The sequence below is a fragment of the Lynx rufus genome, unplaced genomic scaffold (assembly GCF_022079265.1).
Source record: "Lynx rufus isolate CCGP_SWC_20201006 ecotype Redwood Valley unplaced genomic scaffold, mLynRuf1.p SCAF_7, whole genome shotgun sequence".
NCBI classification, from domain to species: Eukaryota; Metazoa; Chordata; class Mammalia; order Carnivora; family Felidae; genus Lynx; species Lynx rufus.
In genome coordinates, this window is record NW_025814889.1 from 100,599,816 (window position 1) to 100,743,994 (window position 144,179).

At 37.8% G+C, this 144,179-nt stretch overlaps 1 long non-coding RNA gene across 2 annotated transcripts; it reads left to right on the forward strand.

The window, feature by feature from the left end:
• Positions 1–12,752: 12,752 nt before the first annotated feature.
• On the forward strand, positions 12,753–100,391 carry LOC124502256 (uncharacterized). 2 transcript variants are annotated; one of them, XR_006959882.1, is made up of 3 exons: positions 12,753–12,989; positions 13,491–13,643; positions 100,216–100,391. It is a non-coding gene; the product is annotated as an uncharacterized LOC124502256 (long non-coding RNA). The 2 variants fall into 2 exon arrangements; XR_006959883.1 differs by lacking the exon at positions 100,216–100,391 and adding an exon at positions 29,852–29,891.
• The last annotated feature ends 43,788 nt before the right edge of the window (positions 100,392–144,179 follow it).

Here is a 144,179-nt window from a genome sequence, read left to right on the forward strand (position 1 = left end):
AATTTGGGGGAGAAAGTGCATACAAGGTGAATGTTAATAGGCACAGTATAGTTAACAACATTGGCACTGGGTTAACTTTTTTGCTTCAATACCCACACTCTGTGCTCTTCCTTCTGAAAGAAGAAAACAGTTTATATGTCCTCTGTGAAGGATGGTTTAGGCAGGATGCTGCCCATTATTTCACTCACATTAGTATGAGGGCAGCCCAAGGCCAGGCAAGCAGTTCCAGACCAGACTTCATACATACCTAATGGGATAGGCCACACCCAGAAGCAGTAGCTAAAGACATTATAATGTTTTCCAGTGTTGGTTTGAATTTGGTCAGGGCTCAACTGTACTTTTCCTCTGCTTCATGTGATTGTATCTAGGGTCACTTTCCATATCATTCAGTGTTTAGCTTGGACTTCCTTACACTACAGTGGCTGGACAATAGTTTGGTTCCTCTTTCATCCAACCTTGGTGTTATCCCTTCACCCATTCCCTAAACCCTAGGGAAATATATTTCACAGACATGCTCATGAAGTTCTCTCTTGCTCCTCTGCTTTCCATCTGCCCATTAAAATCCCTCTCATCTCACCATGCCCATCTCCACCACCACTTTCTTCTTCTTTTTTTAAAAAGTTTATTTATTTTTAGAGAGAGAGAGCAAGTGGGGGAAGGACAGAGAGAGGATCACAACCAGGCTCTGTGCTGACAGCACAGAGCCCAATGCAGGGCTTGATCTCATGAACCATGAGATCATGACCTGAGCCAATATGAAGAGTTGGGTGCTTACCCAACTGAGCCACCCATGTGCCCCTCCACTACCACTTTCTTGATGAAAAGAAAGATGATGAAAAGAAAAACTTTTCTTTTCCACCTGCTTTATCCATACCCTCTGATGGCAGCACAGAAGCTTCTCTCAGATCTTAAAGAATGTCATTCTGTCTTGTGTTTTGTTCAGCTGTTTTGTTCTCAGAAGAGCTTGGCCCTATCTATGAATTCTTATTCCATGGACCTATTTTGTGTTTTCTCTTCAGAAATATATCCTATTTAGTTGTCTCAACTTTCATATGAGACTGTCAACTCTCTCCATTTTGACTGACCAATGAAACATGTGAAATTGAGCATTGTAAAATAATTTGTGCTCCAAGTTCTTGTCAGAGGTTATAACCTAGAAATTTCTGCTGCCCAGTACCTATCAAAAGCTCAATTGTGAAAAGTAATATATATGGAGAATTGCCTGAAGGATATGCAGTGCATCCATTCTCTAGACACTCAATTTTATTCCTGGATTAAGCCAAACCAGGAGAGAGCTGCAGCCTGAAATACTTTGGTTTTTGTCCCCCAGAGAATTGCTTTTACAGAGTTGCCCTTGGCATTATGCCATTGGCTTTCATTTTGATGGACATTATAAGGAAAAGCCTGTTCAACTTTTTGCCAATAAATTAGAAAATCTACATTTTCTAAACAATATATAAATTATGAAAGCTGACTCAAGTGCAGTTAGGAAAACCTAGGTAGACCAGTCATGGTGGAGGGAATTGAAAAAGGTTGCCAAAGATTTTATTCCCCTCCAGAGCTAAGCCCATATTTTGGGGAGCAGATATCTATGGTGCCTAACATTTATGTCTCTGTCCTCCCTTTTACCACTCCTTCTTTTGGGAATGGATCCTCCTCCACCTCAATTATGTGAGACTATGATAGCGGGAAGTCACAGTATACCAATTGCTGGACACAGAAATTAGTCTATCTTGTTGAATCATATTTGCAAATATCTTTGTATTTACTGGTTAAAAGTAGGGTATGTGGTTCCAACAGAGTTCATTGAAGTTCTTTCCTGTAATTTTGTATTTGTGTCTGTGGAAAAGTTTTCTTCTTCTGGGTTGCTGATGGGGATTGTGCGAACTTATAACTGAGAATGGTTACAGCTATCTCTTCCCACGCAAATTAAGCCCATCTGCAATGAAAGATGAGAGAGAGGAAGAGGAGGAAAATGGGATGTGGGCAGGGACACAGTGATGAAGGACAGACAGACATATGGTCAGAAACTCCCTGACTGAGAGATGGAGACTGAGTGAGGCGGGCACACACACATACAGCACTCAGACACAGATATGGAAATCAAGGAAAAGAAAAAGAGAAGAGAAAGATCCCAACATCGCTTGAGTCCCTGGTGCTACTGCTGTCTTTTCTACATGTAAAGCAATAAGTTTCTTTCCTCCTTCCTCTCTTTCTTTCTTTCTTTCTTTCTTTCTTTCTTTCTTTCTTTTTCTCTTTCTTTCTTTCTTTCTTTCCTTGTTTCTTTCTTTCTTTTTACTAAAGCTAGTTTAATTTAGGTATCTTTTACCTGTAAGTGAAATACTTCTGATCAAAATGCTTTCATAGGTTAACTTAAAAGAGTAATTAAGGGACAGGTAATTCCTTTGTTCCTTTCACTATTCCAAATCATAGGGGAAAAAACTCATAAAATTTGCCTACCCATGTTTTAAGGCTAGCATAACTGTAATATAAAAACTGAAAAATCATAGCATAAAAAGAAAACAGTGAATGTACATGAATACATCCTAAATGTAACCCAGAAGATATCTGTCTCCTTGTCCCCACAGGATGACTCCATTTGGTTCTGCCATTGAGTACAGAACTCACTTCCTTCCCTGGTTCACTCAGAAAACCCAATCACATTATATCTGTCAGGATACACAAGTTTTTCTGTGGTAACAAATAATGCCAAATTCGTACTGGTTTAAAATAATGAAAGCTTATTTCTTGCTTACTCTTCTGAGGGTCAGCTGGGGACTTCCTTACATAGGGATGGATACAGGCTTTCAGAGAGTCAGACATTTGGAAAATTATTTAGTGACTGCTAGCAGAGGAAGGAAACATAGGAAATCATATTCTGGCTCTAGAGAAGTCCTTTCTGGTTGCCAATTATTTGGTTTACTCTCCTTTCTACATTTAAAACACAAATTTTTCCTATCCAAGGAAGACTACTCAAAATTTCAATAGTCTAACAAAACCAGTGTTAATGACTAGGATCTCTGGGTAATGTGTGAGTCTCTTCACCAAGAAGGAGGTAATGCCTAATAGTCTCTGTCAAGCCTGGATATAACTTCTGGAGGCTTCTGAACTAAAATGTTACCTGCTTCTCAGACATTTAATATATACAAGAATTGGGTAACAGGAAAAGTGCCCCTTTTCTGGATGTGGGGATTTTTCCTTGAGCTAGCCCTGAGTTGGCTCCCTTGACCATTCATTATTCTTCATTGTTCCTAGCTTCTACCTCTAAGAGATTCTTCCTTTTCTCTTATTCCCTTTGGTTATAGCTGAAGTGGGCATCAAGAACTATGTCCTTGATTGGAGCAAGAAGGTTTATGGACCCACTTTTCATTCCAGAGAAGATTGGGACCTGTGGTTGTCTTAAGTCTAGAAGAGTAACCACATGTTACTATGGTTATAACAGTATAACCACATGTTAACAGTATAACCATAATTCTTTTATGGACATAATTCTCATATTTGCTATATGTCTTTGTTTTACTTACCTTGTGTCAAATGATTTCTCACTGCATAAAATGGATTTTCATCTTTTCATGCTCTAACAATGTTTTCTTCACCACCTATCTTCCATTCCTTAATCCAGTGCCAAATATTTTAGTGTTGTTTGTTTGTTTTATACAGTCACACTCCATTCCATACTATCAATTTCGATATTGGTTAGGGTAGAATGGGTTATTTTGCAGTAACAATCTAAAAATTGTAGTTGTCTAAGACAACAAAGATTTATTTCCCATTCAAACCATGTCCCATAGGTTGGCTGTGCGCTCTGCTGTATATAGTCCTCATCCAAGGTCATTTGTGTCAGATATTCCATTATCTGGAACATGACCAATAGCCATGGCAGGGAAAAGCTTCTGTCTAGAAATGACTCATGTTACTTCCACTCACATTTATTGGTCAATGCAAGCCACAAGTAATTTTAAGAGGTTGAGGGAATTAAATCCTATCACATGTCTAGAAGGACAGAGAGATAGAATATCTGTGGAGACATCTAATAAATAAAACACATATATACATACATACATATGTACATATACATTAATAATCTTTATGGACTTTACTGAAAATTTGTGGAGACCAAATCAGGAATTATCACATAGTATATAGAATCTTGCAGAAAAATCTCCACCTGAAATTACTCTTCTTCCCAGTTCCTTTTCTATGGTGTCATTAATGTTTTATTTTTCTCTTTCTTCCATCATGCAGTATTCAGCCTCTCAGGCTCCACTCTGTCCCTCTCAGTTTTTCTGTTTGGGACTTAAAATTCCATACTCTTTCATTACAGAGAGCAAATTCTATTATGCTTGTTATTTGCACATTCCCTCAAGGTCTGTATACCACCCCAAGAGACTTATGAAGCATTTCTTCTGAACAAATATAGTGCTTTCCCTAGGAATTCTGGTGAATGCATTTTCTCCATGTTATTACATTAATAATATATTAGCAAGTCAAATCTAGCATTACCAAGTAGATTTTGTTCCAGAAATAAAAGATGGGTTCACATTACTATACCTCTTATTTCAATATCTTATGTTAATTAAAAGAGAAGATCTATATGATCATCTGGACTTGCTGTGTCCTCCATGGTAGGCATTAACCACATATAACTATTCTAATTGAAATTTGAATAACTAAATTATGTTATTTTAAATATTTGGTTCCTCATTCCCACTAGCCACATGTTAAGTATTCGGTAGCCACATATGGCTAGTGGCTATGGAATGAGCACAGAAAGGAACATCTCCATCATTGTGGAAAGTTCTGTTGAACAGTGCTAATCTAAATAAATGCTGGAGTTATTGGATAAAAGTAATAGTCATTTCTAATTTTAAATTTTCCATAATTAGAGTTACAAGGAAACTTCGTTAAATTGAGAAATGGTATACGTAAGAAGCCAATGGTAAATACCATACTAAATAGTGAAATACAAGTAGTATTTTCATTATTTTCAGGAAGAAGAGTGTTCATCACTATCACAATTGTATCTGTTAGGATTAGATTTGGTTATATTTCTCTTGTTCAGGAAAACTGGAGAAAGGCAGTTAAGAGTGGTAAAGTGGGTCTACTCCATGGCCTCCTCAGGTACCCAGATTCATTCTATTACCCCTTGGGTGTGGTCTTCATTCTCATATTTTAAGTGACAGCTCATATCTGTATATCAATCATATCTGTACAGATATCAATCATATCTGTATTTAAGGCAGAGGATGGAGTAAATGATAATGAGTAAAGACTAAAGGAGACCAATGTGGTATTTGCTGATTTTAAAGAATGCTCATAGATGTTACCATGTGATAATGCTGCTGACTTGACTAATAATTGGTTACATGGCCACACATTGATGCAAAGAATGCTGGAAACTGTAGCCTTCATTCTGAGTAGTCATGTATTCATGTAAAAATTAGGGTTTCCTATGGATGAAGAAGAGACTGGGGTACTGGGGCACAACTAATACTTTCTGCCTTACCACTTTGTTTAATATTGTTCTGAAGGTTTTAATCAAAGCAATGAAACAGGAAAACAAAAGAAGTATAGATATGGGAAAGAAATGGACATAATTACTTTTCTCTTCATAAGATAATTAAATGCCTCAAATCCAACTGAATTAACTGGAAATCTATTAAAAAAGAATAAGAGAATTCAGTAAGATGTGAGAAATATGCAAGAATCAAGAACTTTCCATTTGATGTTTTAACTTGTAAGAGACAGGAAACATAATGAAAAAATGTGGAAAAATATAATGCCAATGGATAAATTTAGCAAGAAATATATGAAACTTATATGAAGAAAACCATAACATTTTATTGCAGGGCATAAAAAGAAGATCTGGGTAAATGAAGGGTCTTCACATGTTCTTGGATAGAATGATTCATTGTTCTAAAGATACCAGTTCTCCTTCAGATTTGTAAATTTCGTACAGTTTCATTCAAAATATATTTTTTTAACTTCTCATGCTAATGATGAAATTTATGTTAGCGAAAGATTGACTAAGAACACCAAGAAAACAGATAAAGAACAATGAGGGTCATATTCCCTAGTAGATGTCAAGATGTACTGTAAAGCTACTATAATTAAAAGTGTCATACCAACGGACTGATTAATAATGGGTCAGAACAGGGTTCAGGACAAGGTATATGCAGCATAAGAGACCACCACAGTATGTGACATTGCGCAAATTCTTAAACCTTCTGTTTTTCAAATTTCATACCTTATCAAATGGGAATAAACTAGTCCATACTGCATAGAGTTGCTGTAAGGTAATATGTGTAAAGTATTTATAATACCTGACCTGTCGTAAGCACTATGAAAGTGTAAACTATTATTAATGCCAGCATCAATTGCTATTAAAACTTGCTATTAAAATCAATGGGGAAAGAATGTATTATTTAATATATAGTGTTAGAGTAATTGGCTTATATTTGGAAAGAAAGAAGAAAGGAAAGAAAAGGAAGGACGGAAGGAAGGAAGGAAGGAAGGAAGGAAGGAAGGAAGGAGGCAAGGAAGGAAATTAGAACTCTAATTCACATTATAAATTAAATGGTATGGATTAAATATTTAATTATAAAAATTCCTATAAAGTGTTAGAAAAATGAGGAAGAATTGTAAAGGTATTCTTAGAGTTTGGATTCTTATTTTTAGCATTCTTATTTTTAGCATGATAGCTATGCAATAAGCCATAAAAGAAAAAAACATGGTCAGATTTTACTGCCAATCTAAAAGGAAGTTGCGATAAGGTGATGGGTGGGATGATGGTAGTATGAGACAGTGGTTGGTCAGGTGAGAGATGATGGATTTGAAAAAGCTTATTTAAATACAATAAAAAATTCTATGTCCAATTTCTTTTGTAAACTGTGCTACCTATATGGTTCAGGTTTCTGTTTTAAAATGCTGTACTTTGGTAGCAGAAAATACCAGTGAACGTAAGAGCTTTCACTTTTTAACTTTCAGGAATATTTACTTGAAGCCAGCTCATTTTAAAGGATTGCTTCTACTTGGAACCGGATATTCAATAGATCCTTATAGTTTTAAAAATTAGATGACAATTATGGGTAAAACATAACTATTGTAAATCAAATGTGTAAGATAGCAATATTAGAGCCGTTGGGCTGGTCCAGATTCTAAATTGGAAGTGGGTTGTTTTGGCGAAAGGAAAACAGCAATATATATTTTTAAATTTTTATCACTGTTTTTATAGTGCACATTTAATATGATGGAAATAACCATTGCAACAGTCCTTTTTTAGCCTTATAGATAATTACATACTTAGAAAATTACATAAATATAAAAAATTAAAGCAAAAAGGGCAGAGCTTGATATTGTGTCGAATATACATTATTCATTATGAGGAAGAGAGCTATAAAAATGTAGAATTCCAGAGGGTATAGTTTTTATGCAAGAATTGATGCAGCAGATTGAAAATTTAGTTGGCAAATAGTACTGACTTTTTAATTTAGAAACATTAAGATTTAGTGTGTCAATCTGGCTGCTACCCGGACTGTGCTGTATTCAAAGCTCTAAGTTAAAACTCTGTAAGATTTAAGTGTGATAACATGCAATACAAAATGATCTTAACAGAAAAATCTGATTACTTGGAACTCCCCCCCGACCCCATGCCCAAGCGTTTGAATCCCATGTGAAATCCATTAATGGGCTTTTATATTTCACTTAAATTTTTTCACTGAGAATCACTAGAAATCAAAGTGACTGTAGCTACTAATAGATGTTTTCTTTAGCTGTACACATGAAAGAAACTATTTGTTTCAAAAAATAAAAGTTATAAGCAAGAAAGTCAAGTATATTTAATATCCTTTGATTTATGAAAGGATGCAAACAAATACAGGATTTCTTCCCCCAGGACAACAGGAGAGCTCTTCAAACAATTCATTTTCCATGAGTTCTAAAGGGAAGGGGTTGGGCGACTGAGTCTCTAATTGGAACTGTTAATTTATTAATGCCCTAAAAGCATTATTTTTCCTACCCACCGTCCTCCCCTCCCCTCACCCCCCGCCCAGCCTCTGACAAATTAGACACTCACTGGCAATGTAGTCCTCTTATTTACCCTTCTCTCTCCTTTTTCCTCTTCCACATAAATAGAAGTTTCATAGAAAGGGTCACATCATGGTAAACACTGTGACAGCTGCTACCTACTGTTTTGTGTTGGGAGAAGTTTCCATTTTTTCAACATTTCAGATCTGCTTTCCAGACTCAAATCTTTGAATTGACATGTAGGTATTTATTTGGAGGCTGCTATGTGTTGTGGGCATCTCCACTTTTTCAAAGAAATGGGGAATGGATGGATGTGATTTTTCTTTTAACCCCCATCTTTAATCTTTCTCCAAACAATAAACAGAGTGGCAGTCAATCTCTTACCTTCTTGTCCTGACTGAAGTTCATCTTTCCCTCTCTGGATCTCTCCTCCAATGCCTCCCCTACAGAGTCTCTCAGGAGACTGTTTAAAACTGCCTCATATGGAACCACAAAAGGCCCCGAATAGCCAAAGTAATTTTGAAGAAGACCAAAGCAGGAGGCATCACAATCCCAGACTTTAGCCTCTACTACAAAGCTGTAATCATCAACACAGCATGGTATTGGCACAAAAACAGACACATAAACCAATGGAATAGGATAGAAACACCAGAACTAGACCCACAAACGTATGGCCAACTAATCTTTGACAAAGCAGGAAAGAACATCCAATGGAAAAAAGACAGTCTCTTTAACAAATGGTGCTGGGAGACCTGGACAGCAACATGCAGAAGATTGAAACTAGACCACTTTCTCACACCATTCACAAAAATAAACTCAAAATGGATTAAGGACCTGAATGTGAGACAGGAAACCATCAAAACCCTAGAGGAGAAAGCAGGAAAAGACCTCTCTGACCTCAGCCGTAGCAATTGCTTACTTGACACATCCCCAAAGGCAAGGGAATTAAAAGCAAAAATGAACTACTGGGACCTTATGAAGATAAAAACTTCTACACACCAAAGGAAACAATCAACAAAACTAAAAGGCAACCAACAGAATGGGAAAAGATATTTGCAAATGACATATCGGACAAAGGGCTAGTATCCAAAATCTATAAAGAGCTCACCAAACTCCACACCCGAAAAACAAATAATCCAGTGAAGAAATGGACAGAAACCATGAATAGACACTTCTCTAAAGAAGACATCCGGATGGCCAACAGGCACATGAAAAGATGCTCAACGTTGCTCCTCATCAGGGAAATATAAATCAAAACCACACTCAGATATCACCTCATGCCAGTCAGAGGGCCAAAATGAACAAATCAGGAGACTATAGATGCTGGAGAGGATGTGGAGAAACGGGAACCCTCTTGCACTGTTGGTGGGAATGCAAATTGGTGCAGCCACTCTGGAAAACAGTGTGGAGGTTCCTCAAAAAATTAAAAATAGACCTACCCTATGATCCAGCAATAGCACTGCTAGGAATTTACCCAAGGGGTACAGGAGTACTGATGCATAGGGGCACTTGTACCCCAATGTTTATAGCAGCACTCTCAACAATAGCCAAATTATGGAAAGAGCCTAAATGTCCATCAACTGATGAATGGATAAAGAAATTGTGGTTTATATACACAATGGAGTACTACGTGGCAATGAGAAAGAACGAAATATGGCCCTTTGTAGCGACATGGATGGAACTGGAGAGTGTTATGCTAAGTGAAATAAGCCATACAGAGAAAGACAGATACCGTATGTTTTCACTCTTATGTGGATCCTGAGAAACTTAACAGAAACCCATGGGGGAGGGGAAGGAAAAAAAAAAAAAGAGGTTAGAGTGGGAGAGAGCCAAAGCATAAGAGACTCTTAAAAACTGAGAACAAACTGAGGGTTGATGGGGGGTGGGAGGGAGGGGAGGGTGGGGGATGGGTATTGAGGAGGGCACCTTTTGGGATGAGCACTGGGTGTTGTATGGAAACCAATTTGACAATAAACTTCATATATTGAAAAAAATATAAAAATAAAAAAATAAAACTGCCTCGTATTGTCCAGACTCCATGGGCTCCAGGGCAGCACTAGACTATTCCCAGTATCGCCTTTAGCCCTGGCAAATCATCTCTCTTTTAGCTTCAAGCAAAACCCCCTTCCGTTTTGGATACTGCCTTCTGTCCATACTACCATCTAACCTTATTCTGGCTGTCATCCAAACTCCAAATGTGTTGAGGGTTTGGCATCTGGATCACAGTCTTCCAAGTCATGCCATGATCCTGGGTGACTATAGTATCTACATGGATGAAAAATTCAACATTTTAGTCTTAAATCTTCTTGAACTTGCCTTAAATCTTCTTCAACTACCTGAATGGCTGCCTGCTGGGCTCTGAAATCTTTAACATTGTCTTTACCCCTAACCTTCAGTCACCCAAACCTGACACACTGCTTCATATTTCTCTTCCCTGTACTTTCCTATTCTCTTAATTCAGTTCTTCTCTGCAGTCTAAACATGACAAAATCTTTTCTATATAAAAAACAGCTTCATCCCTGATCACAAGTCAACCTCTAGCTGTCTTTTAATATCTCTTATTCCCTTCTGAGTCGAATGCCTCATAAGAATTATCTTAAAGATTTTTTGTTGTTGTTGTTAATTTGAGTATGGTTCACAGGCATGTTACATCAGTTTCAGGTGTACGACATAGTGATTTAACATCTCTACAGGTATGCTGTGTTCACCACAAATGTAGCTACCATCTGTTAGTATACAATGTCATTACAATTTCATCAACTATATTCCCTGTAGCTGTGCCTTTTATTTCTGTGACTTATTCATTCTATAACTGGAGGATTATCCTTATTTTCTGCTTTGACTCATTCTTTGGGAGTCAGGCAACTGATTCCACTAAGTCAATGAAATTGCCGTTTCTGGCCATCATCTAATTATCCAATCCAATGGACTGCTTTCAGACTTCATTATAGTTAATCTCTCTGCAGCATTTGACTCTCTGCGGTCAGTTTTTCTTCCTTGGATTTTCTGGCACAGTTCTCTCAGGGTCATTTCATGATTTCTTTCCAGTCTCCTTTGCCAGTTCCTCCTATTTCCACCCTAAAATGTGAATGATTCATTTTCCTCTTCTTTTTGTGTGCTCTTTGCATGTCTCATTCTCTTCTCTGACTCCCATCTATAGGCTGAGGATTCATGAATTCTAAAGGGAAGTGAATGAATAAATAATTACTTTCTAAACAATACATATTGTCTCAGGAATGATTTAAAACTGCTAATAAGGATACAGGAAAATCCAACTGAGAAGCAAAAAATAAGTAGGAGACAAAAGGAACAAATTGAAATAAGGGAGAAAACAAAATGTCACCCAGGAGGAATGAGGCTAAATATGCTATAAGTCCCAAATTTAGTCTTAAGCTTTTCAGAAACCAGTGAGAAGAGGGTGAAATCTCATTATGGTTATGCAATCCAAAATGCCTGTAAGATATCAGTTGTTTAGAAACCCAACCATTGGTGCCACTGGGTGGAAAGCTCTCAGGGGTGGATGAGGAGGCCTCCAAAGGACATGAATCAAATCTTCAATGTCACTATTCCAGAAGATAAACTCATAAGTTCCCGGGGGCTGTTTTATAAACACGTTCCATTTAGACAGTGGCATCAGGGTAAGATTCAATTTAGTTAAAGCAGTTCTGTGACAGACCAATATAATATGGTTTATGTTCCTAAGGAAATGTTTTAGAGAATCTTGAAGATAATTTTGTCTTGCAAGCAATTGTCTCATAAAACAGCTTTTGACACCTATTGAGGACGTTGAGCATGAGATTCTACTCTGTGACAAGTATTTAATCTAGCAAACTTGTATTTCTAGTTCTAATCTAAATACTTGGTAGTTATCTGCACCTTGATATCCCACAGGTATCTTGGTTTCCAAAACTGCACCCATTATTCCCTCCAAACTGATTTTTCCTATGCTCTGACTGGGAATGATAACATTATGCACCCAGTCTCATCAAGAAATCTTGAAGGCATCCTAGACTTTTGTTTCTTTCCCCCATTGTTCCTCACATTCACAAAATACCCACATCCTTCTGATAGACTCTCCTTATATCTCGTGTCTCTATCCTGCCTCCTAGCTTCACTGCCACTGTTTGGGTTCCTTCGGGACCTTATTACTTGTCTGAACTACTACACTATTGTATTATTGTCTTCCTTGGTCATAGTCTGGCCCTCTGTCCCCTGATCCAGTTTCCATCTGATTCACCTTTGTGCTTCTGGCATTACCACAGCGATTAGCACATGGCAGGCAAGTAAGGTATTTTTGTTGGATGAATTCATATATGGATGAATGAATGTACACACACGTGAGTCTTATGAGAGTCATTATTATAATGCTCCTTTCTGGGGCACCTGGATGGCTCAGTTGGTTAAGTGTCAGACTCTTGATTTCAGCTTGGGTCATGATCTCACAGTTGTGGGATCAAGCCTCATGTCAGGCTCTGTGCTAGGCATGGAGCCTGCTTGGGATTTTCTCTCTTTCCCTCTCTCTCTGTCCCTCCTCCTCTCTCTCTCTCTCTCTCTCTCTCTCTCAAAAAAAAAATTATGCTCCTTTCTAATAATAGGAGAATCATATCTACTCATTCGTGCACCATCAGGATTAAGGCAAGTATTTGTGTACAGTGGTAAGAAATTAAATGTTGTTTCACAGATTCTGAGTTTTTTTTTTTTTTTCTTTAATCTTTCCTATGGGCAAACACTTGAGGAGGAGACCGAAGAACTCAATTCTCACGTTATTGTTAGAAGAAACTCCAAGAGAAGCCTAAAGAGGAGAGGAGGAGAAGGAGGTGGAGATGAGCAGCTGTGTATCCACCAACAGCCTGGAGGTGGGAGGTGAAGGATTGACTCAGAAAAGCAGTCAAGATTTAATTAAAGACCCAGGCGTGGAGACGCTCATGTGAGGGGAACAAAGAAGACTCACCTGTAACTTCCTGGTATTTGTTGGGAGAGGATGAAGGGAAGAGATTTATATGAATGTTAAGAATATGTAGCAATGTGGGAGGGAGCCCATAGGGGAAATTGTAAGATAAGTACATGAAATATGATTGGTTGAGAGTATAAAGCAACATTGGGAGAGGCTCTTGATAGGAATAATTACACGAACGCAGCTGATAGCTACAGCCCTTTGTCTCCTAGAAGTAGGATGGCTATTGTGGCTAGGTAGAACAGTGTTATTAGTTAGCTAATCAAAGAGTGTTAAAAATCCATGCAAACTGCATCTTGGGCTCACCCCTACTCTATGAGGGTGAGAGACAGGAATGAGAAATAAGTATTGCTTTATGACGCTGGCCCCGGAACTCTCAGGAAGTAGTATAAATCCTTCAGTAGCAGTTCTGCCGAAGGACTAAACCAGACAGGACGATAGGTTTCATACTGGGTACTAACTCTTGTTAAATACCCAGATTATGACATTCAGAACAGGGTCTGTCCTACAGGAACCGTGTACTAATCAACAGAGAAGATCTCCTGGAGGAAGACCATTTACTTAAGTCTCTTAAGTCATGGAGCCATCCACCCCTTTCTCCTTAAGGGCATATCTCTTACTTCCTTTTGGCCAAGGGAGAAGAGGAAAGAAAAAGAAAAAGAAGGTAAGGCTTATTAAATCTCTAATGACAGTAATAATTGTATTGAGAGCTAACATTATTAAACACTCACTATGTTTAGGGCACTGGTCTCAGAGCTCTAGTTGTATTGTTATTTTTTATTTATTTGATTATTGCAACAACTTTGGAATAGGTATAATTTTGTTAGCAGGGCACACCTTCTTATAGTGGAAGATCATAGCTATGGGAAGATGGGTTTCCAGCTGATTACACTGCTTCTGTGGCCTGTCAGGTGCTCTAGGGAAGACTTTGTTGCCTAAAGCCTCTGTGTGCACAACCTGTAATTTGCAGATATAATAGCTATCATAAAGAGTTATATTGATGATTAGAGATAATATTATATAAAGGGTCTAACATGGTCGTTAGCATGGAGGAAGTAGACAGTAAAAGGGAATTAATGTCAGGTCCTCTTTGATTAAACTCTTTTTGTTCTTCTATTTTACACTTAAAGTTAGGATAAAATTAGTTACCGCTATTTTCTCTTCCAAGCCCTGCTTTTTTTTTTTTTTATTTCTTAAATTCTCAAAGGGAGTCCTAAAGCAGGAGATCAACAGACCAGTGCATAATGAGAATGAAGAGATGTTCTTGATTCTGCTAATGAATTTTAGCCAGTTCCGTTCAATAGTAGACAAACTTAGAGCCCAAACAAAGAGTTAAATGTTATAACCAGGTATTTCCAGTTTTTCCCAAGTTTCATGACTGAGTATCTAGTAGAGGCCAAATCAGAAAGAAAAGTTCCGGGAATGCAGGACTGAGCCAGGCCAGATTATTTTAATTTATTATTTGGCCCTCCAAGGGGCAGGGCAAAGCACCAGGAACAGTGAGATCAAGCTACAGGCAGTTCTGATCATTTATTTCCTCTAACTAGGCTCAGTCAATCTTAGTAAAATGAAGTGGCGTAGATTGGCTTTTGATAACTTCAGATGGCAAGTAATATTTGAGTGTTTTCAGTAAAACAAAAAATAGAAGTGATAAATAGTGGGAATAGTGACATGCTGTGAGAATGGTTCATGAGAAAAATTAATAATACTACCAATTTCTATCATTACATCCTGGGGAAGCTACAGAATTATTCAGGGGCTTGGTCTTAATTATCTTCTAATGAAGATTTGATTTCATTTGCTCTTGTAATCTCTCATTCTTATGTCTCTTTCCATACACTTCCCTTGCTTTTAATTTCCTAGAGTTAAAATGTTCCATGCTTAATATTCTCAGTAGAGCAGCTGAGCTCCATAGAGGAAATACTATGTCAATCTCACAAATAATATAATGAGTTGTGCAAGGGCCTTGCTTTACTACTGCTGGTCATATTTTTATGTGATGCATGTACTCAGTAGGAGGAATGAGGAAGGATTTAGGGAGAAGCAATGTGATAGCCACTCCTATAAATCTTCTCAACTACTACTCTCCCGGTTTGCTTTAGCTTTGTTAAAAAATATCTTAGGCTTTTCCGCATTTTTAAAAATAAAATTTCCCTTGTATCAAAGGACTACATTCAGATTGTGTAGAGAGTCAAATAGTTCTGTAAGGTCATTATGAAAAGCACCAACAACTTTAATGGATTACTACTTCCTAATTTTTCACTTTTAGACATTATCTACCTCTTTCCCATGAAAGGTGAAGATTTAGCTCTCTTTCCCTCCCCTCCTTGCCCATCCCAATCACCCACACATTTCCCATCCGTCCATTCTCCCATCCCCTCCGTAGAGTTTTATTCTCTTGAAAAATTTCATTGGGTCTATAGTTTGCACGTAAATAATTAAAACTATTCAAATGATGCCTATACTTGAGTAATGTAATATACTATAACTGTTTTCCGTGCACAATATTTGATTTTTCCAAATTATCTTCTTTGTTGATGGTTATTCTTTTAATGTGTTTATCACAAATTTAAACCCAAATTCTCACCCAATTGTGTAAACCTCTTATTAACACATCACATATTCTACCAGCTTCATCTTTTGGAAATAACTTTCCCAGGAACTTCTAATTGATTTAAATTTAGGTAGTGGCTTTCAAGACCTGCTGCCAAGCTGTCCTAGGATCTTATCTTGGAATTTCCTTTTCATCTCTCTCTTGTGTGGCAGCCTCTGTTTTCTTCAGTTCTCAGTGTTTTTCTTCCTCTGTTCCCCCATTTTATTGGATAACATCCTTCCGTAGCTTCCTGAGAAAGAAAGGATGGGCAGCAAAGTTTTCGAGACTTGCATATTCAAAAATGTATTTATTCCACCTTCAGGCTTAATTATAGTGTGGATGGATAGTTTGTTGGATACAAAATTCTAGGAAGCAAATCATTTTCCTGTGCAATTTTAAAAGCATTGCTCTGTTGTTTCATAGCTTCTTCTGTTAATTAGAAGCCGAAATTCTGTCATTATTTTTGATGGTCTGTAAAACCTGTTGTGTCTGGAAGACTCTTTATATTTGCTCTTCTTCCTAATGGCCTGAAATTTTATGTGTCTATTTTCATGCATTATGTTGGGCATTCAGTCCAGAAACTCAAGTCCTTTAGTTTGTTAACATTTTTTGAAATTGATTTTTATTTGCTCTCTCTGCATTTTCTTCTGGAACACACCTATTATAATGAAGTTAGATCTCCTGAATTAATCCCCTGATTTTCCTATTATTTCTCAACTATAGACCACTTCTGTTTTCCTTCTACTTTCTGGACGATTTCCTTAATATTTATTTCAGGATTTCTGTTGTGTGTTTAATTTCTACAATCATATTTTTAATTGTTAAACATCAACTTTATGCTGATATAATTTATATACAAAAAAACCCCACACCATTTAAGTGTATAGTCAGTTTTGACAATGTATATTTAATCAATATATGAACCATTTCAATTATACCAAAACTTTTTTTTGTGCACTTTGTAGGATTTCATTATGTATCTTTTTCATTCTTTTAACCTATTTTTACATTTAAAGTGGCTTCTTGTACATGGAATATCGCTGCATCTTTTTTCCCCAATACAGATTAATAATCTTTGCCTTTTAATTGGAGTGTTTAGACCATTTTCATTTAGTGTACTTATCTATCTGGTTAGGTTTAATTGATATTATACTGTTGGCTTTCTATTTGTCTCATTTAATCATTGGTTATTTTTCATATTTTTATGCCTTCTTTTGGATTAATTGAATGTTTTTCAGTATTTCATTTTATTTCCACTATTGGCTTAATCATTATAATTCTATGATCATCTTAAATTTTTTTTTTCAAGAACTCTTTTTTTATTTCCAAATATCCTTTTTAAGATTCCAACCTATTGTTTCATGGATGTATTTTTTTCTCCTTATCTCTGTGAATATATTAATACACTTAAGGTTTTCTTCTCCCTGCATAGTTGCTCCAATTTGCTTTCCTCCAACAGTTTGTTTTGTTTCTTTCACATCAGAGGATTTCCTCTAATGTTTTACAATATACTCTAGGGGATTCCATTTTGGATAATGACCCACCAACCAAATTGGATCCTTGCTTTTTGGGAATTTTTAAGATGAGACACAGCAAGAGTAGTAGCAGTGGTAGAGGAGAACAAAATGGAACAGGTGCTGAGACAAAGGGAAGCTGAGTCATAAGAATGAGTAACAGCTGATGACTGCATTTCAAGGGATGCTTGGTGTCTGAGTGGGGATGAATGACTTAACCAGGTTCATGAGGGCAAATAGCTACTTAAATAGTTTTCTGGGTTCTCCAGTTTCTTGTGCATCTTTACAACCAACTGAACTCCCACTACCATGTGGTGGGATACCAAGATACCACTGGTATCTTGTAGCCCAAAGGACCTTAGCATATACACATAATAGAAGGTGTAATTAGCAGAAACAATTAATGTAAAGTGTAAAATCTGCAGGTTATACATGTTAGGCTAAAAGCTTTACAAATTATAAGGCACATAATGAGTAGGAATGTGTGCTCTGTAGTCAGAGCACCTGAATTTGAATCCTGGCTCTGCAACCTTGGGCCTATCACTGAACTCCTCACCCTTAATTCCTCATAGGTGGGGATAATAATCAGAGGTAGTTTCAGAATTTCTATTTAGAAGTGGATTTGCTAGCAATCTGATTGGAAAAAGAACTTGCACTGAGTTTGTGTAGCACATTCCAAAAAAGTCAGCTTTTCAAATCGAACAATAGAGAGTGGCTGAGAGAGAGAGAGAGTTAGAGTTAAAGATACTCGTTGGCACCATCATTCCTAATAACACTGGTTGGTTTGTTATGAGAACTAAATAAAATTATTTATTTTAGGGATTTAACATACGACCTAGTAATACGTATTCTATGCATTATCAATGATGGTATTAAATTATTATAATATTTTTATTATCAGGTATTTGAATGAAGGACATATGACAGAGAGGAACAAGAGTTTCTTGAAGTCACAGGCAGGTCATGGTGTCTCTACAATAGGCTTAATACACCTCCACTCTAAACCTGGAATTAAATGAGCGCTGTATCCAATTCTATCTCTTTCGCACTCTAGAGAACTCCTCTCCTGTGGTTACTGCCTGTGGTTGAAGCTGTCTGCTTACTCTGTCTTTGCTTTATCACTGTGTCATGCCCTCTAACAACTGCATTCCCAGGGAACTCTATGTTGTATGCAGTGACTTGCCCCCACCCCCCCAAAGATGCTGCTTCTGATTTTTAAATTTGTGTCTTGTCAGCCAAGTTCAGTTTCAACTCCCAGTGGCCAGGCATCCTTTTTTTCTCCCCCTAGACTGTTCCCTGAATCAAGTCTTTATTTACTTTGCAAATCCCATCACGCCTAGACGATGGGCTGAGATGACATATGTGGAAACACAACCCTATATAAGATATACCAGTAAACATTTTGTGATTTTCACAGACGGTTGGGGCTGAGGGTACAGTGAAGTCACACTGTTAATCAAATCTTACAAAATGTACTTCTCTCTTATTCATGCTTATTCAAAGTCTTCCCACAATGAATTCTTATGTAAGTTGATACGTAGTTTTAAAAAGCCATTGTTGCTGAGGCTTAAAGAAGTAAATGCTCTTTGAGTGGACTCGAACCATCTTCTTGCCTGCCCTAGCCGCTGAAGGTAGCTCCTCATCCCACGCTCCACACATCTAAGGACTTGAATTTGCTTTGAGTCAGTCTCCTTCCTCACCACCTTTACCTTCACTTCCACTTATTTGCTTTTCACCTTTTTTTTTTTTTTCTAGATGTGATGTTCTTGCTCTGGTTGGCTTTTCTGAATAGGTTTTAGCCTAGTTTGACCCTTTATCTTGATGAAACCTTTAAATGACACTCTTGTATAAAGGTGTCCACAGGTCTGACTTGTGGCCCTTAGAAAGGACCCCGCTCTTGGAGCCTTTGGTGATCCATCCATTCTTCCCTGGTTCTGGATTAGAAGTGGATAAATTGGACATTCTACAAGTATTAAGGACTTTGGATTTAATGGAGATCACCAGTTCTCAACCTTTACTTTCATCAACACTAATGAAGGATAATTTCACATCAATAACACATTCGCATAAGTGGAGCTGGATAATGTGAAATTCTTACTATACTAGTAATATCATTATTCTTTTTTCTATCTCTCAGAAATGCAGCTGGAAATGTTAGAGTGACATTATTAATGGGATACTTTTAAATCCACTCTAATTTATGGAAAATGTATAAATACATTAGTTTATGATGCATAACAAATTACTTAAGTTACACTTCATTATTGATTGAGACACATTAGTGAATTTTAAATCTTTTTTTTTTTTTTTAAGTTCTTAACAGTGGAATTCTTCTTAGTAGGGACCTGTTTCTGAAAAGTCCAACATGTAAAACAAATTGAAAGGGAATCTCACTGATTGGGTTAGAACTCAATCCCTTCTGTGTTCTTTGAAGACCATGCAGCCCCTCCATAAAGTCCTTGGGGCTTTGCAGAGCACAATGTGAAAACCCAATGCCTTTAATTATATCTTAAGCTACAAGCAGTGATTCCATGAAGTTGCACCACAGTGAGAGTTCATCCGGGATAAGGCATCTAGGAAAGTATTTTTATGAGGAAGCTATTGAACTGTGACAACATTGTACTATTTGGAATATTGGAACCAGACTCTTACTGCATTGTTTTATTCCTTCATTACCATGTCCCTCCAGGTCCCTACTCCTTGTGATTCATGGCTATCACCCAGAAGCCAAGGACTCCTGGCCTGCCGTCCTCTCCCAAACCCTCATTGCCATTTCATCCCTATCCATGCTGACCTTATCCCATCTGGCTCTTGTCTTACTGATTGTCCATCTGTCCAATGTGGCCTCTGGAACGCCTCCTCTCTTGTCAACATATTCCATTATATGCTCCATACCACGTTTTTCTCTTTCCCATGGACTCCTTTGTCATGGTTAATGACTCCATGGTCCTCCTCTTGCTTTCTGAGTCATCATCTCTGATGACTCACATACCCTCCACTTCATATTTAGTCACCAATTCCTATTCATTCTAGGTTTAAAAATGTCTCTCAGGTGTGAGGGAAATCTGGCTGCAATGTCTGTCATTCCATTGATCACCAGGGTTGAGTTGGTCAATCTAGCTTGCTAGGTGGGTGTCTCTTTCCTCCCTCACTGCTCTGTGAATGTTCTTCCCGAAACTGCACACTTGGTCAAAGAAGATGACCTTCCCTGAAAGAGCAGGACTGTCCTTCAGTAGAGGGTATAGTTCTGCTAGAACCTCCAAAAACAAGCTCTCCAAGTCCATTTGTAGGGGAACATATGGTAGTGAAGCTTCTAAGACTCCAGACGTATACAGATGAGGTGCTGCATGTGGCAGTCTGCCTTTATTAAAAAAAAAAAAAAGTCTCCAAATCTGACACCGTCATAATCTCTAGGCTCTTAAAATAACTTTTGCACAGAGCTTTGAATATAGTCTATACTCAAAAAAGTTTGCTGAGTGCAGTATTTGTTTTAATATTTTCCAAATGTGCGTGCCCTCTTTCCTGCCTTCTCCCCTGCTTATTTATTTTCTTTCTGACTTCAGTCTCATATTTGGGTGAAGATATTTAAGATTTTCTTCTATTCAATATTTATGATTGACATTCTTTTGAAAAACTAATAGTTGTAACCTTAAGGTAGGATTTTAATAGGGAATATAGCAAACTTTAGCAATTTTATTCAATTTTACTATATAGAGCAGCAGTTTCCAACCTTGATGTTGTTTTGATCAGGCATTTCAGAAGGATCTGGAGTCTCTCTCTATTTTTTTAAGTTTATTTATTTTGAGAGAGAAAGAAGACACGAGCAGGGGAGAGGCAGAGAGTGAATCCCAAGCAGGCTCTGCACTGACAGCGTGGAGCTGATACAGGGCTCGAACCCATGAACCATGAGATCATGACATGAGCCGAAACCAAGAGTCAGATGCTTAACCAGCTGAGCCACCCTGGTACCCAGGAAGAACCTGGAATCTAATGGGGGAAATGTGAATAAGAGAGACCAGCAGTGTGATAGAGACTCTGAAAGGAATATGTGCCAGGTAATGTGGTGCAGTGATCAATTCTACCTGAGGTTAGGGAGGTGGGGAGGTCTTAGAGGGCTTCAAAGAGGGAGTAGCTCCCACTTTTGGAATTTAAATGGTTTGTAGGTGCTCAGATAAGGAAGATGGGATGAGAGAGTTTAAGGTAGGTTAGGCTAAAGAAGGTGAGAAATGTTCATTGTATTTTACAGAAGGATAGGATTTTAATAGCTATGAATGGAAAGTGCGTATAGCAGGTGGAAAGAACAGTAATAATTAAGGTGTGTGGTTTAGGGCATGTTTGAGACTTATCAATAACTCTTTGACCTCATGACAAGGTGTATTGAGAGAAAAGAGTGGATAGGCAGGTGGGTTTCCATTATGGAAGGCCATGAGAACCATAGTAAGTAGTTCCACTTTAGGAAATGTTGAGCTCAAGAATATTCTTTAGCATGGAAAGAGAGCACCAAAGCTAAACTGTAAGCTAAGAATTCTGGTGACATGTGTGAGGACTGGACTGTAGTGGGGGAGAGATTGGTGGGCTGCATTGACCAGACTTGTGACTGACAAGTCTTGTATGGTTATTGAAAATGTTGGTGGGCAGTCCTCAGATTCCATAACCTTATCTTCCAGTTTAGAATGAAAGTATGATGGCGAAAGAGGAAAACTAGGCAGAGAAATGTTGTGCAGGGCCTTCAACAGTTTGATTTTTTGAGGAGACGGCTGTTGCCAATGAACTTTGCTTGTAGTGAGCTGTAATGTAGTGAGGAGGTAGAACAGCAGGAGAGGACGAAATTAGTGTGGGGAATATTGTTACCTGTTGCAGCAACTATCTGATCACCTAAAAGATTTACACATTTCTTCCCCTCACCAGCTCCCCTTCTGGCAACCATTCTCGGTAACAAAAGGGGAGGTATTATGGAAGAAAATTTAAGAAAAATATTAGGTAGGCATTTGTTCACACCAGCAGGACTTGACATTTTACAGGTTCTAACTCATTGAATCCTCATAACAATGCTATATAGTAGATTTTTTTAATCCTATTATACAGTTGAAGTAACCAAGTCTCCGAGAGGACAAGTGACCCATGTGAGGTCACGTAATGAGTAGGTGGCAGAACCAAGATCTGAACCCAGAAACATCTAGGTTCAAAGCCCCTTCTTTTTCCAACAAATGCTGTTTTGTATTTTTGTATTATCTTAGGAAATGCTTTTTTTCTCTTTTGAAGTATTATTGTTAATATATGTCTCCCAAGTTGACATCAAATATTCCAAATCTGGGAAGTAAGTTAAGGAGGAAATTAAAGAAACCTACATCAACAGACACATTCTTTTCCACTTTCATTCATGCAGTTTAATTTTTACACACTGAAAAGACTATTTTCATGAAATTAGCCAGCCATGAATGTCACATTATTTTTCCTTTTCTTTTCTGATTGCCAAGAGGATCTCACCTAAAATTAGAAAATATTTTGGTACCTCACCTCTCACAGGGATGTAAAAATTAAATTAATAAATTTATGCACTGCTATGAATTCTTTATGACTGAGTTGTCAATTGCTTCCTTCAGGCAATGAGCCAATGTTTATTAAGTAGCTACAATGGGCATAGTGTTTTGGGAGGCTTTGCAGAAAGTGTCAAAGGAAATAACTGTAGATGTGATTTCCATCACAAGAGGGTTATGATCTAATGAAGAAAATGAGCAAAATATATAAGAATAGAGGAGAACAAAAGTATATATATATATATATATATATATATATATACACACACACACATATATATACACACACACACTCTCTAGTGATAGTTATATATGTATATATATCTATATAGATATATCTTTAAAACTACAGATATTCACGCACATATATATGTATATGACTATCGCTAGAGATCACATATGCATCACTGGAAAACAATTATTATAACAATGATAGATATATGTCTAGAGACTGTAAAAATAGCCGGAATTAAGTGGAAGTGTTGTCAATAGACAATATGGTAAAGTAGTCAATTCTGAGAACAGTTTTAAAGAAATGTTATAAAATTGTAAATCAAAGAAGTCTGTTGAATTCAAATGCTCATTAGACATTTTTATGACTTCTTACAAGCATTATGACTTTTTATTTTTCCAAGTTGTATAGTCTGTGATTAATAGGTGATTAAAAAATTGAAAAATTTCAATTCAAACCAATTTTAGCACACAATCTTTGACATCTTTTGAAAGCATATAAAATTCATTCTTTTTCAAAGTTGTCCAAATTTAAACAAAAAGATAACTAGAAGGCTACTAAGTACAAATGAAACAGTACACAGAATTATCAGAAAAATATTTATGATATTATAAAAGTTGCTCATATTAACTCCTCATTAGAACTTTCATTATTTTGAACTTAACACTAAAAAAGGCATCATATTGATTTACACATTAGTGAAAAATACATTGAAATGAAACTATTCTCTGGGTACTTTTCAATTTGAAAATAACTGAACAATTACGAATTAAGAATAGTTACATTGAAATAACTAAATCAGTAGTAGAGATGGTATCTGGTTCACATTAGTCATAGAATGTAGCAGCTTTGGAATTAGGGTTTTGAATTCTGAATGTCTTTAGTTTTTACACTTACACTTCACAATAAAACAATACTTTATACACAATTAAGGAAAGTATGATACAGTGGCTCAAGTGCTAGGTGAAAGCTGAAGGAATTATGGTTCTATTTATGGCTTAGGAGTTTATTAACTCCTACCCTGAACAAATATTGTGTGAGCCTTGATTTCTTCATTTGTACTTTCATTCATTCAACAATCTTTATGAAGACCTGCTACAGTGTGATAGGCATGGTTATAAAGTGATCAAGTCAGAAACAGTCTTTGCCTTATTAGGATTTATATAATAGGAGACAAACCAGTAAACAAATAAAAATATAATTTCATATTGTGAAAGGTATTTAAAGGAAAATAATGGGATGCTGTGATGGAGAACCAAGGGGATGATGGTGAAACATTTTTAAGTTTGCTGGTTACAAAAGACTCTGAGAAAGTGACATTTGAGCAGAGAGTTGGAGGTTGAATAGAGATGGCCAGTTTTGAGAAAAGAAAGGGGAAAGTCCGTGCCAGGACAAGCAAACAACACCTGTAAGACCCTAGTGAGAAAGAATGTGGCATGTTTGAGGAAGCTAGAGGAAGCTGATGTGGTTGTAGCGTAAGAAACAAGAGGAGAGTGGTCATAGGTCTGGCTGAGTTTGAGAAGCTTAGATCAGTGTAGAGACTCTTAAACCACAGTGATGTTCAGGGGATTGGATTTTATTGTAAGTGACATGGGAAGCCATTGAGGAGTTTTAGATGAGTGACATGAGCTTTCAGGTCTCTGTGTGGCGAATGGATTTAAGGAAGACAATAGGAGGGAAGAAGACCAATAAGAGACTTGATGCATTGTCCACCTGACAATGATGGTGGTGGACTTTCCTTTGGGGCTGGTGATGCAAATGGACAGAAGGGGAAAGAACCAGCATGTATTATGGATACAGAATGGACAAAAGTCATTAATAAATTGACTGTGGGGATGAAGAGAAAAAAAAGGTGTCCAGAATGACTCCCGGGTTTCTGTTTTGAGTAACTGGTAGACTGAGGGGCCATTATTGAGATGGGGAAGGCCGGGAATAATGATAACACTTACACCTCTGTACTCCTTTGAGGCTGCCTCTGGAAAGGTCTATATATTTCCTGGGGTTGGTTAATATATAAACAAGAGCTATTTATTAAAATTATATTCTAGTTCAACATAATATATTTCAAGGGCAACCTTTAAAAAATTCAGATAATGGATTTTTTTCACTAGGAAGTAATATCTTGGAAAAATATATTAAGCAAGACATGCTACTGCATTGTGAGGGAACCAGCAAATTTAAGGGAAAAAAAAAAAAACCTTAAATGATATGTAGCAAACACTGAAAGAATAAGATACATAAATTGTAATTTTAGACCTAGGAAATCAGATCCAGATTTGATATGTAAACAGATTGGCCTATAAATCTCCCTGAGGGACCATCTTCTTTCCTTGAAGAAAACTGTTATTGTTTTCCTGTTTTCAGCAGTTCAGTGGTTGGGGTGGACAAAGAGGATTTAGTGATTGAGTCAGATTTGATGTTTTTATAGAATGAGTGTAGGGAAGGAAGTAGGAAGCTCTTTGTAGATGTGGGTAGGAGAATGATCAGGTTTTTCTTGTGGCTGAGGACAAAAGAAAAGTAAAATAAAATTTAGGGATTGTTGCAACAAAAAGTTAGTTACCCCTTTCTTGTGATAAAAAATATAGGGGTACCTGGGTGGCTCAGTCGATTATATGTCTGACTCTGGGTTTCGGCTCAGGTCATGATTTCATTCATGGTTTGTGGGATCCAGCCCCACATCCAGCTCTGCGTTGACAGGGTGGGGGCCTTCTTGGGATTCTCTCTCCCACTCTCTCTATCCCTTTCCTGCTTGTCCTCCCTCCCTCTCTCTCTCTCTCTCTCTCTCTCAAAATAAATAAATATTTTTTAAAAACTATACGCAAAATGTACCATGTAAGGGGCGCCTGGGTGGCTTGGTCGGTTAAGCGTCCGACTTCGGCTGAGGTCATGATTTCACGGTCCGTGAGTTCGAGCCCCACGTTGAGCTCTGGGCTGACAGCTCAGAGCCTGGAGCCTGTTTCAGATTCTGTGTCTCCCTCTCTCTCTGCCCCTCCCCTATTCATGCTTTGTCTCTCTCTGTCTCAGAAATAAATAAATGTTAAAAAAAAAAATTAAAAAAAAAAGTACCATGTAAGCTTCTAAATTCATCCTAGATAGCTGTTGTTTTGTACTGTTTAGGACATTTCTGTATGACAGAGGCTGATCTGATATAGTGCTAGGAAAAGTACTGGGGCTGGGGGCAAGTTCCAGACCTGCTATCTACTGAATGTGTCTTCATTTGTGGTAGGTACTGTAGTTCCTATTTTACAAGAGTATCCTTGAAGGTCAATTAATATTTTTTTTTTTTTTTTTTGCTGAAATGCCTGCTCTTGTGCCTAGAGCTCAGTAGACTGTCAATAAATATTTACTGAGTCAGAATCATGTAATTGCTCCTTTAAAAATAACAGATTTTGTAAACTTCTGGTAACGAAATCACTACTTTTAGATTTATACTTTTCATTTTTAAATTTATATTTTCTACAATATCTTATGAAAGTTCTTAAGTGAATCTTGTTTTGTAAACCCTTAATTCTGAAATAATTGTAGATTCACATGTAATTATAAGAAGATATAGAGATCCTGTATGCCTTTGACCCTGTTGTTCCTAATGGTAACATCTTACATAACTAATGTAGTATCACACCTGGGAGATTGCTATCGATAAAAATCTACCAATCTTTTCCATATTTTGCCACCAGCTTTACATGCAATCCTTTGTGTGTGTGTGTGTGTGTGTGTGTGTGTGTGTGTGTGTGTTCGTTCTATGCAATTTTATTGTATGTGTAGATTCATGGAAACCAGCACAGCCAAGACACATACCAGTCTCGTCTCAGAGATTCCTTGTGCCACCCTTTTGTAGCTACATCCACTTCAACTCCTTCCTTCAACGTCTGGTAACTACTAATCTATTCTCCATCTCTACAATTTTCTCATTTCAAGAAATTTATATAAATGGAGTCATGTCCTATTTAATCATTTCAGATGGTCTGTTTTTCACTCAGCACAGTTCTCTTGAGAGGCATCCAAGTTGTTGTGTGTATCAGTAGTTCCTTACTTTTTATTGTTGCGTAGTGCTTAATGATTTGGAGGTACCATAGTTTGTTTACATTTTTACTCATTGAAAGAGAATTTGGTAGCTTCCAGTTTTTCGCTATCAGAAATAAAGCTTCTATGAATATTTGTGTACATATTTGTGTGTGTGTGTGTGTTTGAGAATCTAAATTTTCATTTACACCTTTTTTGTTTTGATGATTCATTATGTTAATCCATTAACTCAGTATTTTTAGCTAATGGATAAAGAAAATCTACAAATCAGCAGTGAAAAGAGATTCTGGCCCTTTTGGAGGTAATCCTATTGGTCAAAACAGGAATAATTCTGACATTTATGTCAATGAACTATAATTAAGTGATATAGCCTGACATCTAGGAGCTCACATGTTGGCTACATGTGTATCTAATGTATTAGCATCATATAACTATGCCAGCTGCTGGTGAAAATTCACGGCTGTATTAACATAGTAAAGATGTCTATATGGCAGTAAAACACATTTGCTTGTAAAACGTCTCCCAAGAAAAACACTCTTCTAATTGTGACATGTACTAGAATTTAATGCCTTTTTACATATAAATACAAATATTTAGACAATGTCCTCTAATTCATCTCCTTTTGTGCAGAATGCATGGAAGTGTTGAAATAAGTAAAATCCTTGACACATTCCCAGACCACGTCAATTCTTACTCATCGAGTGTCACTAAATGAGAAGCCCTTTGCCTGGGTGATGACTGGCAAAGTGACAATAGCTAAACAATTGTTAAATAATATTAACAAATCCATATATAGTACATGCTGTATACCAATTACTGTTCTTTGCCAGTGCTTCTTATTAATGTGAACTAATCTCCACTAAAATTCTATGGGGTATGAACTATCAATATTCTCATTGCACAGCTAGGAACACTGAGGCACAGACAGTGGTTAAGTAACTTTTCCAAAGTCCTCAGCCAGTAATTGGCAAAATGGAGAAGAACTCAGACAGTCTTGTTCCAAAGCCCATCCCTTAACTCTGTGCTCTTTGCAAGATTAGAATCAGTTAATACAAATAAGCCACCACACCCAGATAAGATGTTTTAATTAAAATTGGGGTTCTGGGTTTTTCACTTGTCAAAATGAAATGAGAACTCACACCTTTCCTTCAACTAAACTAAATTCTTAAAGAAATGCGGTATAGCAGGCATTTCCAGCTAAAGCCTAGGTGCTAGTTACCTTTTAGAATTAAACACATCAGGGTCACCTGGGTGGTTCAGTCGGTTAAATGTCTGACTCTTGATTTCGGCTCAGCTCCTGATCTCATGGTTTGTGAGACTGAACCCTGCATCAGGCTCAGGGCTGACAGTGCGTAGCCTGCTTGGGATTCTCTTTCTCCCTCTTTCTCTGCCTCTCCCTCTCCCTCTCTCTCTCTCTCTCAAAATACATAAATAAATGTTAAAAATATATTAAAAAAGAACTAAACATATCAGGGAAGGTTTACTCAACATCTGTTTGAAAGAAGTTCTAAAAAAACCTCTTTGAGAATGAGCTTATTCTACGAGGAGAGAGAATTAATAAGCAAGCTTGGTAATAAGAAATGAGAACCAATTTTGAGTACAACATGCTTTTTACTATTGAAACCTGCTTTCCAGTGTGATGCTTATCAATTCATCTCTAGGAAACTGAGAGCTGAATATAAAAATGGAAAAATCCACTTTCACAAAAAAACTTAGTAGTTTATATACCCAGAGAGTAATCAGCATTGCACCGGTGTCCATTAAAAATGGAGCATGGTACAAAGGAGCATGGTACAAAAAATGGAATTATGAATAAGGTGGGTGCAAGGAATATGAAACTTTGATACATTTAGGGCACTGACATATTAGGAGCACTTGAAATGTCAGCCAAACACTGTCCTTAGCACCATGGGAATACTCAAAACCTTTCATGGCAGCACCTGGCAAAATCCAAGTCTGAGTCTCTGGCTTTGATGTCTGGGGTCAATGGATTCAACAGTAGCATGAAGCTGTGCTTTTTGTCATTAGACAGTGCCCCTGGCACAAAAATCAGCACCATGGACAGCAGGTGATGGCTGTGTGCTAGGGCACCACCATCAAAGGGTGCTGATGTGTGGGGAAATCTGGTGGGCACCAAGTGGAAGTAGAAAAAAAAAGTTTATGAGCATAAACAAGGTTTGACTGAAACCTTAAATAGGCATTCTCAGAAAAATTGGGGGATCAGGAAGGGGAGGTTTTAGAGAATAGAAGTTCTGTAAAACAAGGTAGAGCTACAGCTAAAGAAATGTTATTAATCACTATTAATGTTATATCATCATTATTATTATTTATGTGACTTGCACATTGATATTAACAAAGGAAATTCCAGGTTACAAATCTAATTGATTTCTCTAAGAATAGTTTAGGAAGCTCTTGTGTATTTTTAATATATTCTTGACTAAAGATAGGTGTCTTTTAAATTTAAATTTCAATAGTAGACAGTAGTCTACTCTCCCTTTATTTTGCCTCAAGTATGAGAGAGCTGCAAGGTACATACAGTCAGCATTTTCTTGTGATTTAGGGAATTCTTTATAAGTTGGTTAAATAATAGGATGAATTCTGGTTGTCTATCACTGCATAAAAAAATAATTAAACCTCAGTAGTATAAAGAAGCAATCATTTTATTAAGCTAAATTTCCCATGGGTAAAGAATTCAGACAGGGCATAGCCAGATGGCTTATGTATCAGTATTCCACCAGAGAAACAGAACCTGGAGGATACATGTATATTAAGAAAGTTATTGCAAAGAATTGACTTATGTGATTGTGGGGCTAGTTACGTTAGTCTGAAATCTGCACGGTGGGCTGTCAGGAAGGGAAAGCCCCAGGAAGGGGCTGCCAGTGCAGTCCACAGGTGGAATTTCTTCTTCCTTAGAGAATCCAGTTCTGTTCTTTTTTTTTTTTTAATTTTTTTTAACGTTTATTTTTGCGACAGAGAGAGACAGAGCATGAACGGGGGAGGGGCAGAGAGAGAGGGAGACACAGAATCGGAAGCAGCCTCCAGGCTCTGAGCCATCAGCCCAGAGCCCGATGTGGGGCTCAAACTCACAGACCGAGAGATCGTGACCTGAGCCGAAGTCGGCCGCTCAACAGACTGAGCCACCCAGGCGCCCAGTTCTGTTCTTATAGACTTTCAGGTGCTTGGATCAGGCTAACCCAGATTACCCAGCATAATGTCTTTTATCTAAAGCCAACTGACTTAGATGTTAATCATGATGACAAAATTACCTTCATAGCAACACCTAATTTGTGTTTGAATAACTGGATACCGTAGTCTAGCAAGTATGACATATAAAACTGACCATCACAGTTTGTCTCTGCTCCATAGTGTCAGGGAATTCAGCTGGGAAAACTCCCATGCCTGGGGTGATCCAAACTGCTGGGGAAGTGTGAGGAGACTTCTTCACTTGTGGGTCTGGTACCGGACTTAAAGACTGGGCTCAGCTGACCCTGTCATCTGGAACTCCTACTCATGGCCTCTCCATCTGGCTCTGGCTTCTCACAACATGGTAGCTTGGAAGGAGCAAGCTGAAAGGAAGTGCTCTGAAGGAAAACTGCCAAGAGAACAGGCAGAAGCTGCATGGCCTTTACTGCCTAGCCCCAGCAATCATGAAGCCTCACTTCTACACATTTTATTGATTACAAACATGTCACATAGTCTGGCCCAAGAGGAGGGAACTAGACTGTGCCTCTGATGGAAGAGTGGCAAGATCACATTGCATGAGAGCACATAGCATGGAGGATACTGTTATACCCATCTTTGGGAAATATAGTCTGCCATGTAGGGTGTGAAAATCTACAATGTCTCTCCCAATTGGAATAAAAGAAATGTTTAGAAGTTCACTAACTATTCACTAGCTCACCTCAGATACTCAAAATGGCAGAATTTAATGACATTAAAATTGATCTCTAAATATATTGCTCTTTTTCACATTCAAAAACCTATCAAGTTGGGGCTTATTATTAAAAATATGATAATTTGGGGCTGCTCTGGGACTAACCCACTTTTTTAAAATATAATTTATTGTCAAGTTAATTAGCATACAGTATATACAGTGTGCTCTTGGCTTCGGGAGTAAGATCCCCATGATTCATCATTTACATACAACATCCAGTGCTCATCCCAAGTGCCCTCCTCAATGCTCATGACCTATTTTCCCCTCTCCTCCCGCCCATCAACTCTCAGTTTGTTCTCTGTATTTAAGAGTCTCTTATGGGTTTGCCTCCCTCTCTGTTTGAAACTATTTTTCCCCTTCTTCTCCCCCATGGTCTTCTGTTAAATTTCTCAAATTCCACATATGAGTAAAAACATATGATATCTGTCTTTCTCTGCCTGACTTACTTCACTTAGCATAATACCCTCCAGTTCCATCCACGTTGTTACAAATGGCAAGATTTCATTCTTTATCTTTGCCAAGTAGTATTCTATTATGTATATAAACCATATTTTCTTTATCCATTCATCAGTTCATGGACATTTGGGCTCTTTTCATAATTTGGCTATTGTTGATAGTGCTGATATAAACATTGGGGGTACATGTGCTCCTATGAATCAGCACTCCTGTGTCCTTTGGATAAATTCCTAGTAATGCTGTTGTTGGGTCATAGGATAATTCTGTTTTTAATTTTTTGAGGAAGCATCACACTGTTTTCCAGAGCGGCTGCACCAGTTTGCATTCCCACCAACAGTGCAAGAGGGGCCCCGTTTCTCCACATCCTTGCCAACATCTGTTGTTTCCTGAGTTGTTAATTTTAGCCACTCTGACAGGTGTGAGCTGGTATCTCAGTGTGGTTTTGATTTGTATTTCCCTGATGATGAGCAATGTTGAGCCATCTGGATGTCTTCTTTGGAAAAGTGTGGGACTAACCCACTTAATTTCAGTAACCTTTTGGGAGTGAAGCAGATATTAGAAACTGTATTATTGATCTATTGCTGTGTAACAAATTACCACAAACTTAGTGGCTTAAAACAACACACATTTACTGTCTCACAGTTTCTGTGACTCAGGAGTCTAGGCACGGCGTAGCTGGCTCTTTTGTTTCAGGCTCCCTCAAAGCTGAAATCAAGATTGTTGGCCACGGGTGGGGTCTCATCTGAAGCTGGACTGAAGAAGGAGCCTCTTCCAAGTTCACATGATTGTTGGTTGCCAGGATTGAGTATCTCTTGGACTAAGAGTTTCAATTTCTAGTTGACTATTTGCTGGAAGCCACCCTAGGTCCTTGCTATGTGGGCCTCTCTATACGGAAGCTTGCTTGATCAAATCTAATAAAGGAGAGTCAATGGAGAGAGACTGGCTAGCAAGATGGAAGTTACAATCTTAGCTAATGAAATCATAGACATTACAGAGCATCCCCATTGTTAAATACTGCTGGTTACAAGCAAGTCAACATTTTCACTCACACTGAAGAGAGGGAATTACACCAAGGTATGACCAGGAAACAGGGCTACTCTGAGGACATCTTAGTATCTGTCCATCACAGAAACATTAGATGCAATTGCCAGAGCTCGGGATAAGGCCTCTCTTCCTGATCATAGTCCCTGTGACAGGAAGCATTTGATATAAAGGTGGGAGTGGGAGTCTAATCCAAGATGACAAGCAATTCTCAACTGATGGGTGAAATGCTATAGTGGAAAATGCACAACTCATTTGGAATTCTGGTATCCAGGAAGCAGTTGATTTCAGGGAAATGTTTCAGTAAAATCTGATGGGAGGTAAGATGTAGATGCTGGTTCTGGGAGTTCCTAGGGGGACACTGACAAGAGTAAGCCAGAGTAACCACATTTTTATAGGAACTGTGGATCTGAATTTACTGAAGTAGAAACTCATGTAGGGGAACAAAGCAAAGGCCCATTTGCCAGAATTATAGAGTAGAGGACTTTAAAAATATTTAAGTTCTCACCTAGAATTAAAATTCTGTGAGGTCAGGGAGAATGTATCTATGGACTTATCAATGAATATGCCAGATTTTGATTGTAGGAGGTGAGAGGGTGGGGAGCTTCCCTCTTTCTGGGAAGTAAAGTACCTACGGGCTCTCTGTTTATTGCCCCTGGCTGAGGCCACCCTGCCTTGGCTGTCCAAGGAACCCATGTAGTACCTGGGTGTGAGGAAGCATGGTAGTCAGAAATGGGAGCAACTGACAGCTACACTGTGTAACCCCAGATGGAGGTAACAGGTAGCCAGAAAGTGGATGCTTAATTCTACATTTTCTTAACTCATATCTCTCTGCTATGCCTGCTGGACCACAAGCTGAAAGTGGCTCATTTGCTCACCATTTTTACCATTTAAATGCACTGATCTAACATTGATAATTAATCTTGCTCCTATTTTTAAAAATAAAGATCTTTCAATACACACTCTTTTTTAACCTCCAAAACTAGAAAAAAAAAAAACAAAACAAAACCTTGGAAGCTATTTAAATATTTTCTGGCACTTGGAAAAGCATAGAACTGTCGATGCAGTCCCCCTCTATATCAGAACATGAAGGTGAAAAACCTGGGATGTTTTCTAAGTACTCATACACAGTGAAGCATTTTGTAAAGGGACAGATGACCTATCACAAAGGCTAGGAAGAGCCTTCCAGAAACCTCAATCCAAACCATTCACCAGATGCTAAAACAAATGAAATTTAATAGCATCTCCCAGGTGATGTCAGCTGGAAAAAAATTGATAACCATTTTCAATTTTGGCTTTCTTTGAAAAGTAAAGCATATTTTGTGGAAAGAGAAGCTTTCTTATTGTGTCTAAATAAAATTTCTGCATAAATTCTTTGTGGTAGTAAATAATATGTATATCTCAGACACTTAACCTGTGGTTGGTAGTTCTCCAGTAATTTAACGGTAATAGCTTTGAAGGCGTGCATATTGAGACACACTGTTTCTCTAAAACATAGCTTTATATTTCTATTAGTCCTTCTTCAACTGTACATAATACTATTTTGTATTTAGATACAGATGTCCTGTTTTCCTGTTTTGAAAGGTGTTTTATTTTATTGAGGTATAACATATATACCAGACTTTTCATGAATTATAGATGTACAGCTGGACAAATGGTCATACAGTGAATACCTCCAGGTAAGCACTGTTCAGATCAAGTATTAGAAGATTACCAGGATCCAATCCTTTCTGTACAAAGAAAACCACTGTTTGGACTTTTGACATCATGCATTTGTTTTATCTATTTGTATTTCATATAAATGAAGTCTTATAGTATATACTCTTGTATCTGGCTTTTTCATACAAAGTTTGCTTAGAAAATGCATTTATGTTGCTGGGTATAGCTGTAGTTCATTAATTTTCAGTGCTGTGTAGCATTCCATTGTACAAGGATAATTTAATTATTTATTCTAATATTTGATGGAAATATCAGTTGTTTCTAGTTTGGAGCTGTCATGAATAATGTGGTTATGCACACTCTTCGACTTGGCTTTTGCTACACATTTCTGTGGGGCAGGTATCTAAGAATGGAATGCTTGGTTATAGGGTGTGAATAGTTCCGTTTTAGCAGATACTCCCCAAATGGTTTTCTAAAGTGGCTGTACTAACTTACATTCCTGCCAGGAAATGCTTTGAGAGGAAAATTGGGCTTGCTTTTCCACATTTTCCTTCTTTCTTGGATATTTGTCCCTTAAACCCTCACTGCTTTGGAATCTCTCATATGCCTTAAATCAAATCTTTAAAAATATTTTGTCTACCTTTTTTAGTTCTCCTCTGCCCCAGCACGAAGTTGCTCTGCAGAAGTCTAACCCACTGTTATTCAGAACAGAAGTCCAGTCTGGATGTCCTTTGAGCCTTAGAAACAGTAAAAGCTAACTTTAATTTTATTATCCTTAAAAAATAAATGAATGAGTAAGAATTAGACAGGCAAGTGAGTATAAATGGAAAAACAAGAGGGAATAGCATCGTAAATACCAGGGCACAATGTATGCAGGGAATCATAAGTAGGTTAGCATTGTTGAATCATAAATTATGAGATGGTGGTAGAAAAATTATAGAAGCCATGTTATAAAAGACCTTAATGCCATTCTAAAGAGCTTGGTTTTTTATTTGAAAGCTGAGGGAAAACTAAATGTAGGAAATAATAGGATCAGATTTTAATTTTCTAAAATTTATGTTGAAAGCAGTATGGAATGTATCTGAGGGGCCAAGGCTGGGCTCTAGAAAATTAGTATCATGAAAAGGTACAAAAGAAAAGATAGGGCCTAAATTAGAGAAAAGGGAACAGACTCAAAATATGTTTGGATGGTTAAGTCCATAAGGAAATTGAAGAAGAAAAAGTGAAAAATGACTGCCTCATTTCTTGCTTGGGTGAGCAGGAGGACAATGGTGTCAATGGCTCACACACAGATGACAGCAGGAGGCGGTCTCTTGGATTGGGAGAAGTGGGGAGGCAAAGATGAATTCAATCTGGACAATGTCAATTTTAAGGTGCCTTTGGGAAATACAAGTCCATGTGTGAGTATGGAACCTGAAGACATTGGGAGGGACTGGAGATGAATGAGATTTGGGAGTTATCAGTCTGCAATAGGGAGTTGTAAAAACCTTGAGATAGTTAGATAACTCAGATGAGACAACTCATGTAGAGCGAGAAGGAAAATGGACCCAAGACAAAGCACCACCATAAGAATGACAAGCAGAGGAAGATGCAATAATAAAGCAGATTAAGAAAGCATTACCAGAGAAGCAGAAAGAGAACAAGGACAAAGAAATGTAATCAAACCAGTGAGGCAACTATTTTAAAGAGGGAGATATCAGCAGTGTTAAAGTTGGAGAGAGGATTTCTGAAATAACAAACGTGTTTATTATATTTTGACATTAGAATCTCATGGCTTTAGTTGAGTTGAAGGGAAAGAAACCAGATCACAGTGATCTGAGAAATGATAAAACTTACTCTTGAGATGTTCAGAAGAGAAAGGAATGAGAGTCAATTGTCAGACTAAAAGAGACTGAAGGGTCAAAGGACATTTTTAAAATTATGAGGAATGTGTGCACACGGGCTGGAGAGGTAGGGCTGTAATGTGGAAGGAAGAACTGGGCTGATCTCAAGAGAGGGAAGTAGAGGGTTAACAGATTGAGAAAATCTGAAGCTATAGTTAGAGACTTTAGAAATGTTGCAATTCTGAGTAATTGCAGGATTCTTTGCTGTGTAATGCTTTTCTGAAATATTTGAATTTTTATGATAGCAGGAATTATTGTTTTAATCAGAAAAAGCAATAAAGATTAAAATAAAGATGCAATGGGGCGCCTGGGTGGCTCAGTCGGTTGAATGTCCGACTTCGGCTCAGGTCGTGATCTCGCAGTTCATGGGTTCGAGCCCTGCATCGGGCTCTGTGCTGACAGCTCAGAGCCTGGAGCCTGCTTCAGATTCTGTGTCTCCCTCTCTCTCTGCCCCTCCCCCGCTCATGCTCTCTCTCTCTCTCTCTCGCTCTCTCTCTCTCTGTCAAAAATAAACATTAAAAAATTAAAAAAAAATAAAGATGTAATGAAGCATTGGATTTCTGCAAAGATTTAAGAAAATCAGAGTGAGAAAAGTCCTCAAAATATGAAATTAGGTTATTGAATATTATTCTCCCTGTACCTTTGTTATTTAAGAGAAAACACTTTTTGAAAACTGAGAATTTGTACTATTTGTGGGGGCATCAGTTGGATTTTTTTCTCGACCAATAAAGGAGCATTCCTCTGAAGGGAAAATAGTTTCCTAAATATATACATCATATAATTCATTAGAAAACATTATCCTAGGAAGACTGCATGGAGGCACTTAATCATCTATTATTTTCTTTCTCTGAATAGTACTTCTGATATTATTTGTCACATAATTTGCTTGATTCAGTACTATGTTTCACAATTCCAAAAATAACCTATTGATTCCAGCAAAAATTTGACAAGGGAAAGGATTTGGCAGACAGAAATGTTATACTTCAAGAATTGGTGCCTTGTACCACTCAATCATTTCTCCCTCTTTGCTAGATTGTCCCTTTTGGTCTAACTCAGAAGCTAGCAAATGAAAAAAAACAACAACTATCTATTATAACTGAGTGATGGGAAAAGTAAGATGCTTAAGTAGAAGTCACAGAATATTATAAGTTCATATAAAATTCTAAGGACTCCTCTTTCCTTTTTCCTGCACTGGATGGCAGTGGGGCAGAATATCTATTGTATTGCTGAACATCGTATTAAGAAAGCTGTATTAGGTCAGTAGTGACTGGGTCCAATGCAGTCTGATCCAGTCTGCTCTTCTGGGATGGACAACATGATTCTTCCGTGTTTCCTGTATCCACGATAACAAACTGGCTTCATTTTGACTGCAACTCTGAGCAGATGCTCCCGGCTGCTTGGGGCACTGTAATGAATGGGCTGGAGGCAGAGCGTGTTGTGAATGCAGAGATGTTCATCATGGTAGGTGGGGTAATGGTGACCTGGAAATTAAAAAAGTAAAAGCGATAGAGCCTCTGCCTTTGAGGATGACACACAGTGGAGATCCCACTCATTGGTGTGGCGCAAGCACATCATGAGTGCTGCCTGGGAGGGTTGGGGGTCAAGGGTTCATGTAGGGAAGGTATAAGAGGAGTTTAGTGGGCGAGAGAACATGTGGTAGCAAATTCCCTGAATCTGGGTTCAAGCCTTGGTGTGGTGTGACCTTGGGTAATTCATTTATTCTTTCGTCAGCAGTAAAGAGTGAGAGTAATAATAATTTTCCTGTTTTTTATAACAAGTGGTTAAAAGGATTATTCTATACATATGCAATAGATGAGATATGACTGTAACCTCTCAAGCACCATTACAATTTTTAAAAATTGATGAGTAATGACATAGTTATGACATGTTCACAAATAGCATTTATTGCATTTTTGCATTAAATCATAGTGGTATGATTTAAAGTGCTGAGAGAACAGACAAGAGAGAGATCATTTCCTGGTGGAGACACTGAGGAAGGCTTCATGAAGAAAGCAGTATTTCAGCGGGGCCTCAAAGGTTAAATAGGAATTTGGTAGTTGGAGATAAAAAGAGTCTTCCAGGGGGAGAAAACTGGGTGAGCCAAGGCCTAAAATGAAGACAGCAAAAGATATGAAAATAATAAATAAATCCTCAAGTTTTCATGGTGCGTTATGATTTACAATGTTTTTTCACTGATTGGGAATAACCATGCAATTTGGCTGTAGCATGGGGCGTGCAGGGGCTGGAGAGAGAGAAGGTTGGGGATCCAGGTTGAGATAATATTTTGGAGGAATTTGAGTTCTTTCCTAAGGAATATGCATAGAAATGAACAATCCACATATATAGAAAATGTCGTGAGCAGGGATTCTAATTCTCTGTTGTCACAGTGGAACATACAGAGTGTTTTTTGGTACATTAATAGATTGTGTGTTTTATAGATTTTATTCATTTCTCTTTCTTGATACTTTTCTTACAACTCTACATTTTGCATGGCTATAATGTTGCCTTTGGTACTAACCCTTCTCTGACCCTTAATACCTTAACCTGGGCAATATTATACTCCTTGCCTGGGCACGTGGCTTTCAGTCTCTTCAATCCAGTCCATGCAGCGAAGGGCCTCCAAATCCATCTTACTGATCTTATGGTACCACTCCCCTATTCAGAATCCCACGGTGGTCCTCCATTGCTTTCTGTGGATGGCTTAGCCTGGCATTCAACTTACCTGGCTGCAAATCACCTTTCTAGTTCTATCTCCCATTATACTCTGACATGTGCCCTATATTTCAGCCATTTTCTCTCTTCTCTCTCTTTCTTCTCTAAACACAGTTTGAACATTCATGCCACTTTGACCTCCCCCTGTACTCCCTCCCCATGCATTCAGGTTGTACTTGTCATTCAACAGTGAACTCAAATGCCAGTTCCTATACAAAGTTTTCCTGGCCCTTGCATCTGGAAGTGATCATTCATGCTTTTTAACTCCTAATAGGTAACACTTTTATATAGCTTACTATGTGCTAGGCACTCTCTTCAACCTTTTACATAAATTAACTCATTTCATCCTTGTAACACCACCTGTAAGGCAGGTATAATTATTGTTCCTATTTTACAGATGAGAAAATGGAGGCATATCCTTATCTTGCCCAACATTACATAGCAAATAACTGACATAGTTGCAATTTGAGCGGTGGAATTCTGGCATCAGTATTTTTGTTAATGGTTATGTTATATGGCCTCTTGCACCATCTTATAATAGTTGGTATCTGCCCATGGCGCTTGGTATATTTAATTTGATTGCTTTTATTTGGTTTGCTCATCCACTTTGCCTGACCCTGGGCCTTTAACCCTCACGAACCTACCTATTGTAATTGGAAATGCATGCATGAAGAGAGAATTATCGGTATCCTGTTTCTGACAATGACCAAAGCCAAAGTCCTTTTCATTTTTTTCATTAAAAAATGTTTTTTAATGTTTGTTGATATTTGAGAGAGAGACAGAGAGAGAAGATAGGGGAGGGAGTGGGGGATACACAGAATCCAAAGCAGGCTCCAGGCTCCAGGCTCCGAGCTGTTAGCACAGAGCCTGCCTGACTGCTGGCTTCCACACACCACCTGGTGTTCATCACAACAAGTATACTCTTTAATCTCCATCATCTATTTTGCCCAACTCCCCCCTCCGCTCCCCTCTGGTAGCCATCAGTTTGTTCTCTATGGCTAAGAGTCTGTTTCTTGGTTTACCTCTCTTTTTTTCTTCCTTTGCTCATTTGTTTTGTTTCTTAAGTTCCACCTATGAATGAAATCATATGGTATTTGTCTTTCTCTGAGTTATTTCACTTAGTACAATATTCTCTAGCTTTATCCATGTCATTGCAAATGGCAAGATTTCATTCTGTTTTATGGCTGAGATACACACACACCCCATTTTTATCCATTCATCAGTTGATGGACACTTGGGCTATTTGCATAATTTGGTAGATAATGCTGCTATAAACATCAGGGTGCATGTATCCCTTTGAATTAGTATTTTTGTATTCTTTGGGTAAATACCTAGTAGTGCAATTGCTGGATCATAGAATAGTTCTATTTTTAACTTTTTCAGGAACCTCCATACTGTTTTCCACAGTGGCTGCACCAGTTTGCATTCCCACCAACAGTGCAAGAGGGTTCCCTGTTCTCTACATCCTTGCCAACATCTGTTGTTTCTTTTGTTGTTTACTTTGACCATTCTGACAGGTGTGAGGTGATAGCTCCTTGTAGTTTTGATTTGCCTTTCCCTGATGATCAGTGATGTTGAGCATCTTTTTATGTCTGTTGGCTACCTGTATGTCTTCTCTGGGAAAATGTCTATTCATGTCTTCTGCCCATTTTTTTATCCAATTTGGACTATTCACTTTTGGGGTCTTATAAATTCTTTATATATTTTGGATGCTAGCCCTTTTCAGATGTGTCATTGCAAATAGCTTCTCCCAATATTTATGTTGCCTTTTAGTTTTGTTGATCGTTTCTTTTGCTGTGCAGAAGCTTTTTATTTTGATAAAGTTCCAATACTTTATTTTTGGTTTTGTTTCCCTTGCCTTGGGAGACATATCTAGAAAGAAGTTGCTATGGCTGATGTCAAAGAGATTACTGCCTGTGTTCTCTTCTGAGGTTTTTATGGTTTCCTGTATCACATTTAGGTCTTTAATCCCTTTTGAATTTATTTTTGAGTTTGGGGTAAGAAAATGGCCCAGTTTCATTCTTTTGCATGTAGTGGTCCAGTTTTCCCAACACTATTTGTGGAAGAGGCTGTCTTTTTCCCTTTGGATATTCATTCCTGCTTTGTCAAAGATCAATTTTCCATACAACTGTGGGTTCATTTCTGGATTTCTAGTCTGTACTATGATATATGTGTCCATTTTTGTGCCAGTACCATACTGGTAATATAAGTTGAAGTCTGGAATTGTGGTAAAAAAATAACATAAGTTGAAGTAATATTAGTTGAAGTCTGGGATTATGGTAAAAAAATAACAAAATTTACTATCTGAACCATTTTTAAGTGTATGGTCAATAATGTTAAGTATATTCACATTACTGCTTAACAGATCTCTAGGACTGTTTGTTCTACAAAACAGAAACTCCTGTAATTATTGAACAGCAACTCCCCATTTCCCGTCCTCCTAGCCCCTGATAACCATATTTTACTTTCTGATTCTGTGAATTTGACGACCTTAGATCCCTCATATGAGTGGGGTCATACAGTATTTGTCTTTTTAAGAAGAATGTAGATTTTGAGCTGTGTCTTTAAAGATGAGTGTGACTGCACAGGCAGTCATAAGGTACATAAGGTACCTGGATTAGTAAAGCATGAAAAGGGTATATTTCCTTAACAGGTACTGGGATAGAAGCTGAGGCACCATGTTTTTTATTTCTTTACCTTGGGGCAGTTCCTCTTAGGTTATGGATATTTTGGCTTCTGTTCACTTTGTATATTTATATCTGACTTTACCTGTGGTTTTCAACTCAAGGAGGATCTTTGGGCATCGGTTATATGGACTCATCAATGTAAATTGCAGTCCAGAAGATAAGAAATCACCTAGGTCCAAAAACATGGATGCTTGGGTTCATTGTTTTTACTTTAACTGTGATGGAATGGAGTATTTGGATTTGGCTTTGAAACAAAGGTTTTTGGTTTGTTTTTTTAAAGAACCAATCCATGAAGATAGGAAATCTACATACAGGTTTATATAATAATGAACACAGTCACATGTATAACAAATTTCAACATGTGTTTTACTGTTGTGGCGCTCTTTTAATCAACAATTCCATGTCATTAGGAACTGGCAAAAAAAAAATTTTACCTACAGTTTGCAAGAGACAAGGCTCTGAAATAGTTCTGAGCCTTTTAGGTGCAGTGTCTTCTTGAGTTTTGTGCTTAATCTTACTGGACAGGTCACATGACTCTCCACATTTGGACAGGAACAGACCTCACATTAAGGACCACCACAAGTCCATGTGGTACCTTAGTGTGAATTAGGAAAAGGGACCTTTTCTTCGAGACATATAACTTCTATCTAATGGAATACTGTCTTGGAGATATCTGCTGCCATCTGTTAGAACATTGTAATAATTTGGTCAACCATATGAACGATGACCTGTAGGGTTATGCAGTATACAGCCTGCACATCTCTATGTAAAAGTTTTTCCTGATAGTCAACAGGAAATGGAGCAGTGCACATGGGCCACTTTCTGTAAAGTTGTAGGTGTTAACAGGTGTGGATTTTGCTGTAGATGTGTCAGAGGGCAAAAACAAGATGAAAACCCAAAACTTTGGTCTTAACATTATGAGATAGGCAGAAAATGAAAGTTAAGTATGATAACAATAATACTTAAGCAGGAGAAGCGGGAAGTTGGGGCTGCTAAAAGTCAGGACCTAGGTGGATAAGTGGAAAGCATGTATGAGGATTTTGGATAGGGAACACAGGTGTTTGAAGTGGCTTTTTATAGAATTATACTGCCAATTTGCACAAGGATGTGTAGTTAACTTAAAGAAGCAAGAATGGGACATATACCTGTTATGTTCTCAGTAGTATTGATAATAGCTGAAATTTATGCAGTGCTTCAGAATTTCTAAGAACATTTTAAATACATGGTATCTTATTTTGATATTTTTAGGTACACTTTAAGGCAAGAGCACTACTATTTATCACAATTTTATAAATAAGGATTAATGTTTACATGGCTTGTTCAAGTTCCTATCTATGATAAAGCTATACATTTAAATCAAATACTTCTGAGTCTATGATATTTTTTAGTATACTGATAAATTCCATGAAAGTATACTGGTTAAAGTGTCCCCTAGACTTCTACTGCAAGTCACCAAATTTACTTCCTTTTATTTCTGGGCACAAAATACAGACTCCATTCCTAGCCACATTACTAAATGAGAGAAGATGATGTTGGCCACTTCCTGGTCTGGCCCATAATGCAATGCTCATCTCCCCCTCTCTTACTGTTCTTGGTGTCAACACCCATGGCAGCCTTAGAAACCACATGTGAGTATGGGAGGGTCTCTATCAACTTGAGTGTTTGAATAACTACATAGAAAGGAGCGCTTCCTATTCTAAGAGATCATTTCTATTGAGTTTATTGAGCAAGAAATAAACTTCTATTAAGTTAGGCTGCTGAGCCTAACTTAATTCATTCATCCACACCTGAGTTTTATCTATTTCTTACGGCAGCTAATGTTCCCTTGGTGATCTACTCTCTTTATATTATTTACATGTAGCCTCTACTGTGTAGGCATTTCTCTCTTGGGTGCTTATCTGTTACTGAAGTTATTTAGGGTTGGTGCCCACCTTTTTCTTTAAGGCTGCTTTTATACCATTACTTCCGTTTCCTCTTCAATCCCTCTGGTCTTTGAAGCACGTGGACTTAGGCTATACACTTTGCCCTTCTCCCCCTTTTTACAGTAATCTACTTTCCTCTCCCTCATTCTCCCCATGCATTATGGATTTTAGCCATTAGTTTACTAAATTGCTCACCATCGCTATTTCTGTTTATTCTTTGACCACCTCTTCTTCTCTCTCCAATTCACCTCCTCTAGTGTAAACAAGTAGAGAATTACTCTATTCCAGTAATTCTTGGGCACCATTAGGAAGCCCAGTCCATTGACTTTACTGTTATCTCACTGGCCAACATTTGTCTTTAACGTTTCTCAGTCTATTGTTAAATAATTTCCATGTATGCATATTCAACTTCTTTGCCCCACCCCCTAATGTGTTTGCTTGGGAAAATTTCAACCTTCAGTATATTCAACTTCGTTCCTATTCCATCACTGCATCAATACAGCTGAATGTAGCTGGGAAAAAAATGCAACAGTGCTTACTAGGCTAACTTTAAAATTACGATCACAAACCTCAACTGGACTTGTTGTCTGGCCCACCTCTACTTTCCACATACACTTTTTCCAATGAATCCATCCAGGTCCGTGGTTTTAAATATATCATATGCAATTTACTCCCAAATGTGTATACCCAGCCTCAACTCTTTCTCCATGAATTGCTCCTGGATATCCTACTCTCTCTGTGCTACCTACAAGGCATTTCAAACAGCTCAGCAGCCATGGAGACTGGATACAATGTTCACTGTAGTCCTTGTTCCAGTCTCTAAGCCATTCCTGCAATATTGGTGAAGGAATAAATAACAATAATAGCAGCAGCAACAAATATTCATTCAGTGATTACTTTGTGCTGGGTACTTCACACATAAAAATTATTTAATCCTCACAGAAAATCTATTAGGTAACACCATTATTATCATCTCTCTGCTTTACAGATGAGGAAACTGAGTTTCAGAGCCCAAATGGCAGAGTTGGTACTGAAATCAACTAGGTAGAGGTGAGCAGACTTTTGCTGTAAAGGACCATATAGTAAATATTTTCAGTTTGTTGTCTCTGTTACAATATACCACCTCTGCTCTTGTAGTGTGAAAGAGGTCATAAACAATAAAATACATGAACACACATAACTGTGTTCCAATAAAACTTTATTTATAAAAATAGGTGGTGGGTCGCATTTGACTTAACAGGTGGTAGACTGCCAACCCCTGCTTTAAACGATTATTGCTGTATTGCCTGGGTTAAATGAATGACTGAACAAACAATGAATGAATGACACCCTCTTTGGCACCAGCCCTCCCCTGCTTTGGTCCCTCCAGTTCTCTCATGAGTATTCATAAGACTGCTAGAGAATCACGTCCCTGCAAAGGGGAAAGACACACAATCACTCTTCAGGGCTGAGTGAGGAGCACAAAGGGAAAAAAATCTTACACGTATAGTGTTTTGCTCCTAAGGTGGGTTTTGTGAGCAATGTTCTGGCTCCCTGAGACTCTATTTGGATGTCTAAGAGATCTAAGCCATAGCTTGTTGTTTAGGGAATACTTTCCCTCTAAGATGGAGTCCTAACATTTCTTACCAGGACCTTTATGATCTGTTCTGTTTTTAGCTGTCCAGGGTCATTATTTTCTACTCTTATCCCCTCTGGTGACACAGGAGACCTTGCAGGATTTGAAACCTGCAGGTTCCCTCTCACTTTTAGATCTGTGTATATCCTGTCCTTTCTGCCTGGAAAACTCCTAACTGCCTCACTTCAATTGCCAGGCTCACCAAGTATTTATTCTTTAGAACTCTGGGGGATGCTATTTTTCTCCTGGAAGTTGTTCTAAACACTCCAAGACAAGTGGTTGCCCTTGATCTGTGTCTAATAATCTCATGCTTGTTTCGGTAGTAGTTTTTAATCACTGTACCTAGAAATTGCTCTTTTGCTAGCCTGTCTCCCTAATACTGCCAGTGTTTTGAGAGTGGACACTATCTTTTACTTATTATTTTAAGTCCAGCACATAATACAGTGCCTGGCACAGAGTCATTCAGTAAATATTTGTTGAATGAATGAGTGATGCACATCAGATTTTTCATAGGAGTGGCTAAGAGAAGCTTTATTTGTATTGTGTCCCATAAACCTTGTTCCTACTCTCTTGATATCTCAGATGGGTAGAGGGGTACTTTCTGGGCCTTAGCTCAGCAGAGTGGGTAAATGACTGTGTCTACCTCTAGCTAGAAAGCCATATTATAGAATTCATCTCTCAAAAATGTTAAACACTCAGAAAAGCAGGGCTTCTTAGAAAATAAGGTTGGGGGCTGGCTATACTCCTAGAGGTATATAAAATCGGTGGCTATGCATGCAGTAGAAAAAGCTTGACCTTTGTGCCAGGCTAATTTAGGTTCACATATCATTTTTTCCACTTTTAAACTTCTCTGAAGTTCCGTTTCCTGATCTACAAAATAGGGATAAAAATATATGTCCTTCAAGGTTTCAGCAATATGGGAAAGAGATTAAAGGGAATATGCCCAGTACAGTGTCATCTGGTAGGTTCTAATCACACGTGGTAGTTGCAGCCATTAAGTGCTATCACAAGCCTTTGATAACCGTGTTAGGGAACCGCAGTGTCCAGGACTGCTTACAAAACCAAGAAGGCTGTCTTGAGTTTAATGACAACATCCACTTGCATTGTAATAGCAACTTCAGATGGGGATTGTCTGCACTGTTGGATTTTCCATCCCTAGTGGGATGGAGGTAAATATAGAGGCTGTAAATTTCCTATAAATACACTTTAATGTGTAGGTCTTGGCCACTTGAAAACAAAGCATGTCAACCTGCACATACACGTGCACACATGTGAACACACACACACACACACACACACACACACCCTAGAGAATTTCTCTTTTCGTTCTTAATTAATTTGCCACTGATTAGGGGCACATGAGATATGAGAAGCTGATTACGAAGAGAATATTGTTCTTCAACAAAACAGCACTAGGGTAAGAGTCAGTCGCTGGTCAGTCGCTACTTCCAGCTTCTACTTCACATTGAAACTTAGCCAGAAGGTAATTGGTCAACAGAAGAGCTAACCACTGGAGAGGAGAGTGGTTGAGCAAGGGTATTCCTTTCTGCTGTGGTTAGCTGTGAAGTTGGGGAGGAAAGCCTTACAGGTATTTTCCACAGCCGCCCATTTTCCTAATGTCTTGGGTGCTGCAAACAGATTCTCCTCCGCCAGCATATTTGGTTTACAAGATGATCCTCACATAAAACACAGCAGTTACATTCATGAGAACATATGCAAAATTATACCACTGACCCAGTAGTCAAATAAAATGTCTCATAAATTATTGAGCTTGTCCTTTGCTTTCCTTAAAAGAGTCTCTTAATTTTTCCAAATAAATGCTCTTGCAACAAATAGGAGCTTGACGTGTCCAAAAGAGGGTACATGCAACAGAACTGTGGCCTCCCAGTGAGATCAAAGGATTCCTTCTGCTTACGGGACACAGGTTAGAGCCCTTGTGTTTGTTTCTACCAACACAGGTGTGGCATCTATGGCAGCACCTTGGGACATTACTTGGTAAATCAGAACCCTGGATAAATTGGACACAATGGCTTGGACCTCACCCAGGCAGGCCTCAGGTAGAACCTGCTCCATATGGTGACTTATGTTAAACAGATAAAATGCCTTATTGGCATCAACAGGAGCCTCCGTATTTCTTCATGGGCAGCACAAATAAAGAACACACATGATAGCGTACTCTCTGTTATTAATGATACTGTGGGGGAAGAGGGAATGGGAATATAAAGCGCATAGAATATATTTAATTTTTTTAATGTCTATTTTTAAAAGAGAGAGAGAGACAGAGCGTCAGCAGGGGAGGGGCCAGAGAGAGAGGGGGACACAGAATTTGAAACAGGCTCCAGGCTCCAAGCTCTCAGCACAGGGCCCGACTGGGGGCTCAGACCCGTGAACCATGAGATCAGGACCTGAGCTGAAGTTGAATGCTCAACTGACTGAGCCACCCAGGCACCCCAAATGCATAGAATATATTTAATAGGTTGTTCTGTCGATCGACCATACATAACTTCTAACACATGGCATAATCTTGGGATTTTACCATTCTGATCATCTTTGGAGAGCTTCTGTGTTTGTTGTTTATTGTCATCATTTTATCGATCATCTAATGACCTGTGAGGCACTGTGTCGGGAACTGTGCGGGATACCAAGGAAGAAGTAGGAGACATAGTCCCTGTGCAGATGACATGCCCACTGAGTAATGGTCATAGCTGACTGGGGATGGCCTTCAGGGAGGCACTGCTGAGAAAGGGGGCTCATTGGCTCCTTGAACTCAGATAATTTAGGAATTGTAAACAAATCTCCAAGAATCCTCTTTATACAGGGCATAGAAATCTCTTTGGAGAACTGTCTGGGGAAAACGGAAGGCTTTGGCCCTGGTGAGTCAGGTTCCCAAGCCCTTGTTTATTCCTAAGGCTGGTGAATGAAAGCCAAGGTGAAAAAGTTATCTACAGTGTAAGGCGGTATATCAGTGTGTATAGGTGTGTCTGTGTGTGGCAGTCAGCAGGAAGGTACATTCTAGTGTTTGCTTTCAGGCATCTGAAGGTTCATACCTGTTGGTTAAGGATTGACCTATTGCGAACAATGCTTTGATTGTGAGTCTTTCTCGCCTTGTCCCTGGGCCTTCTTTTCCTGCATTCAGTTTTCCTTGACATTTCCTACAGCTGTCACAGGAAGACATAGTCATTCAAATGCCTTTTGCAGCAGGGAACTGATGTGTTCAGGTCAAATGGGAGAAGGGTTTCCAGCTTTTCTCCCCTAGACATGACTCTAAACTGACAACTTCTTCATTTGTGTTCTCATTCTTCTATCTCAACACTTATAATACTTTTGCCCTTACAAGTCTGAACTTACAGGTACTATAGATTATAAGTTTCTTGAGGACAGGAAACACATCTCTTTTCACTTCTGCGTATCAGGTGCCTAGAACAGCACCTGATGCAGGGCAAACCCCCATTCAATATCTGCGAATTGAGGGAATGAGGAAGCCTTTCCAGATTATGGAAAAGGATACACCTGAACTGCACCCACCCTGACTTTTCTTGATCAGTGATTATTTCTACATGATCACATGCAATTACATATCAGCGTAAACTGAAGGAACAAGGAATGCAGTGCCTCTAAAATCATTATTATATGGACTCAGAGTACATTGCCTATAGCCCTGTCTTACTTTCATTGTAGGCTTGATTAATATTAATTAATGTCTCTCTCCTGAATGCATTTCAATTAACGGAAGGGAAAGCAACTCTCAGGTGTGTTGGATGAGGGACTGACGGACTGTTAACATTTCAGTTGGAGAGTTTACACACGGTTAAAAATCTATACTACTATGTATGTCTTGATGGAATAAATGTTTACCATTTTCAATATTTATTGACTGCCTACTGTGTGCCAAATACTCTCTTGGCAGGATGTTTCCTGAATGAGCTCATAATTTACTTCAGAGATTTGGCTATGGATGTAATTTAACATGACTGAAGGAAAAAAAAAAAAAACCACATGACCCCAGTAATCAAACTGACGGATTTGTACATTAAAATATATGAATCAGGATTTATGCTCCTATGATTCATTTATTATAATAAATACTAAAGTCCAGTGCTTGCTTTGGCAGCACATATACTAAAATTGGAACGATATCTTAAAGACGGGGGCGCCTGGGTGGCTCACTTGGTTGAGCGTCTGACTTTGGCTCAGGGCATGATCTCGCGGTTCGTGAGATCCGCATTGGGCTGTCAGCGCAGAGCCTGCTTTGGATCCTCTGCTCCCTTCTCTCTTTGCTCCTCCACTGCTCATGCTCTCTCTCTCTCTCTCTCTCTCTTAAAAATAAATAAACATTTTTTTAAAACAGATGAGCATGGCCCTCTTGCAAGGAAGATATGCAAAATTGTGAAACAGTCTTCATCTAGACTACATTAAATTAATAATAAAGCAAAGGTCATTTAAAAATTCACTGGCAAATTATTTAGCTAATAGGATTTGTCCTCAGTCTACCCATAATTTGAGAACACATCTAATGTGTAGGCTTTGTTTTCTTTAGAATTTGACTACCGTGTAAAAAGATTATTTATTAGTTGAAACATGTGGAACTTCCTTTACTCTGAAGTGCATATATGTTTGGGCACATTTCTCCTGAGTTAGTTGAGGGTGGTTATCTTCTTTGTTCTTTTTGTATTAATACTGCAGAATATTTTTCAATAAGAGAAACTGGTTGCAATGTCAGCTGTACAATAGGCAAAGAAGGACTTTCAGTAAAAACCAAAATTCTCTTCTATGTAATTGACCAGAAGGAGGCTCCCTTCCACCTCACTGAGTGAAGTTAGACTAAAAGCTTCCAAACTTAATTCTTCCCAGGTGGTTCTGATAGTCCCCAGGCTGTCTCTATCACTGATGGCGGTAGGAGTAGCACTCTGAAATTTTCCTTTTGGGAGCAGAATTTAAACTTGCATCATGAATAAGAAGGTTTCAGTGAGTATAAAGTGCCCTTTCCTTAGACCAGCTCATTCATGTTAGCAATATTTTTCTCCTACTGGAATGACAATAAACAAAGATGTAGGGATAAAATTTTCCTCACTTGGGACATGTCAAGCTTCCTTAGCTTAATTCTTAAGCTTTGTTTTCTTTATAGCTTTGTTTTGTCAAGGTTGTCCAATACAATATTTTTAAATAGTGTTTTATTTTGTTTTGTTTAGTTTATTTTTTAATGTTTATTTATTTTTGAGAGAGAGAGAGACAGCAAGCGAGCACGAGTTGGGGAGGGGCAGAGAGAGAGAGGGAGACACAGAGTCTGAAGCAGGTTCCAGGATCTGAGCTGTCAGCCTGAACTCACAAGCCCTGAGGTCATCATCTAAACTGAAGTTGGACGCTTCACTGACTGAGCCACCCAGGTACCCCCCTATTTTTTTTTTAAATAGGCTCCATGCTTAATGTGGGACTTGAAATTAGAACCTCAAGATCAAGAGTTGCATACTCTATGGACTGAGCCAGTCAGGTACCCCAAGTCCAATATAATGTTTTAAAAATTAATATTTTAACATAAACAGTAAGGCACTTGGATTTTTTTAAAAAGTATAGTTGTCTCTATCTACCTATTTATCTTAGTCTCTATCTCTAAGTAAGGACACATGTTTAATACATAGGATAATCACAATTTGCCACAAAAGCCCTAATTACATTGCTTTTGGCAGTGAAAAAGCCACTAGTAGATTCAGAACAGACACAAAAAGTGCAAAATCTTTGGGGAGTAAAGAGGGATGTGAAGACGGGTCCAACACTGTGGGTATACAGTCCATTATATGATGTCATGAAATCATTTTGAATCAGTTGGTTTTCAGTTTGTTCTTCATTGTCTAGGAAGGCAGTTTATGTGGTTATTATAAAAACAGCATTGTTGCTCTTTTTAGAAGCCTTTCCCTTTAATGATAGAGCAGAGCTGGTTATGAAATACCCAACTGTGACTAATTTTGGAGGAGTAACATCTCAAATAAATTGTCTCCTGGAAATGCTGTTGGAGCCAGTGAACAGCAGAATGATGATGAATTTATCTGTGCTAATTGCTCCTTTGAGGGTTTTTTCGTAGACAGGGCACAGAATAGACTGAGGCTGTACTTCTAACTCTCCTTGTCACAAAGATTTTGGTTTTAGAGAACTATGGTAGGCAGAATAATGCCCCCTCCGCCCCTAGTTGTCTGTGCCCTAATCCCTGGAACCTGTAAATATGTTATGTTGTATGGCAAAAGGAGATTTGCAGAGATAATTAAGGTTATAGATATTAAAATAGAGAGATTGTCATGAGTGGGCCCGATCTAATCACATAATCCTTTAAAAGCAGAAAACTTTCTACATCTGGAGGAAGATGTAGCAGAAGGAAAAGTCAAAGAATTCCAAGTGTGCTGTTGATGGTTCTGAGATCTAAGGGGTCACAAGCAAGGACTGGACAGAAGCCTCAGAGTGAAGGACAGCCTTTGATTGCCAACCTGCAGGGAAATGGAGACCTCAGTCTTACAACCCCAAGGAACTTAATTCAGCCAACAACATGAATGATCTTGGAATTAGAGTCTTCTGCAGAGCCGCTGGTGAGGAGTGTAGCCCTGCCAACATTTTGATTTTAGCTTGCCTACCCATGTCAGGCGATGCCCTGCAAAAAACAGTGAGATAAATTTGCGTTCTTTTAAGTCACTGAGTTTGTGTTAATTTGTTACAGCAGCAACAGAAAACTAAATCACAGGAAATATTTTGAAGGAAATAGTACTCATGTTGAATTGTCACTGTGGTGGTATACTGTTACAATGAATCACGTCTCTGTGAATTTAGTCCAATGATTCTGGGCTTTAGCCATTGGGTATTAACAAGTGGGTTAAAAGCAGAAGCTTTACAAATGTGTTCGTTTCCTATTGCTGTTTTATTTATTTTTTATTTATTTTTTTTAACATCTTTTAATGTTTATTTATTTTTGAGAGAGACAGAGCGTGAGTGGGGGAGGGGCAGAGAGAGAGGGAGGCACAGAATCCCAAGCAGGCTCCAGGCTCCGAGCTGTCAGCACAGAGCCTAGTGCAGGGCTTGAACTCACGAACTGCAAGATCATAACATGAGCTCAAGTTGGACACTCAACCGACTGAGCCACCCTCTTATTGCTGTTTTAAATCACCCCAACTTCCTGGCTTAAAATAAAACAAACTTACTGCTTCATAGTTCTGTAGGTCAGAAGTTGCACTGGGCTAAAATCAAGGTGTCGGCAGGACCACATTCCTTCTGGAGGCCCTAGAGGAGAATTTATTTTTTTGCGTTGTCCAGCTTCTAGAAGTTGCCTGCATTCCTTGGCTCATGGCCCCTTCCTTCATTTTCAAAGCCATCAGCATAACATCTTTAAGTCTTACTTCTGCCCCCATCTTAAAAGGACTCTTAGGATTATATTGGTCCCTCCTGGGTAATCCAGACTAATTTTTCCATCTCACCTTAACTTAATCACATTTGTATAGTCTCTTTTGCCATAAAAATAACCTATTCACAGGTTTCAGGGATTACAGCATGGATATCTTTGTGGGGGGCATTATTTTACCTACCACAATAAGTGTTTGCATGCTGGGTTTTTACTCTTAGAGTGCTCACTTTTAGAATGTTCCTTCTTGGAACCCAACTCCTATGCTGTGAGGGAGTCCAAGCAACCATGGAGAGAGGGCTTCATAGGGAGGAACCAAGGCCTCTGGCCAACACTCCCAGTGGAGCTCCAAGCTAGCAGCCAACACCAACTCCTTGCCATGGGAGGAAGGCCACTGTAAACCTCCCAGCTAACCCAGTGGCCAAGCCATCGCCACAGAGCAGAACTTCTTGGTCACCCACAGAATCATGAAAGATTATAAATGGTGGTTGTTATTTTAAACTCCTAAAGTTTTGGGCTGGTGTGTTATGCAGCAATGGGTAATTGAATGGTACTAGTCTCTTTAGAACTACCTGACTACTTGAAATTGAAGGATTCTGACGAGAGGGAAATGGATGGTTCTATCAAATATTCGGCATGAAACACATGATATAGGTCAAAATACGTAAAGTTCTTAGCTCAGCGCCTGGCACATAGTGGGTACTGTGAAAGTACCTTTCCTTTTCCCAGTGGTCTTTTTGTCGCAGACATTTCCATCTTCCTCCCTATTAAAAGAGAGGATTTCTCTCTGTTCAAGAAATGTATTTAATATGGCATGTGACAAAATATGATGTATTATCTGATAACTTTGCTTGGTGGTACATAATTTAAAGTTATGAATCCCTAACCTGAACAATGTCTATATTCCAATGCGATCTTTTCTCGGAAAATACATCATAACTAAATTTTAGAATATGAAGTGGAGTCTTACAGTTCATATTGTTTAATTGCGCTGTCACACAAGAATCTTAGAATTTTTCTTAGTTTGTTCACTTGCTGTAAATGACTTCTGAAAGTAATATAATTACAACTTGTTATGGTTTATGCATTCATAGAATTCATGGAGCAAGCTGAATATGTAGCTGTTCATTTGGAGCCGAGTTGATTACCGCTTGAAGACAGTTAATGGAGTAGCTGATTAGAATACATTGCAAAGAGTCATGATTTAATTTCACATCACCTAGAAAATTTTGATGTCATGCGTGTCAATGGCAGTTTTGAGGGGGCATAAGGATTGACATGTTTTCCTGAGCTAAGCTATATGGCCATGCTGACTCAGTGAAAAAACTCGCATTTCCAAATACATGAAGTAAGTAATACAATGCACCCTTGTGATTAAATTCACCACCTGAGTATTAAAAATGTGAGTGAAGTTTGTAAGTAAGGTCTAAGCTCATTTAAAGCAGTGCAACTGTGAGATTTGGGTGGGAAATCCGTCTCATTGGGGGTTTTCCAGTTTTCACAGCAAGCTTCTTGGATGGATTATGTTCTCTTTGTGTTCAATCTGCTTTTTTCCCTCCCCACCTTGGAATCTCCACTAGAGATTTAAACTAGAGAGATTAAAAAAAAAAAAAAAAAAACCTCACAAATCTGTCATGTCATTCCCCTGCTTAAAGCTCTTTAGTGCTTCCCTGTTGCCGCCACATAAAGTCTAAATTTCTTAGCTCAGCAGACAGGGTTCTGTGAGATGTGCCTCTGCTGATTCTGCAGTGGTATCTCTTGACAGTTTCCTCACCTTCAATGGCTCCAGGTGTGGAGAAGAACTTGTTCTTTTTCTTCTCTAGGCTACTTTCAGCCTTGTTGCCTGGCTATTTCTATACATCTGTAAAATCTCATTTAAATGTCACTTCATCTTGGGAAGATTTTCTCGATGCCTTTCTCAAGTAGCCTAAAATCAACTTCATTTGCACCTGTAGTGCCTCAGTTTTATTCTTTTGATGGCACTGATTAAGCCAAATGACCATTGCTTGTTTCATTGTCAACTTCCCTCAACTGTGCGTAAGCACCCTGCAGGGAGTACTGTGTCCAGGTTCCTATTTGAATCTAATGCTAAGTACAGTGCCTGGCACAAAGAGGAACTTGATACAAATTCACTAAATGAACAACAGATGTATTTGTTCGAAGTGAGCAGAATATAAAAGAACTGTTGTCAATGCCTGGCGTTTAGTAGGCACTGGGTATACATTCATTCCTCCCTTGTCATGGATCGGCACCACAGGATTCATCATTAGTTGTATGGCATTTCCCACTGGCTTACCATGTGTTATTCATAAAGAGGTAAGCTGTTGAACTATATGTAATGACATCGTAAAATTTTCTTGGAACGAAATAGGCTAGATTCTATAAAAGCAGAAACTGTAGCCTCTCATTTTTAGGACTTTGCATCTTATTACCTTTAACATGTTCCCTTTTAGGTTTGTGTGGCTCCTTCTAATTTAGGTCTCAGACCAAATGGTTTGCCCTCAGAGAACATTTCTTTACTACTTAGTCCACTGTCCTCCCCATCTCCTGTCTCTGGTTGGGTCTCTCCAGTAACTATCACATCAAGTAGCATTAGTGTCTTCCATTATACCTATCACTCCATAAAACCATCTTGCTTGATGATTATAACAACCTTCCCGAATGGAAGTCTATGAGAACAGAGCCTTGCCTGTTGCTCCAGTGCTTTGAACACTGCCTGTCATGTGGTGGGTGAATGCATGCCCGAAATAACTTTGTAAGAGAGCTTCCTCCAACATGATGACAGGGGCTAATATCCCTCAGGATTATCTCTGCTGCCATTAACAAAGGTTGTCATTAGACAAATACTCAAAAGCACATGAGGTGATATAACTGCTAAAATTTGCACATCCTATTCCTACTTTCTATCAAGTCAATAGAACAGATGGCTGGTTTTATCAGTGTAACTGTTAGTGACTTTCACTGGGGCAGAGAGAAACTGGCCAAATGATCTTGTGTGATCTATTAATTTTGGAAAGTCTTATTGCAAAACAATAGAGTTTCTTTCTTTCTTTCTTTCTTTCTTTCTTTCTTTCTTTCTTTCTTTCTTTCTAAAGAACATGAGTAATATGAAAGCATTATAATACATTTCCACAAAATTAGTTTCTGGGGGAATACTTAGTCATCTCTTCTTTGAATTTCTTGAGAGGGATTGCGCCCTAAACCCTGAAAGAAAGACAGTATTGAAAGGAAAATGTGCTGATTTTCTCTGTACCCCTCCCTGGCTTCTTTCCGTGTGAAGGAGAATGACATGTTGATGAGGGCAGGAAGTCATTCATTGGCTCATGGTATTTAGTGGGTGAAGTAACCGTGCACATCTCTTCTCTGGCATTCTGCAAGGGATGTTATAACCCATGATGGTCCATGCAAGTATTTGTGTAAGAGGGTTTTGTCGATTTAGTCTTCCCCCAGATAGGCCCCAAGGTCTAAATTTTGGGAAAGGGTGGAACACCATTAGGGATCTTTACTACTGCTCTAATGCAGCCAATACCAGAGAGTTCCAAATATATTCCATAGTTTATTTTGATCCCCATTTAGTCTGCTCTACCTCTTTCTCAAACTCATTGAAACCTACAGGGAAAAGGGTAAGAGAGTAGGCTTTCTAAAAATGCTAACACCGGTAATTCTATTTCTTTCATGAAGGAGAATGTTTCCTTGGGTTTTTTTTTTGTTGTTGTTTTTAATTTTTTTAATGTTTATTTATTTTTGAGAGAGAGAGAGAGAGACAGACTGTGAACTGAGAAGGGGCAGAGAGAGAGGGAGACACAGAATCTGAAGCAGGCTCCAGGCTCTCAGCACAGAGCCTGATGTGGAGCTTGAACCCACGAACTCTGAGATCATGACCTGAGCTAAAGTCTGGCACTTAACAGACTGAGCCACCCAGGCGCCCCTGTTTCTTTGGTTTTTTTAAACAAAGAAAAATGTGGAGAATATGAGATTGGCATGTTACTACCATCAAAGAACAACAGCGTAATAACAATTTTTCTAAGTAAATGAAATGTGTGGAATTTAGAAATGCCTCTAATTCAGAACCTGAAGTTGTGATATATAAATAATATCTGTAGTTTGATGGTATTCCTGCCACATGAAATCTAGAGCCAGGCTCAGGAAAAGACTGTCTTTGTCTAGAGTCAGCAAAAGGTTAACAAGGAAACATTCCTGGCTGTCAACTATTAAGCAATATACAGTTTCTTTTTATTTTTACTAATTCTATACACTTCTGCAATGTAATGTTGGAAAGTGCTTGTGTACATTGGTAGGTTTCTATATTTGTTTTAGAAATTGACACTTCAGAAACATCAAAGTGCTGTTGCACAGGTGCTATGTTTCCATATGTCTAGAAACTTAATCATCACTATCATCACTTGATGTTCTTTATAGGGAGATGAGAAATAAAACAGGATTAGCTCTTTATTTTCACTTTAATTTGATCCTACTCTAAACTCCTAAGACTCTTATAATCTCATGTGACTATAACCCAAATTTACTCAATGAACCAATACACTTTGAGACCTAAGAATATAACATAAGATCCTCTTTTAAGTTGGCATTAAACTCTTCTTGTGTATGAAGATGTTCAAGAAAAAGTACCACTTAACCAATGAAGGGACACTCCCAGCAAGAGATGACAAAAGAACCCAAAGTGGCAAATGCTACCTTGTTTTAGCAGAAAGCTACTGATCTTTTACGTTTCAAGAATGGCATATGCAGAAAGTTGTCTCAGATTTTGAAAAGTGAGAGATTTTAACACAAATTGTAGTCTTGATTATTTTAGTTCAGCCAGTGACATTTCTTCTATAACCTTTAATTCTTATCATCTTCTAAGTGTGATATGCAAGAGGACTGATAAATAAGGGTGCAGATCTTTGTTTTTCATTTTCCTAGTAGGATCATAAGTTAAACCTACCCATTTTGTGATCTAATCAATTTTCTTTGGTTTAACACCAAGACGAATGCATCCCTTCCTTAGGCTCTTCCAGCTTATCTGAACTTAGAGTTTTAGTCATTCATGTAAAGCCTTTCATGTCAGTTTTATATTTGAAAATGGGTCCCAGCTGCTCTGGCTTTCTTAATCCCTCCCAGAAAGGCATATGTGACAGCGTCTCCCCCAGGGAGATTGCAGCCCCAAAGCTTTTTCTCCTAGGTAGAAGTACTGGGCCGGACATTATTGATGCTTACTTCCCCAGCTGACTAATTAGATCAATATATGTTTTATGTTTTTAATGAATAGACATAGGAATATAAGGAGTATCAGAATAGTGTTTTATAGATATATAGTTTATATATAATTATATATACATAATAATTATGGAAAATGTCATTCACTTAGTACTTTTGAAACCTCTGTAAGGTGCTAGTATGTAGTAAGGGGTTCAATAAATATTAAATGAATGAATGAATGTGTGAAGAAATAAAAGTATGAAGCATCCAACACAAGGAATTCTCTAAGTTTCGATGTTTTACCCCATTTTATCTTTTAAATAAGTTTGAAAGCTGTTAAGTATTTGACTTATATCATATTATCCAAAGAATTAAACACTTATGGGCTTGTTCACTGTCTTATAATTATATAACCTTACTTTTGAATCTACTCCCTAAGTTTTAAATGATCTCTTATCTACATTTGATATTATTAAATCACGCAATTTCACATTTAGAAATTTCTTACCCAAAGAATTCACAGGACAAGTTTTTAATTTCAACACATGTATCCAAACATGCCATATGGTAATTTGTTCCAGAATAAAGTTATAATAATAGACTCCATTCCTAGATTCTAGATTACATCATTGATATACAATAATATATGCTTTATTTATACTCAGGGTAGATACTTATATTCTTCTAGTAAGTGGAAAAGATTAAAATAATCACTTTGGGATAATGGAATTCAAATTCTGTTTTTGAAGCTTAAAGACAACACTGGAACTTTGGCCAAAAGTAGTAAAAAATATGACCGCGAATAGAATTTATCAAAATGTAGATAAAGTAAGCATCCTGAAGCTATCTACTTCTGAAACAATGGCAGGCAGACTTTAGGCCAGTGCTAATCTGTCTTATTATATTGATTCAAGCTTTACGAGAATTCTGTTGTCTCTTCAAGAGAGAGAATAAGTGGTATATAGATAGTGAAGCCTTATTCAGGATGCTGTTATACTCAGGAATCACATCACATACTAGCTGTGTGGCATAGAAAATGCAGAACCTAAAGCATCTTTTCCAAATATCTTAGCAAAAGGTATCTCTCCCTATATATGGAAGTTGAGACTTGCTTTGTATAATTGGTCCTTTGTGTAATCACATTTGAGAACTTTTAAATGTACTCTACTATTTTAACTATGTTCCTTTATAGCTGAAAAAGACTTCCCAAGTCAACATAATCTTAAAACTTAAGTCATCTTTTCTTTGACACTTTGAATGAATAAAAGGTCATTACTACATATGGCTGCCTGTCTGTCTCTAATTGTACACTCTCTTTAAACACATTGTTGAGTGATGATAAGAAGGAGTGCATTATATTTGTGCAGCAAAAACATCAGAATATTATATGTTCAAGAGAGAAAAGGAAACTTTTGAAGACAAATGGGATGGTGATCTCGTTTTTCATCCTTATTATAGGCTAACCATAACAGTCATGGTGTTTCCATGACTGTCTGATTTACATTTCTTCTTGACTACATTTCTTGCCTTGGTTGAATGACATAAAGGGTATTTGCCAAATTCACTGCTCTCAGGAGAGTCAGCTTCCTATTTTCTCTGCAGTTGGAGACGCAAAATCTGGCTATTTTACATTAGGTATCAATACAAAGCCTTTAAATATAGTGCTTTGCAGAAGCCTACTTCAGATACATGGTTTCTAGAGTTTAGAAGAGTGTAGTTCTATGTAACCCTGTACAAAATTTACATTTGTTGCTTAATAAGCTATTGACCATGGGTCCGTGGTCCATTTATTTTAGGAAACCTTAAATGAGAAGGGAAAATAAGCTGAAATTCTGATGCCTAACCTCTTTGTTTGGCTTTCAAATTGATTAAATGAGGGAGGTCTGTTGGTTAGTGCAACAGAGTCAATAGAACAACAGGATGCCGCAAGAGCTGAGAATTGCATTTTTGATGGGGTCAAAAACAGGTAATATTCATTCACTGAGAAAGAAAATAAGAAATCGTCAATGAAGTTCATGATATCCAGTTAGAAGTTATTATTATCTACTTTCTTAAAATGTAAATAATTTTCTGTTTTGAATGGATCAGAGTCAGGTGAAATTTTTTTAAAGCTGTAGCTCTTCTGTATTAAGATGAATGGTGAGTCAGTGTTCTTGCTGGTTGAGTCATTTTACTAGAGAACAGCATCATTTGACTACCCAGTTTGTTAGATTTTTACCTTACTAATGGAAACTGCTCTCTTTTGATAAACAGGGAAAACTGTAGGTTTATCTTTAACCAAAACCACACGGAGGCTGAACAGAACAACTTTGACTATTCTATTTTCACCAGAGAGTACATGTAGACTAAAATTAGGATTGGCCAGTATGATGGATAAATACTAAGGCGGGGCTAACAGGAAAGAAAGAACAATCTGAAATTTTACTAATTAGCTATATCATTGTAAATGTCAGACTTCAGGATCACATAATGTTGGAACCAGGCCAGTTGGTTCAACTGACTGATTATACTGAGGTAAACCCTAATCCCAGAGGGATTAAAGGGCACTCACTCAAAATGCAAGTGGTGCTGGCAACTGGAGCCTGGAGGATGGAGGGCAGTGCCTTCTTCTCAGCTCCAGCTTGCTGTTTATAGGTAGGAAAAGGGGACCAGTGCTATAATACCTTCAAGTGAACCCAGAAATCCAGGTCTTAATGTAAAATTTCCCAATTTTAAAATATTGGCAACTACGTAATTCAAAAATTTTGAAACATTATGCCAATACATATCTGTGGGATTTCCAATTTGTAAACTTTGGATTAAGACATGTAGTCCGTGAAATTATTCTTTAACCAACAATTGTAAAAATGAAATGTGTTTTCAATAATTATAATTCAGTGAACACTTGTTAGTACCTGCTTGAATGCTTTGCATTTTATTTGATGCTATGGTAGATATGGAATAAATAATCCTAGGGGATTACAATTTACTTATGGAGAAGTGACTAAATATCCATGAAGCAACTAGAAAGCATAAAATAGTATATACTACATGACTTTGAGATAAGGAGTCATATTGCCTGCACTTTAGGAAAAGGCCAGAATAATTCATCAAAGTGCTCAGTGATTTTGGGTATGCAATCTTTCATGGTGCAAATTGTGAAGGTCTTGTTCATTGCACTTTCCACAAAACATATACTCTTTACTTCCAGTCCACCAGTATAGATACCCAGAATAGGTCCAGTATTGTTTATATACTCCAAATCCACACATTGAGAGGTCTAGACTAAAATACACAAAATGGGACTTGTATTTTTTTGGTCTCCTAAATCTGTGCATTCTTACTCAAGTAATAAAAAAAAATCTGTCAAAAGCAGCCTTAAACTATGAGGATATATTATCTAATATCCAGTTTGGGGATGAGGAGTCACCAGAGTTGTTTGATTCAGCAGCTCAGTAATGTGGGAAGGTTCCATTTTACTTTTTTCACTCTTTTGTTCTTTCATCCTCCATGGTTTTATCCTCAGATTGGCTTCTATCTTGTTCACAAGGTGTCTGCTGCAGACATCCCAGGCATCACATCCAAACAGTGTTCAGGGGGAAAAAGAGACTATTTCTTTCCATTTCTGTGTCTTATGACTAGGGAAATCTTTCATAGAAGCTCTCTAGGATATTTATCCTTATGTCTTACCTATCAGGACAGAGTCACATGTCTATTCTTGACCCAATCATTGGTGATTATCATAATAGGCCTAGGCCAGGATTTCTCAATAGGGGTATATTGGTGCTTCAGGTAGGACATTTCAAACCTTTGTTTTGTGAGACTGTTCCATGCATTTCAAGATGTTCACCATTTTGAGATCCTGAATGAAAAATACCTCTCTGTCACTGGGAAGAAATAAAACATCCCTATCTGACATTTCCCAAGAGGCCACAGTGGGGAGAGCATGCCCTGTTTAGAACAACTGGCTTAGATTAATCATTTTGAAAGAATGAATTGGGGGGATTAATCACAAAGGCTGTGTGACACTCTTTCCTTCATGTTTCCCCATTTCAGCATCATTTCCCTTATTATTCAAGCCACAAACTAAAGTGACATTTGTCAAACATGTCTCTTTCCTACTTACAATGTCTAATAATGACGAAGTCTGCTAAAATATACCTTAATTCTATCCACTGCCCTTTGGTCATCTCTGTCATCATTGTAGCCCAGGCCACCATATTTCTTAGTCAGACAATTGTTACAAATTTCTAAATGGTTTGAAGCCATTTTTTCCCCTTCTTCCTCCAATAGCAACAAATATGACCTTAAAATATTTTCAGTATATGTAACTCCATTTAGTTAATTCCCACTAAGTTATTGGTTTACTTTTTTTTCCTCCAAGTTGAACTTATGAGCATGAGTCTTTATGGTAGATTGGAGTATTTTTCCTAATTCTCTCTTCCTCCATGCATAGGAATTATCTGTGTCTTTTGCTGTGTGAGCTTTAAGCCCCTCCACTAGAGTAGGCAGATTTTATTTCTTATTGCACTGACATTGTACTCAGCCTTTCCCCTTTCTTTGGCCAACAGAAAGTGGCCTTGAAAGACATCATGTTTCTGCTTGCCCCTTTTGCAGTGGTCTATGTGAAGACTGTACTATGAGTAGCATCTAATCTCAGAAGGAAAACTCTTGGTGCAAACCACAACTCGACACAACCTAGATTCAAGCCCAGCTGAACCCTTAGTAATATCCAGAACTGTAAGCATGCAAAATACATATTTTTTTGTAACTAACTGAGATTTTGAGTTTATTTTTCTAATGTGGAATTATTGTACTAATAGTTTACTAATTATAATTAGCAATAATTAGTCAATAGTTGAATAATCTTATTCAGGGTTTCAGGCTAGTATTTTGGCACACAGCAGGTATTAAACATCTATTGAATAAATAAAGATACTAATGGTTAAATTTGTTTTATGGTAGGTAACTACATTTGAACTTGTACTGTTTCCTTCTATTTGCTCTTGTATTAGGACATGTCAGATTTCCTTAAAAATGTTACCACATTGATCAGATATATCTTTTTGGAAAACAGGGATTGAAGATACTCTTCAATTAAATTTTATTCACATTTTCAGATCTATAATCCCAGTGTCAATCAAATAAGGGGTGTGGTTTCATTAGGGCTATGTGACAGTTGAATTGGGTTGTTATGCAGAAAAATGAATTTATTCTGGGGCGCCTGGGTGGCTCAGTCAGTTGAGTGTCCGACTCCAGCTCAGGTCATGATCTCACAGTTGGTGAGTTCGAGCCCCGTGTCGGGCTCTGGGCTGACAGCTCAGAGCCTGGAGCCTGCTTCCGATTCTGTGTCTCCCTCTCTCGCTGTCCATCTCCCTCTCACACTCTGTCTCTTTCTCTCAAAGATAAATAAACGACAAAAAAATGAATTTTTTTTAACATTTATTTATTTCTGAGACAGAGAGAGACAGAGCATGAATGGGGGAGGGGCAGAGAGAGAGAGGGAGACACAGAATCGGAAGCAGGCTCCAGGCTCCAAGCCATCAGCCCAGAGCCTGACGCGGGGCTCGAACTCACAGACCGCGAGATCGTGACCTGAGCTGAAGTCGGATGCTTAACCGACTGAGCCACCCAGGCGCCTCCCCTCCCCAAAAATGAATTTATTCTATGTTGGAATTCCAGTATTCAGCTTGTCCATTTCTTAGCACAAACTGTATACCCCAGCACAGGCTTTGGTAGACACTTCTGTCCTTTGGCTATTAAAGATGATGGAATAAAGATAAATTATGTATTCAATCCATAAGCATCTTGTTAGGGATGTACTAAGTGCAAACTGTGTGTCCATGTCTGAGAAAGGTAAGAAAGTGGTAGGAAATTGGGAAGTCTGAAGGAAAGGAAAGTGATAGGAAAGTGATTGGGAAGTAATAAGAAATTCTGGCCTCTAAGAGCTTACAATTTCATGGATAGTGAGACCAGTGCCTAGCAAACCATTGTGAGCAAGTCCAGACAGTTTACTTATAAAACAAAAAAATCCCCCTTTTTTTTTCACTTGGGTGCAGCTTTTTAATTTGTGTAATCCTCATCACTCCTACATTGATGACTTTGGTTAAGAGGGCCCACTGTGTTCATGGCTGTCTTATAGACAGTATCAAAGGGATGTCCTTATTTAATGTTTATGCTGATGGTTACAGATGGGGTCCCCTGCTTCAATGAGGCTGCTGGGAATTTTGTTCAAATGGCTCCATTCAGGCATACTTATTATCTAATTGAAGGATCAAGGGAAACTTAGCCTAGAGGAAAGAAGACAGAGGGAGCATGATAGCTGCCATCAAGTATTTTAAAGCCTGTCATCTGCAAAAAGGATTGAATATGAGGTAGGGAGACCAGGTTGAGTGTAGCTTGTATTCATCATAGTATTCAAGGTTGTCCTGAATGGCTTAGAGGACTTTACTGGGTATAGGGAAGGGAGAGATTACTTGCAGTGTCCATTTGTAAGAGTATAGTCATGGGTTTCACCCCTTTGTCCCTTTGATTTGGAGTACACCAGTGTCCTGAGTCTGGTCCTAAGGTCCTGGACTTTCTCATTAACCGACAAGTGGAGCAGCAACTCTGATACGTGCCTTCCATTAAGTGTCCAGCATGGCCTCCGGGGCTAAAAGATGATGATGGGGCATGCTCGAGGCAGTGACCAGAGAATCTGTGTAAGAGGCAGACACCTGACTGAGTTTGTTGCTTTTTCTAAACTAGTGCACGGGATGGTTCCTTGAGGTTGGCCTCAGCTGGGGTCACTGCAGCAGCATCTTGTTCATGGCAGTCCTTCCCACTGTTCATGGCCTGGACATCTCCCATACCTTGAGGGATCCCACAACTGGGCTTAGGTTGTCTACTGCCTCTCAGACCCAGGGCACCACCCTCTTTGCTTTTTCCTGTCTTCCCCCTTGGCTACCACCATGCCAACTCCTGATCAAGCCTTACTCATTAACAATGCTCATCCTTTTTCTTTTCTCTAACAATTAATCTATTTATCAGAAAAAGTAAATACATTAGAAACCACACAAAGACATTTACTCTCTCCTTGTTGGGAGGTTATCTTATATGTTTCTCTATAGTGACAAGGAATTTCTGACACTTCATTACCAAGCAGGGAGAAAAAGTACAAGTTAAGTCTTTATATGGAACCCCAGCTTCTACTACATGAGTTTAGGTGCTTTTGGAGAAAGAACTCATTCCCAGAGAAGATATTTGAGTTATCAACAATATCTTAAGGGCAGAAGGCTATGACTAGGGGGAGTTATATGGAAGGCTTACCAAAAAGTCTTCTAAGGTCTGTAATTTAATGAATTACTCAGATTCTATCCCATGAATTGTTGTGTGTCTTAACTTCTACGGACTCATACTTAACCTCTTGGTGATGGAACTCACAATTAAAAAAAAAAAAAAAAAAGCCTAAGCAAAAACTACTAGAATTCTCCTGTTATCAGCTCTGTAGATGCCATGTTGAGCTCAAGTGTCAGAGTCGAACTGGTGCTCTGCAGATCTGGGTCCAGCTACTCTCAGCTGGCCTGGCTCATGGGGTCTGTGACTGTCATGTTCCCCGTACCCCTTCCCCTCACTTGTTCAGGATGGCTCTGGTTCGGATGGCTCTGCCCTGGTCCACATGCTCTTGTGTGGTTTCCAAGAGAAGGATTACGTACCTGCAGGGTTTATCGAAGTGTAGGTCAGAATTGTTATGTTATTTCTGATACATTCTGTTGGTCAGAGCAAACCACCAAGTCAGCCCAGATTCTAGAGATGGGGAAATGTACTTCTTGATGGTGGAGGCTACAAATTTATATAGTAAACAGTAATGGATACAGGGAAGGAAAAAATTGTGGACATTTTTGCAGTTTGCAACAGTGTGTTACTATCAAGTGCTCACATTCACATTATCCTTTGTGATCCCCCCAAATAACCCAGAGAAGTGAGAAGTACAAGTATTAAAATTCCCTTTTTACAAAGAAACAAATTAAGGACAGTGACATTGAGAGATTTTTCACTGGATCACAAATGCTAGAAGTGGCATGAGCTCAAATGTATTTTGAGGGGCGCCTGGGTGGCTCAGTCGGTTGAGCGTCCGACTTCGGCTCAGGTCACGATCTCGCGGTCTGTGAGTTCGAGCCCCGCATCGGGCTCTGGGCTGATGGCTCAGAGCCTGGAGCCTGCTTCCGATTCTGTGTCTCCCTCTCTCTCTGCCCCTCCCCCGTTCATGCTCTGTCTCTCTCTGTCTCAAAAATAAATAAATGATAAAAAAAAATTTAATAAAAAAAATAAAAAAATAAAAAAAAATGTATTTTGAAAAGCATATAAGCAGGGGCGCCTGGGTGGCTCAGTCAGTTGAGCATCCCACTTCAGCTCAGGTCATGATCTCCTGGTTCATGAGTTCGAGCCCTGTGTCGGGCTCTGTGCTGACAGCTTGGATCCTGGAGCCTGCTTTGGATTCTGTGTCTCCCTTTCTCTCTGACCCTCCTCCGTTCATGCTCTGTCTCTCTTAGTCTCAAAAATAAATCAACATTAAAAAAAGAGAAAAAGAAAAACATATAAGTGAAGAGATGTTACTATGATCAAAGGGAGGTTTTCAACACTTTGCCCAATGCAGCCTCTTTGGGCCTTACTTGAATAACTTTCAGAACTGGGACAATGGAATATTGAACCTTTTTCTAAATGCTGTCTAACTTTAAATGTTAACATAGTGGTATAAATTCAAGTAAAGGAGCTTCTTGAAGTCCAGTTAGTGTGGGAATATTGTGACTTTTTCCAAGATCCTTTGACCAATTCACTTTATTTCTAATTGCAATATTTTTCTTTACAATCTCCTTTATTGAGATGTGTAAACAAAACACTTGATTGTTCTTAAACTGTATCATTATGCTAAAGATTGGTAGGAAAGTAATAGTGGAGACAAAAGTGAAGAAAATCTACACATTTTTTATTTCCCTTAGGAGCAGCTGAATTCTGTCCACACAAACTTGGTTCTTTCTAGTTTTCTTTCATATTTAGTTGTACTTTTTGGACAACTCTCAAGGCCCAAATTCCATGCCATGTGATTTTACAAAAATCAAGAGAACATGAAATATCATAGAGAGACTCAAGTTTTAGGACTCACTCATAAACTGAAGTTCTGCCTTTAGAAATTTATTCCTTTTTGAGTAACTATATTAAATAATGTAATATATATGAAATGCCTTAATACACTTTCTGATACACACCAAAACTCTTCAGTTGAAAAGCAAATGTCCCACAGAAAATTAACTTTTAAAACATTTTCTTTATTTTTAAGTTTATTTTTGAGAGAAAGAGGGTGAGAGAGACAGAGAGAGAATGAGCTGAGAAGGGGCAGAGAGAGAGATGGAGACAGAATCTGAAGCAGGCTCTAGGCTCTGAGTTGTCAGCACAGAGCCTGATGCCGGACTTGAACCCACAAACCGTGAGATTATGACCCAAGCTGAAGTCGGACATTCAGCTGACTAAGCCACCTAGGTGCCACCAAAACATTTTCAGTTAATACATTTATTTTATTTTATTTTATTTTATTTTATTTTATTTTATTTTATTTTATTTTATTTTATTTTATTTTATTTTATTTTATTTTATTTTATTTTATTATTGTTTTTCTTTTCATCATGATAAATGCACTCTTTAATCCCCATCTATTTCACCCATCCCCCAACAATCTCCCCTCTGGTAGCCATCAGTTTGTTCTCTATAGTTAATAGTCTGTTTCTTGGTTTGCCTCTCTCACTTTTTTTTCCCCTTTGCTCATTTGTTTCTTAAATTCCACATGTAAGTGAAATCATATGGTATTTGTATTTTTCTGACTGACTTATTTCACTTAATCTTACACTCTCTATCTCTAACCATATTGCCACAAATAGCAAGATTTCTTTCTTTTTTATGGTATATATGTAGTATATATACAGTCATGATCTCAGTTAGTGATCATGGTTCAGTTAGTGAGATCGAGCCCCCCATCCTGGGCTCTGCACTGACAGCACAGAGCCTGCTTGGGATTCTCTCTTTCCTTCTCTCTCTGCCCCTCCCCACTATCAAAAATTTTTTAAAAAATGAAAAAAAATTTTGGTAAAATTAACCTGTGAAGCCATCTGGTCCTGGATTCTGTTTTGGGAGGAATTTTTTTTTTTTTTTTTTTGATTACTGATTCAATTTCTTTGCAGGTAATTGGTCTGTTTACATTTTCTATTTCTTCCTGCTTTAGTTTTGGTATGTTATATGTTTCTAGGAATTTATCCATTTCTTCTAAGTTGTCCAATTTGTTGCAGTATAGGTTTTGAAATATTCTGTTACAATTGTTTTTTATTCTGTGGTGTTGGTATTTCTCCTCTTTTATTAATGAATTTGTTTATTTGGGTCCTCTCTCTCCCTCTCCCTCTTTATGTGTCTGACTAGAGGGTTATCAATTTTGTTTATCCTTTCAAATAACCAGCTTCTGGTTTCATTGATCTGTTCTATTGTATTTTTATTTTCTATATCATTTATTTATGCTCTAATTTTTATTATTTCCTTCTTTTTTCTGGGCTTGGGTTTTGTTTGTTCTTTTTCTAGCTCCTTTAGGTGTAAGGTTAGGTTGTTTATTTGAGATTTTTCTTGCTTCTTGATGTAAGCCTGTATTGCTATAAACTTCCTCTGAGAACCACTTTTGCTGCATTCCAAAGATTTTGGACTTCTGTGTTTTCACTTCCATTTTTTTCCATGTAATTTTTAATTTCTTCTTTGATTTATTGGTTTTCCCATTCATTGTTTAGTAGCATATTATTTAATTTCTAGATATTTTTCTTATGGTTGATTTCTAGTTTCATAGTGTTGTCAGAAAAGATACATGGTATGACTTTGATCTTCTTGAATTTGTTGAAGCTTTTTTTTGTGGCCTCATATGTAATCTATTTGGGAGAATGTTTCATGTCCACTTGAAAATAATGTGTATTCTGCTGATTTAGGATGGAATGTTCTAAATATGTCTGTTAGATCCAGTGTGCCATTCAAAGATTCAAAGCTATTATTTACTTGTTGATTTTCTATTTGGATAATCTATCCATGGATATAAGTAGGATGTTAAAGTCCCCTACTATTATTGTATTACTATCAATTACTTCCTTCATGTTTGTTATTAAGTGCTCTGTGTATTTGGGTGCTACTATGTTGGGTGCATAAATATTTATAATTTTTATATAATCTTGTTAGATTGTCCCCTTTATTATTATATAGTGTCCTTTTTCTCTTGTTACAGTCTGTTTAAAGTCTATTTTGCCCAATATAAGTATTGGCTTTCTTTTGACATCCATTTGCATCATAAATGTTTCTCTATCCCTTCACTTTCAGCCTGCAGGTTTCTTTTGGTCTAAAATGAGTCACTTATAGGAAGCATATAGATGGGTCTTGTTTGTTATCCACTCTGTCACCCTATGTATTTTGATTGGAGTATTTAGTCCATTTATATTCAAAGTAATCATTGATAGAGGCTCCTGGCTCAGTTGGTTAAGTGTCCGACTCTTGATTTCAGCTCAGGTTGTGAGATTGAGCCCCATCTTGGGCCCCATGCTTAAGATTCTCTCCCTCTCTCTCTGCCTCCCCCCACTTACACACATGCTCTCTCTCAAAAAAAAAAATTTTTTTTAAAAACCAAAGTAATTATTGATGGATATTTATTAATTGCCATTTGTTTCTTGTTCTGTGGTTGTTTCTATTGTTTTTCTGTGATTCTTTCTTTCCTTGCTCTTTTTCATGGTTTAGTGGCTTTCTTTAGTGGTATACTTGGATTCCTTTTTCTTTATTCTTTGCATATTTATTACTGGTTTTTGACTTGTGGTTATCATTGGGTTTGTATATAACATCTACATGTAGCAGTCTATATTAAGTTGGTGGTTGGTTAAGTTTGAGCCCATTCTTTACTCCTCTTCCCATGTTTTAGATAAATGATGTCATAGTTTATATCCTTTTATTTTATAAATCCTTTGACTGATTTTTATAGAAATACTTATTTTTACTCTCACTCTAGTCCCCTTTAATATTTAATATTTCCAGTCCCTTATAATATTTCTTGTAGGTCTTATTTAGTGGTCTTGAACTCTTTTAGTTTTTGTTTGTGTGAGAAACTCTTTATCTTCCCTTCTATTCTGAATGATAGCTTTGCTGAATAGAGTATTCCTGGTTGTAGGTATTTCCTTTCAGCACTTTGAATATATCATCCACTCCCTTCTGGCCTTCAAAGTTTCTGTTCAAAAATCTACTGATGGCTTCATGGAGTTTCCCTAACATGCAACTGTCTTCTTTTCTCTTGCTGTTTTCAAAAATTTTTTTTATCACTGGTTTTTGCCATTGTAATTGCTATATGTCTTGATGTGGATCTCCTTGCATTGAATTTTGTGGGGGATCTCTGTGGCTCCTGGATCTGGATATCTGTTTCCTTCCCCATATTAGGGAAGTTTTCAGTTATTATATATTTCACATAAATTTTCTGTCTCCTTTTCTCTCTCTTCTACTGAGATCCCTATACTGTAAATGTTATTACATTTAATGGGGTCAATTGGTTCCCTAAGCCAATTCTCAATTTGCATAATTTTCTTTCCTCTCCTTTTGTCAGCTTGGTTAATTTCCATTACTCTGTCTTCCAGGTTGTTAATTCGTTCCTCTGCTTCATCTAGCCTGCTATCAAGAGTGTTTTTAACTTCATTTATTGTGTTCTTGATCTCTGATTGTTTGTTGTTTGCTTGTTTGTTTGTTTTTTGCCTCTGTGTTAAGGGTCTGACTGATGTCCTCTACTATTTTCTCAAGTCTAGTGAGTATCTTTATGATCATTACTTTCAATTTTCTGTTAGGCCTATAACTTATATCCATTTCACTTAGGTCTCTTGCTGTGGTTTGGTCCTGTTTTTTCATTTGACATATTTCTCTATCTTCTCACTTTGTCTAACCATCTGTGTTTCTCTGTGTTAGGAAAATCAGTTACTTTTCTTAATCTCAACGGTAATAGCTTTATGAAGAAGACGTCCTGTAGTTCCTTGCAGAGCAGTGGTCCCTATTCCCCAGAGCCTAGCACTTCAAGGAGTATCTCCTATGTGTGTTGCATGTACTCTGCTCTTGAGTCCTGGCCTCTTTTTCCTTCAGTCCAGTTATCTGCAGAGACTCTTTTTGCCTACTGTGGGTAGTGTTTGGTCCCCAACAGGGGTGAGGTGTGTTTTAACAAAGTGTTTAGTGGTCTGTTTGTGAGTGAGGTCTGCCCCTGCTGCCACTGGAACTGATATCCCACAAAATGTGTAGGTCAGGAGATGTGGTGTTGGCAGGGTCTGTGCCAGTCTTCTGGGGGAGGAGGCCACAGTGGGGGGACTAAGGCAAGTGTGACTGGGAAGGGCAGATCTGCTGAATATGTAGGGCAGAGCAGGGGGTAGGTATAAGCAAGTTAAGTAGCAAGTGTTGGCACCACGTTGGTTCCTGCAGGTGGCCATTGTTTATGCTGTGGGGCTGGTGCGAAGGAAATGGTGCCTGCCAGCTCCTCTGTATCTGGAGGGATCTCCCAGTGGTCCCTATCTCTTCTAATCATGCTCTGAGATGAGCAAATCACTCTCCTTCCCTCCTGCTCCTGGTGTTTTTCAAACTGTTGGTTCTACACTATACCTTCGAGGGCTGTTTGTCATGGTATCTCTTTAAGGACAGGGATTCAACTTCCTAATACCCTCAAGACTCTACCAGAGCTGAGCCCACCGATGTATAAAATTCTAGGCTTTAAGTCCTGCTGGTTGTAAGAACTCACAAAATTTGGATCCTCCCACTTTCAAAGACAAATATTATAGGGATTTATCCTTTCCATACATGGGCTCCTCAGTGTGAAAGTTTGTTCTTTGCCCTTCTCTGCACCCCTGGTTCCCTCCCCACCAGGGACAGCCACAGTCCATTTCTCTCCCAAACTGCATCTTTACCTTCCTACCTTTTTCTATGTGGCCTCTTCTCTACTTTTAGTTGTGGAGTTTGTTTTGTCAGTTTTCGGATTGTTTTCTGTGTTATTTACACTGATGTGAGTGTTATCTAGTTGTATCAGTGGGATAAGACAGGCTTGGGGTTCTCTGCCTTCTTCACAACAGACCAATGTCTAGTTAATACATTTTCTCATTAACCACAATATGTGAGAAATGATACTTGTATATCACTCATTCAGTTTTCATAACACCTTTTTGAGGGGTATATTACCTTAATTTTATAAAGGAAGAAATTAGACTTAGATAGAATTGCATACATGTTAGTATAAGCTAGAAAATGATGGAGAGTGGACTGACATTCAGATTTCCTTGAATCCCAGAACCCATTCTCTTTCCTCTATATCACAATCTACAACCAAGAGAAGGTAAGGTTCTCTGGGAATGAGATATAAGTTGAGTGTTTGGGGGAAGTAAAGGCAGAAAAAAAATATTGAAACTGATATTGAAGGGTCAAATTCACAACATTCAAGGGTCAGCCTTATGAAGGACAGGAACAGCAACAGTCTACAGTGGAAGAATCTTGTTTACATTACGTGGAAATGGGAAATAAGAAATTAGTATGCATTTCTGTTTTTCCTATGCAATAAGAGCTACCTTTCACATTTCCTGTATGTGCCAGCTGCTCAGTCCTTCATAGAATCTCTTTTAGTAAGGGATTGTGAGTTGTTTACCTTTTTTGTCATATCTCCTTTACATGTGTATGTGTTTCTTGACTTTTTTAGAAAAAAAAAAATTTTGTTGTTTGTACAAGTTGTTTTAGGTTATTTTCTACAATGATTTGGAATCCAGTCTGTGATTTGGAAGACCTGTAGACTTTTTAGTTCAACTGCTGGTTACCTTAAAATTGTAACTAATTTACCTGGAAAAATGGAGGTTGGTGCTTTTATTTCTTTCTTCCCAATCATTTGTTAATTCAGATTGGTATTATAAACCTAGATTCTTGCTTTCTTTCTTTCCTGTTCAATTATTTCAATGTAAATTATCCCTATTACTTTAAAACATTGTGTTTGGTGATCAGTTTTGTGTGTATATCTAAAATAACTACTGGTGTTTGGATGTATCACTCTATTTCCAACTAATTTCAGCTAATTGGTTCTTATAACAATTTTCTCATAATTAATCCTTAACCACTCATTCCCATCCTGTTGTTTTGCACTGGCTTAAAGTAAATCTTTTGCTGGAAGAATATTTGGGTGCCTGGTATATTTTCTGAATCCTTCCATATCTGAGATTGTCTTTTTTGTTGTCTTTATACATTAATTATAACTTTGCCAGATATTAAATTCTGGTACCATTACCTTTTAATTTATAATGGCAAAGATGCTGTTACATAGTGTTCTATGATTGTTATTGAAATAAAACTGTATGCAACTTGATTTTATTCCATTTTGGGCTAGCTGACTTATCCATTTTTGTGATTGGAAAATTATACTAAGTATGATTTTATCAATTGAGTTTCCTTAGAACATGAAGTACATCATGAATTTTCAGACTCAGGACTTTCTTCCTTTTATGACTTTTAATTTTATTTATGTATAATTTATATACAGTGAAATGCAAAAGTCTGCTAATGAACGTTTGGGTTGTTTCCAGTTTGGGGCAGTTATAAACCAAACTTCTATGAACATTCTTATACAAGTCTTTTTATGGACACACATTTTTATTTCTTTTGGAAAAATACTTGGAGAATGGGCAGGTATATATTTAACAGTGTGACAAACTGCCAAACTCTTTTCTAAAGCACTTATACCATTTTGTACCCCCATCACAAATATATGAGAATTCTAGTTGCTCTGTATCCTCAATGACATTTGGTGTCAGTATTTTTTATTTTAGCTATTCCAATATGTAGTATATACCTACTGTTTGGTTTTATTTTGCATCTCCCTCATGTCTAATGGTATAGAACAAAATTCTTACCGCCATTTGTGTATCTTATTTGTGAGGTATCTAAATCTTTTGCCCATTTTTATCATACTGTTTGTGTTTCTATTATGAATTATAGGATTTTTTAATGTATTCTGGTTATACATACCTTGTTATAAATTATTGTGAATATTTTCTCCCAGCCTGTGCTTTGCCTATTTATTTACTTAATAGGGTGTTTTGAGCAGTGGTTTTACATTTTGATAAAGACTAATTTTTCAGTCTTTTTAACGGTTTGTATTTGTAAAGAATATTGGCTAATCTCAAATATACTTTTGAAAAGATTTTTCTATGTTTTCTTGTAGAAGTTTTATAATATTAGCTTATAAACTTGGGCATGTAATCTCTTCTGAATTAACTTTGGGGATGGTATGGCACATAAGAATCAACATTCATTTTCTCCATATGAATATCTCATTATTTCTGCTCCAGTTTTTTAAATTTCTGCTCTATTTTTTTTTAAATTTCCTTTCCTCCACTGAATTGACTTCCCCCCCACCCCCCCCCCCCCCCGGCAGAATCTTTTGAACGTATAAGGGTGAGTCCATCCTGGACTCTCCATTCTGTCACAATGCATTCTATGTCCATCTTTACACCAATGCTACACTGTTTTGAATAGTAAAGCTTTAAAGGAAGTCTTGTGATCAGATAGTGTTAATCCTCCAACTTTGTTCTTTTTCAACATTTTTTGGGTGTTTTAGGTCCTTAGAATTTTCATATAAATATTATAAATAGCTCGTCAATTTTACAAAGAAATAAGGTCTTTCTTCAGCATTTTCCCTCTATTATTTGCTTTAATTCTTCCTTCCCTCCTTCCTTCCTTCCTTCCTTCCTTCCTTCCTTCCTTCCTTCCTTCAACCTATGCTTCAACCTGTGATTAATAGGAAAGGAAGGTTGAAGAAATAGGTTGAACCACTTATTTGTTTCTCTCTTTCTCTTATTTTCTCTTACAGAAATTTTTTAGGGCTTTCATGTGAGTTCTGGGTAAATTTCTCAAAGTTATCTTAGAGTTTACTGATCTGATTTTCTATTTTTAACTGCCTCCGTGGTGGATTTAATTTAGTGGTTATGTTTTCATTTCCAACTAATTCTTAATCTTTGATTTGTCCTTCTTAACTGTCAACTCAGTTGTCTCCTAAATCTTGCTGATACCTGGATTAGTGATGTTCTAAAGGTTTATTTAATTCTGGCAGTAAATCAGTAGTAGAGCAACCAGTTTCTTTCACAAAAGAAGGAGGTGTCAGGGTTGTTTTGTTTTCTCTTTTTAACCTATTATAATGCCTAGCATGTGATAAGTGTCCAAAAAAAGTACCTGTTGAGTCAATGGATAAGTGTAACTTTTCTAATTGTTTCCCTTAAATTATACTTCAAATTTTTTTAGGCTTCATGATTTTTCAGCTTTCTTTTACTTCCAGAAGGTTGCCTATGCTTGCCAGCCTTTGTAGGAGTTGAGTGGGTTTTGTTAGAAATTGGTATGCTTCTTGTTCTTACCAAATGTTACACAGAGGTCCTTTGAGTCTAGATAGAAGAAAATAGGGAAGAAGCAAACAACCAACTTAACAAAAATGTTGCAGTAATTTACCAGTATTAGAGGATTAGGGAGGGAGATGATGCTGCGAGGTATCATGGCATGGAGCTATGTTTCTGTGCCATATTATAGATTGTCTCCCATATTCCATGTGCTTAGTTCCATGCCTGCTTTGGTTCTACCTTTGCTAGAAGCAAACCATGGAGCCTTCCAGTGTTGGTTGTGTGGTCCTTAGACTGCAAGGGCAGGAAAGAAGAAATTTACCATGGTCATATTTTCTATCCTTGTCTATGGATGTGTCTTCTAGTTAATAAGGATTGGTTGAAGTATCTTATTATTTAGTATCTAATATTTTGATTCCCATGGGAGACTTCCACCCTTTTTTATTTCTGGCATGGAGCAATGGAGATCTCTTCCAGTGTCTAGTGCTAAGGCAACATTTTCAATTTGCATATTCTACTGGTCACTTTAGTGAGATTTTGGAAGGAACGCTAGACTTGTGTGCTCATGTAGCCATCTTCCTCAGAAGTCACATAGATTTTAAATGCCCTAGTTTAGTACAGTATCTTATTTCATAGCTTGAAATAAGGGTGCAATTCTCCATTCTCAATTCTGTTGGGTCCCCAGTCATGCCAGAATGACTGAGAGAAGGATTTTCTTTTGCCTTAAACCTAGAAGTATCATTCTTCTAAGTATGTGGCTCATGTTTTTAACCAAGAATTGTCCTGGATTCATAGCTTGAAATGTGCCCTATTCATTTTTTTTTATCTTTCACAAACTGTTATTTTGCTTCTGAAAATACAGGGATAGATGAATCACTGACCTCTGTCACAGAAATGTACACTTAGTGACATTTATATGATGTACTGAGAAAGGAAATGACATACTTTGCTAGATTTCTCTAGTCAAGGAAGATTGAATATTAGAACATTGGGGTTCTAGCTGTTTTTCTGACTTTTTAGTTCTGTTAGTTTATCTGTGCCTAGGCAATAGGGGCAGCAACAAAATAAAATAACTGTACTTTGCAAAGGAGGATAATGTCCTGTATAGATTCATCATAGAGAACAATAGATTGATCACCTTGTAAATTTTTCTTACTAGGAAAGATCGTGATTTTATGTTGCTATTCAGCTTCTGTGCCCATCAGAAGTGTTCCTGAGAGCAGATTAACTTTATTATTTGTTTCTAACACCAACAAATTTAAACAATTAGAACTTAAGCTGGTAATTTAATCACCTGACAGCTAAAGAAGATTACATATTGTAGGGAGACCAATATATCTATTTTATGTGGCAAATGGATGGTCTTGTTCACCATGTTTCATTTACCTGCTGTTTTGTGTACACATTCTTTTGTCAAATTGATGGGTGACACAAGCTGTTCCACTAACACCGAAGAGAAATTATTGTTTTCCACAATATTCACTGGCAATATTTTTGCTTTGTATATACAAAATTTCATGTAGGTAAATGAAATATCAATCAATAATTATTTATTGAACCCCCTAGCTTATGTTCAGTGCGCCTTGCTGGATTCAGCGGAGGATACAAAAATGCATAAAGTGTGGTACTTATAGGAAAGTTAGAGGAGAAATTTAGTCTATGTAGCTTTATCTGTTCTAACACATTTTAATAAATTAAGTTCAAATATAGGTTAGAAATATTTTTTATCTAGACCTTTTAAAAAGCCCAGATATTATTTCTCTCTAGCCAGACTTTTTTTTTTTTTTTAAACAGGGGAGAATTTGAAATTTGTATTTAACAAATAAATGAAACTGATTTTATTCATGGGCTGGACCTTCTTGTTGGACTAGTGAATTGAATATGTCAGGCATGGTAGTAGATAAGTAATCCCTGCACTTAAGTACATTATATTTTAGTGAGTAAAACAAAAAATAAACCAATAATTATAGCACAATAAGTGTTTCAGTAGAGGTTTGCAGACTGTTGTCTATGCTCACATCACCTAACTTAGAGTATTGGGAAAAGTTCCTGGCAAGTAGGGATAGTTGATCTATGCCTCAAAAGTTGAGAATGCTGTGCTCAAAATTCCAGCATTTTCCAAACATAGGCATTTGAACATACTGTAGTCCCCTTTGTCTTAAAAGGGAAGCCACCCAAGTCTTCCTGGGCTCCTCTAAGACCTTTCAGCTATTGCCTCATCAGGTTCCTCTACTTCACAGCCAGATTTCCTCATCAACCATGGAATCTTCATTTCAGCACTATTTACCTCCACTCATACCATTTCATTGGTTGGCTCTTGTCAAGACCACCAAGGACCTAAAGACTTCAAAGAAAAATAATCAGTTCCCACCTTACCTGAACTCTTCTAGTTTTTGGTGTATTTTATCAACCCGTTGTTGACAAACATCGTTTTTCTTTGGCTCTATGAAACTCAAATTCCCTGATTTGCTTATCACTTTCAGCTGCTTCTCATTTTTCTTTGGCGATTTCTCCTTATCTTCCTAATCTTTAAATGCTAAAGCTCTTTATGGCTGTATCCTAGAATGCTCTTGTCTTGTCTCCCTGAGCAATTTCATTTCACTCTGAGGACATCCTATATCATGTGTATGTTTAAGACTCTATTCCAGTCTTCTCTCCTGAAAACCTCATATAACTGTCCAAATGCTCACTTAACGTCTCCATTTTGATGTCCTATAAGCATCTCAAATTATACTCTTTAAACTGAATGCATGATCTTTCCCTTGAAATCTATTCTTCCTCCAAAAGATGGGAATAGGACATACCCTCAGGTTCTCAAAGATAAACCCTGGGATTCATTTTCAATACTTCTTTCTCCCTTACTCCACACAGCTAATCAAACATTGAGTCTTCACAATAGTCTGCTGAGTGGTACCTCTACTTCTACTGTACTCCACTCTGATCCATTGTCCTCACAGAGGAAGTGTGATTATATTGTATGTATGTATGTATGTATTTATTTATTTATTTATTTATTTATTTATTTATTTTAAGTTTGTTTTAATTTATTTTGAGAGAGAGATAAAGAGCAAGCAGGGGAGGGAAAGAGAAAGAGGGAGACAGAATCCCAAGCAGTCCCCCTGCTGTCAGTGCAGAGCCCAGACGCAGGGGTTAAACTCATGAACCAAACTATGAGATCATGATCTGAGACGAAGTCAAGAGTTGGATGCCTAACCCACTGAGCCACCCAGACGTCCTGTAAGTGTGATCTCTTAAAAAGACAAATCAGATCATACAACTTACTTCATAAAATGCTTCACTAGATTCCCATTGCTTATGGGTCTGCATGGTCTGGATTTGCCCCTCCTCCTCTCTCTCTCTTGGTGCCAGAATACCCAGGTAAATGCTAACTCTTTCATCCAGTGTTCATACATAGAACAGCAAGTGGTCAGATGGAGCTTTTGAGGACCTTCCTCTGAATTTACATTTTGGAAATACCAAGAGGTACTAGTCCTGTGGTTTCACATTCCATGTCATTTGTCATTATTATTTCCTGTACCAGAAACCTCCCTCTTCTTTGCTTGGCATCCTCTTCCCCATAAGTGTTCCTGTATGTTCACGTGTAGTCAAGTTTTTCACTTTTGAGTTTCCAAAGAACTCTGTAATTTTAAAAAATCACCATAGCTCACAGTTATTGAGTATTTACTCTAACCAAGTTCCTTTTAAGTGATTTAACTATGTTTTCTCATTTACTCCTCAAAACAGCCCTTTAAGGTGGGTACAATTATAATTCCCATTTTACAGATATGGAAAGTGAGGCACTGGGAATTTAATTAAATGACGTGTAAATACACGGAGGAGTTAGAATTTGTACTCAGGCACTTTAGTACTTGTCTGTGTGCTACTGCTGTGCTATTTACACATTAAAATGATTTGTTTCAAGGTCCATAATCACAGGACTGTAAGTATGTAGACTTTAGGAACTGTAACTTAGTCACTGTTGTATTCTTATTCCCTACCCTACTGGCTGGCATATGGACTACTCTTAAATACTTATTGAAACAAACTGCATCAATTGGCTGTCTTGACATCGTATAGACAGGATTTCATTTCTCCTCTTGGCTTAGAGCTCAGTGGGTATTTAGTGGTAATGGAATTTATAGCCATTATGGAATGTATGTGGTAGAAGAAGCCCCAGCATCCAAAGATTACACGTTCTTTGTGAAACATTATCCATTTGGCTGTGGTTTGCTTACCCGTGTTCAAAGGTCTGTGATTAATCCCTTTGCTCATCTCTTAGGCTGCCTTAGGCTGACATTACAAGAACTTTAAAGCAATAATCTTTGGCAGCTGAGCTCTTAGCAGGCCATCTTCATGCTATTAAGAGATACGTACTTGTCCAGATAAGTATCAGAACAGAGGGAAGAAGTTATCAAATCTCTTGGATTTCTAATACGTATGGAAGGAAATTGATATGGTTCAAGAAGATGGCTCTATGATACATCATATGTATCATGTGATTTTTTTTCTGACAATTTCAACTGCACTTAAAATTTTTCTAGTATTTTGGGTGGATAAAGAAAATTAACAGTAATAGTTATTTTAGTGCTTGTAATTACTAATGACTTGATTTTACTTCCTGGTAGCAGTAAACTTATATTCTTGTAGCAATGCAAAAATAGAAATAGGAAATAGTTTTCTTTCTTTCTTTCTTTCTTTCTTTCTTTCTCTTTCACTCTATCTCCTTCTTTCCTTCCTTTCTTTTTTCCTTCCTTCCTTCCTTCCTTCCTTCCTTCCTTCCTTCCTTCCTTCCTTTTTTCTCCCTGTAGCTATGGAACATGAACCATAATTAGAAAAGATTCCAGGTTTTTCTTTTTGCCCCCCCTCCCACCCCACCTCCCAAAGTAGAGATATATGCACAGTAAAACACCCATTATGGAGCACTTTGGGTCAAATCAAGGTTCTAACACGCACAGCATTTTATTATAGTCAGCAGGGTTCATGGGCATGTGACTGTGATTGCAGTCCCATAGCATCAGTGCTGTAATGGTTTCTTCACATACCAAAATGTTTAGCAAAGCCACTTGTTTCTCTACCCTTTCATCTTATGCACATGGGAATGGTCAACTGTGAGCTGAGAAAAGAAAGGAAGATCTTCATAACTGCATTACATTTGACTTGCTTAATTTTAATTTATGGAATAGGGATTATGTTTAATTGGAAAAAGAGAGACTTACTTTTGGAACATTTGTTCAGTGTGATTAATAAAAAAAATAACCTCAACTGCAATTTTGTCAATAACAAATGTGAATATCAGAAACCACAACCCAGCTGTTTTATTTTATTTGTGCTTCTACTTAGGTAGTGTGGTATGAGCCTCAGAATGAAAACCAGCATGACAGTATTATTTAAGTACTACTAAAAGGCTTCATACTACTTTCCAAGCAGCATGTAAAACTACGACCTGACCTTTCCCTGCTCATTAGAATTTGCTGTTTCTTCATGCAACCCTAGGGCTCCCATTTCTGCCATTGTGGCAAAAGTGGCCAAGCAATCCCCCTACCATTTCTTCTCACTTTATTACTGCTGAGTAGCTATTATATTTGTCTGACAAAGGGATTGAATGTCAAAAATCTCGACTGGGGGTGGGGGCGCCTGGGTGGCTCAGTCGTTTAAGCGTCCCACTTCGGCTCAGGTCATGATCTCACGGTTCATGAGTTTGAGTCCCATGGCAGGCTCTGCGCTGACAGCTCAGAGCTCAAAGCCTGGAGCCTGCTTCCAATTCTGTCTCCCTCTCTCTCTGCCCCTCCCCCGCGCGTGTGCGCTTACGCACGTGCTCTCTCTCTCCTTCAAAAATAAACAAACATTGAAAAAGAATTTTTAAAAAATCTCGGTTGGGAGGGAGGAGCGTGAAGCAGTGTTTCTTTTTGCATGAGAAATCTTCAACATAACCCAAGGTTGAGGATGACTAGCAAGAAGTTGTGTTAATGCAGTTGAAAGTGCTGATGGCCACGTTAGTTAGAATGTAGGTTTGGTTCTGCAACAAAGTCCAGATAATGGTCCAAGGGTAAGCAGACCAGGGCCAAAGCCTGCACATCATCCAGGACCCATGCTCCTATGCTGTCTCTCTGCTATTCTCAGCTTGCGGTTTCCATCTTACGGTCTAAAGTATCTGCTTCAACTCTCACCATCATGTCTCCTTTGGGAAATGTAGTCTTTGATTGGGTGACCATCTGCCTAGTTAAATACCAGAGATATTACAATCAAAGGAAAAAAGGAAGAATGGATTTATAACTGATAATGCTATACTCACTGCTGGTGAAAACTGAGAGGCAAAGTAACATGGTACAGGGATAAGTAGGTGAACATGCTTTAGCTCTGGCAACCTATAAGTATCTAAGACAGAGACCAATTGTGGTTAACTGAAATTAACTGAAAAGTTTGGAGAACCAGGCACAGAATGAAGCTGAAGACAATGAAGCTACAAACATATGCACATCATATCATGGAATGATCTGCTTATTATAGTGCCCCTCGTGACATCACACCTGGACTCTTAGATTCTCAATTCCATTGCCAATCTCATTACTGGAAATCAGGTACTAGATGCTGCCAAAGTTAGAAATGTTTTTTTTTTTTTTTAATTGAGGTAAAATTGGTATATAGCATATTAGTTTCTGGTGTGTAATGTAATAATTTGATATTTGTATGAGCTACAAAGCAATCATCAGAGTAAGTCTGGTTACCATCCATTACTGTACCATTGACCCCCTTCTTTCATCAAACCCCCATCCCCTTTTGCTTCTGATCACCACCAATCTATTCTCTGTGAGTTTTGTATTGTCTTGTTTGCTCATTTGTTTTGTATTTTAGATTCTATATATAAGTGAAATCATAAGAAATTTGCCATTCTCTGTCAGGCATTTCATTTAGCCTAATACCCTCAAGGTGCATCCATGTTGTCACAAGATTTCATTCCTTTTTACTTCTGAGTAGTATTCCACTCTGTGTGTGTGTGTGTGTGTGTGTGTGTGTGTGTGTGTGTGTTGTGTGTGTGTTTGTGTGTGTGTGTGTACCACAACATCTTTATCTATCTATTCATTAATCAATAGGGCACTTAGCTTATTTCCATATTTTAGCTATTGTAAACAATGCTGCATAAACACAGGGGTGCATGTGTCATTTAAATTAGTGTTTTTTTTTTCTTTGGATAAATACCAAGAAATGGAATAGATGGAACATATCCCTAGGTATTTTTTTAATGCAATTGTGAATGGGGTTGTTTTCTCAATTTCTCTTTCAGAGTGTTCATTATTAGTGTACAGAAATATAACCAATTTCTACATATTGATTTTGTGTTCTGTAACTTTATTGACTTTGTTTACTAGTTTCAGCAGCTTTTTGTGGAGTCTTTAGTGTTTTCTATATATAATATGTCACTTGCAAATAGTGACAGTTTTACGTCTTCCTTTCCAATTTGGATGTCTTTTGTTTCTTTTTCTTGCCTAATTTCTGTAGTTAGGATTTTTAATACTATGTTGAATAAAAGTGGTGATAATGAGCATCATTGTCTTGTTCCTGATCTTGGTTGAGTGTGATGTTAGCAGTGGAGTTTGTTATATATGGCTTTTATTATCTTGTGATACATTTCTTCTATATCTACTTTGTTGAGAGTTTTTATCATAAATAGATGTTGAATTTCGTGAAATACTTTTTCTGTATCTACTGAAATGATCGCATGATTTTTATCCTTCATTTTGTTAATGTGGTATATCACACTGATTGACTTGTGAATGTTGACCTATCCTTGTATCCCTAATATAAATCCCACTTGACCATGGTGTATTATCCTTTTAATGGATTGGTTTGCTAATGTTTTGTTGAGGGTTTTTGCATCTTTATTCACTATGGATATTGACTGTAATATCTTTTCTAGTAGTGTTCTTGTCTGTTTCTGATGTCAAGGTAGAGAGGAGAGTAATAATGCTACTTTGAATTTTTGGTAGAATTCACCAATGAGAGTCTCTTTTCCTGGACTCATTTGGAGGAGATTTTTGATTATTGATTTAATCTCTTTACTAGTAATTAGACTGTTTAGATTTCTGATTTCTTCCTGATTTAGTCTCAGAAGATTGTATATTTCTAGGAGTTTATCCATTTCTTCTATGTTGTCCAATTTGTTGGTATATGATTGTTCATAATAGTTCCCTGCAGTCCTTTGTATTTCTGGGGTATCAGTTGTAACTTCTCTCTTTCTTTCTGATTTCATTAATTTGTGCCTTCTTTCTTCTTTTGTTTGTGATTAAAGCTAAAGGCTTTTCAATTTTGTTTATTAAGAACCAACTCTTAGTTTTATTGAAATTTTTTGTTCTTTTTTTGTTTTTTGGTCTCTATTTCATTTCTTTCTAATCTGATCTTTATTATTTCCTTCCTTCTAGTAAATTTGGGCTTTGTTCTTTTTTAAGTTCCTTTAGGTTAAACTTAGATTGTTTATTTGAGACTTTTGTTTTTTGTTTGTTTCTTGAGATAGGCCTGCTGTGAAGTTCCTTCTTAGAACTGCTTTTGCTGCATCCCATAGATTTTACATTATTTATATTCTCATTTGTCTCAAGGTATTTTTTGATTTCCCTTTTGGTTTCTTCATTGACCCATTGGTTGTTTAGTAGCATATTGATTAACCTCTACATATTTGTGATTTTTCCAGTTTTCTTCCTGTAACTGATTTCTAGTTTCATATGATTGTGGTTGGAGAATATTCTTGATATTCATTCTTAAGTTATTGAGATTTGTTTTGTGGTCTAACAAGTGACCTATCCTGGAGAACATTCTATGTACACTTGAGAAGAATGTTTATTGTGCTGCCTTTGGATGGAATATTCTATATATATCTGTTAAGTTCATCTGGTCTAATGTGTCATTTAAGGCCAGTGTTTCCCTATTGATTTTCTGTCTGGATGATCTATCCTTGATGTAAATGGGGTGGTAAAGTCTTCTACCATAATTGCTGTAAATTTCTCCCTTTAGGTCTGTTAATATTTGCTTTACATATTTAGGTGCTGTATGTTTGGTACATAAATATTTATAAATGTTATATCTTCTTGTTGAATTGATGTCTTTATCGTTGTGTAATACCCTTATTTGTCTTTTATTACAGTCTTTGTTTTAAAGTCTGTTTCAACTGATGTAAGTGTAACTACCCCAGCTTTCTTTTTAATTTCCATTTGCATGAATATCATTTTCCATCCTTTCCCTTTCAGTCTGTGTCCTTAGATCTGAAGTGAGTCTTATAGGCAGCATCTAGGTAGGTCTTTTTATTTATTTCTTAATCCTTTTAGCTATCGCTGTCTTTTGATTGGAGCATTTAGTCCATTTATATTTAAAATAACTATTGAAAGGTATGTACTTATTACCATTGTGTTAATTGTTTTCTGGCTGATTTTATAGCTCCTTTCTGTTCCTTTCTTCTTCTCTTGCTCCATTCCCTTGTGGTTTGATGCTGTTCTTTAGTGTTATGTTTAGATTCCTTTCTCATTATCTTTTGTGTATCTGCTGTAAGTTTTTGCTTTGTGGATACCATGTAGTTCACATATAACAGCCTATATATATAAGAATCTACTTTAAGTTGATAGCAACTCAAATTTGAACACATGCTAAACACTACACATTTGCTCCTCTTCCCACCACATTTTATATTTTTGATGTCATGTTTTACATTTACAAATTTTGTGTATCCCTTACTTAGTTAATGTGGTTATAGTTAACTACTTTTAATCTTCATACTAGCTTTATAAGTGGTTAATCCACTACCTTTACTATATATTTATCTTCTCCAGTGACATTTTTACTTCCATATTATGTTTTCTTGTGTAATTAGTACCTTTTCTTTTCAGCTTAAAGAAGTCCCTTTAACATTTCTTTTAAGGCCAGTTTAATGGTGATGCACTCCTTTAGCTTCTGCTTATCTGGAAGACTCTTTATTTATCCTTTAATTCTGAATGGTAATTTTACTGGGTAGAGTATTCTTGGTTGAGAATTTTTTCTTTCAGCACTTTGAATATATTGTGTCACTCCTTTCTGCCTACAAAGTTTCTGCTGGAAAAATCAGCTGATAGTCTCATGGGAGTTCCCCTGTACGTAAAAAAGTTGTTTTCCTCATTTCTTTCGATATTCTCTCTTTAACTTTTGACACTTTAATTATATGTTTCTTGGTATGGATCTCTTTGGTTCATTTTGTTTGGAACTTTCTGTGCTTTCTAGCCTGGGTATCTGTTTCCTTCCCTAGGTTAGGGATGCTTTCAGCTATTATTTCTTCAGATAAGCTTTCTGCTCCTTTCTCACTCTCTTATCTCTCTAGGACCCTTATATGAGAATTCTACTCCACTTGATGTTGTCTCATAAGCCCCTTAAACTATCTTCACTTAATTTTTTTCTTTTTGCTGCTCTGACTGGGGGAGTTCCATTGCCATATCTTCCAGGTTGCTGATTGTTCTTCTGTTTGATCTAATCCTCTGTTGAACCCTCTAGTGTATTTTTCAGTGCAGTTATTGTATTCTTCAGATTTGTGATGTGTATTTGATACTTTTATATATTTTGTGTTTTTGTTGAGTTTTCACTGTGCCCATCCATTCTTCTCCTGAGTTTGGCAAGGGTATTTATGATCATTATTTTGAACTCCTTATCAGATAGATTACTTATCCCTGCTTCACTAAGGTCTTTTTCTGAGGTTTTGTCTTATTTGTTTGTTTGTTTGTTTGTAACCTATTCCTCTGTTTTCTTGGTTTGTGGGACTCTTTGTGTTTGTTTCCATGTATTGGGTAAAATAGTTACCTCTCAGTCATAAAGGAGTGGTGTCATGTAGGAGATGAACCTTATTGTTCAAACTTACCCTAGTTTTGGGTTATTTTTTTTAAATGTCTGTGATTGTCTAAATAGCTTGATTTATTTTTCATAGGTCTCCATTGATGAAGATGTGCTAAGACCAGTCAATGTTCCCATGGCAGTGATTCCAATCAGCACCCAGTTTCGGGATGATTGGAAGCCAGATCCTCAGACAGCAGCTTTTTTTATTTTAAGTTTTTTTTAAACATTTATTTATTTTTGAGGCAGAGAGACAGAGCATAAACGGGGGAGGGGCAGAGAGAGAGGGAGACACAGAATCGGAAGCAGGCTCCAGGCTCTGAGCCATCAGCCCAGAGCCTGACGCGGGGCTCGAACTCACGGACCGTGAGATCATGACCTGAGCTGAAGTCGGACGCTTAACTGACTGAGCCACCCAGGCGCCCCAAGCAGCTTTTTAAAGTATGTAAATATATATAGTCCTGTGGGACCACAGTTGTAAACCCTGCTGGCCTCAAGACTGGGAGACCTGGAGGTGTCCTCTGGGCAACAGTTACTAAATTTAGGGATTTAGGTAAGTGTATAAGTTCCTTTCTGGGAGGTATCATTGGGTTGTGTGGAGGCCAAAGGAGGACTTAAAGGTGGTGTGTCTCTGCCTGTGTTCCCTGAGAGCTCTGTGTAGCCCTAGAAGTGTGGCAGACCTGAATCCTATCTCTAGGGTTGAAGCTATGAAACGAGTAGATGGGCCTCTTTTACAGGTGGGCTGGGGGAGGTTTCTGTCTGTTGTCTCTGCAGTGTCCTGGGTGTGGTAGCCTGCCAAGACCTATCTTTCTGATTGTTGTAGTCCCATGGGGACAAGAAATGCAAGCCCCTCTGGCCACCAGAGTCAGGCAGTCAAGGGGTGGCCCCTAGGCAGGGCATGCCTGTAGCTTTAGCAAGGCTGTGTCTGTGTGTTCTCACCTGCACTAGCAAAGTATAGGAAAAGTGCAAAAATTGCCCCCAACAGTGCCTGTGTCCCCAAAGAGCATCCCAACTAGTCCCTGCCCCTCTGAAAGATGCTTTAAGATTAGCAAATAAATTTTCTTCACAAATAATCCACTCAATTCTCAAACTGCCGCCTTTGTGCTGGGTCCCAAGAACATGAGTTCATGTGTAATCCCCTTAAAAGGAGTATCTCAGACCCCCCCAGCCTCCTGGGTCCCCTGGCTGAGAGCCCCATTGGGTTCCAGAGCCAGATGTCTTGGGGCCCTCATCTCTCTGGTGCAGGTCCAAAGGGTTGAGGTGCCCAATGTGGGGCACAAATCCCTCACTTCTCAGGGAGACGCTACGGACCAGTGATATTCCCCCACCATTGTGGGTCACTTCACTGGGGATGGGGTTTGTCAGACCGCATCTCTGCCTCTCCCATCTCTCTCACTGTAGCCCTTTTATTCCTTGTTGTGAAATAGCTGTCCAGCTAGTTTTCAGTTCTTTTTCAGTAGGAAATATTCCATATGTAGCTGTAGATCTGATATGTCTGTGGGAGGAGCTGAGTTCAGGATCTTCCTGCACTCCATTTTAGACTAGTGGCCACATGGAAATGAATTTTAAACTGTCTTTCCTTCTTTGAATTTTTGTGCCAGACTCAAAATCCCAGGTTGGAGCAGGCACCAATTTGTTGAGCTTACCACACAAGGCTGCATCCTAGCTGCCAGGAGTTTGGGAGCACAAGTATTTGGCCTTGTCTACATCAGCAATGGGAGATGAAATTCTGTCTCCCACAAGTTTGACTTACACAACTGTAGACCCAAAGCATGAAAAGGGGTCGTTGTTTGTTTGTTTGTTTGTGTTTGTTTAATGCCCAAATTGTGCACCATAATTACTAACATAGTTTTCAAATTGGCAAGCATAGTGTAAGTGCTTAAGTGTGTGGTTTTAGAGTTAGAGAAAATTGGGTACTAGTCATTATTCTGTAAAATCAAGGTATTCATAATGCCTACCTCCTAGGGTTTTGTGGAAGATATATGTAAAGTAGATGCTTAATAAGTTGAGGAAGAACAGGAAAGATAGGCACACTAACTTTTAAATATAATTTGAAGATTTTTAAAAATATCTTTTTCTTGTCTAGTCAGTCTTAATATTATCCACCCATCCATATCTGTAACTAATTAGCCATTATTCAATTCAGCTGACGTTCTAAAACCAATTTGAAATCCCTTAATAAGCCTGGTTGACAATTGGGTTGATTTGGTGCTCACCCTAAACTTACACAGATTTATAAACTAGGTAAGGAAAATACTGTGCACTACTTTTTGTAGTGGATTAAAGACAGCAAGCTATTCCCTACAATCTAGAAGTACAAATAATAACAACTCAAGTACATATAGCAATTATAGTTCTCTGTAGATATTAAGTAAACAGCTTTTGTTTTCCTCTCTCAAAAGTGAATTCTCCTTGACAGTACTTTTGCACTGATAACCTAAGCATTTAAAACTTGATTGTTTCCACCAACCACTTCAAACTTTCTCCTCTGAAAAACGTCTTAAGCAGCATTAGGAAGAATGACAAAGGCAGGCTTAAGTACCTCTGCAAGCTGCCAAAAATATAGGTTGGATGGTGTTCAGCACCTGGAAAATTCGTTAAGACCATATGGACTGTCAAAAGTTCAATGTACTAGAGAAGAAAACTCCCTGCGGTGCCAGCATTTGAATAAAAAAATCATTGTAAACAATGGCTCTAGGGGATTACTGTGATCATTCAAAAAGTTGCAGGTTCTGCTGTTAATAGAAAAATTATAAACTAAATTATAAACTCAGTTGTGGAACAGGGAACCAGACAAAGACAGAACTGGAAAGAATTCTTTGGGTAAATGTGATCAATATCTCTTTACTTGACCTTAGTTCTTAGGGGTCTTAGACTTACATATTATATCCATGCATATAAAGGGGTGAAGTCAATGTAGTCAAATGAAGTTAAGCTTTTCTGTTTGTTCGATTTTTGTTTTTGTTTAAAGGACAGATCAGTATTTGTCAAAACTTCTATTTGAGTAAAATTAACACAAAGCACAGATGACCTGAATTATGAAAATATATTGGAGTGCCCAGCTGGCTCAGTCCAAAGAGCATGCAACTCTTGATCTCAGGGTTGTAAGTTCGAGCCCCATGTTGGGTATAGAGGTTACATAAGAATGAAATCTTTTTAAAAAATAAATACAAGACTATCTTAAGGTGCTACAGATAGTGTTTTATAAATTAGAACTGTCCACTACTATTTAAATTATCACTTCTGAGCATTATGGAACAAAAGAGTAAGTGGTATGAATATTTCTTTTATATATTTTCAAGTTAAAATTAATTTTATTATTTTTCTTTAGATTCATTAGGTGAAACTTGCCAACTGACCTAAGTAAACCTAGCATATATTTCCCTGTCATCAAAGAGCAAGCAGAAGAAAAGTGATGTGACATTTATAAAATGAAAGAAAAGATAAAAAGATTATAAAATAGAAAGAGGCAACATATATAATTTGTCAAAGGAGGGTTTGCCAAAAAATACTTGATTTGTAATTGTTCCATATAGAAACCCCAATTTTAGAATTAAAGTAGAAGTGTGTGTGTGTGTGTGTGTGTGTGTGTGTGTGTGTCTGTGTGTGGTTAAAGTGCAAGGTAGATACTCTTTCTTTTAGTGAAGTGACCAGCATCTCATCTTGCTCTTTATTCTTACCACGAGAAGTAATAGAAGTTTTGCAGAATCCTTATAAGGATTCATTGTAGGACACTGTTAACTATAAGGAGCTGAGCCCTCAGATAGTGAGGAATTGACAATATTTTTCAAATTAACTTTCCTTTATCAAATATAAAAATTGTTCATTCTCGCTGTTAAAAACTTGTAAAATGCAAAAAAATAAAGATGCAAATAAATATCATTAACATTTTGGTTCACTCCATTCCAATCCTTTTTTTAATTTTCTGACATACATATATAATGATACAGAATATCCATCAAAATGATGTTTGTGAAGAAATTTGGAAGACATGAGAAATTGCTTGGAAAAGAAAAAATACATGATTTAGAACTCTATGAGCAAGTTGTTGCAGAGTGTTTCTAATGTTTAGTGAACACTAAACAGCAGTAGTTCTTTATTTACACACACTCAGCAGGGTCCTTTTTATTAGGCATTCCCATTTTAACAAAACAAACCCCCTATGGTAGCTGTTGAGCTCTTCTTTTGCTCTTAGCTCTGTGAGGGAAGACAATACAATAATCATAAGATGGGATACTCGTTAATTTGGGGCGTCCAAGTCATAGCTTATGCACCCAAGGAGGACAGGCTAAGTATTAAAATATAGTATTGATTATGTGTGGAATAAAAGCTCACAGAAGTGAGTATTCATTATGGACCCAAATGTTTGAAGGAAGGCTCTATGGTTGAAGTAGAGACAGAGCTGGGCATGGAAGAAAGGGCAGATTTGGAGGAGGCAGAGAAAGGACCAAAGATAACTTTACTGGACAGGTAGGCAGGTCAGGATATGTTAATTTCTGGAGGCTTAATACCCAAAGGAATTTGGACTTGGTGTTGTTTCAACTTGTATGTGTCTTCTCTGACTAGTTTTGGCTGTCAGGTGGTGGCTAGTCAAAGGCTGAAGGACCAAGATGCTGCCTTTAGTGATTTATATTTTTTTTGGTCTGAATGTTGGGCACTTAAGGTAGTACAGTAGAGACTGAAATTATTATTATTTGTGCTTAGAAATGTTCACTCTTTTTCTTGCTTGGTTTTAGGGAGGGGGGATATTGAGTCAGTCTAATTGGGAGTTGCCCTGGGTGTGGTTTTATTGCTGCTGTGATCCTCAGCACACTACAGGTTTTAAATTACTTGTTGTTAGGTCACAGCTGGTTTGTTGGGGGAACTTTTCTCAATATATACTCCACCTTCAGCTTTAGGTCTTCCCTTTGTGCCTGTTCACTTTTCAATCTCTGTCACCCTTTCAGCAATAGACTGCTGTTACTTGTTATGCAGCGCTTGCTAGCTTAGTTGTTCTGGGTGAATGTACGGGGTGTTCTCTGTTGACCTAGTTCAGCCACAATCATAGGCAAGTACTCTGTCCCTGAGCTTGGCTGGGACATTTTCAATGATTCTTTCCCTCCTCCACTCCGGTGGGGTCACTAAACATATGAGCCCAGGGTGACTTCCTGCCCTTCCTGAAGGGACAGCATTAATTCTTTTCTATTTCCTTTCTACAGCTGCAATAAGTCTTGACATTTTGTCCCAGTGACAGAGTTTGTTGTATCCTCCCTTAGTGATTTAAGGAAGGGAAGATGAGGAGAAGAATCCATTTTTCCAGTAGATATTTCCCTCCCTCAGGCCTTCTCTACAAGAAAGGCTTTATCTTAATTCTTTCTTGTCCCAAATCTTTCTTGTGAGTACCTGATGATGTACCTGGAGAAGAAAATTCCCTTTGTGTTTGTGGCTCCTAAGGTTTCTATACTCTCATTCTAAATAGATTACAGGTGGCTTTTAGCAATTTGCTAAAAATTTTGGTTGCTTTCTTCTTGTCATCTTATATGTTGCCCAGTATCTTCTCCAGGAAAACTAGGGCTTGCACTTCTTATCTCCTGTGTTTCTGTATATTTTGAGTTCATTTGTTGCCCGAGACCTCAAATCTCTGATGAAAGTTATAAATTTGCAGATTACTTGACATTTTTTGTTGTTGAACGGATGGGAGCACTACTCTTTCCAGATTTCTAAATTATAAATAGAAGCCTAAATTCAATTTATTTTGAGTTATTATTATGCAAGAAGAGTTTCTTGTTATATTAATATGACTTTGCAAAGTTTAATTTTATTAAGTCATGTTAGCATTGATTTCAGCATTGTTTACTTTTATTTCATATACAAAATGATACATAATCATATATAATAAATTACATAATACTATATATAACAAATTTACAATAAGTATAATTAGGGATGCTTGGAACATGTATTATTATCAAGATTATTGCTTTGGAATCAGATAAACATGGGTTTCAATCTTAGGCTTGCCATATTCTTGCTATATGATTTTGGAAATATTTTTTCTCTCTGAATCTCAAGTTTTCTCATCTTTATGGAAATGGAAAGAGAAGTACCTATACAATGGAGTGCTTTTTAGGATACTACAGACTCACCTTGCTATGTAACAGATGATATTTTCTTGGTCAGAGATTATTTGGTTACAATAATAGAAGCCTCTTGTGACCAATGAATAAAGAGTTTATTGTGAGAACTAAATAATCAGGCCTCCCTTGGAAGGGTGGGGAGCAGAGTCACTCTAGCTGGAATACAGTTTTTATTCTTGTGTTCTACGATTAATGTGACTCAACTACCAATTGATTCTGTCGCCGTATTTCTTCATATTTTAAGAGTAGATATCTGATTGATTCGTTTTTAAAATGAAATTCATAACTTTCATCAGAGATTTGAGGTCTCAGGGCAACAAATGAACTTACAATATACAGAAATACAGGAGATAAGAAGTGCAAGCCCTAGTTTTCCTGGAGAAAATACTGGGCAACATATAAGATGATAAGAAGAATGCAACCAAAAGACCTGTTCCTTTTGGATCAGTTGTTCATTTCTGGGTGAGCAGTTGTGACCAGGGGTAGGAGGCAGGTCACGTGGTTCAGAGTCCTGGAGGCTTTGGTCAAGTGGATAATTATTACCGTCTCTAGTTCTGGCTAATTATTTTCACATAATTTTTACGGAGGAGAAAAGAGTATGTTATTTAACATCTATGGAAATTATGGGATTAATTTTATAATTCAACCTGAATTTCCCAAATGAACATGGATCCTTTTCTATATACATAATGCCTATTACATTCAGCCTTAATACGGCTATCTTCTCCTAAACGATCTTTCTTCCGCTCTCAAAACCTATTTTAATTGTAAAGGAAACCATTTTTCATTAATTTAAATAGGCTAGCCCCACTCCTTTACTCTGTGGATGTCTCAGATTGGATGAGTAGACAGATTATGGCATTTGAACATCATCTCTGCTGCTGACTAGCTATATGATTTTAAGTTATTTTCTTAGTTTCTTTTTCTTAAATAGGATAATAATGACGCTTACCTCAGAGAGTTGTGGTGGGATTAAGTGAGACGACACCCATGAACTACTTAACATGTTGCTAATAAATGATAAGTACTTAATTAATAAATGTTTTTCTTTCAGTAGTGATATGCCTCACCAGAGACTAAACTTGAGTTTTGTTTTGTTTTGTTTTCAGGAGAGGTAGCACAATGGTACAATCACCAAAGACAGTTCATCTGTTTGCTCCTCACTCCATAAATGAAAGTATGAGGTGCTTGAAGAAGCATCTTTAGGGGAAACTTCTTTAGGGAGTAGTAATCTTTGTATCACAGAAGACAGCCCCATTCTGAAGTCTCCATAGCCTGAATGACATAGTGATTTTCTGTAAGGATTTGTGAGTAACCCCATCTTCCAAGGAAAGAGGGCTATCATCACACCCTTCATGTGTCATGAATTTGTGATTTAAGAGAAAAAAAAAGCTGTCTTCATTCTCTGCATGGGTCAGTTGTAGGAAGGGAGAGGGGTGGTAGTTAAGGTCTTTGAAGGGTAACTATCTGATCCATTTCTAATCAAACATTGTGAATGCTGGCTGTTTTTCTGTGAGGTGACTGGGAGTGATCTTTGAAGAGCTGTTAAGTCAAAGCTGCAACGCTGGTGCCCCAAGTTTCAACAATAACACCATGTGGCAGCTAGAAGCAACCTATCGATAGTTGACATCGATCACACACTTATTATGATTCACTGTTCTAAGCTCTTACATGAGTTAACTTATTTAATTCTCACTACATACTTGATAGGCAAGGCACTGAAGCCAAGCAAGGTAGAAAATTACTCAATCTATAAAGTGACAGAACTAGAATTCAAACCCAGGTAGTCTTTCTCTGGAGTACACATCATTAGCCACGATACATGTTGCAGATATAAATGATCTCTTCAGCAGGGAGGAGAAGGCAGACAGATCCCTTTTGGCACTACGTGAACCTCACGAATTTTGGATAATTCAGACTGGGAGCTCAATGAGGGAGATTTCTTGCTTTTGTATCACATGGAATGTGAACACATTGATAATAATATTATTATAGTTTCTTTTTTTTTAATTGTATTTTTGATTTTTTAAAATTTACATCCAAATTAGTTAGCATATAGTGCAACAATGATTTCAGGAGTAGATTCCTTAGTGCCCCTTACCCGTTTAGCCCAACCCCACTCCCACAACCCCTCCAGCAACCCTCAGTTTGTTCTCCATGAGTCTCTTCTGTTTTGTCCCCTTCCTGTTTTATATTATTTTTGTTTCCTTTCCCTTATGTTCATCTGTTTTGTCTCTTAAAGTCCTCATATCAGTGAAATCATATGATTTTTGTCTTTCTCCGTGTAGTTGCAAATGGCAAGATTTCATTCGTTTTGATTGCCGAGTAATACTCCATTGGGTATATATATATATATATATATATACATACCACATCTACTTTATCCATCCATCCATTGATGGCTATTTGTGCTCTTTCCATACTTTGGCTATTGTTGATAGTGCTGCTATAAACATGGGGTGTATGTATCCCTTCAAAACAGCACACCTGTATCCCATGGATAAATGCTAGTAGTGCAGTTGCTGCATCATAGGGTAGTTCTATTTTTAGTTTTTTGAGGAACCTCCATACTGTCTTCCAGAGTGGCTACACCAGCTTGCATTCCCACTAACAATGCAAAAGAGATCCTCTTTCTCCACATCCTCCCCAACATCTGTTGTTGCCTGAGTTGTTAATGTTAGCCATTCTGACAGGTGTAAGGTGGTATCTCATTGTGGTTTTGATTTGTATTTCCCTGATGATGAGTGATGCGGAGCATTTTTTCATGTGTCAGTTGGTCATCTGGATGTCTTCCTTGGAGAAGTGTCTATTCATATCTTTTGCCCATTTCTTCACTGGATTATTTGTTTTTTGGGTGTTGAGTTTGATAAGTTCTTTGTAGATTTTGGATACTAACCCTTTATCTGATACGTCGTTTGCAAATATCTTCTCCCATTCTGTCGGTTGCCTTTTAGTTTTGCCGATTGTTTCCTTCGCTGTGCAGAAGTTTTTATTTTGATGAGGTCCCAGTAGTTCATTTTTGCTTTTGTTCCCTTTGCCTCCAGAGATGTGTTGAGTAAGAAGTTGCTGTGGCCAAGATCAAAGAGGTTTTTGCCTGGTTTCTCCTTGAGGATTTTGATGGCTTCCTGTCTTACATTGAGGTCTTTCCTCCATTTTGAGTTTATTTTTGTGTATGGTGTAAGAAAGTGATCCAGGTTCATTCCTCTGCATGTCACTGTCCAGTTTTCCCAGCACCACTTGCTGAAGAGACTGTCTTTATTCCATGGGATATTCTTTCCTGCTTTGTCAAAGATTAGGCGGCCATATGTTTGTGGGTCCATTTCTGGGTTCTCTCTTCTGTTCCATTGATCTGAGTGTCTGTTTTTGTGCCAGTACCATACTGTCTTGATGATTACAGCTTTGTAGTATAGCTTGAAGTCTGGGATTGTGATGCCTCCTGCTTTGGTTTTCTTTTTCAAGTTCGCTTTGGCTATTGGGCGTCTTTTCTGGTTCCATATAAACTTTAGGATGATTTGTTCTAGCTCTGTGAAGAATGCTGGTGTTACTTTGATAGGGATTGCATTGAATATGTAGATTGCTTTGGGTAGTATTGACATTTTAACAATATTTGCTCTTCCTATGCAGGAGCATGGGATCTTTTTCCATTTTTTTTGTCTTCTTCCATTTCTTTCATAAGCTTTCTATAGTTTTCAGTGTATAGATTTTTCACCTCTTTGGTTAGATTCATTCCTCGGTATTTTATGGTTTTTTGTCCAACTGTAAATGGGATCTATTCCTTGATTTCTCTTTCTGTCGCTTCATTGTTGGTGTATAGGAATGATTCCTGTGTGTTGATTTTATATGCTGCAACTTTGCTGAATTCATGGATCAGTTCTAGCAGGTTTTTGGTGGAATCTTTAGGGTTTTCCATATAGAGTAGTATGTCATCTGGGAAGAGTGGAAATTTGACCTCCTCCTGGCCGATTTAGATGCCTTTTATTTCTTTGTATTATTATAGTTTCTAAGTAATTTTCTACAAATGCTTTATTTTCCCAATTAGATGTTAACCTCCTACTGCTAATGGACTGCTGCTAATTTGTTTTAAACCCCCACCTGTCCCAACCCTTACACTTTATAATACTATGTAAATAATTATTCTTATAGGAGATCATTGGCAAGTGTTCTGGGACAGAAAAATAAGACTGGGCCTAAAAAATTAGATTTGGGCAAGTAAAATATAGAATAAAACAAAAAAAAACACCCTTAATTATTTATTTGAGGCTTTTTATGATTGAAACCTTCAGTTTCACTACTGCAGAGAAATCATTTATAAAAAAAATACGTGAAGTATAGTTTACAAATTACCCTCATGAGAAACAACTTAAGCGAATAGTTGGGTGGAACACATGCAGTCTTTTCTGTGAGTAGGGATGACTAAATGTAAGTTGACAGTGACTGTTTGTCAGTGTGAATCTACTCAGAGTAGAGACCTACTAGTGAAAGATTAGAATATTAATTTCCACGTGCCTTGAACTCTTCTGTCTCTTGGGAGCATATCTGCTGACATAGGACTTGACGCCAAGGCCACCTGAATTAGTTCCTTCTAAAATGACAGGGAAAAAAACCTAGTATCCCTGCTCTTTTTGTGTACCAAAAGGTAATGCCCTCAACTATCAAAATATCCAGAGTAATGTAGGGTTCTGTGAGAATTTTGCAAAAATCGAACCATGATCAACTTTCCCAAAGAGATGACAGAAATTAAAAATGGGTACTTTTTTTTTTCCAGAAGGAAATTTTTTAAAGGAAAAAGGGAAAAAATAATGGCAATGTTGTTCTATAGATCTTCAGAGAAAGCAGCAAATATCACCATATTCTAAAAAAGAAATTTGTTTGATCTTTTTATAGAACTTTATTATATTCTCATCATAAAAATTACACTTAATTTCAAAAAGAATAAATCTTTCATACCTGTATAATATGAAAAAATAAAACTACCTGCAACCTTACTATGAACTGATAACCACTGTTTTAGAATTGCAGATTTTTTCTCAATTTATTTAGATTTAGAACTGCATCTACATCTGTCTCCTTCCACCAATGAGTTCTCTGTATAAATCATGGAAGTGGCCTCAGACCTTATATATTTTATCATATGTTTTCTTCTACATAAGGCTGTGTAATGAAACATTTCTTCATTGTGGCAGAAAAGGTTCACTAAGTTCCAAAGATTTGAGCTCCTTTTCCCAGAGTAGAGTTGTTGGGACACAGCTTCCTAGCCAGAGATTACTCGACTCTTTTTCAGCTATGTGGACCCACATCACTGGTTTTGGTGAAGCAGAACAGGAGCTGAAGCAATTTGCCAAATCTGGGATAAAGAGGTTAAGTATCTGCGTGCCTTTTCCACCCTTTCATTCCCTTCTAAGTTGCACTTGGAGGCCATGCTTGCATTGCCTTCCATTGTCATGAGTGAAATATGACCTCTTAGTAGCCTGCTGGTTCCAGGAGGGGAATAAAAGATACATGGAGCAAAGCCACCCCAGCTGCCCCATAATGGGATTCTGCACAATGAAGCAGAGCTGCCTCACCGACCTGAGATCTTATGATTGAGAAATAAATGATTATTATTATATTGCATTAAGTATGTTTCACAGAAGCCAATGTGCCTAAAGTATGTATAATTGAGTCTAAGAAGAAAGATGCATCTCAGAAAGAACTGTGGATGTGGTTTTGACAAATGGCCTTGGTTGGAGTCAAATACACCAATCTTTGAGAAAACTGTATTGGTAAAACAACCCCAGCCTGGACTAAAAGAGACTGAGACTATATGAGATACAAAGTGACCTCTCAACTTTCTTTAGGTAGGAAGCAGGCTGAGAAAGTGAGTCAGGATTCAAGAATGATATCTTCTCCAATGTCCTTTTGAGAAATGGCCAAGGAAGAGAATGTAAAAGAAAGGATCTCAGTCTCACCCACAGAGGGCTTTGTCAGCAGTTCTTGAGAATAGTGGACTAGGTAGAAACTTCTAAGAATCAGGATTTAGGCCGAATCAAGCAACATCTTCCCTCAGAGGGACATGGCAATACATGTACATGGGCTTTCAAGAACTGCTAATGGACTGCTGATTGCTTTATGCGTCTCATCCTCCCCTTTTTCAAATGGGACTGTTTATTGTAGTTATCCAATCCTTGGTCCATTATTGTATTTTGGATGAGGTAAAGGAGGTAATTTGTCTATTTAGATTGTGGGTCTTTGAATCAAGAGAAGGCATGTGTAGACCTGATGTAGGTCATAAGATCCTTGACTTTGAGTCTAATGTTATCAATGGATGAGATTGGTGGGGGGGGACTTGACATGACATATGAGTACTACTTGCATATGAGAGTAATATGAATAATTGTAAACAAAATAGAGAGTATTGTCATAGATTATATTATTGTTTAAAATGATTCACTTTCCTTCCCCTCCCCCATGGGTTTCTGTTAAGTTTCTCAGGATCCACATAGGGGTGAAAACATATGGTATCTGTCTTTCTCTGTATGGCTTATTTCACTTAGCATCACACTCTCCAGTTCCATCCACGTTGCTACAAAGGGCCATATTTCATTCTTTCTCATCGCCACGTAGTACTCCATTGTGTATATAAACCACAATTTCTTTATCCATTCATCAGTTGATGGACATTTAGGGAAGGAAAAAAAAAAAGAAGAAAAAAGAAAAGGAGGTTAGAGTGGGAGAGAGCAAAAGCATAAGAGTCTCTTAAAAACTGAGAACAAACTGAGGGTTGATGGGGGGGTGAGAGGGAGGGGAGGTGGGTGATGGGTATTGAGGAGAGCACCTTTTGGGATGAGCACTGGGTGTTGTATGGAAACCAATTTGACAATAAGCTTCATATATTGAAAAAAAAAAGATTCACTTTCTTCCCTTATCTTTACCTTTCCATGTGAGTACTTCTCTGCACTTTAACCATGGGCTTGGCCATATGACTTGTTTTGACTGGTGATCTGTTAGCAGGCACGATGTAAGCCAGTGCTTAAAATATGCTTGAGTTGTGGCTCTTGCTCTTTAGGCTTCTGCCATTGTCATGAAAAAGGCGGGCCCTCAATAATCCCACCGGTCTCAGGAGAAGAATAGGAGATATATGGCGGATAACTACTCCAGTGACATCTGAAACAAAGCTACTACAGGTCACCACCAAAACTGAGCAAGAAAAAAAGGCTTATTGTTGTATTCCATGTTACTTTGAGGTTGTTCTGTGAAATATCTGTATGGCTTTGTCTCTTATCCTTTGTTAAAATGTCATCTTCGTAGTGACTGACTCACCCTAATTAAAATGACAACTCTCATTCCAGCCCAATACACTTTCTCCCTCTTCCCTGGTATTTTTCTCCAGAGTATTTGCCATCTTCTAATATTCCATATAATTTACTCATTTGTGGGGTTATCATCTGTCTTGCCCAACTACAATATAAGCTCCATTAAGTAGGAATTTTTTGCTATTTTCTTTACTGCTGTATCTTCAACACCCGGAACGTTGCCTGGCACAGTAGGTACTCAATATTTTTTGTTAAATGAATGCATGAACTAATATGTACATTAAAATATCAAAAATAAGTACAGAAAAATTTAATAGTTATCTCTAGTTTCTGCGACTATGGATGTTTTTTCTTTATATTTTCTGTATTTTCCAAATTATTCAAAATAAGTATATATGATTTATTTCATAAAAATAAAACTTTATTTAACAAAAAATTGTTTTCACTAGACATAGATATTTCAGGGTTTTTTCCTGCTCATTTTAGTATTATTGAGATCGTCCATTTATCAGTAATCATGATTTTTGTCCTAGCATAGGATCTATAGGGAAAAGATGGTTCAAAAAAGAAGGCAAGTGGGTCAAGAGGAGAATGTTGATAAGCTGAGAGTTGAAAATTGAGTCTGGGTATAACAGCCAGAATCTAGGGACACACTGGACACAAAAACTGAGACTCACAACCCAGAAATCCATTTCATAAGTCTCTGTATGAATCTGAGCAAACTTCATTTTTTCAAATCATCCTTTATTTCACTTTTAAGACATTTTAATGAATTATTTTATTGTACCTGTACATTGAAAAAATATTCATTAATTTTGAGAGAGAGAGAGAGTGCACAAGCACTGGGAGGGGCAGTGAGAGAGAAGAGAGAGAACTCCAAGCAGGCTCCATGCTATCAGCAGGGAGCCGACTCAAGGCTTGACCCCACAAACCATGAGATCATGACCTGAGCTGAAATCAAGAGTCGGATGCTTAATCAACTGAACCAACCCAGGTGCCCCTTATTGTACCTATACATTTATGATAAAGGTACGTTAAAGAATCGGATAAATAAACCTTGGTTAAGAAGTGTCATTGTTCTCTACGGTACCAGTCAGTATGCTGATACAATCATAGCATTCATGATACTAGTAGTATGGTTGGGTGTTTGGCAGATTATTAAACACCTTTCTGAGGAGCTGGAGTAATTGCATGAAGTTTTCTCTCCCTAGAGTGAACGATAGCTTCAAGACTAAAACGACCACGAAAAAAGAAGATGCTGGCTATGCAGCATGGAAGAAAGCCATTGGATGATGTGTTTCCTCCATTCACCTATCCCACTTTCTCTTTCCATTTTCACCTCAATTGGAAGATTGGAGAGGCTGAGCAGTAAATTCCGAGTCCCAGCACCAGGTAAGTTTTTCTAAGAGGAAAGTAGTTTATCTTGCTCCATATGAGTTTCTTGTGATTCACAGGCTGTACCAGGACTATGGATGAAGGTAATATAACTTAGGAGTTAAGAACATGGTGACTTGGAGTAAGATGAATTTGATTTGAATTGCAGCTCTTCCACTTACTAACAATATTGCGTTGTTAAGTAACTAACTTTTCTGAACCTTACTTTTATCATTTTTAAATGGAAAAAAAAACAAGAATTAAATGAGATGTCTTTTATAGAGTGTTCAGTATTGGATCACTATTGAGCACTTAACAAATTGAGCTGGTACTCTTGGTACTACTAATACTATCACTAAAATGTTCATAATACTTGTTTAGTTAACCAGTAGGCAGGCTGGCATGCTGGACTTCTGGAAAATGAAGAGAGGGAGAACTTGCAAAAAATAATTAAAAACTATTATGCCTAAGATTCTCAGCTTTCTACTAAATGATGGCTGTTGATTGCATTGTCATTTTGAAATATAACATCAGAGCATTACTGTATAGATACTACAGCATCATAAAATTTGGTACGTCTTGACCTTAAATAGTGCTACACTGGCTCAAGGTATTCTTTGACACTTACAGCATGCAATACCATTCCTGAATCCCAACCAGGGTGATCAAATCTGCATATTTTATTTTTTCAAGAAAAAAAATACCACCAAAAAAACTTAGAGCACCACTGGGTTGGAGGATCTAGAAATTTCCCCTGATAAGCATGTAAAACATAAAATTCAGTGGATGGGCAGCAGAGAGTTATGAAACACCACCATAGACTGTGAAAAAATAATATCAGGGGAAGGCTAGCTGATTCATATGACACATTTGCTTTTTATCAAGATTTCCTCCGATTAAGTATATGGTGATGATTATTGTAAACATCCATTTGATATTGAAACAGCTGTTGGCATCCTGAAGGAACCAGCCATCGCTCCCTCCACACTGTGCCTTTCCTGCCCTACTGCTCTGTTTTGTTTTTGAATCTAGACTCATTACATTAATAGCTCAAAACCTTCTCAGGCGTGTTAAAAATAGATTGTAAGGGAATTGAAAGCAGTGTTTTCCTCCTCCCTCCCACTCCTTTTCTCAACTGTAATATAATGGCACTCCTCAGAAACAGTCCACGGAAATCAGGATTTTCTCAGCGGCTTGTGTGGGAAATGGAGACTATTGTGAGCAAGCGTTGCAGCCCACTGCTTGTCAGGAAGTGGTTTTTAGAACCATTAAACGAACACCTTCCATTGTCTACAGAGGTTGAAAGTCCAATGAAAACTCCTTATTTCTATTTCTAAACCAACTAGGTGACGGTTAATACATTTAACCCTTTCCATTCTAGAGTCTCGGGTTTATTTAAGGCTTTTTCTCTCAGTGATTTTTAACCTTTTTGAATTCCTGGACTCCTCTGAGAATCCAGTGGGATAGTTCACTCCTGTGTTCATTTTGCAGGGGATCTTTGTTCTTCCCCTGTTCCCACCCCTCATGTGGAGTTGTTCTGTAGCCCATCTGAGAAATTAATAATCAAGGGAAAAGCTCGAAAGAAGAGAAAGCAAGACTCTCCCTTCTCCCATGGCAGTCCATTGCATGTTTCTCATTTTTCTCTGCAAATTTACTTTAAAAAAAGGGGGGGTGGCTGAGTTCTACTGACAATAATTTTAAAAGCTATTAATCATTTTTATAGTCTCATTTATTAAAGTGATAGTTTATAGGCCTAATTTTTCCCTACCATAATAAAACTACAAAATGAACATAAAGGTGTATACAGAAGAGTTAGGCCAAGAGGGTAGAGAAGGAATAGGCTATGTTTAACCTGGGCATTACTGTTGTTGCACTCTCTAAACATTTGAAGGGCATTCGTGGAGATGTAGCAGCCACTTAATTATCATTTTATCTTACTTCAGAAGGAATTTGCAGAAGAAGGTTGTTTTCTTTTTGAAACATGTTTTGATTATGTTTAAGATCCTAAGATTTTGGTGTTTAACAATGGAATTGGCTGACTTAGAAGATGAGGAGTTGGCTGTCATGGGCATATTCAAGACAAGGATGTTGCAGTATCTGACGGGAGTATTATAAAAAGCATTTCTGTTTTCTGTGGCTAGATAACCTCTACGGCACATTTACATCAGAAATTCTACCAAGAATTCTACCAAGAATTTAAGTGGTCCACAGAAAGAAAATTTTTGAGATGTCTTTTCTTTCATTTTCTTTTTCCCTGTGGAAGTACACCCAAGAGAATGGTTTTAATTAGTGCTGAGATGGAGTTTCAGCTTTCCAGTATCACTTATTTTCTGTGTGGCCTTGGATATCTATATCTATGATGCTCTTCCATGAGAACTATGGCCTCTTTTACAATATCTTGAACATTAAAAAAAATGTCCTATTATCCACTAGGAATTGATTGCTGTCGTTTAGGGAGAATGAAACCGTAGTCTGACATTCAAGGAAAGAGTACGTTTGAATTAACTGTCTTATCAAGAACTTTCTGTCATTTTTTTCCTCAAGCATGTTCATTAACTACTATTTGAGAGTTTATACTTAAAACTTTGCTTTTCTCATCTAAGACCATATTATCTGCTGTTATTTGTGTTGAATGTATAAGCTGTGAATTGCCAGATTGCGAAAATGTGATAACATTTAACATCCAGTATTATTTTTCAAATGGACTCCTTGTGACAAAGGCTCTGCACAGTCTGAGATTCCTTATACTGAAATTTTCTGACAGCCCTAACTTTGGCATATGTATTAGTCAGCTCAGGCTGGCATTACAAAATACTATAGAGTGGGTGGTTTAAACAATATCAATTTATTTTCTCACAGTTCTGGAGGCTAGAAGTCTGAGATCAGGGCATTAGCATGGTCAGGTTATGGTGAGAGCTCTCTTCCTGGATTCCAGATGTCCCCCTTCTCACTGTGCCTTCCCATGGCCTTTCCATAATGCATGTGTATGGAGAAAGAGAAAGCGAGAATTTTCCTCTTATATCTTCAGTCCTACCAGATGAGGGTTTCACCTTTATGACCTCATTTAGCCTTAATCATCTCCTAAAAGCCCCATCTCCAAGTACGGTCACATTGGTGTTAGGGCTTCAACATAGAAATTTGGGGAAGACACAATTCACTCCATAGTAGTATAGCATATGTTTGTTCTGGACCCTGTGCAGACTTTCACATACATATAAATGAAAGAATGGGAAAGAATTTCATTATAACATGATCTTACCTGTGATCTACTCTTGTGACATGGACTACATAAAATATCCAATATAATTAGGATAGTTAAAAGTGTGTGTGTGTGTGTGTGTGTGTGTGTGTGTGTGTGTAAGAGAGACAGAGTCAATAAGCATTTTGAAACTATTTGCTAAGTACAGTGTATAGTCAGGGATGATAATAGCTTTCCTCCCCTATAATAACAAACAAACAAATACCAGAAAGATATTTACTTTGCCCTCAGGGGGTTGGAATTTAATTGAGGAGCTAAGAACTAAAAACCATCCAAATGAAAAGTACGTTAAAAAGAAAAGCTCATATATGTTAAGTACTGAGTAACTGGATCAGAAAAGAAGTACAGTTAATGTTCAGAGATTCATTGTGGTGCGAGAAGATGAGGGAAGATTCTGATATCAGAGGATGTACGACATCAGATGAAAATAAGTGGAGAAGGAAGTTTAGGATATGGGGGTGGGGGATCAGAGAAGTTTCCTTAGAAGAGATGATGGCTCTCATCTAGGGAAAAAATTGGGGTAAGGGGAAAAGCATTTCAAGCAGAGGGCACAGCACTAAAAAAGAGCACACTCAGTGTGTGTGGCAAACCACAAGCAGTTACCATAACTGGATGTGGAGGGTGAGGCACAGGGCAAAGAGAGAAGAGGTAGACTAGCTGCTCGGAGGTCATATCACTAAGGACTCTATGGCCATAATTGACTCTACAGATCAACACTGCCCCTTTCCTTTCTGTTATCCCTGGTAGTTCATACTGGCCTTCTCTGTCACAGGGATTATGGCAACAACTTCCTCTTCTAACCTCTCTCTCATCTCCCCTCCACCCTGCTTAGAGAGCTTTCTAAAAGGCAGATCTCATTTTGTCCTTTCACTGCTTAAGTCCCTGGAACAAACCTACATTCCCTAGGCCCTGCCTACTGCTTCGCTTTCAATTCTTGCCAGATTCTTTCCATAACAGTCAGCTTTCTGTCCTAGCCATACCAAAAGGCCTGCGATTTTGTCTTGTCCAACCCTTGGTTATGTTGCCACCACTGCCTGGAATGGCCTCCATACCTACCTCCTTTTAACCCCCAGCTCAGAAATGACCCTCTCCATGATGGCATTCCCAACCCCCTTTGCCCCCAGGTGGATCTGGCCATACTCTTTTTTACGCCTAACTTTATCCATAGGTGCAAATACTATTATTGTAGCTTAGTATGGAGATGGATACAAGAGATGTTGAGAAAGTCAAATCAACAAGATTCAGTCAGAGAACAGATGTGGAGGGAGGAAGGATTTGGAGTCTGGAATCACTTCTGGGTTTCTTTCAGAATTAGAATATTGTATGTCATAGAGAATATAGAGCGAAGGATTTGGAGAAGGAAAGACAATGATTTCCATTTTGGTGAGGTTACATTCATGTTGCCTGTGGAGATCCAAGGTGAGATGAGCTACAGATCATCAGATATATGTGCCTGGAATGCAGGAAAAAGATCTGGAGGTACACATTTGGGAATCAATACACAGGCAGCAGGTAAATCTTTAGGCATGAATGAGATTATTCAAGGTGAGACTATAGCGTGAAAGGGGAAGAGGGAAGTGGATGTGTGGTGACTGAGAAAGAAAGTAGGGTGGAAAATTGCACCATATCATTCTTCTTCCATTTTCCCCATCATTTTGGCCCCTGGGACCACAAAGATAACAGTGCAACTTAATAAAAGCTCTATAAACAGAAAAGATATGTTTGCTATTCAGGCCCTTAGGCCACTCCAAGGTAAGTGAAATGGTGAATCTTAGAAACCTCCCTGTGATCTATCCTGACAATGACAATGGGGAAATCTCTCTAACCTCATCATATGTGATTGTGTGTAATACCAGTGTATGTATAATTGTGTGTAATACCAGTACAGTTATAATTCAATATTAAAAAAATTAGTTATATTAAAATAGGACTTTGAGTTTTGGAGCACTTCTGGTTATTAAAACTTAATGCCTTAAATAATTTAGAAACTACTGAACAGGAATACCTCTGAATGTGATTCTTAGATATAGCAATTTCTTTTTCCAAGTTAAAATGTGAACAAACACATAGTACATCTTACAGCAAGAGAAAAGTTAAGAGTGGACATATTATTCAAAAGATTATCTGTTTTCGTTACCAAGAAGAAAGAAATATCTTTTTAGTCACAGGAAGAGAGAGTATAGGGAATGCATGATCATAATGTATAGATGAATTATGACAAATGAAGGTGATAGGAGAATTCCCTTGAGTCAGGTGTGTGGTGAGTTAAATCATGCAAGCTATCTGTGATGGTTGACACATGATTTGGTGCAGGCATTTCTTAGTACTAATATTTTTCATGCTCCTTCACACTTATTCAAACACTGCAGAACTTCCTTACCAGCAATAAGAGGAGTTTTTAGCTTGCTAGAGTACTATATTTCACTCAGTACTGATCAATAGAAACAGTACCGTTTTCCGCATCTGAGATGTGAAAGCTGATCTCCCTTGTCTAAGGCCCCGGGCAGGGGCCTACTTTTCTACAATGGGTCAATGAACGGGCGGGAGAGAGGGAGGAGGCCGCAGCTTCTCAGCTAGAACAGTTAAATCAATCTTGGCAAATCGAGTAACATGCCTCAACCAGGCTACTCTTATCTCCATGTGGTCAATTAGAGAAAAATCTCATGAGGAAAGAGAAGAAAAAAAAAGAATGATGTAATTTCTTCTCTAGCCTCCTTGGCATGATTCATATGAATATTCATTATTACACATGGGAGGTATATATATTATCAGATCTGAGCTTAAATATAGAGGCACCTTTGTAAGGAAAGAATAATTCAACATAAACTTTGTATTTGTCTTAAGGAGGCATGAAATATTCAGAGCTCATATAAATTTGGGACATAGGCATATGCCACACTGTTTTCAAATGTTTATTTTCTGCTCTATTCTCATAATTGTCTAATTTTGGCAGTAACTATTTTTGTCTTAAAGTGAAAACATGCTTTTGATACAAGTAAGAAAATTATGTGCGGTAACTTCAAGTTAATTTTATAATAAGAAATATGTATTAGCATTAGGTAATATAATTAATTTTTATGATTTTATTTTTTAACTAGAAGTCTTTAAGAAGGCTATGCTTTTGTCTTCATTGCACTATTTAGTTATTTTTATAAAAACAAAGATTTTCCACGTCACATTTTCAAATATCTTAGGAAAAGAAATTTTCAAAAGGATTTTAAAGCATTGACAAATATGTGGCAAATTTTATTTTAAGCATATTTTTTTTTTAATTTTTTTTTCAACGTTTATTTATTTTTGGGACAGAGAGAGACAGAGCATGAACGGGGGAGGGGCAGAGAGAGAGGGAGACACAGAATCGGAAACAGGCTCCAGGCTCTGAGCCATCAGCCCAGAGCCCGACGCGGGGCTCGAACTCACGGACTGCGAGATCGTGACCTGGCTGAAGTCGGACGCTTAACCGACTGCGCCAGCCAGGCGCCCCTTAAACATATTTTTAAAATATCTATTTTACTGATGAATAAATAGGAGATATTTAAATGACATTTCAAAGTTAGACTAGAACTAACAGAACTAGAACTAACAGAAAACTGGGACATACTTTTAAGTTCTCTTTAACCCTGACCTATCCTACTACAGACCTATATGTGAGCTCTGCTTGGATGTCTAGTGTCTCTATTTAATATGTTACAAGTGGAACCTATCATTATTTTCTCCCAAACCTACTCCTTCACTACTCTTCTTCATCTTGGACTGTGGTATTACCATTCATCCAATAACTTAGGCCAAAATCTTGGATTCATCTTTTATTTTCCTTCCTTCATTTATCCATCTTTCAGCAAATCCTGTTAGTTCTACTTCTAAATATGTAAATAGAATTTTTGGATATTCCGTTACATTCAACCTAGTGTAGGGCACCAACACCTCTCATTGAGATCATTGCAGTAACCTCCAAATGTCAAGTGTGTGCTAAGTTCAATAATTCAAGCTATCTCATTGTTATTTTTGCCCTTCTACAATCTATTTTCCACTCAGTGGCCAAGTAGTATTTCCTGAAACAAACAAACTCAGAACCAATCACTGATCCATGTAAAAGTCTCTGCCTTTAGAAGAAGTCTTCTTAACCTGGCCTATACACCCTGCATGATCTGTCCTCTGCTTTTCCCCTCTAGCTGTGTCTCTTCTATTCTCCCAGTAGTACAAGTACTTTCTTTTTTTAAAAATTTTTTAAGTTTATTTATTATTTTGAGACAAAGATAGAGTGTAAGTGGGGGAGAGGCAGAGACAGCAGGAGAGAGAGAGAATTCCAAGCAGGCTCTGCATTGACAGGGGCCCAAACTCATCAATCACGAGATCATGACCTGAGCCAAGTTGGACACTTAACCAACTGAGCCACCCGGGCACCCCAGACAAGTGCTTTCTGATTTGCTCACCACTTTATCCATGGCAGAGTTCTGAGCATGAGAGTAGACACTCAATACATTTGTCAAATGCATGAACAAATATTTTATATATTTTTCTGAGCCTAAATGAAGTTCTCCTAAGGCTTTGGTGCTAAGCAGAGCTCAGATTAAATCCTTACATGGGTGTTCATTTGAGATTTTGGTATCAATAATCACTGAATGAAAGCTTAGGGCAGTCAGGGTTTGCTTTGCAACCTGTGCTATGCCCCTTCCTTGACATTTCCTGTAGACTTAGCTACACCTGGGCTCTGAGATCAATCCTGAGTTAAGATAGGAGTGATTCAAGGGCCTGGCAGGTGACTCAACTTGACGGTTCCTTCCTATCAGTCCCACTATGACTTTGTGAATTTCTGCCTTATTTCTAAGCCCAGGTTCATATCTTGATCCTTGTTTTGTTACTGGATTTTAGCCTACTTTCTTCTGCTTCAACAACTGCTCAGTAATCCCCTTTTTCCAATTCCAGGATCAAACTATACTAATGTCCACTTGAGGTGACCTGTATTCAACTTTGTACCATATTGGAATCATCATAGATCTCTTCTAAAACTGATTTAGGATCCTAGCTGAGATCCCATAGTACCAAAGCCATCCAGAAGAGAATGAGTGAACAGTCATAATGTTGAAACTAAGCCTTTAGAAAACACCCAAAGCTATTTATGCATAAATCATGTGAAATCTCTTACATGCAATTAAAAAACAATTACAACAAAATCCCATGGTGTTCAGTATTTGCATAGTTCCAAAATAGTCCTATTTCCTTTAAAGAGAAAAACCTGAGTGGGGAAAGCTACATGGTAATATATTTATTCCATATGTAATCATTAACAATATTTCACTATGGCCCATTTTTGGGTAAGTTGTCAATACCTCAGGATCTCCAAATTAAGGGAATTAAAAAGAAACTGATTCTAGTGAAGGTGTATGGCCTACAAAAAGCTGATGTAGGAAACAAATTAACTTATTTTCAGAGCTAATCCTTTTAAGCTTGAAGGAAAACCTACCTCACATTTCTTAATCAGTATCTTCTGTAAAGCTTCTTCCCTGACAGAGATAGGAATTTGGGAAGGGATAAAGTGAGCTGTCCTTTCCAACACTACAGCTAAGATTTTCATCTTGCTAGGGTCTGCAAAGCACTCTCAAACTCAGCAGGAAAATATTGAAGTTAAGTTTTGCTATCCCTTCTGATTTTATCAGATTTTCATGCCACAGAGAACAGTGAACAAGCTAGAGAGGCAGAGATAAATGAAAATTCCCTTTGGTGAAGGGAAAAAGCAATCACTACTAGTGTTGTAGTTTTTTTTATTTTTCTGCTGATGACAAAAGGAAATGGTTTAGTACTTTGTGGGTAACTATTGTGTCATAAGGGAAACATGCTATTTAATTTACTTGTAGATAAAGTGTAAATTAATAAATTATAAATGAATCTCTTTTTATCAACCGTTGAATATTATATAACCCTATCATTTTAAGTTTTTATCCCTCTTTTTCTTGAGAAAAAGCATAAGAACCCCAAGAAATAACCCTTTGGTGCTTGTATTATCTGCTTGGGCTGTCGTAACAAAATGCTATAGACTAGGCAGCTTAAACAACAGGAGCTTATTTGTCACAGTTCTGGAGACTGGAGGTCCAAGATCAAGGTGCCAGCTGGGTCAATGTTTGGTTAGTGAGAACCATCTCTTTGGGTTGCAGACATATACCTTCTTGATGTGTCTTCATATGGTCTTTCTTTAGTATATGCAGGTGGAGAGAAAGACATAAAACAAGCTCTCTGGTATTTCTTCTTCTAAGAGCACCAATCCCATCATGAGGGCCCCACTCTCATGACCTCATCTAAATCTAGTTACCTACAAAAGGCATATCCCAAATATTATCACATTGGGGGTTGGGGCCTCAATATATGAGTTTAAAGAGGGACACAATTCAGTCCAGAGCATTCAAACCCTAGACCCCCCAAATGCATGTCCTTCTCACATGCAAAATATATTCATTCCATATTCACAGCCCTTAAAGTCCTAATTTATTTCAGCATTAGTTTTAAAGTCCAGAGTCTCATCTAAATATCATCTGAATCAGTTATGGATGAAACCTGAGGTATGATTCATCCTAAGGCAAAATTCCTCACCAGTTGTGAATCTGTGAAACTAGACAAGTTATGTGCTTCCAAAATACACTGGTGAGACAGGCATAGGATAGACATTCCTGTTTTGAAAGAAAGAAACAGGAAAGAAGGAAGGGACTGGGTTCCAAGCAAATCCAACACCTAGCAAGACAAATTTCATTGGATCTTAAGGCTTGAGAGTAATCCTCTTTGGCTTCATGTCCCACCTTCCAGGTCCACTGGGTTGGCAGGGTCACCCCCATGTCTCTGCAGGATGACCCTGCTCCTTTCACATTCTTATTTTCAGTAATGTGTTCCTCATTTTCATTTGTGTCTTGACAAGAATCACCCTTAAAATCCATGATTCTAGCATGTGCCTCAAAACTCCTCCAATCACTATCATCCAGTCCCAAAGCTGCCTCCACATGGTTAGGTATTGTTACAGCAGTACTTTTTTACATAAAATAATTTTATGAGACCTTTTGATAATGACACCTGGGAAGTTACAGTCATCAAGATGATTTTAGAAAATCTCCTATTAATTTGTACATACCCAGAGCCAAATGAACATTGCAAGAATAAAATTAATCCAAACCTGAAAAAATATTATGGATTTCAAATAAAGTATTTTTATCCAAATAATAGGATCTGTGCCTACAGAATGATGTAAAATTGGGACCACTACTATTTTATTTCCTCATTGGTTAGCATTTAAAAATCAAATTTATATGTGCACATAGTTAAATGAGTCAATTAATCCTATAAGATTTATTAAGGTAAGCAAAGACTTCATTTCCCCCCTTATATTTGGGGGAAGCTGGTTATGTTAATAGATGATAACAGTTGATAAAAGAAGGCAGAGCTAATTAACTCCTGTTTTGCTTCTATTTTCTCTAACATAAACAATGGTTTTAAAATGGGAACGTACTTATTAAATAACATGAAAAATATAATCTATTGTAGGTTAAGATGCAAAGAGAAAATAACAGCCTACTTTAGATGAATTCAAGTGTTAAAGCCTTAACAATTATATCTAAGGATGCTGAAGAAACTTTTTATGTTCATTTCAGAATTCTTTGAAATTCCATGTAACCACCGAAAAGGGGAGAGTGAGAGAATGAGAGATATGGAGAAAGAGTAGGTCTATGATAGGTAAATGTCCTAATTTTTTTTAAAGAGGGAAATGCCTGGTTAAATTCTTAAGAGGATTTTCCAAATTCATGAGCATTTAGAAGCAAATGAGTGGTCACTAAAAGCCAGTCTGATTTTTCTCTCCGTGGATTCCCAGAATATACAGTGTATAGGGGAATATAGTTAGTAGCATTGCTTTATTTTCTCTGCTCTGCTCAAAACTCTAGCTGCCAACATCCCTTCAGCTTCATCCAAGGACTTCTCAAGAAATCTCTTTTCAATAAGTTTGGAAACACATGGTATAGTGATGATACAGGTAGGCTTCAGTAAACCATTTGAAAACATCAGAATGTCTTTGTGACTAATATGGAGAAATATAGGCTGAATGATAGCACAGTGCAGTGATCCTGTGGTTATGTGAGCTGTCATACTTTCTTCCTCCCTTCCTCACCTATAAAAAGGTATCAACCACCAAGAGAACTGAGTGAATCACAACTGTTGAGATTTCAGGCATCAAGGAGGAAATGGGGAGACTTTTTTTGCAAGGGTATTGTTGGCATCCCCTCAAATAATATCAAGTTGGCAACTTCTTGGTTATAGTTTCTGAGGACAGTATCCCTTGAGTAAATATCTTGAAAGCCACAAAATGAGCTTTGCAAAGAATGAGAAAAGCAAAACAAAGGAGTGTTTCATATTTAAGATTTAAATCTCTGTTCTTGGACCCGTGCCTAGTTCTAGCAAAACAGCAATATCTATCCAACAAATCTCATACAGACTATCTACAGAAATGTTGATTTTCCAATTGAATTATAAATACATAATTGAAAAACTACTTTATTCTTCTTATACTTCTTTTTAAAAAGCTCTTTAAAAAGTTAAATGTGCTTTATAAGTGTCATCTCAGAAAACTTCTCATTTTAACCATGGAAGATAGTTTTCTTTTATTATAATATTTTTACAAATGGAAAATAGAACATTGCAAAATACGTGAGTTGACCAAGATGACTAAATGAAAAAAACTGTCATAGGATCAACATTTCTCCTCTTCTTTTCTTGTGTAAATCTCACTAACCTTTTTTTCTTAATGAAAGTTTTCCTTAACAAGTATTTATCCAGGGGACACTGGCATACAAAATGCTTTTTCATTGTGATATATTGCTATATTTATGGAAGTCTTGCGTCTATGCTCTGACAATTTTCAAAGAGGAGAAAAAGCAGTTTGGTTCACTATTTAGGGTGTTACTGCTTGGTTGTGCAGTTTTAATAAATCCTACCGTGTTGTGGTTCAGCTTTATTTAGTTTTGTGCTCACCCAAACTCTTGAGAATAAACCAAATGGCTCTCTCTCTCTAGTGCTGTTTTAGCTCTGTGCCTTGAATGGAAATTAAATGCAAATGCTTTCATTGCACTATCCCCTTGTTAATTTATCACATGTTTAAACACAGCAACATATTGGAAAACCTTGTTATTTCGTAATCTTCAGATTCTTTGCACAATGATATTAAGAACAGAATAATGAGTAAAGATAAGCCGATGGGAAGCACATGTCTACAGGGCAACTGGCAGCAGTCCCACAGCCATTAGTCTGTGGTATCTGGTGAAACTGCTAGAGTCAGCTTGCACTCCAACTGCATGACAGAGCAAAAAAGAAGGAAGAAAAATATCCCTGAAATTAAAGGAGGTGAGCCTTGAAAGCACCACTTTCAAGCCTTAATTATGCTCTCAAATAGTTTATTCTCTCTTTTAAAATGTATGGTCTGATAAAACTCATGCTCTGCAGCAGATTTTTAGTTAAAAGTTAATAAGGGATGATGATGGTGATGATGATGATGATGATGATGATGATGATTTTAGTAATGCAGTAACAATACAGAAGGCCAACTTCTAGGTAAAGATGAAATTAGAGAAGTGTTTTTCAGGATGAAGAACAAGATCTTGTACTAGAGAACACCCAAAAAATATTTGTAGACTTGATTGATGGTGAATGAGAGAAGTTAAGGGAATTAAAGTGTTCCTTTGTTGTCTTGATATATTGAAGGTAGAAATGCTAATCATAACCAAATGTTGGTGATCATGTGGGGTTAAATTCATGAGCAAGGATATGCGCTCAGTGATGATTATACACCCATGGAGAAGGAGATAAAGAAAAAGTGTAGATTTTTCCTTGTCTTTCTTCTTTCTTAGTACATGTTTTTATTCAAATTTGGAGCTCCGATTCATTAGATTTGGTTTTAAAATGTGTTTTCAAATAAGCAAACATCACCCAGTATGCATTTAGATAATATTTCACAAATGGCTGTATCCTAAAGTTACTTTACTTAATATAAACCATTTTCTTGGACTTTACTCAGTCTCTGTATCTCAACAATCGTGTTTCAAGAACAGCTAGTATTGTTTTCAGCAGATTTTTTTTTTAATTGGCAGAATATCGATGAGCTTGATTGCACGTTAGGTCATTTTATAATGGCATTGCTGACCCTATCATCTATTTTTTAAAATATTGACCTCTGTGATGCCTGTCTCTCATTCTTAAAATTTGAGTTTAAAATCTGGGTCAATACATAAAACAAACAATTCCTAAAGGCAGTTTTTAAAAGTGCTTTGTGCGCCTAAATTCTATTTAAAATTTTGTCTCTGCTTACATACTTCTCAATACCACATTATATTCCTATTAACTGGTTGTTTCCCCAACCCCTTTCCATTACTACCTACCTACCTATCTTCCTCTCTTCCTTCCTTCTTCCTTTTCTTTCTTCCTTTCTTCCCTCCTGCCTGCCTTTTCCCCTTTTTTCCAACATGATGGATGGTGGTATCATCCACTGAGATGGGCAAGACTGAAAGAAAGAGTAGTCCTTGAAGGGGAAATCAAAAAGTTTAGTGTAGATGTATCATGTTTGAAATGTTTACAAATCTCCATGTGAAGATGTTAACATGCAAGATATACAACATAGGAGTCCAGAGGAAGGGGTTGGCCTGTAGATATAAATTTGAAAATCAACAGTGAACTAATATGTGTAAAGCCACAGGATTCAATACAATCATTTAAAGAGTGAGTGCAGATGATGTTATGATACCCTACATGGAAAACGTGAAAGACTCCACCAAAAAACTACTAGAACTGATACATGAATTCAGGGAATTTTCAAGATATAAAATCAATGTATAGAAATTGGTTGCATTTATATACACCAACAATGAAGCAACAGAAGGAGAAATCAAGGAATCGATCCCATTTACAATTGCACCAAACCCATAAGATACCCAGGAATAAACCTAACTAAAAGGTAAAAGATTTATATGCTGAAAACTGTAGAAAGCATATGAAAGAAATTGAAGAAGTCACAAAGAAATGGAAAAATATTCCATGCTGATGGATTGGAAGAAAAAAATATTGTTAAAATATGGATACTACCCAAAGCAATCAACACATTCAGCGCAATCCCTATCAAAATAATACTGGCATCCTTCACAGAGTTAAAACAATCTTAAAATTTATATGGAACCACAAAAGACCCTGCATAGCCAAAGTAATGTTGAAAAAGAAAACCAAAGCTGGAGGCATCACAATTCTGGACTTCAAGCTGTGTTATAAAGCTGTAATCACCCAAAGAGTATAGTACTGACACACAAAAAAAACACATTAATCAATGTGACAGAATAGAGAACCCAGAAATGGACCCACAACTATATGGCCAACTCGTCTTCAACAAAGCAGGAAAGAATATCCAATGGAAAACAGACAGTCTCTTCAGAAAATGGTGTTGGGAAAACTGGACAATGACATGCAGAAAAAAATGAACCTGGACTATTTTCTTACACCATACACAAAAATAAACTTAAAATGGATGACAGACCTGAATGTGAGACAGGAAACCATCAAAACCCTAGAAGAGAAAACAGGCAGCAACCTCTTGACCTTGGCTGCAGCAACTTCTTACGAGACATGTCTTTGGAGGGAAGAGAATTAAAAGCAAAAATGAACTATTGGGACCTCATCAAGATAAAAAACTTCTGCACAGCAAAGGAAACAATCAACAAAACTAAAAGACAACTGATGGAATGGGAGAAGCTAGTTGCAAATGACATATTAGGTAAAGGGTTAGTATGCAAAACCTGTAAAGAACTTACCAAACTAAATACCCAAAAAACAAATAATCCAGTGAAGAAATAGCAGAAGACATAGACACTTTTTGAAAGAAGACGTCCAGATGGCCAACAGACACATGAAAAGATGTTCAACATCACTCATCATCAGGGAAATACAAATCAAAACCACAAAGAGATACCACCTCACACCTGTCAGAATGGCTAAAATTAACAACTTGGGCAACAGATGTTGGCAAGGATGTAGAGAAAGGGGAACGCTTATGCACTGTTGGTGGGAATGCAAACTGGTGCAGCCACTCTGGAGAACAGTATGGAGATTCCTCAAAAATTTAAAAATTGAACCACCCTGTGACCCCACAATTGTACTACTAGGTATTTATACAAAGAATACAAGAGTGCTGTTTTGAAGGGGCACATGCACCCCAATGTTTATAGCACTGCTATCAACAATAGCTAAATTATGGAAAGAGCCCAAAGACACTGATGTCCATCGACTGATGAATGTATAAAGAAGATGTGGTATGTGTATATATATATATATATGTGTGTGTGTGTGTGTGTGTGTGTATGTATATATGTATACATATGTATACATATGTGTGTGTGTGTATATATATATATATATACACACATACATGGACTATTCACCATTAAAAAGCTAAATCTTGCCATTTGTAACAATGTGATAGAACTAGAGTATATTATACTAAGCGAAGTAAGTCAGAGAAAGACAAATATATGATTTCACTCATATGTAGAATTTTAGAAACACAACACGTGAACATAGGAGAAGGGAAAGAAAAATAAGATAAAAACAGAGAGGGAGGCAAATCATAAGAGACTCTTTTTTTTTATTTAATTTTTTTTAACGTTTATTTATTTTTGAGACAGAGAGAGACAGAGCATGAACGGGGGAGGGTCAGAGAGAGAGGGAGACACAGAATCTGAAACAGGCTCCAGGCTCTGAGCTGTCAGCACAGAGCCCGACGCGGAGCTCGAACTCACGGACCTCGAGATCATGACCTCAGCCGAAGTCAGATGCTCAACCGACTGAGCCACCCAGGCTCCCCAGGAGACTCTTAAATACAGAGAACAAACTGAGGGTTGCTTGAGGGGAGGTGGGTGGGGGGATGGGCAAAATGGGTGATGGGCATTGAGGAGGCCACTTGTTGGGGTGAGCCCTGGGTGTTATATGCAAGTGATGAATCACTGGGTTCTACTCCTGAAACCAGTACTACACTGTATGTTAACTAACTTGAATTTAAATAAATAAATTTAAAAAATAAAAAAAAGAGAGTGCTGTGAAAAAAGAGAAATGGCTAAGGACCAAACTTAGGGTGCTCCAACATTTAAAGGTCAGGAAGGAAAGAGGAAAAAAATATTTAAATGTATTAATACAATTTTATATTAAGGAGTTTCCTATCCTATTGATCACTTGTCGTTATTTATTTTGGAGTTGGCATGGGACATGGTTTTCTCTTTTTAGAACTTGAAAAATTTGCTGTCTAAAGTCTACAGAACGTGTCTGATTCAAGCGGTTTGGTCCACTACTGTGAAGCAGATTCATATTAGTTGGTTGTGAGGCCGTTTCTTATATAATGAGGCTTCCCAAGATTTAGCCAAGTAAGGTACATTATCAAATACCAGAACTACAGGTGTCAGTATATGTCAGGTGGAAATGTAAAATGCAATTTAGGGATGAGACAGGAGTGTCTGGAGCTTAGAGTCTCACAAAAGTGGAAAGGTAAAATAGACAGGAAGTGAGATAAACAAAGGTAATAGTGGTAGGGTCAAAATAAAACTGTCTGACATGAGGCTGGTAGACTGAAGACCGGTAGGTTGTATTCAATCTCTTGAACACATTCTGGCATATGCCTTTCAAGCCATGCTTGAAACAGCCAGATCAGATCAGAGAAAACCTACCATCAGCCTTTTTTTTTTTTTTTTTTTTTGCATTTCTAATTTTAAAGTGAACAGTCATCTTCTCCCAAATGTTCTCACTTTCACTTCTGATGGTTAGAGTCATGTCCACTGCATCCTTCTAAGGGTAAGACTCAGATTCCTATTTCATTAACATGGCTGTCAGCTATTCACTAGGTGCCGGGCTGGTATGTGCACATATATCAATTCTTTTAGGGATTACATTGTCATCTTGGCTGAGGTAGAATTTCATATAAATAACTTGTATTGCCACAGTTTAAAAGCCATGTGTAAATTTCCTAAATCCTCTTGTGTGTAATATTTGCCTAATAGTTTGTCTCATCTGGAATATTTGAAAATTTAGTTCCGTATGATTTAGATGTGGTGTCACAGGAAGTCTTTGCAGCTAATTTTCTTTCTCCGTGCAGAGAAGGACATATCTGACATAATATAACCAGTCATATTGCCAGGGTAAGAATAAATAGCAAGCTATAAACAAACAAATAAGAAATCAAGTCATAAAGGGAAAGAGCACTAGAAATGTGGCCAAACACTGTTATTGTGGAGGGACCTGAGACTGGCATTAAATTAAACAAGTGGGCCTTTGACTATGCTGTGCAAGTGATTATCTCCTCTGAGAGCAGTTGTTCCTTCCTGGGTTATCTGGGTCCTTAGGGCTCTTGTATGATCTAGCAGGGTCAGAGAATTGTTTTCAAAAGTGTAGGAACAGAAAGAACATCTTAACTTATCTTGGACAAAGCTTTGCATGTTTGCCCTTAACTTCATTTTCCAATATACCCTATCATTTCTGACTGCCTTTTCTGACCCTGACACTTCAGTGTGTTTATCTAGCCCCAGTTCTGTATCCCCTTTCCAGTGGGATGTTGGTTATTTTATCATGAATTAATACTATGACTTCAAACTAGAATGCATGAGTAAATCAACACTTACCCACTACCTGATGACTCCCTATCATATTCCTGCAGTGAGCCTGGTCTTCTGGAGAGATGAGATGAGCAGGAGAGAAGCCATAACCTCCATATCCCTCCCACCCCCGACAATGACATTCCCCATGTCTGCATTCCAGGAGCGTGGACACCCATCATTTCTCATTCTGGGTTCTCCAGTTCCCTTCCTGTTGTATACATCATGTGAACCCATGCAATAGGCAACTGCATGGTTTATTTACTTGATCTGGACCAGCAGGAGAAACAAAGATTCCATGGAACTCAGAAACTCTGATGTGCACATGCTTAAGTTATCTCCTTTGCATATAAGTCATATTCTCCCCCCTTCTTTGTCTCTAGTAAAAACTTCCCTCAGAATACCCTAAGAATAATAGTTTATAATTTGGGGTACTTACTAAAATCACTTGGGGAACTTATAAAAGTCAGCCTTTGAAAATCTCCCAAGTAATTCCAATACGCAGCCAAGTTGAGCTCTATTGCCCTAGTCCTTCTACCAAGTTTGAGCTAACAAGGCCAAGAGTAACCATGCCTCTAATTATCATCTAATTATTAATTTGCATTTCCTCATGTAATGTCATTATGATTGGGTGGGGGCAACCAGGAGTGGAACATGTACAGCTGAGTTTAAGACTTTTGCCTCTACTTGGTAAAATGTCTTTCTGTGTTCTTGGCTGCTGTCTGTCACTCTTGAGGTTAAAAGAACGCAAACCTCTCCACACTTCTTCCAGTTTGCTCTTTTTGTTTTGTTCTTCTTGCTCCACCAGGTCAGGCTTTCTAGAAATTCTGGCAGATGATCTACAAAATTTCCCCAGAATTTACGGGGAAAGCTTAATGCTTTGATGACTTTCCTACCTCTTGACCACTTGACTTCCTTCTCTGATCGATGTTTGCCTCTCAATAGTAGATAACATTTTACAAAACAGAGTCTTCTGAGGAAAGAGAATACAAGAAACTTTGGCTGATGAAAGGGTTGGTGATTTGAAAAATGCCTGTGCTCAGGGAGTTTGTTACCTCCAGGATAGTGAGGGTTGAAGGTAGCTTGGGCTGATTTTTCTTCAAATTTGTATCAGTGCCTAACCAGGACCTTTACCAGAATTGGCCTCAGAACCCACAGACCAGGCCACCATCCTTGAGAATTGGCCTGCTTTGACCTTGGGTGGGTTCAAATTAGGTCAAATATTGTTGGTTTCACAAGGCCTCCAACTATAGCTGGGACCTCTTCTTGTATTCACACTGAAGCCACTTACGGCATGGTTCCCTTTGAAACATCAAAATTGGCTCATCCCATAACCACACATATTCATTCTGTGGTTATCTCTTGCCTAGCATCATGATCTGTGCTTCTTATTATGAAAGGGGACCCAGATTCCACTGCTTACCCTATTCAAACTTCATTCCATCATAAACCAGCTCTCCTAGATCCTCACTCTCTTTATAGAATGTTCTTGCTACTTCTTTCCCAGAACTAAAATATGGCTTTTCCATTAATTTATCATTTCCATTGTGTCCCTTCAAATGCAGAGAACCACAGAATTGCAGGATGTTGTCAGTTTTCTGCCTTCTCTACAAAACAACACCTATAATTCCATGCTTTTCTTTTTTACCTTCATGAAAAAAGATGCTGCCACTCAGAGCTTTCTGCCATCTGGAACGACGTCCTCTGGCCCTCTTAATCCCCGTCTTCTACTTTCCTATTGGGTAGTCCCTCATATTAATTAAAAATGCACGCAACTATTTTACCATCATCCTCTTGCTTGCAAACACAGAAAAATGAAAGCTTATATACTATAGATAACATGTAAATATTAGAATGTGTTTTTATTTTTTGTAAGTGATATCATTTTGCACTCTAACCTTCATTGCCTTCGTAGAGGGAAAAATAAAACCAGAAAAAAATGCTGTCAAAATCTTAAGTGCATCCTTCTGAAGTATGGAGTCTTTTAAAACTTTTAATAGTAATTTTTGTGTTGTTTCAGAGTCATTTGGATAAATGATCATTCAAGTCAAAGTTATACTCCTTACCAGGGCAATTTCTCCCCTTTCTTTCTTTTCTTTTTTTCCTAAAGTTTATTTATTTATTTTGAGAGAGAGAGAGAGAGAGAGAGAGAGCATGAACAGGGGAGGGGCAGAGAAAGAGGGAGAGAGAACATCCCACGCAAGCTCCATTCTTTCAGTGCAGAGACCAACATGGGGCTCAAACTCATGAACCTTGAGATCATGACCTGAGCTGAAATCAAGAGTTGGACACTTAACTGACTGAGCCATCAAGGCACTCCAATTCCTTCCCTTTCTTAAGAGCAGTTCTCTCCTTTCCTCTTAAGATCGCAGATATTAACAGACTCTCTGGCATGGAGGCAAGGGCTCCTGGTCTGAGCTTTCCCAAGGCCATTTCTAGTTTTAAATGCAGTGTGCCTAAGTTGATCTTACCTCTGGGCATTGGTGTTGGCTGGGGTGCAGCTGACTGCATCTGGTTCTTGCAGAAGGTATCCCGGCATTCATGGAAATCATTGGTGCCCAAAACAGATTCCATTTGCATGGGTCTTACATTGTGGTTTTCTCATCCTTAGCCCAGGCCCACTTCTGGTTCGCTGGCTCTGTCAGCACCTCTGTGTATCCTTTGGGGGAAAATTAGGGAGGCCTCAGATGCTTCCTCTGTGCCACACTGGAGAGTGTGCCACTGAACTTCTTTTACCTTCCTTTGCCCTTTCTCATCACTTGTCACAAGGTCTCCATAAGACTTCCAGCCAGAAGGTAAAACACAAGCCTCCCTCTGCTTTTAACTTCTCAAATCTCTGATTTCTGTGGGGATTTATGCCTTTTGTATCTTCCTTTCTTTTCATCTATACTTCTCAAGTGAGTGGCTTCCACTCCCACCATGTTACTAAGACTACTTTTCATAAGGTCATGAGTAATCTAACTGCCCCAAATTTTTTTTTTAGTATTTTCAGTATTTTCTCACTGCATCTCTCTGCTTTGTTTGACACGCTGATTCCTTTATTTTCCAAACTCTGTGCTTTGCTGGTTCCACTCAGAACTTTTGGCCTATTTCCTATTTTGTTTTGCCTTTTATTGCTGGTGTTAATGAGAATTTTGTCCTTGAATTGTTTCACCTCTTATTATGGCTAAGTCCAGGAAAAGGGGACGTTCTCCCTGGGTGATTGCTTTTATTCCCACATTAAACTACATTCTTTACACTGCTATTATAAAAACAACAACAACAACAACAAAAACAAACTAAAAAAGTATATCTCCAGTTCAGAACGTTCCTCCAAACTTTAGACTCATATATTTAACTACCTCCTGGATATTTCCGGGCCTTTCAAACTGAACTTGTACAAACTGAACTCATTATCCTTCCCAGCTTCTCAGGATGTATTTTTCAGTCTCGAATGACACCACTTTCTCCCTAGCCACTAGGGTTAGAGTACTTGGGAGTCATTTTTTGCTCTTTTAATTCTTGTATCTCCTATATTCTCACAGTGAATCACCAAAGCCTGCCAAATTTCTTCCTATTTTATACTAATTTATCAATGATCTTTCAGTCATCACCTGTGTATCTATGTCTGTGTATCTATGTATCTACATATCTATGTATCATCATATATCAATCATCTTCCATTATTTGTGTATGATGAAAATTTTTCTCTCAAAGTTTACATATTATTAAGTGGTTAAATGTAAATACAAATAAAAATTTAGGAATAGGGACTTCTGGATGGCTCAGTTGGTTAAGCGTCCAACTTCAGCTCAGATCATGATCTCACAGTTTGAGGGTTTGAACCCCACATCAGGCTCTGTGCTGACAGCTCAGAGCCTGGAGTCTGCTTTGAACTCTGTGTCTCCCTCTTTCTCTGCCCCTCCCCTGCTCACCTACTGTATCTCTTTCAAAAATAAATAAACATTAAAAAAATTTTTGGAAGGGGGAAAAGAAATTAGTATGTAGCTTGTAAAGACCCACATTGTAATTATTAGTGCTATAATTAAGCCTCAAAGTCAGTGCCAAACTTTTGGGTAGCCAAAGCAAAAATGAGATTAGGTCAGTTACCTAATTCTTTTTATCAGAGAAAACAAATTTTCGTAAGTTGTAAACTCTGATTAGCTGGTTTTGTGTTGGTAAAGCTATGTTTATCTTTCCCTTTAACCTTAAATTGCCCTTTTAACCAACTCTCCTTCCAGGGCAAATCTCCTTGGGTACTTAGTGCTCCTTGAGCATTTGAAGACCTCTCCTTCTCAAAAAAAAAAAAAAAAAAAAAAAAAAAAAAAAAAAAAAAGAGAGAGAGATCCTTCCCCATTTTTCCCAGTCTGTTCCAAACTTAGGGCCTAAGTTCTTTGCTTATGGGAGCCCCAATCCTTCTCTTTGTCCTGCAGCTATGTTTTTTGACCTTGTCTCTGTTTCTTAAAAGATCAAGTCTCTCTGCAACTCAGCATTTTAAAACTGTCAAACTCAATTTCAAGCAGATGTCTACATGTTAGAGATTTTAGTTGAGGTCTAACTTGTATTCTCTTTTGGATTAAGACATGCCTAGGCAAGTTTGTGGGTCCACTGGGGCTGGCTCTCTGGTGCCTTATTTCATAAAATGGTGGGGAAGTCTTTGATGAAGAACTGTGCTTGCATTAATGCCAGAGGTAGGATATGAGAGTGCCATTTACAGTTATTATTTGTGAATGAAGCAAATAGAGTAGCCTTTAGGGAGATGCCTGTTAGCCTACATCTAGGCATGGAGGATAGTAGTGTCTCCTGGCTTACAGCAAGGAGGCCACGCGTATACAGCATCAGCATCAGCATCAGCTATGCCGTCCTCTCCACTGGGAACAGAGCTGGCTGTGATGTGCCTTTGCAGAGGCTTCCAAGTATGGGGTGGCGGTGGAGAGCTCAGGCTGGGGTGCCAGACAGAGGTGGATTGGAGTCCTGGCTCTGCTCCTTCCTTCTTTGTAGCCTTGGGCAACTTCCTTTACGTCTCTGACCCTGTTGTTGTAAGAATTAAAAATCGGTCATGTGGAGTACTCAACATCATATTTGGCATATAGGTGAGGGCTGAATAAGTGGGAGTTGTTATTACTACTATTATCATCATCATCGTTATCAGGTATCATTGTAGGAACGAGGAGCAAGGGAGGAGGAAAATGGTAAGCTGCGTGGGAGATGAAAGGTTGGCTTTGGGGGTTCAGGTGAGTCACACATAAAGGTTTTATAAACTAATTGAGGAAAGGAGGTTGAGGAAGGTTAGGATTCTTGGATCATATGATGTAAGAGAGCTGAAGAGTTATGTGATCTTATTTCCTATCTGTACAAAATGAATTATGGCCAGACTTAGGGGTATGGTTATAAATGTTAGGATGAAAAATGGGCCATCTTATATTCTAGAGAGTTTGTTTGTTTAGGTTTGGAACTGTTTCTGAAATTGGCCTTTATCCTATGAATACTGTCTAACCTATAAATACTACATAATACTTGACCTTTTATAATATTTTATAGAGTTGACCACTCCCTCTTTCTTGAAATTGTCTCCTTGCTGGAGGCTTCTACAAAACCATTTTCTCCTGGTTTTCTTCCTACCATTCAGATCCTTCTCTCTGGAAGCCAATTTTTTCCCCTTAAGTTTTCTCCCTTTTTGGGGGTGCCTGGGTGGCTCAGTCGGTTGAGTGTCTGCTTTTGGCTCAGGTTGTAGTCTTGCGGTTCATGGGTTGGAGCCCCATGTTGGGCTCTCTGCTGTGTGTGAAGAGCCTGCTCTGGATCTTCTGTCCCCCTCTCTCCCTTTCCCTCCCCCGCTTGTGTGCGCGTGCTCGCTCTCTCTCTTGAATAAATAAATGAATACAAACTTTAAAAAAACTTAAAAAAAAAACCGTTTCTCCCTCTTTGAAGCTCTTAACTATCCCTATGTCCCAGGACTATGTTATCTCTTTGCTCTTCTTATCTTTTAATGATCTGTAGGACATGCCAAACCTATGGCTTAAAGCACCATTTATAGGCATATGACTTGCAAATCTATTCCAAAGCCTGACCCCTCTCCGAGTTATTGGGTCTATATACCCAATCATGGCAGGTTGAGCAAAAAAGGCTTTAAACAGAATTGGTGGAACTAAACTGTAGCTATAGAAACAAACAGGGAAATTTCCATTTACACAGGGGCCCATTTGGCCCCTGATATGTTTCAGCCCCAAGTTTAGGTGGAGGCATCTTGGTGGAAGTGTACACATACTGGTCCTGACAGCTATGTCAGATGGTTTCTACCACTTGCCAGTTGCATAACCTTGGGAAGTTACTTGACCCCAGAAAACTTTCACTTGGTCATCTTTAAGATAGGGAGAATGTAGGGGCGCCTGGGTGGCACAGTTGGTTGAGCGTCCGACTTTAGCCAGGTCACGATCTCGCAGTCCGTGAGTTCGAGCCCCGCGTCGGGCTCTGGGCTGATGGCTCAGAGCCTGGAGGCTGTTTCCGATTCTGTGTCTCCCTCTCTCTCTGCCCCTCCCCTGTTCATGCTCTGTCTCTCTCTGTCCCAAAAATTAATAAACGTTGAAAAAAAAAAAAAAGAAAGATAGGGAGAATGTATATGCCCTTTTTAGCCCAATGGATGCTTCCAGGATCTACATATATTCTTTTGTTGTTAGATTTTATAAGTTTTCTTCATAGAGTATTTTATTTATTTATTTAAAATTATTTTTTAAATTTACATCCAAATTAGTTAGCATATAGTGCAACAATGATTTCAGGAGTAGATTCCTTAGTGTCCTTTACCCATTTAGCCCATCCCCCCTACCACACCCCCTCTACTAACCCTCTGTTTGTTCTCTATATTTATGGGTCTCTTCTGTTTTGTCCCCCTCCCTGTGTTTATATTATTTTTGTTTCCCTTATGTTAATCTGTTTTGTCTCTTAAAGTCCTCATATGAGTGAAGTCATATGATATTTGTCTTTCTCTGACTGACTAATTAGCATAATACCCTCTAGTTCCATCCACGTAGTTGCAAATGGCAACTATATATATAGATAGATAGATATATATACCATATCTTCTTTATCCATTCATCCATTGATGGACATTTGGGCTCTTTCCATACTTTGGCTAATGTTGATAGTGCTGCTATAAATATGGGGGTGCATGTGTCCCTTCGAAACAGCACACCTGTATCCCTTGGATAAATATCCAGTAGTGCAATTGCGGGGTGTAGGGTAATTCTATTTTTAGCTTTTTGAGGAATCTCCATACTGTTTTCCAGAGTGGCTGCACCAGCTTGCATTCCCACCAACAATGCAAAAGAGGTCCTCTTTCTCCACATCCTCCCCAACATCTGTTGTTGCCTGAGTTGTTAATGTTAGCCATTCTGACAGGTGTAAGGTAGTACCTCATTGTGGTTTTGATTTGTATTTCCCTGATGATGAGTGATGTGGAGCATTTTTTCATGTGTCAGTTGGCCATCTGGATGTCTTCCTTGGAGAAGTGTCTATTCATGTCTTTTGCCCATTTCTTCACTGGATTATTTGTTTTGTGTGTGTTGAGTTTGATAAGTTCTTTGTAGATTTTGGAGACTAACCCTTTATCTGATATGTCGTTTGCAAATATCTTCTCCCATTCTGTCGGTTGCCTTTTAGTTTTGCCGATTGTTTCCTTCGCTGTGCAGAAGTTTTTATTTTGATGAGGTCCCAGTAGTTCATTTTTGCTTTTGTTCCCTTTGCCTCCAGAGACGTGTTGAGTAAGAAGTTGCTGTGGCCAAGATCAAAGAGGTTTTTGCCTGGTTTCTCCTTGAGGATTTTTATGGCTTCCTGTCTTACATTGAAGTCTTTCCTCCATTTTGAGTTTATTTTTGTGTATGGTGTAAGAAAGTGATCCAGGTTCATTCCTCTGCATGTCACTGTCCAGTTTTCCCGGCACCACTTGCTGAAGAGACTGTCTTTATTCCATGGGATATTCTTTCCTGCTTTGTCAAAGATTAGGCGGCCATATGTTTGTGGGTCCATTTCTGGGTTCTCTATTCTGTTCTGATCTGAGTGTCTGTTTTTGTGCCAGTACCATACTGTCTTGATGATTACAGCTTTGTAGTATAGCTTGAAGTCTGGGATTGTGATGCCTCCTGCTTTGGTTTTCTTTTTCAAGTTCGCTTTGGCTATTGGGCATCTTTTCTGGTTCCATATAAATTTTAGGATGATTTGTTCTAGCTCTGTGAAAAATGCTGGTGTTACTTTGATAGGGATTGCATTGAATATGTAGATTGCTTTGGGTAGTATTGACATTTTAACAATATTTGCTCTTCCTATGCAGGAGCATGGAATCTTTTTCCATTTTTTTTTTTGCCTTCTTCCATTTCTTTCATAAGCTTTCTATAGTTTTCAGTGTATAGATTTTTCACCTCTTTGGTTAGATTCATTCCTCGGTATTTTATGGTTTTTTTGTCCAACTGTAAATGGGATCTATTCCTTGATTTCTCTTTCTGTCGCTTCATTGTTGGTGTATAGGAATGATTCCTGTGTGTTGATTTTATATGCTGCAACTTTGCTGAATTCATGAATCAGTTCTAGCAGTTTTTTGGTGGAATCTTTAGGGTTTTCCATACAGAGTAGCATGTCATCTGCGAAGAGTGAAAGTTTGACCTCCTCCTGGCCAATTTGGATGTCTTTTATTTCTTTGTGTTGTCTGATTGCAGAGGCTAAGACTTCCAATACTATGCTGAATAACAGTGGTGAGAGTGGACATCCGTCTTGTTCCTGACCTTAGGAGGAAAGCTCTCAGATTTTCCCCATTGAGGATGATATTGGCATTGGGTCATTGATATATGGCTTTTATGATCTCGAGGTATGATCCTTCTATCCCTACTTTCATGGGGGTTTTTATCAAGAAAGGCTGCTATATTTTGTCAAATGCTTTCTCTGCATCTATTGAGAGGATCATTTGGTTCTTGTCATTTCTTTTATTGATGTGATGAATCACATTAATTGTTTTGCAGATATTGAACCAGCCCTCATCCCAGGTATAAATCCCATTTGGTCACGGTGAATAATTTTTTTAATGTATTGTTGGAGCCAGTTGGCTAATATCTTGTTGAGGATTTTGCATCCATGTTAATCAGGGAAATTGGTCTATAGTTCTCCCTTTTAGTGGGGTCTCTGTCTGGTTTTGGAATCAAGGTAATGCTGGCTTCATAGAATGAGTTTGGAAGTTTTCCTTCCATTTCTAGTTTTTGGAACACCTTCAAAAGCATAGTTGTTAACTCTTCCTTAAGTGTTTGGTAGAATTCCCCTGGAAAGCCTGACCCTGGACTCTCATTTTTTGGGAGATTTTTTATTACTAATTCGATTTCCTTACTGGTTATGGGTCTGTTCAAATTTTCTGTTTCTTCCTGTTTCAGTTTTGGTAGTGTATATGTTTCTAGGAATTTGTCCATTTCTTCCAGATTGCCCATTTTATTGGCATATAATTGTTCATAATACTCCATTATTATTGTTTTTATTTATGCTGTGTTGGTTGTGATCTCTCCTCTTTCATTCTTGATTTTATTTATTTGGGTCCTTTCCTTTTTATTTTTGGTCAAACTGGCTAGTGGTTTGCCAATTTTGTTAATTCTTTCAAAGAAGCAGCTTCTGGTTTCATTGATCTGTTCTACTGTTGTTTTTGTTTGTTTTTTGTTTTTTTTGTTTTTTGTTTCAATAGCATTAATTTCTGCTCTAATCTTTATCATTTCCTGTCTTCTGCTGGTTTTGGGTTTTATTTGCTGTTCTTTTTCCAGCTCTTTAAGGTGTAAGGTTAGGTTGTGTATCTAAGATCTTTCTTCCTTCTTTAGGAAGGCCTGGATTGCTATATACTTTCCTCTTATGACCGCCTTTGCTGCGTCCCAGAGGTTTTGGGTTGTGGTGTTATCATTTTCATTGACTTCCATATATTTTTTAATTTCCTCTTTAACTTCTTGGTTAGCCCATTGATTCTTTAGTAGGATGTTCTTCAGTCTCCAAGTATTTTACAGTATTTTACTTTAAAGGGGAGAGGGTCCTATATACAATTGTGACCATGTTGAGGAATATCTTTCATTGACACTATTTTGTTTTAAATTATTTCTTCCCTATTGGTTTAATCTAGCTGTCTGGAGCATGTATTGTGCTGTTTCCTTGGAAACCAAGCCTTTACACTATTGCTTAGAATGTCCCAAGGTTGTCCATTATATTCCATCACCTACTTACCCTCAAGAAAGCAAGCATCCAACATATTAGAATTGGCCTATAACCTCTAGCAATCTGTTACCTACATTAAAAAATCTGATATGGTTTTTCATTTATAAATTGTTTTTTAGATTTTTCTTTCTTCGTTGGCGTGGAAGCAGAATTTCCCCCACAGTTTTCCTCTGAATGCTAGTCGTTGTAGTCTCTAGTGTTTATGACCAAGAAGTGTATTTTCTGTTGATGAAAGAAATAATCCAAAGATGTTCCCTTCTTTTAAGCATGCTTGCTTCAGCAATTCAAAGTAGGTAGGGAGACTTTCCCTCTGGAGTTTCTAGTATGCTCAAACAATGAAATAGGTTGAAAAGAAAATTTTAACCTGCTATCTTCAATTTATCTAAGCCTGTTTTTCCTTTCCTTACCATCCTGCTTTGTGGGGAGTCTGGATTCCTTGTTCTCAGTAAAAAGATGGTGATAGCCTTTCAAACCCTCAGTATTAGTCTTCTTAATGTTTATTCATTGTTAAATCTGTTTATTTCCTCTGGCCCTAAGCTCTACAAATATATGGTATACATGATGTATACACCTCATTGCCCTTGAGAAAATCACTTTCTGCACTCTCAATTATTGGTACATGAAAAACATGAATGCTGATAAAAACAAAAAAACAGAATTAAAAATAATGTTCTACTGGGATATGCCATTTAATTGTGTTAAAATTACAAATATGTCTATTCCTGGTTCCTTGTCAATGGATTTTGCTCTGCTTTTCCTAGTGATTTTTCCTTTTTTTTTTCCAAATGAACCCCTAAGTTGATCTACATATTTACTAGTTTCCAAATATGGCTTTTTAAATCATTAAGTTAACTTAAATAGATATACATTTAGGGCATAAAAATTCTACTTGGGTGGATTAGTAAACATGATATTTATAGTACTTTAAGCCAAGTTCTCTTTTGAAAAATAAAGTAGTATATGAAGGAAATGTAGTATATGACATGCAGATAGCTATTGGACTTGCTTTTGAAGTCCTCTGTGTTAGCCTGTCTTGCAGCCTAGAGAAGAGAGTCAATATACTGTCAGAGAAAGAGCATTGCTCTGCACGTTGGCATATGTGCATGATCTCAGCTGGGCCATGTACCAGCTATGTGACTGACTCATTTACATCCCCTTCATGGATTTCAGTTTCCTCACTTATAAAAGGGTGCAGGCTGTTAATATATTTCCCATTTACTGACAGGGTTATTATGAAGATTAGAGGAGAAAAGCTATAGAAAAGTACTTTACCTCAAACAGACTATGGAAAGAAATAAGAAATCTTGGGTGTAAGCCAGATCATGTACTGAAGAGTTTAACAAGTCCAGGGAAGAGTTACCATATTACCCTTACTACTTTGTAAGTGCTCTTAGAGCTAGCATACATGTCTTCCACTTTCGGCATCTCAACCCTTCTCAAGCTTTAAGGAGTTTTCTCACTTGCTTGTGAAACACAAAGCTGTCTTCTGCATCCTTTTTCTTTTACAGGTTGTCCTATCACGTGAGGGGCAAATAGCCTCTTTCCAGTCTTGTCTGTTCTCAGCATTAGTTGGAGAGAATTTTTCCATATCATATGTCCATGCTTTCCTTCTCCCTATACCTGAACTCATACTTGGAAGGCAGAATGATACTGTGAAAAGGGCACGGGACTGACTGAGATCCAGGAAGTAGGTTCCAGTCATGGTGCCAGTCATAGCCAGCTTGATAATAACACTTGCATGGCATGGAATCTGCCTGTGCCTCATATTTGTAGAGTTGCAGAATCTCTGAGTTTCAGAGAGAATAACAACAGCACAAGATCATCGGTGTACCCATCCTTTAAAAAATAAAAACCTGTTTGGGGCGCCTAGGTGGCTCAGTTGATTAAGCGTCCGACTTCAGCTCAGGTCATGATCTCACAGTTTGTGGGTTCGAGCCCCACATTGAGATCTGTGCTGATAGTTCAGAGCCTAGAGCCTGCTTCGGATTCTGTGTCTCCTTCTCTTTCTGCCCCTCCTCTTCTTGTGCTTTGTCTCTCTGTCTCTTAAAAAATAAATAAATGTTAAAAAAATTAAAAGTTAAAAACCTATTTAATTTTTTACTCAATATCTCCAATAATAGGGATGTGATAGGCATGTGATGTGATAGATTTAGGAGTCAGAATTAAATTTAAATCTCTGATTAGCTACATATTACTTGTGTGACCTTGGGAAAGTTATTTATACCCTTTATGCCCCCAGATTCTTCTTTTTAAAATGGAAATAATAATATACAAGATAGGGTTGTGGTGAGGACTGCATGAAATGATGCATGTAAAGCACTGGCACATGGTCAGGAACTCAACAAATGGTGATGGTGATGGTTGTTTCCTTCTTCTTCCTCTTCCTCCTTCTCCTCCTCTTTTCTGTGTAAAAACTTTTTTTGTAGTTTATTTATTTTTGAGAAAGAAAGAGAAAGAGAGACAGAGCATGAGCAGGGGAGGGGCAGAGAGAGGGGGAGACACAGAATCTGAAGCAGGCTCTAGGCTCTGAGCTGTCAGCACAGAGCCCAGCATGGGGCTTGAATTCACGAACTATGACTTCATGACCTGAGCTGAAGTTGAGTGCTTAACCAACTGAGCCACCCAGGTGCCCCTCCACCTCTTTCTTTTCATTATTCCTGGTACTATGTGGTTTCAGACTCAATGAGCACTGACAGCGATGGAAAATTATTCCCTTCTAAGATAGCCCACTCTTAATTTTGTAAAATTATGATGGTTAGAAAGTTTTCTTCCTAGTCAACACGAAATTACTTCACTTTATCTCTAGACATTCTTTTGTCCAAATTCTGACCTCTCAGATCATGACTGCTCTTTGTATATTTGAATATGGCTATCATGCACCCTATATTACTCTATTCTCCTCTAACTTCTTTCTTTCTTTCTTTCTTTCTTTCTTTCTTTCTTTCTTTCTTTCTTTCTTTCTTTCTTTCTTTCTTTCTTTCTTTCTTTCTTTCTTTCTTTCTTTCTAGAGAGAAAGAGCATGAGGGGGAGAGGGCCAGAAAGAGAGAGAATCTTAAGAGGCCTGATGCAGGGCTCAATGTTACAACTATGAGATCATTGCCTGAGCCGAAATCAAGAGTCCAATGCTTAACTGACAACGCCACACAGGTGGCCATCTTCCCAATTTCCTTCAGTCAACTTTGATATACCAATTTTCAAATTACCTTTGAACTTACATGAACTTGATATCAACGCTTTTAATCAACATTTATATACTACGATGTAATCGTCTTTATTTCTAAGACCTTTAGTGATCCTTCAGGCTAATTTTCCCTTTCTGTGTCTGGAAAGGACCAGAGATCACTCAGAACATGGGTCTATCCTCATTTATGTCACCAGTTCTGCCCACTTTGATTCTGTATCTGAGAGCAGACACTTTTTTCTTTAAGCTTACTGTGTTCTTTATACAGTTTATGGAGAATATAGGGTGGCATTTTTGATTCTGTGATGATTTTTGTACAAACAAATGTGTGGAAGCACTAATCACATTTTTATGTACCCTAAAGGGTTAGATTGACTAATCAAATTGCATGTTTATTGTGTCCTCATGAAATTTGGACCTTTAAAACTAACATACGGTTTATCAACAGAATAAGCCTGTAAAACAGAGAGCTTGTAAGCATTACCCCTTCAGCTTTACAAAGATTTGAAACCGGAGGCTTCCCAGGGGCAATAATCAAATGACTTGTACAGTATGGTTTCTCCCAGCTAACCAGCCAGTGGATGGGTTTGTATGTCACTGCAGACTGGCCAATTTTGAAAACATACGTTCTATCCTTTCCCACAGAATCACCCTTTATATATTTGAAGACACAATTTTGTTTTTGTTTTTCTTTTTTTTTAATCTTTATTTATTTTTGAGAGGGGGAGGGGCAGAGAAAGAGGGGGATAGAGGTTCTGAAGTGGGCTCTGTGATGACAGCAGCGAGCCTGATGCAGGGCTCAAACTCACAAACCATGAGATCATAACCTGAGCTGCTCAATCAGCTAAGCTACCCAGGCACCCCAGAAGACACAACTTTGTACTTCACTTTGATACAGGGCAGGGAATTGGTTTTACTCTCCTTCGCATATCTTGTTCTAACATAAGACCCAACTCCAAACTTTCGCTCACTAAATCTTGTTAAATTGAATTGAAACAAGGACAGTAAGAGCTGAGTGAACAGGTGAATTTAGTTCTGAAGGAGACAGAGTATATAGACATCCATAAGGTGCGTTATATTACCTGAGTTGTTAAAAATTTTAAATCAGGTTGCCAATTCATATTCTTTATTTTTATCAGTTGATTATAGCATACATGGATCAATTTTGATTATATCTAAAGCCAAAATAATTCTCCAAATTGTTTTAGAATTCAACATTTATTACTATTAAATAATTAAAATATAATTATACTTTTCCATTTTTTCCTGCACTCATCATTAATGGTTACTATAGCATTGCTTATGAATCAAAGATGCCTTAGGTATTGTTTCTTGTAGAAAACGTTTCTTTCAATCATTTGTTTCAACATTTGTAGAATTCGCAGTAGGAAAAGGCAACATGAAAACAATACTTACTAATTATAATCAGTTTCTATGGGAGAGGAAAGGGTTATTTTTTATTTATGGCCAAGGGTAGCCACAAAACTAGAAAGGTTTTCTTTATCTACAACTATTCTTATATAAAAGGGTTACATATTTGAGTGATTGTTCAGTAAGTAATGGAAGGATACTATAGAAATAAAGGGTACATAATCTTCCTTAAATGCTAGATCCACAAAAGCTTGCTGTGTCTTCACTTTCTGAGTGAAAACTCTTTGTTCCAATGAGCAGAAAGAATAAAACAATATTTTTTGAAGGACCCTAGAGAAAATTCATTGTACTGGTCAGATGAATTGCATTCAAACAATGGATGTTGTGAGCATGTGAATCATTCCTTTCAACTCTTTAGTGCTAATTTTGCTATGATCTTTTCAAATACCTGTGATATTGTACTAGTCCACAGTCAATAACACTAGGACTCTTTTCTGCCTTAAAGGCAGGTAATAAAACTAGGATCTAATGGTCACTTAAAGACAGAAAAAGAAAGAGAGAAATGGACAGATGTATTTGGCCTTGGTCCCCATATTTTCCGGCTATTCCTTTAACCCATATCCTACCTAATACCTTTCTCATCAGGGACTGGTTTGGTGTAGTCCCAGACTGAGGCTCCAGAAAGAATTTATCTGAAAATCATTAATTGCTTGCATAATCTGGCCTAGGATAAGACTTCATTAGGACCTCTGAAAGGCTGGAATATTCCAGTCGTTCAACAAATATTTATTAAGCACCTACCATGTACCAGACATGGTACAACCTTAGGCAACAGGAACCTCTGTGTAGTGTACCTGTATAATTTTGGACTACTTAGCATTTCTTCGTAGTTCTCAACACCATCATAATTTTGTTTTAGAGAGTTACCTCTCTCGCATGTGTGTAGTTTTGAAGGGCAGGAAAATCCAGATTTGTACCTCTTCCTATGGAATTCAGTGGGGCTAGATGCTTTCGGTCCTCCCCCTTGTTTGCCCAAGAGAACGCATTAAACCTCTGTTCAGCTAGTCGAATGTCTGTCCTGGCCTTGAATTTGAATTAACTGAATCAAACACAGAAGTGATCTTTGGCACTCACTCATGAGGACATAAATGTTTCTACTACGAAGCCATTGCTGAGATTTCTTTCCCAGCCCTCCAAACTCTCTTGTCCACAGTGGAAACTTATTCTGATCTTCTGTCAATTCTGTGAGTATATTAATCCTACCCTCATATTCTTCCAATACATTCGTATGTAGAAGTTGGGCAGAATTCACTTCAGCTAAGGGCCTTTACTGACGTATCCTAGCCCAGAGCTAATGACCACTCTGGTATCCCAAAAGTTCCAAGGACAAAGCATTGCTTTAGAGGGGTTCAAATGACTGACTACCCTGCTTGTATTCATACATGAGAACACCTAAATTGTACCATATCCTGGATAGTGAGGGCTCAGCATTTCATAGGATGTTTGACTGACACCAAGAACTTAGGCAAGTCTAGGCAACAAAGTTGTTTTCAATAAAGAAGATAACAAAGGGATAGGAGGTTCTATGTCCTAAACAACTATCAGCAGAGGGAAGAAGGCAGAGGTGAAGACATACCTTACCGGCCTGTGTGAAAGGAAAGAACAGCAAAGCCTAGTTCAGCCTCAGGATGAAAAGGACTGTGGGAAGTGAACACAGACATTGCAATAGTTTCCAGATGGGGCAGAGAGAAAAAGGGAAAATGAAATTCCCACAAATCGTGAGAGAGTTGTGTGGAAATATGAAGGAGACAACTGCCAAATTTGGATAGTGACATGGTCAAGGCCTTGTCCCTGGGGAGTCCATGAGCCTATTAGCAATCATGCTTTCTTGGGAATGTTCACTTACACAGAGGCTTGTCTTATCTGCCCACACACAGACACTCCGGGCCTTCCTTGTTTTAGGCCAGATCCTATAGGGATTGTAGAACAGGGTACTTCCATGGCCTTACCTGCATGTGTGTGTGTGTGAGAGAGAGAGAGAGGTGGAAAGTGAAAGACGAAAATACAGACAGAAATAGAGACACACAGTGAGAATGAAAATGTGTATGAAGGAGAGATGGAGAGAGGTCAGAGTTCTAACTTCTCAGGACTTCATTCTTTTCCTTAAAGAGAAAACCTCCTCTGTAGTTCTTATGCAGTCTCTTCAAATCACCCCCTTTCTCTTGACCCCTCTTTGTTGCATACCTGCTTATTCTCCCTGCTCCTCCAAAGCAAGGCCCTGGTCCTCGAAATTTGCTTCTTCCTGTAGCAAATTTTGTTCCTGTCTCCATACCTTTCCTTTACCTTTCTTGGGGGACTTCAACAGACTCAATACTTGCTCATTTCTTCTGCCATGTAAGTAATTATCTTAATATTTTATTCAGTGAGAAAGCTATTCTAGAAATCTAATTTTCTTCCTAAGAATTGCAGAGCCAATTTGGGAGCTTCAAACATCTGTAATCCCAGGACAACGTTAGGGATTTAAAAAAAAAACTGAGACATATAAAAATTTCAAAATCATAAAGAACATTTCCAAGGTGAATGTCTTCTCATTCTAGATATTTTTATCTCTCCAGCACAGTTTCGCGGTAGCTTTTCCTTACCGTTCTTTTCAAAGCACTTCTTTGCAGTTACTGATTTTCAGCCTCGGTGTCTTTTCAAAGATGCTTTTCTGGGGACTGTTGATTTCAGGCCATTTCAACTGCATGAGTTATGCAAGTGTGAAAACTTTTTTAGTTCTAAAAAAAGATGCTCCAGCCTATTTTTTTGTACTCATAATAAAGGCAAAAGGATAAAGACTGAATTTGGGCATTGGTGGAAACTTTGCAAGGAAAGGAAGAGCTGAAAAAATTTGTATCCCAAATCAATATCACAGTCAAAGCTAGAACAGAGGACTGATGACAAATTAACACTCCAAGATAAGCAAGGAACCACATTTTTATTATAGTTAAATTTACATTTTTATTAGCATCACCCTGGTTTTGCCTCTCAGATAATTTAAAAAAACACACAAAAAGTTATATTGAGTATGAGTAAGAAGTTATATAAAGACCTAGAAAATACAATGTATGCAATGAACAAAATGAGTATTTATCAAGTTTTAAAAGTGGTTTTTTGGTCAATTAATATTAGTTCTCCAGTAAGCGCATTGCACTGTGGGACAGTGCCTTTGAGAAATTTAGAATAAGGGAAATTTAAAATTTAACTACAATCTCTGTAGAGATTTAAATACAGTGTCTCCTGTGTTTCTTGGTGTCTATGTGTATATACACACACATATTTAAATGAAAGCTTAAAACATACCTTATATATAAGACATACATATAAAATATATACGAACCATCGCTTAGGAACTTTCTAGGCATTATTGAATTCCCTGATATCTCTTAGAAACAAAATATCTGTTTCTAATAAGCTTATTTATATGAATGCCAAATGAAATAAAATGTCACAGGCAAGATGCAGAACTCATTGAGGAGTTTGTTGACTATTTTACCAGTGGTTTTTCCATGTCTGGTGTTGATTCTATTAATGAAGAACATGTGTCCTCTTACACTTAATTGTGGAAAACTTCATTATCAGAGGTAGAAATAGCACAAAGATGAACCTCTGGACATGGATTCCCTTTCCTTTGTTTATCAGCATAACCTAGTCTGGATTTCCTCTCTCATCTCCATAGTCACCATCACAAAGAGGGCAGTGACTGTCCCACCTTAGAATCATGGAGTTTTCTTACTTTTACAATCTAAGTTTCTCTATTAGGATCATTCAGCTGCAAGTAACACTTTTTAAACAAAAGAGACTTTAATTTTCCTACAGAGTGAGAAGTCTGGGAATAGTTGGTTCTAGATTTGGTAAAGAAGACCAAAATTCATATCAAGGAACAAGGAGTTAGTCCTGTCTTTCTTCTCTGTCATCCTCAACTTTATGTTTGGTTCTTAAACTACAAGATGGCTACTGAAAAAGCATCATGGCCTCTTGACATGATGTTTGATTAGGAGCACGGGCTGGGGAAAAGAGCTCTTCTTGTTTCAGGAAGACACATTTCTCCCAGAGGTTCATTATTAGGCATTCCTTCATGACTCATTGGCAAGAACGAAATCACATATTCTGCCATTCCTACCCCCACAGCTGCACAGAATATTGGCGAAATAGCTGGCTAGCAAAGGAGAACAGGGTTTCTATGATTGGATTAGACAAACCAGAGTCATCTTCTGACGTTGAGCACATTGACACGCCCCCACCCTGCACCATTATGATTCCTTTGGCAAGGAAGAAGTGGGGAAGTCTGTTGAGTAATTACGTTTTGTCAGTTTCCCAGCTGTGATTTCCATGACATCTCCCTCTGTCTGATATGACTCAGCAATGGGAGTCTTTTGGATGTTCACCTTGGGTTCTAGCCCTCCACTCAGGAAACACCCTCATTATTGATTCAGAGAGAAAAACAGGTCTAACGCATCATTCCATAGCTCATCACATAATTCACAACTTCATATTTATGTGCTTTCTCAACTCATTTTTTTTAAACCTAAGAGGTCTAGTTTCAAAAATGCACCTTTATCTTTTTTTTGCCCGCAGCTATGGCTGCTTCTGTCTGGGTACAAAATAAAAGGGACAAAACGTCTGTGTGTCTGGTAACTTTTGGTTGTCTCCTCTAATTTCAGGACCCATAAGCCTCTGCCAGGAGATAGCTTGTGATGTAGGTCATCTATATTTTCTTGTTTCTACTTTTAAACACTCTGCTGGCTGTTCTACCTTTCCCATGAATGTTTAATATGTGTAATGATCCTGCCAGAATTGATTTTTCATTATAGAGGCCATTTTCCAAAGAGGTTTGTCACTATTTTTAAAATAGTATTTTAGCATGTTTATAAAAGACAGTTCTAAACTCAATTTTGTGCAACAGTTTTTTCACTGATAGAAAAAAGGATTTTTTAAAGGTATTTTACATTATTCATGTTACTGATAAGTTGGAAGGTTTGAAATTATCCATTTAGGTTTTAGTTACATTTTTAACAATTGATTCTTTAAATAATTGAAAATAGCTGGTAAGTTATTCATGTTCGAGGGTGTTATGTAATATTTACAAATCAGTGATTTGCCATCAACATAATACATTCCATCTAGTGACCAAGCCTGAATATTCTTGCCATCTAAAATGAAGAAAAATGTGGGTGGCTCAGTCAGGTGAGCGTCGGACTCTTGATTTCAGTTCAGGTCATGATTCCAGGATGGTGAGATGGAGCCCTGCATTGGGCTTTGTGCTGAGCATGGAACCTACTTGGGATTTTCTCTCTCTCTTCCTCTGCCCCTTTCACCTGATCGTGCTCTCTCTTGCTGTCTCTAAACAATTTTAAAAAATTATAAAATGAGGGGCGCCTGGGTGGCGCAGTCGGTTAAGCGTCCGACTTCAGCCAGGTCACGATCTCGCGGTCCGTGAGTTTGAGCCCGCGTCGGGCTCTGGGCTGATGGCTCAGAGCCTGGAGCCTGTTTCCGATTCTGGGTCTCCCTCTCTCTCTGCCCCTCCCCCGTTCATGCTCTGTCTCTCTCTGTCCCAAAAATAAATAAACGTTGAAAAAAAAATTTTTAAAAATTATAAAATGAAAAATGAGATGTGAATGAGAATGAATGTCTTAGTTTTGAAATGGGTGTTTCTTTTACTATTTTATATTAGAGCTTTCTTAATTGGATTTAATTGTTCTTTCTTCTCCCATTATTTATTCATCTTCAATTTGACTTTCATTGCTAAAAGAATGACTGGCTTTCATATTACATTGTCCCTATTGCCTTGATCACCCGAAATCAGGTACAGGTGTCACAGTTAGTTCTTAATAGGAAGATTCAAAAAGTGGCTGGTGTTGAAGAGAGAAATAGGACTATAGAGGAAGATCCCAATTGCCCTCTCTGATAATTTATTATTTAAAAAAAAATTAAGGCTTTTTAAATATGGGGAGGCATCTTTACCCCCTATTTCTCCACACACCCACTCACCCTCCGCATACAAAATTCAAAAGGACTTACAGAAAGAAAAGAAAGATAGCAGTTATGGTTTCTTGGACCCTAAATCTTACCTGCAGATTTTTACAAGGAAATGGAGGAAAGAAGAAGTCATTATTTCTTTCCTTCATGTTCTTCAGAGCCATGCATCCCAAGCTATCATAGAACTTAGCAAAATAGCTTGGATACTGATTGAAGAGGCAGACTCAGAGTCTAGAAATGCAAAATAACAGCCCATATGCCAAACCACATGCATTGTAAGGCTTGGTACTTCTGAGGGAAGATTTAAGAGGCGACAAAGAATTCCAAATTTGGAACCCACAGAGACATCTGGTATCTTAGAACTTTCCACTTTCCCTTGGCAGATATTTCAGCTAATTTTCCCACCTTGGTCAGAGTGTATAATTCTTTCTTAAGCTTATTTTAATTTTAACATATTCTCTCTATTCAACTGTTACTGTGAAATGGCCCTACTCTCAGGACCAGCCACTTAATTTTAGCACTTAAATCATTTAGCAATTTCTTAGAAGAACAAAAATAAGGGGGAAGAATTTAATTAACATAATGGGTACATCATCAACTTTTTTGTGACATTTATGTATATTTCCAACACTTGGTCATCAAACAGATGCATGTGGGGAAAAAATGACAGATGAATCAAAATGTAGAAGAAAACACTGCATTCCAAATTGTGATTTTCATCATCAGTGTGCATGTGATGGCTCTTCAGCTTCAAGTAGATATTACCAAAACTATCCAAGGAGGTATCTTCATTATGTTGTTGCTTTTTACAGACCAGTCACTGGTAGCTGATCTGTGTCTACTTGAAGAATTCATTGATTGGGTCCACATTTGCTCAATGTGGATAGTGGGATGGGAAGGGGATTTGAGATTAATGAGGTTTTGGGCCAGTTACTGTGCAGAATGTTCTAAGGGGTGGGGAGGGGGGAGGAGTTAAGATGGTAGAGAAGTAGGGGAACCCTAGGCTTTCCTTGTCCCTCAAACAGAGCTGGATTGAGGTCAGATTACTTGGAACACCCAGAGTGTCTGCAAAGTGGCAGAAGGATTTTGATAGTTGGAGAGAGACAGCATGGTAGGTGCGAGGTATGTGGAAATGAATTGAGGGAGAGAAAAATTGCGGTGGCGCAGAGGGAAGAGAACACTTTACATGGAGAGACAAAAGGGAGAGAAATAGAGAGAGATTGAGAGAGTGTGGCATTGGTTTTGCACAAGAGGAAGAATGTACTAAGGGGTGCATACAAGGATTATTGAGTAGCAGTGAGTACTTAGTTGAAATTCAATAGTATAAATATTCAACCATCCCTAGTCAATGACAGTAACAGTATCCTAGAATTGTGTTTATTTTAGAGCTAAAAAGGACCACCTAATTGAACTTTGCAGCTTACAGATGAGGAAACTGAGGCACAAAGAAGCTAAATGAGTGGCCTGGGTCTACAAAGCAAATGGCAGAGCAATTCTAATGCCTACACCAGATCTAAGGATAGTGTTTATAGGGATTTCAAAGTATGAGTAATTTTAAAGTAATTGAATTTCAGAATTTTCCATGGATTCTCTCCCTCTCTGTCTCTCTCTGTCTCTCTCTCTTTCTCTCTGTCTCCATCTCTCTCTCCCTCCACCCTTCTGCTGTCAAAGAGAACCTCTTGCTGGAATTTGATCTTGTCTTTGCGGAGCGATTTCTTGAACTCCTGTGTCAAGTCTTATCAGAAGCAAGAGAAAATGGCAAACATGGGAACGTATGTATCATCAATACAGCTGACCAAAGATTTACAATTAATAGATGGTCTCTTTTGTTTTTAATATCTACATCTGTATTTATCATTCAATAAATTTAATTTTCTCATGTTCTAAATTCATTTTTAAAAATTGCCACTTTCCTGAGAATCCTTTACGAAATGGTCTGAAGGGTAAGTAGTGCCACAACTCCCGTTGGACCCCTGCTTATCATTGGTACCACTTACATAGCTGCAATACCGTTGAATGTGTGCCCACTTCATACTTTTGTATCATGTGTCTAACCTGGTGGACATTGGGAACCGTCTAGTGTGGCTGACCCTTTGATCCCGTTTTCTAAAATGGGATATGCTCTAGGTTAAAGTACAAACAATGATGGGTAATCAATGCTACATTAAGATATGACTTAGAGATTCCCTTGTAATAACACTTAATAATATAGAAGGATATTTTTTTAATGTTTATTTCTGAGACAGAGAGAAACAGAGCGTGAGTGGGGGAGGGGCAGAGACAGAGGGAGACACAGAATCCGAAGCAGGCTCCAGGCTCTGAGCTGTCAGCACAGAGCCCCACGCGGGGCTCGAACTCACAGACTGCGAGATCATGACTTGAGCCGAAGCTGGACGCTCAACCAACTGAGCCACCCAGGCGCCCGTGGAAGGATATTTTAAGTGTGAAAAATATTTCATAAAATAGATACCCCTAAAATATCCCTTCAGAATTACTAGTCATTATTTTTGGGTATTGAGATTATAATCATTTAGATATATTTTATATGTATATTTCAAAATTTCTACTAAAATGAGTCCCATTTTAAACAAGAAAAACATAAAATATTATTTTCATTAAAAGAATAGCCGGGGTACCTGGGTGGCTCCGTCGGTTATGCATCTGACTCTTAGTTTCGGCTCAGGTCATGATCTCAAGAGTTCATGGGTTCACAAAGCCCCTGGTCCGGCTCTGTGCTGACAGTGTAGAGCCTGCTTGGAATTCTCTCTGTGTATCCCTCTCTCTGCCCCTCCTCCTCTTGTGCTATTTCTGTCTCTCTCAAAATAGATAAATAAACTCTAAAAAAATAAAAAATACCAGGTGAGTGTAAAAATTAAAGCATAAAAAAGGACATCTCTTTGCTCAAGGTAACAAATCATATGAAAATATATTGTGGCTTGGAGAATTTGGATGAATTTTAAAGAGAGTGGAGGTAAAAGTAACTATATTTTTCTGGTTGGTGTGACAGAGAATGTTGAGAGGAGAATAACAACGTGCGCAAACAGAAAGTATCATTGGAATAATGTTAAGGGTGATAAGATTGAAACAATATTGTCTATAATAACAAAGTACCTAGTTTCTTACATGGAAACTCAGTTGATACTGTACTAGAAACACATGGGGAATATAAATAACCTGAAAATCAGATGTATGAATCAAATGGAGTAATAATACTTCATAGTTGGGAAGCATTCGCTTGTCTTCATTATCACTGTTTCTTCACATAGAATGGTGTACGCAGAAAGTGCTTCTCTAGGTAGAATCCCACATGTTATAAGACAGCAGAGCAGTTATTTTGAATGTTCCTTTAATGAAAGAGGAAACGTGCTTGAAGAGAGCAGATGATCTGCTATGGCTGAAAAGGTCTTGATATCTTTTTCTAACCTTATGGTAAAAGTATCTGTTCTATATTTTTGTGCATAGGTTTGTATTTTGCCCTCCCTCATTCTCTTTTTGTTAACTAAAATGTTACCCTTATTCTTTATATACGGCTGTTTCCAAATCCTGCCTTACTATTCAAACTATTTTGATGAAAAAGAAGGGTGATATTTAAATTATTTGTCAACCGGAATGATGTGGGCAATAACTAATCAAATTGATTACTAGAATAGGTACCAATTCATCAGGATGTTCTACAAACAAACGCCATAGCCATGTAGGTATGTTTTAGCTAAATATCAACCTGCCACAGAAAACCCAACCCAAACAATGTTAAGGAATTCTGGGTAATTTTTTGACACACACATCTGGGCTGTCCAAATGTGGACTGTTTTTAGACACAACAGGATCCAGGAGCACAAACAATGTTGTCTCTTTCTCTTTGTTCTTCTTTTCTCTGTATTAATTGCAGTTTTAGAAGGGCTCTTACCTTGTGGTGCAAGATGACTTATAATGGCTCCTATTTCCTTAGGAAAAATGAGTATCTCTGTTGGTTGTCTGGTAAAAGTCTTGGGACTAATTTCGAATTGACTCTGATGAGTGTCCATCTTGTGGCCAAGGGGCTGTGATACAGTAAGTGCTGAGGACGGAATCCAACTCCATCCAAACCATCAGACTAACATTGGGGGAGGAGAGTTTTTGAAGGAAAACCAGGGCTGTACCCAAAAGAAGGGGGAAAATTAGTGACCAACTGTGGATGTCTACTCCACTCTGTTGCCTTCGAGCTCTCATAAAACTTTATTACTTTAAGTATTTTTCTAAATTATCAAATAAATACACTCTCACTTAGAAAGCTGAAAGATAAAGTAAAATATAAGAACAAAGTAAAAAAAATGACATGTTACTGAGTTAGAAATGAAGAAAAAAGTTGTAATGTCTGTAACAGCATAATTCATTGCAAATAGTGAAGTGCAGAAGAGTTAGCTTACTATGACTTAAAATCTGCCAAATTGATTTTATTCTACTCTCTAGTATCTTTAATGTTTTCCTGTGTAAACACAGTTTTTATTATGGCATTATAAAATAAGACCGATAATAATAAGACCAAGAATTGTTTTTCATAGTGTTACTCGAACTTAGTGTTTTTATTTATTTATTTATAAATTTTTTTTAAATTTATTTTTGGGAGAGAGACAGCGTGTAAGCAGGGGAGGGGCAGAGAGAGAGGGAGACACAGAATCCGAAGCAGGCTCCAGGCTCTGAGCTGTCAGCACAGAGCCCAATGTGGGGCTCCAACCCACGAACTGCAAGATCACAACCTGAACCAAAGTCAGACGCTCAGTGGACTGAGCCACCCAGGCTCCCCTAGTGCTATTCTTTTATTAAAAAAAAATTTTTTTTAGTGTTTATTTATTTCTGAGACAGAGCATGAATGGGGGAGGGGCGGAGAGAGAGGGAGACACAGAATCAGAAGCAGGCTCCAGGCTCTGAGCTATCAGCACAGAGCCCGATGCGGGGCTGGAACTCACAAACCGTGAGATCATGGCCTGAGCCGAAGTTGGTCACTCAACTGACTGAACCACCCAGGTGCCCCCCTAGTGTTATTTTTTAAATATAAGGTAGGATAAAGTATATAATTTGTATACTGAATTATCAAGTAAATATTAAGTTACATATATACATATACATATAAAATATGTATATATATAT